This window comes from Castanea sativa, chromosome 10, assembly GCF_040712315.1.
Source record: "Castanea sativa cultivar Marrone di Chiusa Pesio chromosome 10, ASM4071231v1".
NCBI classification, from domain to species: Eukaryota; Viridiplantae; Streptophyta; class Magnoliopsida; order Fagales; family Fagaceae; genus Castanea; species Castanea sativa.
In genome coordinates, this window is record NC_134022.1 from 17,564,798 (window position 1) to 17,708,105 (window position 143,308).

The 143,308-nt window shown below is 37.5% G+C and overlaps 9 protein-coding genes across 14 annotated transcripts; 6 read left to right on the plus strand and 3 right to left on the minus strand.

Annotated features, from left to right (window-relative positions):
- The first annotated feature begins 16,261 nt into the window (after positions 1-16,261).
- On the plus strand, positions 16,262-23,999 carry LOC142613967 (uncharacterized). Its single transcript, XM_075786490.1, has 8 exons — positions 16,262-16,678; positions 16,764-16,831; positions 17,231-17,297; positions 17,442-17,596; positions 17,834-17,904; positions 20,056-20,124; positions 22,557-22,657; positions 23,580-23,999. The coding sequence occupies exons 1-8, from the start codon at positions 16,400-16,402 to the stop codon at positions 23,871-23,873; spliced, it is 1,104 nt and encodes a 367-aa protein (XP_075642605.1). The 5' UTR covers positions 16,262-16,399; the 3' UTR covers positions 23,874-23,999.
- A 204-nt stretch (positions 24,000-24,203) lies between these two features.
- Positions 24,204-25,031, minus strand: LOC142612138 (uncharacterized). The gene is made up of 2 exons (XM_075784256.1): positions 24,402-25,031; positions 24,204-24,281 (listed from the first exon to the last, which is right to left on the minus strand). The coding sequence occupies exons 1-2, from the start codon at positions 25,029-25,031 to the stop codon at positions 24,204-24,206; spliced, it is 708 nt and encodes a 235-aa protein (XP_075640371.1).
- Positions 25,032-42,139: 17,108 nt separating this feature from the next.
- Positions 42,140-46,697, plus strand: LOC142613609 (peptidyl-prolyl cis-trans isomerase CYP21-4-like). Of its 3 annotated transcripts, none has more exons than XM_075786032.1 (8): positions 42,140-42,274; positions 42,843-43,056; positions 44,028-44,067; positions 44,275-44,325; positions 44,490-44,575; positions 45,560-45,697; positions 45,791-45,944; positions 46,329-46,697. In XM_075786032.1, exons 2-8 carry the CDS (start codon positions 42,905-42,907, stop codon positions 46,413-46,415), a joined length of 708 nt encoding a protein of 235 aa, XP_075642147.1. In that variant the 5' UTR covers positions 42,140-42,274; positions 42,843-42,904; the 3' UTR covers positions 46,416-46,697. The 3 variants fall into 3 exon arrangements, with proteins under 3 accessions (XP_075642147.1, XP_075642150.1, XP_075642148.1); XM_075786035.1 differs by having other exon boundaries at positions 42,143-42,274; positions 45,794-45,944; XM_075786033.1 differs by having other exon boundaries at positions 42,179-42,270.
- Positions 46,698-47,207: 510 nt separating this feature from the next.
- LOC142613608 (pentatricopeptide repeat-containing protein At1g02370, mitochondrial-like) lies at positions 47,208-54,122 on the minus strand. The gene is made up of 2 exons (XM_075786031.1): positions 53,837-54,122; positions 47,208-48,622 (listed from the first exon to the last, which is right to left on the minus strand). The coding sequence occupies exons 1-2, from the start codon at positions 54,110-54,112 to the stop codon at positions 47,384-47,386; spliced, it is 1,515 nt and encodes a 504-aa protein (XP_075642146.1). The 5' UTR covers positions 54,113-54,122; the 3' UTR covers positions 47,208-47,383.
- A 6,001-nt stretch (positions 54,123-60,123) lies between these two features.
- LOC142613180 (beta-carotene isomerase D27, chloroplastic) lies at positions 60,124-63,691 on the plus strand. Of its 2 annotated transcripts, none has more exons than XM_075785402.1 (8): positions 60,124-60,355; positions 60,454-60,552; positions 61,235-61,339; positions 62,014-62,113; positions 62,199-62,335; positions 62,443-62,523; positions 62,684-62,752; positions 63,191-63,691. In XM_075785402.1, the coding sequence occupies exons 1-8, from the start codon at positions 60,212-60,214 to the stop codon at positions 63,326-63,328; spliced, it is 873 nt and encodes a 290-aa protein (XP_075641517.1). In that variant the 5' UTR covers positions 60,124-60,211; the 3' UTR covers positions 63,329-63,691. The 2 variants fall into 2 exon arrangements, with proteins under 2 accessions (XP_075641517.1, XP_075641518.1); XM_075785403.1 differs by having other exon boundaries at positions 60,127-60,355; positions 62,244-62,335.
- A 298-nt stretch (positions 63,692-63,989) lies between these two features.
- On the minus strand, positions 63,990-68,092 carry LOC142613179 (DEAD-box ATP-dependent RNA helicase 24). 2 transcript variants are annotated; one of them, XM_075785401.1, is made up of 5 exons: positions 67,261-68,092; positions 65,534-66,762; positions 65,107-65,146; positions 64,367-64,784; positions 63,990-64,255 (listed from the first exon to the last, which is right to left on the minus strand). In XM_075785401.1, the coding sequence occupies exons 1-5, from the start codon at positions 67,901-67,903 to the stop codon at positions 64,204-64,206; spliced, it is 2,382 nt and encodes a 793-aa protein (XP_075641516.1). In that variant the 5' UTR covers positions 67,904-68,092; the 3' UTR covers positions 63,990-64,203. The 2 variants fall into 2 exon arrangements, 1 of the variants encoding a protein (XP_075641516.1); XR_012840241.1 differs by lacking the exon at positions 65,107-65,146 and having other exon boundaries at positions 64,089-64,255.
- Positions 68,093-77,402: 9,310 nt separating this feature from the next.
- LOC142613509 (receptor-like serine/threonine-protein kinase ALE2) lies at positions 77,403-83,752 on the plus strand. 2 transcript variants are annotated; one of them, XM_075785883.1, is made up of 8 exons: positions 77,403-77,813; positions 78,875-79,327; positions 79,681-80,052; positions 80,914-81,123; positions 81,803-82,174; positions 82,327-82,570; positions 82,653-82,800; positions 82,971-83,752. In XM_075785883.1, the coding sequence occupies exons 1-8, from the start codon at positions 77,780-77,782 to the stop codon at positions 83,346-83,348; spliced, it is 2,211 nt and encodes a 736-aa protein (XP_075641998.1). In that variant the 5' UTR covers positions 77,403-77,779; the 3' UTR covers positions 83,349-83,752. The 2 variants fall into 2 exon arrangements, with proteins under 2 accessions (XP_075641998.1, XP_075641999.1); XM_075785884.1 differs by having other exon boundaries at positions 77,628-77,813; positions 80,914-80,949.
- A 20,631-nt stretch (positions 83,753-104,383) lies between these two features.
- Positions 104,384-108,987, plus strand: LOC142613924 (uncharacterized). The gene is made up of 7 exons (XM_075786442.1): positions 104,384-104,899; positions 105,574-106,343; positions 107,191-107,818; positions 107,927-108,027; positions 108,126-108,215; positions 108,310-108,437; positions 108,570-108,987. Exons 2-7 carry the CDS (start codon positions 105,666-105,668, stop codon positions 108,712-108,714), a joined length of 1,770 nt encoding a protein of 589 aa, XP_075642557.1. The 5' UTR covers positions 104,384-104,899; positions 105,574-105,665; the 3' UTR covers positions 108,715-108,987.
- A 1,525-nt stretch (positions 108,988-110,512) lies between these two features.
- On the plus strand, positions 110,513-116,968 carry LOC142613293 (ATP-dependent Clp protease proteolytic subunit 5, chloroplastic). The gene is made up of 9 exons (XM_075785581.1): positions 110,513-110,876; positions 111,592-111,711; positions 111,793-111,907; positions 112,059-112,151; positions 112,372-112,417; positions 112,516-112,588; positions 113,910-113,944; positions 114,050-114,138; positions 116,453-116,968. Exons 1-9 carry the CDS (start codon positions 110,758-110,760, stop codon positions 116,678-116,680), a joined length of 918 nt encoding a protein of 305 aa, XP_075641696.1. The 5' UTR covers positions 110,513-110,757; the 3' UTR covers positions 116,681-116,968.
- Positions 116,969-143,308: the final 26,340 nt, after the last annotated feature.

Below are 143,308 nucleotides of genomic sequence, written 5' to 3' on the forward strand. Positions count from 1 at the left end.
AGAGAACCCAAGACCGAAGCTCAAGCTAGTAGTTCTAATTCTAAGCCCATCACTCCTATCACGGTGCTAAAGCCCGTGAGCATAAAAGACACTCCGCTGGTGCAACATCACAATTCCATATTCGACCTACAAGATAGTTCAAGCCATAAGAAGACCGAAGATCCCATTACCATGGCAGAAAGGGGAGAACATCCGAACACTAAAGAACTCATGAACACTCAAGAACTATTGAACACCATGGTAGCTAGTCAAATTCAGCTGAGAGAGAACTTGAACCTTATGGTACAACAATTTTAGAATCTAAGGAGTGGCCAAGAGGAGAATAAGACTGACCATAATTCCCCAACCATAGAGGAAGAGAAGAAGATCAATGAGAGAATAAACAACGTAGAAGAGAGGATCAGGAAAGATCACAAGATGAAAGACCTCATGGACTACCAATCACTCTCACTTTTCCCTGATGTGAGATTGCCTCTCAAGTTCAAGATGCCAACCTTGGACAAGTTTGACGGGACCGACTGTCCAAAGTCCCATTTGAAGATGTATATGAGGGCCATGCAACCCTTAGGAGCGACTGAAGAGCTACTTGCTCAAATGTTTCAAAACACTTTGACAGAGCCACACTTAGGTAGTTCCTCAACCTAGATGATGCTACAGTAAGGAGCTGGGAGGACATCTGTCATGAGTTTCACAATCAATAGAAGTACAACATAGAGGTGGATGTAACAAGGAGGGATCTCCAGACCACAAAGCAAGGGCCGAAAGAATCCTTCTTTACCTTCATTACCAAGTGGAGGTCCAAAGCTACATAGATGACGAATAGGCCAAGTGAAAAAGAACAATTAACTATGGTTGTAAAGAATTTATTACATGTATACCATAAGCACTTGTTTGCCCAATATTTTCCTAATATTAAAGCTTTAATTGCTACTGGAACCCAAATTGAGGATGCAATGAATAATGGAACTACAAAGAATGAGGGCCCATCGAGGTTTAAAAAGAATTTAGGATCTAGTTCTAAAACTGCAGAAGTTTCTAATATTTACTAATGAAGCAAAAGTTCGTCAGTCGTTGTGAGTTCGTCCAGATAGGGCCGGTCACACTCCGGCGTCACGACGGAAGCAAGAGCTCACTCAAATGGTCACCGATGTGGTGCCTGCCACAACGCCTCCGATGCCAAAGTTAGTGTGGAAGAAGATTTATAACAATAAAAACCAAAAATAGCTCAGTATCTCTTGTGACTATGTATGTACCTTGCATTGGTGTTGTGAGGGCTTTATATATCCCTCTGGATTCTAGCCGTTGAGGTGTTAATGTCTTTCTTGATAACGTCTCCAGTTGAGTAATGGGATTCAATACGTTTCCAACGGTTTGTCTAGCTGGTCTTGTAATCGTCTGAGACATTATTGACAGCATTGAATGGTCTTAACATCCTCGTCAATGATGTGGATAATCGGTCAGGTTCATCTGTGGAGGCAATCTCGTCCGTGTTTTACTTCATCAATCCCATCATTTACAAAAATGATCCTTATCAACTTAATGCACTCATTGCCCTCGTGCAAATATCACCACGGCCACCTTCAAAGCCTAGGAGGGAATTTCATGAGTTGTATATGCCTGTGAGCCAAGTATTTGAGAAGCTAAAAGCAAAAGAATTACCAAAACCCAAGACCAATTCCAAACCCATTTCCTGCACGATTTGATGTGACTAAGAGATGTGCCTACCACAAAAGCCCTGGCCATGATACTGCCAAGTGTTTTGGCCTTTGTTATGCAATTCAAGACTTAATAGATAATAAGGTGATTGCACCGCCTACAAGGCCTAGCATCAATAATAATCCATTTTCCAATGACAATTTTGGGAGAGGACCAATGATTAATTGCTTGATGACTGAAGAGGAAAGTAAAGAGGATCCATTTAGATTGATTTATGACCTACCCGAGTGCTTTATGATGACATAGGAAGAGTTGATGGGTATGACGTCCACTACAGGATATGATATATGGAGTGAAGATGTAACAGATAAATTACTCAATATCTACAAATAGGGGGAGACACTTCGAACCCCAATCAAATTACCCAACATCCACAAATGGGGGGAGACATTTTGAACCCCAATCAAATAATTAAGCACCTACATACGAGGGGAGATACTTCAAACCCCAAGATACTGATCTTAATGACTGAACAAAAATTGCCCACATCACAAGGGGGAAGACACTTCAAACCCCCACATTTGGAGATAGACAACCCAGTAGAAGCCTTGAACAAAGCCACCCAACAAACACTCGTTGAAGAAGATGAGGTCCTCAAGCAGCTATAAAAGACACAAGCCAATATATTTTTATGTGGTTTGCTCATGGCCTTATACAAGCACCGCCAGAATCTGGTAGACCTTCTCAATCAATCCTCAAACTAATGTCTGATAGCAGTGACCAAGCATTACCTTACCATGGCCTGGCTTCCAATTAACTCCTTGACTTGGCCCCCGAAGGGTACTTCACCTTTAAATGCAAAGTTGAAGATATAGCCCCCATGGCATGGAGCCATGGTCTTGCCAAAATAGTAGTATAAGGTGAATTAGCATCCATCACAATAAAGCTTACTTCAACCACTTCTGACCCTATCTGAACAGGCAACTTGATCAAACCCTTCGGGATTTCCCATCAAACCCCATTAGGGGAGAATCATAACTAACTAAGTCTTCGGGTTTCAAATTAAGTCCATTGTATAGGTCGGGATACATCATCTCTGCCCCCACTGCCCTGGTCTATGAGGACCCTTCTTACATCATACCTTTCAATCTGAAGGGTTACCACGTGAACATTGTCATATGGTTGATAAGTTCCACTCTCCCTCGTTTAGGCTCAGGGACCGAGTCCTCGGTGCATGGTTTTGCTATGGACATAACCCCAGAGGGACATCTACCAATCCGACCTGGGGCCGCAAGAATAACACTAATTGGTCTTAAGGACGGTCTCGAGGAAGACTTCCTTTGATATGCCAACCTAGCCTGACTCCCCTGCCCAGAGGGTTGGTGTAGAAACTGTATCAGCTTTCCAACCTTAACCAACTACTCCAAATAGTCACGGAGAGTTCTATAATCTTTGGTAGCGTGTCCACGATCTTAATGATATTGACAGTAAAGACCCTAATTACGCTTCGGTCAGGGGGAGAAACCTTTGCTTTCCCCTTCCCTTGCCATTGATCCTCTTCGACCCATTTGTGCTTGTCAATCCGATCCATTAGCTGGCGCATGATTCACACAAGCCTCATTGTCAAGGACTTTCTCAAATCATGTTCAATAGGAAGGCCAACCTTAAACATCCTTATTGCCACGTCTTCAAAATCTCCATCTATTTCATTAAATGTCTCCCAGTATCTATCTGAATAAATTTTCAGGGTCTCACCCTCTCTCATCACCATAGATAGCAAAGAATCTAAAGGATGAGGAACCCTACTACATTAACAAATCGGGCCTCAAAAGCCCTAGTGAGCTCTTCAAAAGAGCTAATTGAGCCCTTATCAAGTCCATCAAACCATTTCATTGTGACAGGTCCCAAGCTAGAAGGAAAAACCTTGCACATCAAAGCTTCATTCCTAGAATGAACAGCCATCCTCTGATTAAAATGACTAACATGCTCCACATGGTCAGTTCTCTCATTGAATATAATGAAAGTAGGTTGTGTGAACCGACGAGGGAGTTTAGCTTTACCAATCCTACGGGTAATAATGACTTTGAAATCTAGCGTAGAGCCTTACTCAAAGCGTCGTTTCCCCAGCTCCTAGGAGTCGGGCTTTTCTCCCGTTTCCTATAATATTGCTCCTCTCTATCCAATTGTGAAGGTATAGAAAATGATTCACTAGGAGCTAGACCTTGGCCTATAACTATCATCTTCACTTAAGTCTGTTCTAGAGCTTAGAGGGTGTTAAATTCTTGACAAATCAAGAACTAGGGAAAGGAAGGTAGTTACTTCGAGGGAACTATCCTCCAGAACTTAAGGGGTAGAGAAAGGGGATTAATGAGAATTAGAAGATAGGGGAGAGAGCTAAGGAAGAAGAGTAACTGAATAGTTTTCTGCTTATCCTTTACAGTGGTACTTCCAAGCTTATATACACGAATCTTCCCTCCAACTATCCACTAACTAACTCTCTAACTAACCATGCCAGCTCACTTATGTGCCAACTCATCAACTAACAATTTGCATCGACTAATAATTACAAATAAAATATCAATGACTAAAATATCTAGTCAATACAATACAATCCAGAAAATATCAATGACTAATACAAAACAATCCAGACTAGACTATGGCACTTGGATTCCTATTAGAGGGGACGCCTATCGTTGTTTATGATGTAATTTTCTACGCAAGTGATCTATCTCCAACCTAAGGTTTTGAGTTTCTTCCCCACGCGATACATGGCTTCCAGTTCGAGAATGGCTCTTGTTGGTATAACTTGTATGCACACTAGGAGGGTGATTAACCTTACGATCCCTCCTCCTCTCCAAATTAACAAACTAATCTTCACGCTGTGACCCTGTGGATTCTTCTCTATTTGGTCCTGAACCCACTATGGCTAACCGAAATTGTAAGTGCTTCCTTATTTCCCACAGACGGCGCCAATTGTAAGGACTGAAGTTAGTACCTTAGCCCACCAAAAATGGGATGGTGGCCCAACAAGCTTAAAACAATGAATTTATTTGAGGATGGATTTTACAGGTAAATGTCTCAGCAAATTAAGTATGGGCCATAATGAGCTAGATTCATGTCAAGAAGATTGAAAGTACAATTTGATAGAAATAACACTCCTCAGCCAAGTCCGAGGATGGGATGTTCTTATAATCACTCGAGTTATTTGAATACAAAGTCTTCTTCTTTTCTTTTTTCCTCCTTTTCCATCACATGCCCCATTTTTCACAAAGGCCTTTCCCTTATATAGTCATTTCCTCCTTTATCCCAGCCTTCCACTTGTTGATCTTGTATGTGATCTCTTGAATGTTTGTTCCATCAGAAACCTTCTGGAAGTTTTGTGAATAGCTGTAAACTGAGATATCATTGTTTAGGTGTCATTTCCACATAAATGCAGTCTATGGATTGGGTGCAGAACATTTAATGTGGTGGTAGCAACTTTTTTCCTAGATATTTCTTTCTTTGTTGTTGGCTACCTTCCCTGAAGCTTATTCTTAAAAGAATGATTACCTTTTGTACAACATTCCTGAGATGGCTGGGCTCTAACCTTCCACAATGCTTTCTTGAGGAAGCTTGGATTCTCGGGCATTATTACTAGCCCGTTATTATCTTCCCTTGTCCTCGGCTCATTGACCCTAAAACTTAACAAACCTTATGATTATCCTCGAGTTTCTATGTGTCATCGGGTACGACCCACGGCCCAACACACTTGCTTGGCTTACTTATCCTCACATTTGCAATAACAAACCTTATAGTTGATGTTACATATATACAAACCTTTATAGGAGTAGTAAAAAATTTATCATATCAAAATAATGTAAATGATGATACATTCTCGTATATATTAAACTAAAGATATTTAACTTTTAGTTGGTCCATCATATTTTTCCATATAAACTTTTGAGGCTTCATAATTTACATGTCATTATTTTATTATATATTGATGGGGGACGATAAAATACAAACTCTGGCATCGTCCATGGAGGTCGTTCAAGACGAGGCCAGGAAAGCAAATGATGTAAGAACCTTGTCCATAAGAAGCTCGTCTTTTCAGGAGGATGCTTGGACAAGGTTCGCCTGGTCAAGTATTACCAAACTTCACCATCTCGTCCAAGGATGCCATCAACCTCGTCCTAGGTAAGGTCGTCCCTAGGAGAACAACCTTCCTGAGAAGCGATGTACGCTCGACCGGAGGGCCTTTGGACGAACCTTTGGCACTTTGGTAAAATTCTTGAGCGTGTACTACGACTCCTTATTACACGCATAGCTTCCAGTGACCGTTATGTGTGAAAAACGTAACTCCTAAGCAGTTGTGGAAGTTATCCTTAAACCCTAACACCTCCTCAAATTTAGGGGAGGTTATGAATTTGATAACTGTCTTTAGGATACTATATAAACGCTTATTCAGACAAAACAAAGGTACGTTTTGATATTTCCCAAAAAGTTGGAACTTCGAAATTATAGAAAGAAAACTAACTTTGCCATCGGAGGGTTCTTGGACGGCAACCCCAGTCACCTTTGATTGCTTTTCTTTCTTTTTCAGACCACCAAGGCAACAAGTAGTCCTTTCAAGTTCGAAGCATTCAGCCTAATGATTTTCTTCGCATCATCAGTTGGCGCTGTCTATGGGAAAAACCAATGTTCTTTTCGTTCGATTATCTGTTTTGTTTTCAACGATTAACCTTTCCTTATCAAAATGTTGAATGGTTCGAACAAGATCAAGGGCTACCAGCCCAGGCCACCAGGAGAGTAGGGATCCTTCTAGTAATCCCCTCCGCGATCGTCAATTAGCGCCTGTCATGCAACCGCCTTCTGTTCAACATATACAGTCTATGGCTGCCGCTATGGCAGAATTGACCCGTCAGAATCAGGAGTTGAATAGGGAGATCAATCTAAAGAGACAGCGCCATGATGGGCGCGAGGAAGGATGAGCCCAAAGTCAAGAAGGTGGAGGAGAAAATGTTGAGTCCGAAAATCAGACAAGGGGTACTGCTTCAAGAAGAGTGCCACACTTGGAAAAGGAGATGGACCAGATAAGAAAAGCCATAGATGAAATGAAGGAGAACATAAGGCGGGCGAACACTGTGGATGATTTAGTTCACTGAACGAACTCCCCTTTCACGGCTTTCATCAACAGTCACCCCTTACCTCCGAAATTCAAAATGCCTTCCTTGGATTCATATGATGGAAATCGTGACCCGTGTGATCATATTGCTACTTTCAAGACGACCATGCACCTTCAAGGGGTCTTGGACGAGATTATGTGCAGAGCTTTCCCTACCACACTTAAGGGACCAGCACGGGTGTGGTTCAGCAAAATACCCCTAAACTCCGTGGGCTCATTTGAGGAGTTGAGTAAGTTGTTCGTCAATAATTTCATTGGAGGGCAACGCCACAAGCGTTCCTCTTCTAGTTTGCTAACTATAGAGCAAAGGGAAAACGAAAGTTTGCGGTCATTCATGACCCGATTCAATATAGAAGCCTTGACAGTGGATGAAATGGACAATAAGTTGTTATTGGCCGCCTTTCACAATGGGGTCAACTCTGACTTGTTCATTCATAAGCTCTACGAGTAGGAACCACAGACTATGGCTGAACTCGTCCATTCGGCCCAGAATTTCATGAATGCTAAGGACGCTATCATAGTTAAGAAGAGGAAGAGAGCAGAGCACTCAGAAGCAGGTCACCAGCGTTACTCTGATCAGGGTCCTCATCCAAAGAAGGCTCGGGCAGAAGAGAGAAAAGAAAAGGATGGTAATAAGGCACGTTCCTCAGCAAGAAATCAGCAATACACACCCTTGAATATGCCACTGGAGCAAGTGCTTACGTAGATCAAGGATGATCTGTCCTTGAAGTGGCCGGATAAAATGAAAGGAGATCCTAACAAGCGCAATAGGAACAAGTATTGCCGCTTCCATAAAGACCATGGGCATGACATGGACAAGTGCTTTGATTTGAAGCAGCAGATAGAGAATCTTATCAGACAAGGGAAGTTGAGGAATTTCCTTGGACGAGACCAGAGAGATGAGAAACTGAAGGCTAAGGTGGAGGAGTCATTATGACCCCCACTTGGAGAAATAAGAGTAATTATTGGAGGAACCTCGACAGCACAATAGTCAAAATCAAGGAAGACATACCTGAAGGTAGTGCAAAACATCCAGCTGTCTGGACGATCTCCTAGGACGAGGGAAGCAGACGAGCAAGCCATTACGTTCACAGACGAGGACGCTGGACGAGTTCACCACCCACACAATGACGCGATAGTCATCACCCTACTCATTGCTGATTACATGACCAAGAGGGTGTTGGTAGACAATGGCAGTTTGGCGAACATTTTGTATTACCCCACCTTCTAGCAAATGAGACTAGGACGAGATCAATTTCGACTAGTGAATTCGCCATTGGTGGGATTATGAGGAATGAAGGTACAACCTGTGGGCACCATCACGTTACCAGTGGTGGTTGGAGTGTATCCACAGCAGATAACCAAAGAGGTAAACTTCCTTGTCGTTGATTGTGCATCATCATATAATGCTATTATTGGAAGGCCAACATTGAATAATTGGAAGATGGTAACCTCTACCTACTATTTGTCTGTCAAATTCCCGACCGAGCACGGAGTGGGTCAAATACAAGGAGATCAATTAGCTGCTAGAGAATGCTACCTAGCCATGTTGGCTATGGACTAGCACGTACAAACAATGAGTATAGATGAGAGAAGGATAGCAGCGGAACCCACTGAGGTGTTAGAAGATGTCCCTTTGGATGAGAACAAACCCGAGAAGTTCACTAGAATTGGGGCAGGCATGAAAGAAAGAGGCAAAGCATACTCTGATCTAGTTTTTAAAGAAAAGCCTTGATATCTTTGCATGGAGTCATGAGGACATGCCGGATATTGACCCAAGTGTCATTACACACCGCCTGAATGTGTGTCCATACTCCAAACCAGTGCGTCAGAAGAAGAGAGTTTTTGCTCTTGAGCGAGACAATGCAATCAAAGAAGAAGTCCAGAAGTTGATCACCGCGGAGTTCATCCGAGAAGTTTATTATCTAGACTAGTTGGCGAACGTAGTCATGGTAAAGAAGGCCAACGGCAAGTGGCGAATGTGCGAGGACTTTACTGACTTAAACAAGGCTTGCCCCAAGGACAGTTATCCATTGCCACGCATTGACCAGCTGGTGGACTCGACGGCAGGTCACAGGTTGTTGAGCTTCATGGACGCCTTCTCAGGCTACAACCAGATAAAGATGGACGAGGCAGATCAAGAAAAGACCTCATTCATTACTAGCCAAGGGTTATTTTGCTACAAGGTAATGCCCTTTGGATTGAAGAACGTGGGGGCGACTTACCAAAGATTGGTTAACCACATGTTCCGTCCTCAAATCGGGTGAAATGTGGATGATATGCTGGTAAAGAGCCTGGACGAGGGAAAGCATCTAGACGACCTTCAAGAGACCTTTGATACACTTCGGCGATATAACATGAAATTAAATCCAAGCAAGTGTGCTTTCGGAGTTTCGTCGGGAAAGTTCTTAGGGTTCGTGGTTTCGCACAGAGGAATTGAAGCAAATCCGGACAAAATCCAGGCGATACTAAATATGGAACCACCGAAGTACATCAAAGAAGTTCAGTCTCTTACCGAACCGATTGCTGCCCTTAACAGGTTTGTTTCAAAAGCTACTAACAAGTGTTTGCCATTCTTTAAAGTCCTCAGGAAGGCATTTGAGTGGACGGACGAGTGTTAGAGGGCCTTTCAAGACCTGAAGACTTACCTTATGACAACGCCATTGCTAAGTCCATCTGTACCTGGAGAGGAGCTATTTTTGTATTTAGCGGTGTCCCCGCACGCTGTGAGCTCAGCGTTGGTTAGAGAAGAATGACGAGTTTAGAAACTGGTGTACTATATAAGCCACACATTAAGTGGAGCGGAAGGACGATATCCGATGATGGAAAAGCTAGTCGTTGCCTTGATCACAGCTTCCAGGAAGCTGAGGCATTATTTCCAAGCTCATGTTGTTAATGTCCTAACGGATCATCCCCTAAAGAAAGCAATGAACAAGTTGGAAGCTGCAGGGCGATTGATTCAGTGGGCAGTGGGACTTAGTGAATTTGATGTAAGATACCAGCCAAGGAGCGCAGTAAAGGCACAAGTGTTGGCGGATTTCATTGCAAAATTCACCCCCAGCCAGGACGATTTGAACAAAGACGAAGAAGATGAAAGGTGGGTTATCAATGTAGACGGGTCATCCACACTATATGCAGGAGGGATCGGAGTCATACTAAAATCCCCGGAGGGTGACAAATTGGAGTACGCAGCCCGTTTGCAGTACTAAACCACCAATAACAAAGCTGAGTATGAAGCTCTACTTAAAGGGCTAGAATTGGCTAAGTCCCTAGGGGCGGAATCAATAATAGTCAAAGGGGATTCTCAGCTCGTCATCAACCAAGTGAATGGACTATGTGATGCTAAGGAAGATAGGATGAAGAAATATCTTAGCAAAGTGAGACGGCTTGTCCAAAAATTTACGGAAGTGAGTTTTATTCAACTCCCAAGGGAGGAAAATATGGAAGCAGATGCCTTAGTGAAAGCAGCTTCAAGAGGAGAAATTATGGACACGTACGACAGAATCTAGTACATGCCAAGCATAGACCTCCCAGATATACAGCAAATAGAAGGGGGAAAAATTGGATGAGTCCAATAGTAATGTATCTTAAAGATGGAAGGCTTTCAGAAGACAAGGACGAAGCTAGGAAGCTAAGGGTCAAAGCAGCCAAGTACGTCCTCATAAATGAAGTCCTTTACAAGCGAGGCTTTTCTCAACCTTACCTAAGGTGTTTGGCTCCAGATGAGTCAAACTATGTTTTGAGGGAAGTTCATGAAGGAGCATGTGAAAATTACTTAGGAGCAAAATCGCTTGTCCATAAGGTCGTCCGTGTAGGCTACTACTGGCTTACAATACAGACAGATGCAAAGGCCTATGTCAAGGTGTGTGACCAGTGTCAGCGCTATAGCAATGTCCCTAGACAGCCGTCGGAGTACCAGACCCCAATGATGGGCCCATTGCCCTTTGCACAGTGGGGACAAGATATCCTAGGTCCTTTCCCCTCGAGAACCAGACAAATGAAGTTTTTGGTAGTAGGGATTGATTACTTTACCAAGTGGTTGGAGGCCGAACCTCCTGCAAAAATCACTCAGCAAAATGTCAAGAATTTTGTTTGGAAGAATATTCTATGTAGGTTCGGAGTACCTAAGGTACTAGTATCAAATAACAGACGTCAGTTTGACAACGCACCCTTCAAGGACTTTTGCGAACAATTTGGAATCAAGAATCACTATTCCTCACCCTCCCACCCACAGGCGAATGGACAAGCAGAAGTAGCAAACCGATCCCTGCTGAAAATCATCAAGACTCGGCTCGAGAGGGCAAAGGGAATATGGCCAGATGAATTGCCAGGTGTTCTTTGGGCCTACAAGACAACTGTGAGAACCCCGACAGGAGAAACCCCCTTCAAGTTAGCCTATGAATGTGAAGCTGTCATACCTACAGAAGTTCATATGGCTAACCATAGAGTGATGAAGTATCAGGAGAAAGAAAATGAAGAACAATTTCGTCTTGATCTCGATCTCATTGATGAGGTAAGGATGGATGTGGAGCAAAGGACAGCAAGATACAAGAATCTTATGGCTAGGCAGCATGATGCCATGGTGAAACCCAGGCGCTTCAGTGTTGGGGACCTCGTTCTCAAAAGAGTCTCCTTGGCAACTAGGAATCCAGCTCATGGAAAATTGGGACCCAATTGAGAAGGACCATATAGGGTAATTAACTGCAAAAAGCAAGGGTTGTACTACTTGGAAGCTCTGGATGGACGAAAGTTAAAGCATCCATGAAACGTAGAACATCTAAGGAGGTACTATCAATAATGAGCCTGGACGAGATTCACCAAGGACGAGGTTACAGATATGGACAAGATCACAGCTATGGTGTTTACTAATATTGTTGTGTTTTTATTACTACTATGGTGTGTATTAAGAATAAAAAGTGCACTAGTTCTTAAATTTTTGCACCGTCTTGTGAAAGACGAGGTTATGTATTTTCTTAAGCATTTTAATAAGGTGGTAGCTTCTAAGCATGTGTCATATTTGTGGACAATGTTCATATAATAATATGGTTTGAATTTCTAATGTATTTAATGCATAAATCTAATTTCCATAATAATACCCACAAGGGAGGCAAAAGCCTAAGATGAATGAAAATCTCTAGACGTAGGGATGTAATGTTCATAAGCTTTCCTCAAGATGAGGACAAAGTAAAGAAAAAATAAGCTAAGGCATAAAAGGCCATACAGTGATGCACTAGTACATGGACGAGCATCTGACCAAGACACTCAGGTGTTCTAGGACGAGTCAAACACTATAAGCATCTTGACAAAAGGCAAATGCCAAGTCAAACCCATGGATGAGATAAAGGTCTGACAAGACCATCATTGCTATCTTGAATTGTCCATACGCAAACAGGCCATCCAAAAAAAAAAAAAAAAAAACGTGTGGATAAACCTCAAGTATCGTCCATAGAAAAAGCACGTGGATGAACCTCTAACATTGTCCATCAAAAAAGCATATGGATGACCCTCTAATACTTGGTATCAATAAGGCTAAAGTTAAAAAGACAGGCAATAACAGCAGTGATACAGAGGGTAAACTCGTCCATGCAATAAAAATAATGGATGAAAATAGACATTCATTAAAGCTTAAAAAGGGTAGACGACCACCGTCCAAAAACCCTTACAAAGTAAGCCTTAAAAGATAATTGTTAATACGCTCGTCCAAAGTACGATGGACGAGAGAATTGTTTTCAAATACATTTTAATAAAGGTCCTAAAAACAATGGACCAAATCAAAGGGAAACAAACAAATAAACACTCAAGTTAAAAATCTCGTCTTCAAATGGAGGGGGCGTCAACATTGGGGTGGTCTTGAGGTGGCTTCGTAGTGGCGTCGTCTTCAACATTGATGCCCTCTGAGCTCGTCTGGAGGAGGGAGCTAGCAGAGCCACAGAGTTGAAGTTTGACAAGGCTAAAATCTACCTCGGGGAAGCGTTCAATAGCTTCCATACGAAAGTCTTCGAAGCCAGCAGCATAGTTCCTGTCCAACAGGTCAATAAACTAGCTAGAAGTTTTGAATTCCTCCTCAGCTACCTTCTTGGCATCCTTAAGAAGGGTACTGAGCTCGTCATTTCTCTTTTGCAAATGATCCAGACGAGTGTCCTTCTCGACGATGTTAGCCCTCAGCTCCTCGACGAGATTTTTAAGCTCTTTAACCTCGTCCGTAGCTTTGCTCGCTACCTCAGCCCAGTTTACACTCGTCCTTAACCTGCCATAGCTTCGTCTCAAGCTTGGCCCTCTCTATCTATTTTTGTGGTCTATCTAGTCGCTGCTATGAACTTTGACATGGCCTACACAAACGATTAAAAGTCCAATTAAAATAAAATAAAATAATGGCCACAGTAAAATGACAGGACGAGGTAAAATACAGAATTATATACCTTGAAGAGATCATGGATAGTAGAGTGCTCAAATTCCTTCAAGGACATATCATAGCAAGCGGCCACATCCTCCTCCGTCACAGATTTTTCAAACCTCTCCCAGGTCAAGTCCTCATTCTCAATTATATTCATGGGAACCTTCAGACGAGGCTGAGACGGGGCAGGAGTGACGACCTTTGAAGGGGTGACGCCAACAGACTCAAGCATTTCCACGTCAAGGATTTGGACGGAAGGAGCTTGGGAGACAGGGGGTAGTGCTTGGCTTAAAAATCCCAGGCTTAGACGACCTATGCTTTGCCTTCTTGTGCCTTCGATGACTTGGAAGATCTTCCAAATTTAGATCCTTGGGTAAGCTCTTCCTTTTATCCCCAGTGGAAAGACGAGGCTAGGATTCCTCAAGGGTAGGATGAGGCAGAGACTCCCCGAGGGCAGGACGAGGCTGAGGTTGAACCTCTGGCCCTACAACCTCGTCCACTATCTTCTTTCCTTTGTTCTCTTTCATAGTAGCCATTCCTGCAGAGAAATTTGTTAGAATCACTTCTAAAAAAGACAAGGGATCACTAGAAGTAAAAACTTACGTCTACGGACTGTGCGCTCGTGGGCTGTGGCTTTAGGAGAAGGCTCAGGACCAAGTCCCCAAGTAGCAAGGCGTTGAAGAGTAACCAAGGAATGGAAATCCCTCTCAGGATGAAGACGAGCCTTTTGCACTCGTCCAAGGTAAAACCTGTTCAAGGACGGTCGTCTAACGCCTGCAAGAAAGAGTTAGAGTTAAAATGATTATAAAGTAACATACAACAAAGGACAATGCATAGTAATAAACATACCTTCAGGATGAAGGTTCCCTAACTCTCCAGTATAAGGGGCAAATGGATCCCTGCCAACCTCAACAGGGTGTCCTGCCCAGAAACCTGAGACGAAGAAAAACTCCGTCTTCCAGTTCCTATCTGACGTGACCAAAGACTTAATAATTCTACAATTTCTCCCTCTGGCTGTAAATTGATAAAAACCACGGGATTGACTAATTTCGGAGGGTTTGTAACAAAAAAGGAACTCATCCACGGTGAGGGGACGATCCCCTTCAAACACCTCTCTCCACAAAATTTGCATAGAGACAACTAATCTCCACGCATTGGGGTTAAATTGACACAACCTTAAACCTAACCTAGTGAGTAGCTCCCTGGCAAAAGAGTTAAGAGGCAACCTAAGACTTCCTAAAAGATAGGCCTCATAAACTCCTACACCAAAACGAGGTTGGCAGCACCATTCTTCTTGGACGGCCAACCTAGGATTCAGCTCCTCTGGGATCTGATACTAACTCTTAAGAGACTCTAACTTCTTGTCGTCCATCTTAGAAGGGACTCTCACAGCACAACTATAAATGGTTTCTACCTCGTCTTGAGGAACAGACGGGGGAGCACTCAACGAACCAACCTCAGACCCAGACGCTGCTCTCATCCTAAGTTCTTCTTGAAGGACTTCCAGAGTAACCCCAAGAACTTCGGAAGTATACTCCTCGTCCGTGGTATTTCCCCCACTACTACTAGTGTTACTAGAACCACTATAGCTAGAAGAGTTATGATACTCGTCTATCTCCTTTTCGACACTATTACTAGACGAAGATACGACAATTCCAGACATCTTGAAAACTTAAGGAAAACCTAAAGACGAGTGTAAAGAAGATACCTGGCTCTAGACGGTGGAAAACTGGGACACTGGAAAACTTCTCGACGAGGCGCTAAGACGAGGATGTCAAAGAAGAAAATTTGAGAAAATGCAGAGGGTACGAGAGGAATTTCACTATTTATAGGCGTTGAAAAATGGTGTCTCGAACTACGTGACCAACCAGAGCACGCCACATGGCACTTCCCTCGAAAAATTAAATCAACATGAGAAATTACCAACGAAACTGCGACACGTGGCATACATAATAGTTAATAAAAGACACGCGTCCAAACGATGACGTCAGTTGATGCACGTCCTAGACGACCCATGGACAAGGGGCAACTGATGGGGGACGATAAAATACAAACTCCAGCATCGTCCATAGAGGTCGTCCAGGACGAGGCTAGGAAAGCAAATGATGTAAGAACCTCGTCCATAAGAAGCTCATCTTTTCAGGAGGATGCTTGGACAAGGTTCGCCTGGTCAAGTATTACCAAACTTCACCATCTCGTCCAAGGATGCCATCAACCTTGTCCTGGGTAAGGTCGTCCCTAGGAGAACGACCTTCCTGAGAAGCGAGGTACGCTCGATAGGAAGGCCTTTGGACGAACCTTTGGCACTTTGGTAAAATTCCTGAGTGTGTACTACGACTCCTTATTACACGCATAACTTCCAGTGACCGTTATGTGTGAAAAACGTAACTCCTAAGCAGTTGTGAAAGCTATCCTTGAACCCTCATACCTCCTCAAATCCAAAGAAGGTTATGAATTTGATAACCGTCTTTAGGATACTATATAAACGCTTATTCAGACAAAACAAAAGTATGTTTTGATATTTCTCAAAGAGTTGGAACTCTGAAATTATAGAGAGAAAACTAACTTTGTCATCGGAGGGTTCTTGGCCGGCAACCCTGGTCACCTTTGATTGATTTTCTTTCTTTTTCAAACCACCAAGGCAACAAGTAGTCCTTTCAAGTCCAAAGCATTCAGCCTACTGATTTTCTTCGCATCATCATATATATTTTAAAGATTAATATTATATTCTATTGTATATATAAACATTTCATTAAAATATTACCAAACCAAATCTTCATTAAAATATAAATAGTAAAGCATCCCGTTCCATATATAAATACAATCATAATAAATACTTATTAATAATTATTCTTATTATTAAATTTTATATTTGAATGAAACATTAAAAAAATATTATAGTTATGTTTCTTTTTTTGAGAAAAAAAAAATAGTATATTATTAAACTATTTTATGCATTATACCATCAGTTTGTTTATACGGCTTGGCTTATGGTTATGGGCATTTTGGAAAGGATATAAAATTCAAAACGACGACGGCCAAAGGCAAAGCGGCACTACGCTTCCATAAGTTCAAGCCCACCACGACACGCAAAACAGAAAAAACAAAAAAACACAAAACACAGAATACATTGTTTTTTTTTTCAACACACAATCATTCAATCCTGAAACTTCGCCAGTTACAAAATGCTTCGAAAACTATTACTACTACTACAACTACAATTACCAATACTGGTCTTTGTCTCCGTCTCGATCGGACGGGTCAACTCTCACCAAGAATCGGGCGAGTGGAGCTGCGAGTCCGGCTCCGAGACCCGAGTTAATGCCGAGTTCAAGCCTGGCCTCATCTCCCTCGATGGCCATGCCGAAGATTGGAAGGACATTGATGGCTTCGAGTTCTCTCTCCTCCCTGCTCTCGACCCACATCCTGATCACGAATACAAAGCCGGAAAAATGACCGTTAAGGTACCATTGTTTCAATTCAAATCCTTGTACCAATAGTACCAAGCATTTTCTTTCTTGTCTGTGTTACTAATTTGATATGTTACAGGCTTTGCATGATGGTCATGATGTTTTCTTTATGTTACAAGTTGATGGGGACTATGCGTACTCTAAAGGGTATGCTTTAATTTTTCAGAATTTGAATATTTTGTTATGTTTGTGATTGAATTGAGTAAGATTGATACTTCTGGACATGTTTGATATTGGTAATTTAGCCTTTTGCGTTCTTTTTTTAGTGACTTTTAGACGTCAATTCATGTTCAAATCTGAATCATCTGATTTCACTTTGTTATCTGAGACTTATTTTATAAATTGTATCATTCATGGTGTTTAAAAGATACCCACTTTGAAGATATGTCGCTTTGACTGGTTGTGAATTTTTTATTCAACTTTGGTGTGCTGGCTGAAAAAATTAGAGGCGCATGCTTTGTTGAATTCAATGACTGATCTGTTTCATACTTTGACTCCGTAACAAGAAAGGCTCTTGTTGAATTGGTTCTTTTGTAAATAATGCAGTAATAGCAAGAAATGCCCATCTGTTTCTCTTATGTTTCAAATTGGAGACAGTGCCACCTACCATAATGTAAGTTACTCTATTCCACTGATTATCAAATTTTGGGTTTGTCTTTTCTAATTTTGTATAAACATTTTACAATTTCTCAGTCTATTCATTTTGCTTTCCGTTTATTTACTTCATGATTCAAACTGAGAAGATATGTGTTGTTAGATGGGTGGATGTAGTCAAGGGACAGGCTCATGCACCAACAAGACATGCAAAGGGCATGAAGTTGATATAATGCACTTCTCAATTGGAAATGCTATTCCTGGACGGCTCTATGGTGGCAACCTGGTAGACAACAGCGAGGGGAATGGAGGTGACAGGTAGTGTAGAGTGTAGTACAATTCTATTCATTGACCTTCACAGCAATGTAGTACAATCTCATCTCTTGGCCTTTATAATAATATAGTACAATATCATCTGTTGACTTTCACAACAATGTAGTACCATCCCATCTTTTGAGCTTCATACCGTTGTAGTACAAATGTACAATCCCACCTTCTTATATGAGTAATAATTTTTCCACTTTGTATATTTATTTGCTGCTTTTTCATGAACAGGTTTGGTCATTTAGTTGATCTTTATTCTTGGAACCCGCACTGCAGATATCTAGATGGACTTGGCCCCTCAGGTATTTCTAGGATTTATAAAATAGTAATAAAATATCTTATTGCTCTTTTCTTTAGTGAAAAGTGATATATTTTATGAGACTGAAAGAAGATTGGACAACTTTTAAGGAAGGGAAAACAAAGAGGGATAAGGCACCAAAGGAAGTGATTTCAATACAAAAAGCTACTAAAGTAGTTAAGAATTCATGACTCCCCCAAAATCAAATTTCACTTTTATTAGACAGTCCATATCATGCTTTGCAGATCTTGGCACCCACCTAAAAAGAACTCTTGAAATGACTGGTTGTCTTATTGAAAAATCACCAAGGGCCTCTGTAATTAGCTTTAACATGACAATGTTAAATTATTACCTTAGGAACATAGGGTAACTTCCCTTATGCCTGCCAAAACAACTCTAATTGCTCCTTGTTATCCTCAAAATTTTTTTTAACAGCCTATATCCTTGTTCTTCCAGCCTTCCCATCTTTTTAAGTCGCCTTCAACAGTAAGAAAACCACTCATCTACAGTGGTGTTTACATTTCTATTTAGTATTTACTTATATTTGAAAAACTATGGTGTTGCAATGAATTTTCGAATTCATTTCATTCTTGTTTTTTTTAAGACTCCCTTTTTTTTATCTACAACTGAAATACTCTAAAGCAAGATTTTCCTCCAAACAACATTATAAATTAGTTGATTGTGAGATTCATCTTCACCACATCCTTTAATTTTTCATATTAGACTTGGTTTTGAGTTCAACAACAAAAATTTCTTTATTGTATTACTTTAGTTTACCTTTTAAATTTGGTTTCTTCATAAGTATAAATCTGTCCTAGCTTTTTGTACTAAATTCAAACAAAAAGAACTTCTAGAATTGCTTGAATGATTTTTTGTGTGTGTGTGTGAGAGAGAGAGAGAGAGAATTAATTGCTCGAATGAATTATGTGTGCATGATATATATATATATATATATATATATATATATATATATATATATATATATAAATTAGGAAGAGGAGGAGTGCCACCCCTTCAGAGCAGACAGTAAATTGTGAATAGATCAGGTGTCCATTAAAGTAGGCCACTCTAGGACATTTTCAATAACATGTGAAACAATATCTTCCAATTAGGCTGAAAAGAAACCTTTCAACTTGAAATGATATATGGGTTTTTTATTGGTCAGTGGATCTAGTCAAAGTTTGATTGGTAAGATTATTAATTATTAGTATTTTTTAAGTTGACACAATTAGATAAATGAAATAAAATCCCATTGTTATCAATGCTAATGCGACCATAACCACTATCACCTTGTCATTGTTTTTTTGTTCAATGATGCCTTTATCCTACTTTATCCCCTAGACCACCATCTTCAACCATGGTCACTGATATTGCTATCAATATGACGTATATGCTTTTGTATTTTTTATTAAAATACCCTTGCATATAATATGAACTAACTTTTGCTTTTGTTGAAAAAAACCACAAATAAAAAGGGAGGGAAGAGAGAGAAAGAAGCAAAGATGTTTTTTTTGCCTCCTTATTTATTTTTTATTATTATTAATAGAAAACCCAACCAAATAGCATCCAAAATTGTTTGTTGTGTGAAACACTTTGGTGTTTCAACTAATTAAATTCTTAGTTCTTACTTGTAATGTGAATCTTGGAACCTTGGTGAAGTTTATCCATTAATTCAGTTGACAAGATCACTGTTACTTTCTTGGTTTGTACTCTGTAATGTATACTAAGATAATCACTAGTCAATGACAAAAGTTAGATACCGAATTCGTAGATTTTATACCATGAAGGTAACAAACAGCATATCATGTCGTTCATTGTTTTTGAAAGGAGGCTCTCTTAGCACCTGAATTTTCTTTATTTATTTGTTGATATACATAACCCCATCAAGACTAATGGAAATTCCCAAGTTTCACTATGATTTATTGTTTTATCGCTCTTCCCACTATGCAATTGGTCTTCAAAGGGCAACTCCTTTTTCCCTTATAAGGGGTGGAGCATGAGGTTCTGGGTGCATGAGTTGCATATGGCTAAAAGAAAATTGTAGTTTCCCTGTATTCCTTCTTCTCTTCCTCTACCTTCTCCTTTAATGATTTATTTTCTTCTATGAGAATCAGTGATTGAATATTTGAATGGTTTATCTTTTTGCAATTGTCAGGAAATGATACTAGTGCACAGAATGATTGGAAAGGTGCATGGTGGCACAGTAGCTTTGATGTTAACTCAGGTAATTATCTATCTTTTGTTAATGTTTTCAAATATTATTTATTTACCTATATAACAAGTAGGAGTTTCAATTTAGAAAAAACTTTCACTTCGTCGTGGCAAAAAGTTAAAAAAGGGAGTTTCTTACTTCCCTTAGTATTGCCCCTTAAGTTGCTTTTCATATCTTTGATGTTTTTTGTTGTTGTTTCTTGTGTTCACCATCATGAACACCTTGTTTTTGCTGTTTTTGATTTTTCTTCATGATTAATATGATTCTTATTACTTATCAAAAAAGAAAGTTAAAACAGTAATGGTTAAACAATTAAAAAATGGATGCATAATGTTGATGGAGGATCCATCAATTGAATGGTCCATAAACATGACATAAGCATGCACATTAAGACCCTTATAAAAGTTATGTATGACTTGAAATGTTCTATCAATATATTTCGGTTTCTGCACATCCATGAGTGTTAATCTCTCATTCCTTTTTATTATAATTATTACTATTCTAATACCCAGTAATGCATAGGTAGGGGTTAAGGGCATCTCCAACAGCTTATCTGAAATTTCACCCAAAATTTAGCCAAAAATCCTTTTCTTATTTTAGCTAACCACTTTTGCAAATACACCTTTCAACAGCTACTCCCATTCAAAAATAAAGTTCCAACAGCTACTCTATTCTCTCTTTATTATATTTAAAACAATCTTCTTATTCTTTTTTATCTCCCAAAAAATCTCTCTTTTATATCCTTCTAAAATCCATGGATATTTTCTTCTCGTCTTCTTTAGTCAAATGTGAGAGAGAGAGAGAGAGAGAGTGATTGGCCGTCACCATTACACAGGGCAGCCACATGATCCTTCAGCCAAACTGTCTGATTGGCCTCAAGCTTCCCTGCGATCGCACCACCATCACCTCCACCAACCATGGGTGATTTACCAAAAATAAAGGACACAACCTCTGACTAATGGGATTTGTGTGACCACAGAGTCAAACGTGGTGGAACTCATGACCACCATAGTGGTTTAAATCAATGCTGAATCAAGATTGAAGACACTTTTCTTGATTTTTGATTTATCGGTACCATAGGGGTTTGGATCAATTCAGAGTCAAGATTAAGACACACTATAGGATTCGAAAAAAGGAAATTTGCTTAAAGATAAGGTTGGCCTCAATTGATTGATGAAAAGATGAGGGAAAGATGCTTAAGATGGTTTGATCAAGTTTAGAGGAGAGTGATTAATGCACCAATGAGAAAGAGTGAGTTGATTCAAGTTGAGGGAACAAAAAAAAAAAGTAGAGGAAGACCAAAAATAACTTTAGGAGAAGTGGTAAAAAAGGACATGTCAATTAAGGATGTGATAGAGAGTATGATTTTGGGTAGAATAGAATGGCGAAAAAGAATACATGTGGTAGACCTTGACTATTTATTTATTTTTTGGGTAATTAATGGTAAATTATTATTAGAATAGATTACTTCATGCTCATGATGATAAGCAATTTTAACCTAAAAGAATTACAAAATAATATGCACGAAAGTTAAGTGATTTCGTAAAAACTAGAAAGGAGTTGATCTTTGTAAGACCCCAAGCATTAGACCAATTAAACAGAGATCAGAGCTAAAGAACAGAGATTCCAATTGGGCCTTTGAGATTTATGAATCTAAAAAAATGCAACTATTTCTCTCTTTCTACGCTAACCATAGCTGGCCATAAAAAAATTGGGTTGGTTGTTGTTGTAAAGGATTTCGCTCTATATATTCAGAAGTTATTTTCTTGTTTTCAAAAATCACAAAATGGGTTGAATTTAGCTCTCAGAAAGAGAGGACATTATTTTTAGAAAATGATTTTCATGATTTTTGACTCATCTTGCTTTTTTTATTGTTCTGTGTTTAATATTATTTCCATATTCATTATTTTGTTTAATTGCTGAGAAAGCCAGAGAGAAACTACAGTGGGGTTAAATTAATCTCTCTGAAACCAGTTTGGTGTTGGAGGAGAATATAAATACTGCTTTGGAAAGCCACAATAGCTCTTAGCTCTCCAAACTTGGGAAGTAATTACAGCAATTACAAAATTTGCCTATTCATAAGCTATGTTGTCGGAGCATGCTTTTTGTAGTTGGCTCTCCAAATTTTGGAGAAAAGGTTTGACTAATCTATTGGAGAGCCTCAAGACCCCTGAGCCTGCTATTTGTCTAAATTCAAGTAAATTGAAATCGAAAATATGTGCATGTTATAATTTTACTTAGTTCACACAACCATTTTGATGAAAAGTTCCTTAAGAGTGTTTTGGTTTTTGTCATATCACAGTTGTCTGGTTGATTATTTAGTTTACTTCTGTTTCTCATATGGTGCCTTGTATTTTCACCTTTGTTGATAGTCACATTTTATGGCCTGTATATTTTGCACATTTTTTGTGTCAATATTAATATAGGATAATTGCCGATTACAGGTTTTGTGGAGGAAGATAGTCCGTACTCATCAGATGGTAAACAAGGCACATATTATTTTGAATTCTCTAGACCTTTGAGAACAATGGATCGCCTTCAACAGGTTAGAAAGTCATCTGCTGCATTCAGAGTTCTAAGAATCTGGGTTTCAAATGAAAAATGAAAGTGCATGATCTATGTATGTGTCTCTCCATTGTATGTCTATCAAAAAAGAAAAAAATTAATCCATGATGTGTAAATTGCTGGCAAAGTCATTGATCTTTCAGGTGCTTGTTAACAAAAGGATTACTGGATGATGAAGTATGGCCTAGGCTAAAAATCTTTGTTATTGGTTGAAAGTTCATAATACCACCAGTAAAAATTGCCCTTACAAATGTTTTACATTGCCTCAATTATTTGATTATGGACCTTTATGATATTAGTCAAATGAGCTACGCCCCCACCCCACCCCCCACCAAAAAAAAAAAGTTTCATCTTTTGAAACATTAATTTGATTATGTTTGTTTGAAACTAGGCCATAATTAGGGAACCCTGTTCTGGATGGTTAGAATAGTCGGCCTTTAAGAGCTGTTCATAAGCTGATGGTGAAAAATAAGCTGGCTCATAAAGCTAAACCAAACAGGCTAAATCGTGTTGAAATTTGCTTCAAGTGATGTTCTATAGCTTGAAGACAACTCAAAATGTTAATGGACGATATTGTTTTAATCTCAGAATCTTACCATTGTGTTAACTGCCATTGAAGTTTGTATTTATATTGCAACAACAAAATCTTGATTTCTGAAAATATTTAATGGAATTATTTTCTAAACTCTGTGTTGTTTATCTTGTTAAAATTCATGATGCCATTGTTCTTTATTGGATCGAAATTTGTTGTAAAACCTGCTCTCTAGCTTGAAGAGAACCCAATGTTTAATACAGATGATATTCATTTATTGGCACCATTTTAGTACCTGTACATTCAAAAGTTACATATTTACATTGCAGCAACAGAACCTTAATTTGTTAATGTTACCTGGTTCCTGCAGGATGCTCAGTTTACGATTGGCAGTTTGAGTAAGATGTCAGTAGCATTCTGGTACCCAGTTGATGGACAACCATGGCATGGTTCTGGACACTATTCTGTTGACTGTGATTGGGTACCTTTGGATATCTCTTCTGGCAATTCTATGCTAACCAGTACCGGACCAAGTGCCTCTAGGAATGTTTCTAGTGCCTTTGCCCTTCTGTTATCAGTAGTGTCATTATGTGTGTCAATTTTTGTGGGGTATCGGCTTTTCAGGCCTAAGAGCATCCCCTTTACACCCATGGAAAATCTTTAGGATAGCAGTGTTTGAGATTGTACCATCAATTGAGATTGTACTTCTAGGTTTGTACTCTGTACTCACAGGTACTTGCACTTGCATTCCATTTATTTATAAAGATTCGAGTGTTACTTTATTGCACCTTATTAGTGGGTTTTATATGCTTGTCAATGTTTCATTGATTTGTTTAGTTCCATGTTTCTATTTACTGGCCTTTGTGTTATGCTTGTCAAATTCGTTACTGCAAAGTCTTGTGGTTTTAATTCTTGATTTTATAATCACCTGTGTGGGCCTTTTGGCCTTATCCTTCTCAACCCAGCCATGGGTTGGACCAATATCTCAACCTTCTCAGGGGGCACAAATTTCTACTTGTTTTGCTTTTGAGAAATCCAACCAGACCGCTCTCATTAAATCAACACATGCAATCTGTCATGAGTAACAAGAGAAGAAACATTCTCAGGAATGTTCTCAAACCAAACAACAGGCGAAAAAAAAAACTGAGTTTTTTGCCAACTTATCAGCAACTCTATTACAATCTCTACGGACATGAGAGAAAAAATAAGACTGAAGCTCCAAGGCAGCAGCACGTGAGTCGTCCACCAGGTGGCCAAATTGAGACAAACTGGTACTCTCCGAATTCAGACTCTTAATCAATGTTTCAGAGTCTCCTTCAAAGACAACCTCCTGCAATCCTAGCTCCCTCGCAAAAATAATAGCTATTTGGCAAGCAAGGGCCTCCACCTCTATGACAGAAGGAGGTAAGCTAATGATTTCAGATAAAGCTCCAATGACCAAACCAGCTGAATCTCTGATAACCACCCCAATACCTGCCTTATTAATATCCTGGAACAAAGCACCATCAAAATTAGCTTTGTAAAAAGGTGTCTGAGGCGGAGACCAACTGTTGGAGCTAGGGATAGATGCTGTCATGACCGTGGGATCAGCAGCAAGGTGGAATTCATGAAGTCTTGCTGCAGCATCGGAGAAAATCTGATCATAAGGAAGAGAAACTTGCTTCAGGCGAACAGCATTCCTCTTAAACCAAACACTCCTGCAAACCATCACAAAACGATCAACAAAGGTAAGGTCTCCAGCCTTCAAAAATCCCAGAAACAAATCTTTGAAGTTTGCAAAACGATCAAGGATGTGTGGTCTGCATATAACGTCCTCCACCATATTTTCTTAACCATTTGACAACCCCAAATAGCATGGACAGTATCTTCCACTTCAGATTTGCAGACATCACATATAGCATTATTAGTGACCTTCCTTTTAAACAAATTCAGCTTTGTAGGGAGAGATTCATTGCTGGCCCTCCAGACAAAATGTTTTAACTTTACTTAGGACATTTAAGCTCCAAATTTTCTTCCAGAACTCTGAATGTGCCGCTGGATTCGAACTTCCTGGTTTCAGATTTTCTGCCTTCTCCACCAGCAGCTTATAGGCGCTTTTTGTAGAATAAGCTCCATGTGTGGTTCCCTTCTAGATCAGTTTATGTTCAACACAGCGATTTCTAAGAGGCAAACTTAGAATTGCTTGAGCTTCATGAGGGAGAAACTCAGATGTTATCCGATCCTCTAGCCAAGTCAGGTTCTCTTCATCAATTAAAGCACAAACCTTGGTATTGTTAGGCGGAGTTTTTGGGGTGAGATAACTCTGCTAGAGTGCAGATTAGGTAACCAATTATCCCCCCTGATTTTCAGTCTTTCCATCACCAATACGTCAAATAGAACCTGAACTGATCAATAATCTTGCCTTGAGGATGCTTTGCCAAGAATATGACGCCCCAGTCTTCACATCTTCATCCAAAATTGAACCATTTGGAAAATGCTTAGCCTTGAACACTCTGGAAAACAACGAATCAGTATTATGTAATAACCACCAAACCTGTTTGCCCAGCGAAGCCAAGTTGAACAGTTCGAGCTCCCTGAAACCCAGACCACCTTGGGATTTTGGGAGGCAGATTTTATTCCAAGCCAACCAATGAATTATCCGGTTCTCTCCCTTGTAACCCCACCAAAATTTCCAGATAAGAGATTCAAGATCCTGACATAAACCTTTGGGGAGTTTAAAACAACTCATTGTAAGGGTGGCATTGCTTGGACTACTGCTTTAATTAAGATTTTTCGCCCTGCTTGTGATAACAAATTTTCCTTCCACCATTGCAGTTTTTGCCAAATACGCTCTCTAATATACATGAAGCTCTGCTTCTTTGCATGCCCCACTAATGCAGGTAGACCAAGATATTTTTCATACGGCGAGATGACCTAGACCCCTAGTAAATTTTTAATAGCTGTCTTCCGTAGAGGCTTCATGTTTGAGCTGAAAAATAATTGGGTTTTTTCCCTGTTTATTTGTTGGCCAGAAGCAAGAATCTCTAGGATTTTCTGGCAATCTTGTTCATTGGCTCTACAAAAAAGAAGGCTCATCTGCGAAAAAAGGATTGGAAACTCTTGGGCCATCTTTACACAAAGCAACCACCTTAATGAAACCATCATCTTCCGCCTGCTGAATCAAAGAGTAGAGTCTTTCTGCACATAAAAGGAATAGATACGATGATAAATGATCTCCTTGACAGAGACCTCTATGAGGTTGAAAAAACCCATGAGGTTCCCCATTAACCATAACTGAGAAAGTGACGGAACGAATGCAAGCATTGATAAGATTAATCCACTTATTATCAAAACCCAATTTTTCCATTAATTGTTCAACAAGAAAATTTCACTTCATCCTATTATAGTAGGCTTTACTCATGTCTAATTTCAAGGCCATCAAACCTTCCTTTCCCCTATTTTTTTTTAAGATGGTGTAAAGTTTCAAAAGCCAAAAAGATATTATCAGAAATAAGCCTATCGGACATCCACAACTTGAATCATACCTTTATATCTCTTATTTCACAAATTTCTACTTTATATACAAAGAACTGTGGTACGCACACTTTGATTGAGTGCAGATATAGACTACAGTAGGATCTAGTATCAGACCAAAAAAAAAAAAAGATGTATTAAGGAAAAAAGATTCCACTCAAAGACAAACTACAAAGAGCCCTGAAGTGCCTCAGTTTCATGGAGGGTGGTACTTGAGTAAGTTAAAACAGCGTCTCACATGGCCATGGAGAGGGCACCAAATTTAAAGAGAATGGAAGAATAAATAGTCAAGAACAAATTGATTATACTACGAATGTAGATATTTGCCTTTGCCATATTAAATTGGCTTAGTCTACCCAATTATAAGCTATAATAAACTTTTTTTTTTCAAAAAAGAAAATACATTTATTAATAGTTCATTGGTTAACCCACACAAATTAAAGTTGTGTGTTTTTTATATGTAATTTGTTTAAATAATTTAACAAATCATGAAATTTATAATACATGTAAATGATTTTCTAAACCACCTAATGGTTAAGACTTAAGAGAGTATTCCTTCATTTAAGAGCAAAACTTTGAAAACGTTTTTGGAAACGTTTTCTCGAGAATTAAAAAAGCTGTTAATACTTTTTCAATTCTCGAAATTTTTTTTAAAAAAATGATTAATTATTGTGTGACCTTAGGGCACATATTAGCAAAACCCAAAGGAATTATGAATTATCAAAAATAAAATAAATTTTAAGGATTGTTGATGTAAAATGTATTAAAAACAAAGGGATCTTTTCCCAAATGTCTAGATTATGACAAAATGATGGGTACAACTAACAAAGATGCTTAGGTTGTTAGTGACTCCTTGGCCATTAGGGAATAACATCCAAATAGGATATAAATTTCTACGGCAGCTAGACTCCTCTTTAGTGATTTTTCTGTTTTTGTCCTCAATATGTTCTTTATCTTGCTTATCCTAAATCTTTGAACAAACTTTCAGTTTCTATTCTTAATTGGATTATTCAGTTTGTTTTGATTTCCCGTATGGCTTCTATAAAAAAGTTTATTAGCACTCTTTTATCTTCTTCTTTAATGTACTTGATACCACTTAAGTCTATTTTTTTCTTTTCCATCGTCTTAGCAAATTTATAAATATTATTTTCTCCATTCTTCATTTCACATTTGCTTTATAATTCTTCATGGCCTTAAATCTAACCTTATGGACTGTTGATTCTCAAAAAAAAAAAAGAAAAAAACTTATGGACTGCCTTTTTGCTTCCCTCCTAGTCATTTTATAATATTCATCAGCGACATTGTCTCTATATCTAGGTAGGCTTCTATAGCTGTTGCTCTTTTATCTAATTGCCGCTTGAATTTTCTCATTTACCACCAAGTCTCTTTAGTTGGTAGCTCACATCCTTGATTCTCCAAGTACTTCTTAACCGCTCTTTTAATACAACTATCCATTAAATTCAAAATCTTATTAAAGTTTTCTTAGTTTTATGAAGTTTGAAATGGTTGGTCAAGTCTTATGACTGCTGCATTAAAGAGGAGCAGTTTGATTCAACTTTAGGGCGGCATATGGGCAAGGGAAGGCAAAAAAGATGGAATGAAATGAGATAAACATTATGGCCTAAAGGTAAGGCGGATGTTAGAAATACTAAATAGATGTATTGTATTTCTCAAGTAATAAAATATGCAAGAGTGCTTTTGTATAAGAGGCAGAGTGTGTAGTACAACTAAATAAGATGGGCCTAAAGCCCACAACCTATTACATGTTAACAGTCCCCTTCAAACTCAAGGTACGTGTGAGACCAACTTGAGGTTGTCAACCAAATCACGAAGGCGTTCTTTAGGATATGACTTGGTCAAGATATCTGCAAGTTGATCTTTAGAGGAGATCGAGAACAGCTTGATAGCACCATGGATAAGATGATAACGGATAAAATGACAATCGATCTCGATGTGTTTAGTCCGTTCATGTAAGACATCATTGTGAACAATATGAATGACACTCTAGTTGTCACAATAAAGAGAAGTAGTAGAGGATGTGGACACACCTAAGTCTTTAAGAAGCCATAATAGCCAAAGGAGCTCAGATGTGGTATTTGCAAGGGCACGATATTCTGCTTTAGTACTGGAGCGGGCCACAAGGGTTTATTTCTTGCTTCGCCAAGAAATCATAGAAGAACCAAGAAGAAAGCAATAACCAGTGGTGGACTTGTGATTAGAGGGATCTTTTGCCCAATCAACATCAGAGAATGCACGAAAAACAAGAGGAAGAGCAGAGTAGAAAAGGCCATGGAAGAGAGTGCCATTTAGGTATTAAAGAATGCGCTGAACAACAGCATAGTAAGTCGATTGTGGAGCAGACAGATACTAGCTCACCTGATGAACAACATAGGAAATGTCTAGATGAGTGACAGTGAGAGAAACTAGGCTGCCAACCAATTATCTATAAAGAGAGGGAGTCAGATGCGCATTAAGTTCAACTGGAGTGTCAACAGTCTTGCTATTAATGAGTCCAGCTTAAGACAAAAGTTCAGAAGCATACTTGACTTGAGTAATATAAAGACCATCTGTGGAATGAGTGATTTCAAGACCCAAGAAGTAGCTGATATGTCCAATATCTTTTATTTCAAACTGCTGATTGAGGAAATCCTTGAGTTCTTGAATGTCACCAAAGTCATCACCAGTTATGATCATATCATCCACATATAGGAGAATCAAAAGGGTGCCTTTGTCAATGCGACGAAGAAATAAGGCAAAATCATAATGGCTGGCAATGTAACCCAAGTAGAGCTAAACTTGGCAAACCAAGCTCGTGGAGCTTGTTTAAGGCCATAAAGTGCACGTCGAATGTGACAAACCTTTTCGGTTCAATAGAAAGACTAAGAGGAGGTTGCATATAAACTTCCCATTAAGGAAGACATTTCTGACATCCATCTAAAAAAGGTCTCATTTACTTGCAGCGGTAACAATTAAGAGGGCACAAATAGATGAGAAGCGTACCTAAACTCCAAACCCAAACTCTGGTAGTAAGATCAAAATGTCCTTCCTCAAAAGGACGTTATATTTATGGATCCTAGACCATATAACTATGTTGCAATTCCATTCTTTCCCCCTTGCGCCCACAGTAGGTCGCGGCCTGCATACATGTGCATTGTGGGCGCAAGTTTTCAGAAGTATAAGAAATGCAAGTTTTCTGCAATAATGGCTAAGGTTTGGAACGAACCCACACCGTTTAGGAACCGTTCCAAACCCCATTTTTTTAACTATTAAAAGCCTTACATGGTACATATTCAAAAAACACAAAACTCTCATGGGAAAAACCTAAGATTCACTAGAAAATAGTGAATCAAAAGGGAGTTGTTCACAAGATACCCTCAAGTCATTTTTATTTGATTGGGACCTTTCAAGCCCCAATCCTTCAAGTTTAAGATTACTAATCACTATTTTATTGAATTTTAATAGATTTGACTGAGGGGAATGGTCAAAAATCAAGCCTAGGAGTTTTTCCTTTAAGGTATACTTTAAAACTTTTCTTTTTTATTTTCTGCTTTAATCTTTGTTTTAATTTGCTTCTTTTGTTTAGTTTAGGCTTATACATGTTTGTTTAGGTTAGTTTTAGGTTTTCTTTATATCTTTAAGCATATTAGGTTGCTAGATTTTACTGTTTTTTATCTTGTTTTGCCTCTACTCTATTTTTATGTAAATTAGGGGTTTCTAGGTAAGGATCTGTGTATGCAGACCTGTTCTAGCGTACGTAATGTCATTACCCAAAAACCCTAATTTCTTATTTGTTTTGATTCCACCTTCACATGTTTGTTTGCATAGGCTCTTTTTCATATGTTTCAAGCCCCATGTTTGTCTATTTACCGTTTAACATGTTTTTTGTTATCACATGCTTAGATTAGGGTTTAGGTTAGGGTTTTCTTAGTTTTAATGCTATGCCATTCGTTCACATGATTCATGCATTGATGTCATAGGTGTTGTGCTACTGGGAGGTAAGTAAAAGGTAAGTCATGCTTTAGCAATATTCATGCATTAGCAATATTCATACATTTGAATTAGGGTTTTTGGATGTATGATTAGGGTTTTTAATGTGTTAAGGTTTTGTTTTTGATATGTTTTTTTAAAGAGAGGTGCTACGTCCACAACATTTTTACAACATTTTTACAACAAATCATAGGTGGTTAGTTGTTATTGGTTCAAATTTGAACCTAACACTAAGATTACTTTTTTGCCCCAACAATAACAACCAGTAACATCCTGCCACTTAGGATTTGTTGTAAAAATGTTGTAAAAATGTTGTGGACATATCATTTCTCTTTTTTAAATGATACCCTTGCTGCCATGTTTAAGTTGCCGTTTTGTTTTAGATGTGTGATAGGGTTTCACATGCTAAATGAATGCTAGGGTTTCTTTTTGTTTGGCTCTCTTTTTGTTTGGATGGATGGATAAGTTTGTGTTTTGGGATGAATGATGCCATGATTGTATGCTTAGATGTATGCTAGTGTGTGTGTGAGTATAGATACAAGTATTACGTATGTTTTTAATAAGGTTAAGATATAGGACACAACAATGGAAAGCCAACCTTAGGGTTGGACGATCTTGGGTGTCTAACACCTTCCCAAAAGCGTACCTAAACTCTAAATCCAAACTCTTGTAGTAAGATCAAAAGTCTTTCCTCGAAAGGACGCTATATTTATGGTTCCTAGACCATATAACTAGGTGGCGACTCCATTATATTTCCTCCCTTGTGCCCACAAGTGTACAAAATACGGTGTCTGCAAAATGTTCCCATGTTTGAATTAAACTCCTCTCTTGAATTGCTCCACCGTCCTTTGAAGAACCAACACTCCCCTCTACATCCATCCTAATAGCTTCCATCAGAACATGCATTGTCTTCTTCATTGATGAACTAGTCCCTTCATTCAACGTAACAATTACCTGTGTACTTAGAGCCGACCTGGGTAGAGCACCACATGCCACTCGTGAATGTGATTTAGAGAACCTCGAATTGTCATAGCCTTGCACCTCGACAATTGCCTTTCTTGCCAAATTGTTGTTCATCCACTTGTAAAGAACCCTTGCTGCCAAGCCATACAACACATTCTTTATCATTGTGGGAGACATGGCCACTCCAGTAGCAGATATTTGGGAGCCATTCATACTTGAAAGCAGCCCAGCCCTCATAATCCTAATCCCATGAGATTTTTCTCCCCCCCACACAGTGGCTTTGTAATTCCCCCTAATATGCCATAGTTTTCAATTTAGCATATTTTTCACTCTTGAATTTTAAATTTCTTTGGTTCATGCCTCGGCCTCCTAAACTAAATTTTTGGTTCTATTTGTGTGTGTGTGTGTTTTTTTTTTGTTATGTAATTTATTTAAATAATTTAAAAATCAATTAATTTACTATACATGCAAATGATTTTTTAAACCACCAAAGATTAAGAGGATATTCCTTCATTTAAGAGGAAAAGTGTGAATTTTCTTGTAGTAGAAATGCTATCTTCACAATATTTTCGTAAAAATTTCTAAATTGTAGGTTGTTATGAGTAGGGAAAAAAAATAATTAAAGTTGTGAATTAAAATTAGAACTAATAAAACTTTTTTTTTTATACAAGGTAAAATTCTACTCTAGAATAATCTTAAGTATATATGTGTGTGAAGCTCCCTCCTGAAGACTTGAACCCCGACCTTTGCTCCCCACACTCTACAAGCACTTTTACTTGTGGAGTGATCATTGCATACCTGGGCGATAGTAAACTAATAAAATTTTTCACTTATAAATTATTGTGAAAATATTATGAGTTTATTATTTGGGAAGACACTAAGCAGTACTGTTTTGGAAAGTGGCATCGAATTTGGGCGTTTTTACAGAACTAACTACAAAACTCAAACTATATCATTAGTAAGCAAAGGTTTGAAACATATTTGGTTTCTAACAATTCGAGTCCATTGGACTCGATTTTCGGTTTATATTTATCCATCGCGGCACTGGCTGAGCTGGACAGGGAGGCCACGTAGGCACAAAAATCGAGTTCAATGAACTCGATTTCTATTTTCCACACTCACGGGGGCACACGTGATCACTTTAGTAAATCGAGTCCAGTGGACTCGATTTTTGGTCACGTGATCACTTAAGGTAAATCGAGTCTACTGGACTCGATTTTTGGGCACCATGGTTTTCGGGCACGTGGATGTAACTCGAGTCAAGGAGGCTCGATTTATTTGCTTCTAAAAATCGAGTCTCCTGAACTCGATTTCTGTGAATGGTCCCCAACCCATCCACGTGTCATGTGGGTCCCAACTGGGACCTTTTTCCCCCTTACCAGGCTCACTTATGCTCGCATTTCTCTTCTGCTCTCACAGCAGCACCACTCACACAACCCTCATCACTCACACAACTTACTTCATCACTCACACAACAATCACACTCAACTTTCATCAACTCTCAGGTAATGTTTTTTACAATATTGATAATATTTTTTGTTAGTTAAATATAGTGGTTATTTGCTAGGTTATTTTTTTTAAGAAACAATTAGAACATATTAGGAAAATTTTTGTTTTTTTGTTTGTTAGTGTAAATATTGTGATTAGTTTGTTTGTTTGTGGGTAGTTTGTTAGTATATTGTGATTATTTGTTAGTTTTTTTTAATTATTATTATGATTAATTATTGGAAATACTTAGTACTAAATATTGTGATTAATGTTATTACAACATATTTGGAAATTTTTTTTGTTAGTGTAAATATTGTGATTAAATTATTTGCTAAGTTTTTTTTAGGAAATTAATATTGTGATTGTAAATTGGGAATTTTTAGTACCAAATATTGTGATTAATTATGTTATTACAACATATTGGGAATATTTGCTTATTTTTTGTTAGTGTAAATATTGTGATTAAATTATTTTGTAGGTTTTTAAAAAAAATTAATATTGTGATTAATTATTGGGAATATTTAGTATTGGGGAAATATTTAGTACCAAATATTGTGATTATGCTAGGTTTTTATTCAAAATTAATATTGGGAATATTTAGTACTAAATATTGTGATCAATTGTTAGGAATATTTAGTACTTTTAGGTTTTTGTCATTGGTATGAAATGGATTATGAGTTTGATACCTAAGACACCCATTACAGTCTTTTTAGTATAAATTATTTCAAGATATAGTTGTTTCAGATTTGTAACAAAGATTTCAATGGGTAACTAGTTGCTATAATATTTTTGTTCATCATATCTTATTTGAATGGGTTTTGAAAGTCATGCCTCTAGAATGATTTGGATGTGAGTATATGCAAATTTGGTTGAGGTTAGTATTGTTGGCATGTCATACCCAAAGTTTTGTGATTGATGTTGATTGAGAGTTATAAATTTGTCACTAACACAATTGCACTTGATGATCTATAGGTTGATAATGATCTATATAAATATAGACTACGGTGGATCCCTTAGCAATGCCAACCCTTATGACGGATTTCCATTTCAAGGTCCGGGTATCCAGTGCTGTTATATAATGATACGCCATAAGTTAAAGACCTTAAGTGATTTGAAGATAAAAATTATGGAAGAGCTGCAACTGAACCCTGCTTTGCATGACATACATATTACTTTCTGTTCTCCACATGAAGTTCTCAATCAATGCATTAATTACAGATATATGGCGATAACAGAAGACAAACATGTGAAGTTCATGTTTCACAAGATGCGTCAATGGGAACAAGTAGCAAATTTTGAGTTGTACGTCACTTTGGAGTCGCGTGTAGAAGTCGGCATAGAGGATATTGTACAAACAACTACATCTCTACAGTTTGTAGTCCTAGATGATCAATGCACCACGTTGGGAGGCTATACACCCCCTTTTCAAGAGACACCAAGAACAGTTGAGAGCGAACCTAGCAATAGATATGAAGATCAATTTTGTACACATCGAGGTGAATCCTCTACAGTTCCAGTAGTTGAAGATGAAGACGAACACTGTGTTGGGGAAGATCTTAACGATAGAGATGAGTACAAAGAGAGGATTGAGCGAGGTAACTTTGATAGGGGTGTTGATGACCATGAAATTACTCTCAATCCTAATGTTGATGATATGGATGAATGTGATGAAGATGATGCAAACCCTACTGTTAGAGTTTAGCATGTTACAAATGCAACCCCCGTTTATGAACCTCCCGCCTTATCATTTTATGAAAATACTTGGGAAAATATGGTTGATCCTGAAGTTGGTGAGCAAGCATTTGTTTCTTCTTGGAATGCGGACATGAATTTTTGTACGGGGTTGATTTTTGCGAATAAAGAAGCGGTGAAACGTGCATTAACAATTTATGCTGCAAAGTATAACAGAAACTTTCTGACTAGTAGGTCGACCAAAAGTAGACTGTATGTGAAATGCATGGATGAGTCATGCAAGTGGTACGTTGGAGCAGTCATGAAGCCTAAACAGGGAACATGGATGGTCACATCTTATGGGGGTCCTCACAGTTGTATGACCCTTGGCATGGCTCTTGATGGTAGAATGATGGATTGTAATTTTCTTGCAGCAGAATTTGTTCCAATGTTGCGAGAAAATCACACGGCAACAATTCAACACCTTAGAGATTACATCAAAGGGAAGTATTATGAACATAAGCTTTCTTACTATAAGATATGAGATGCGAAACAAAGGGCTATTGCAAAGATATTCGGCGATTGGGAAGAGTCTTACGAAAGGCTGAAAAAGTTGTTGTTGGCATACTTGGATCAAGAAGCTGGCACTTGCATCGGTATCTCACTGAACCGAGGGAGGAAGGTGTTACAATATTGCGATATGTATTTTGGGCTTTCGCTCCTTGCATTGAAGGATTCAGACATTGTAAACCAGTAATCAGTATTGATGGGACCCATTTGTATGGTAAATATCGAGGGGTGTTAATGATTGCAATGGCCACCGATGCCAACAACAAGGTTTTGCCTCTCGCCTTTGCTGTTGTGGACAAAGAGTCAGGGCCTAGTTGGAGGTGGTTTTTAGATTGCGTCAGGTTTGCACTGGGGGATGTGATAGCAAATAAGGACATATGCATAATTTCTGACCGACATAAGGGTATTCGAAACGCAATTGCAAACTGGCCTAGAGATGATCATGGACGAGTACGAGTATACCACAGATATTGCCTTCGACATGTTGCTAGCAACTTCAACACGCATTTTCAGGACGCCACTTTAAAGTCATTGGCCTTGAAAGCGGGGTATGCTACTCAGGAAGCTAAATTTGAGTTGTACATGCAACCTATCAAGGAAGCCGAGATCGAGGCCCTTAGGAAGAAATCAGCCACTGAACAACAGGTAAGTGAACCTGACCCATCCATCATGCCATACACATATCTAATGAAAGAGGATATAGAGAAGTGGACCCAGCTACGTGATGGTGGATACCGTTATGGGGCTATGACAACCAATGTCTCAGAGTGCTTCAATGGAGTACTCAAAGGTGCCCGTGGCCTGCCCATTGCTGCACTGGTTGAATTCACTTGGAGCAAACTTGTTGCGTATTTCCATGATCGACACAAAAAAATTACTCATGATCTCTTGGAGGGCAAGGTGTGGAGTAAATATGCCTTAGAAATCTTTGATGCAAATTTGAAAAAATCTAAAACACACCAAGTAAGGCCGTTTAATAATGTCTATGGTGTATATCAAGTAACGACTGCGTACAACATCCATAGCTCTGGAGGGGGACAACATAGTCATGAAGTAAACATATTGGCCAGAACATGTGGTTGTGGAAAGTGGCAAAATCGAAAGATCCCTTGTTCACATGCGATTACAGTTCTTCAGTACTTGGGGCAAGATGGAACTGCATATATTGACCCATGTTATAGTTTGGACAACGCCATTCGCACCTACTCACACCAATTTGTGGTGCCAAAGTCAGAGTCATTGTGGAGGGATGTGGAAGGTCCAAAGTGGGTGCCTGACCCAGACCTGTTGCGGGCCAAAGGCCGACCTGTGAAGTCTAGGATACGAAATGAGATGGATGGGGTCCGGCGAAAACCGGGAAGCCAAAGGCCAGATTCTGACTTGAGGGAGATTCAACAAAAACAGAGCTGTGGACTGTGTCATCAACATGGGCATAACCATAGAAAATGTCCGCTTTCTCGTGGGGCTTCAACAAGCAATACTGACCCAACCTAGGTAAGTGATGCTTTTATATAAAATTTCATGATTGTATCAATTATCCAAGTTACATAGATTAGTACCGTTGTTTTGGCTGTTGGTACCTAACGACAATATTTCAATTTTTCTCAGGTATGCAGATACTCGATTTTGGAATGCCATTCTAGATGTAAATTGTGGTTCTCCTTATTGTGTATTTGAACTTACTACTGGGTTGTATCGGCACAATTATTATTTTCTTTTATCACTGAATGCACTTGTAATCGAAGTATTCTGTATCCAATGTACCTGTTTCTATATTGTGATATTATGAATGGTTAATTTTATCTTTCAATTAGTTGTTAATTATTTCTATTAGCTGTTATACTCATCTGTGTTGGTGCTTCTTGTTGAGACTATAAGAAAAAAAAAGAAAAAAAATAAGAAAAAAAAAACGGAAAAAAAAGTAAGCAAAAAAACGGAAAAAAAAAGGTAAGAAAAAAAATGGAAAAAAAAAAGGTAAGAAAAAAAATGGGAAAAAAAAGGTAAGAAAAATTAGTAAGCAAAAGAAAGGAAAAAAAAAAGTAAGAAAAAAAATGGAAAAAAGTAGGAAAAAAAAAAGATAAGAAAGAAAATGGGAAAAAAAAATGTAAGAAAAAAAAGTAAGCAAAAGAAAGGAAAAAAAAAAAGTAAGGAAAAAAAAGTAAGAAAAAAAAAAGGATACGAAAAAAGTAAGGAAAAAAAAATTCAGAAAAAAACTAGTAAAAATCGACTTCATAGGGATCGAGTTTGTCCCAACTCTCTGGCTGAACTCTCTGCCTGGAAACTCGAATTTGGGGAGTTTGTATGGTGTAAAGTTTTAGATGGAAAGTTTTTCTCCTAAAAAGTTGTAAGTGAAAATAATTTTTATTTTTTGATAAGAGTCTAACTATTTTGTAATAGAGTTATTGTGAGTTTATGACTAGTTAATATTATGAGCATGTTTAAATAAATAAATAAAATGTTATGCCAAAAATTTTGAATATATTTATAGCATTTGGCAATTGGCGTACTATTTAAAAAGTGTTGTAAAAATGTCAAAGTTTTAAATAAAATTGTGTGAATAAAACTAAAATAACTACAATAGTAACTAAATATGCCTCATAAAATAAATATAATAACTAAAAAATAATTTATCATCCCACTCTTTGGTCATTACTCAATACATAATAATGTTTTTTTTATTATAATTTGAATGATAATGTTTATACTACGAAAATATCAGGAATAACAACTGAGTCATTTCAAATACCTTTCCTATAATATTTTCAAAAGAAGAATCAAATTTTTTGAAATGGCCAATTTTAAATAACATGTACATGTTCAGATTTGATTTGGGGAGTAAAAAATAGTAAAAATTCTCAAGCCAAAATAAGCTAAACGCCCAGAACATCCCACCATGGAAAGAGATTTTTTTTTTGGGTACTGGAATATGCATTGGGTGCAAAATGGAATTTAAAACATTTCTACTTAAATTAACCAGTGGCCAATGGTATACCTCATCTCCTTTAAGTTCCATATTATTGGTATATACTATATACTCAATCCTTCCTTCCCAAAAAGATACTAGCATGAACATTGGGTAAAACTCTACAATATCACTGTTACTGAACCAAATAAAGTCTCATTTCCCACAAACAAATACATACAAGGAATTTCTAGCAGATATTACCAGGATATTTTTTTGGCATGACCAAATTTGTTGGTAGTATTCTGCTGTTTCTAAAGATCTGAAACGTGTCCCATTAAATTATGCCTACTCTTCCAAAATGGCATGATTAATTCAGCCCATAGTTTGTTCTTTTATTTTTATTTTTTTGAATAGAAGATAGAACCAACCCAAAGTTTATGATTGCAGTAAAGTTGGCAAGTAAAGCTGGAATTCTTTTCCTCTATAAAACGTTATCGGAATAGATTTTAGTTGTAGGAAATCATTCTCTTTTCTCAGTTTATGCTTTGATGGATGCTTGTAATTTGTGTACTTGATTGTATTGGTCCCCAGTTGTATACAGGATGTAATTTGTGTACTTAATTGGATGACTTTTTTTTTTCTTAGTTGAATAAAATTTACATTGCTTATCCGCTAGGGGGGGGGGAGATGGAATTCTTTTCTTCTGTCTTTCCTGCTTTGTTTTTTCAGTACAGTCAATATTTGGGGACTGAACAGAACACATTGCAAGTATATAACATGCATAAACACAAGCTTTGTCATATGTTTCCATGCATTGCCCTAAAGAGTAGGAAGATATAATTTTCAATTCCAAGAAAATGACTTTAGACCAAGAGGCTTCCAAAAGCACATCTTCACTAAAAAAAGGAACATAAATTAGTGGAAAATGCATATATGCCAAGAAAACAGCTAACCCAACACAGTTCTAGTGCTTCCGATAAAACAATAATCATTACAAAAAATTTAACCATCAGACACCTGAAGTGTTTGAGTATTCAACACAATTCAAACATCCTAAACAGGAGGCTATTTGGAGACAAACCTCAAGGATGGCAATCACAGCATGCCCACTTGTAGGACTATAAGACATGCGGACAACAGGTGCACCAATGTCAATAGAAGAGATCTTGCTTCCTGTTAATGCATCAAACTCTGCATGTAGAAATTTGACATCATCGTTAAGAAACTCATGATAGCCCTCAAATGGTAGAGAAATCACCATAAATAGAAGGATTAACTTTTTCTTTAAATGAATTTATAAATGAGGTGCTCAACATATGAATGTTTCAAATTAAACAAATGCAAATGCGCTTTTTAGCCTTTTCCAACATTTTCTCACATATGGCCACGAAGAGACCCTTTAATATCAGTGCAGCTGTAGTTTTTTATTAAAGAAAACTTCACTAACAAACGAAAAATACATGTCAAATAGGCAAACAGTTAGTGTTAAGATTCTTAACCCCACCAACCAGAATCTAGCTTGGTTTATTGGCAAGTATTGAGAAACAACATCTTTAACTCCAAATCTTCTTGTTTTAAATTTTTTGCACTAGGAAACGTTTTTCAACTACCTGGCTTTTTTTTTTTTTTTTTTTCTAAACTGGAAAACTTCACTAAGAAATTAAAAGAAAAAACACATGTCAAGTAGGCATACAGTCGTATGATATTCAAATTGGGGCTTATGGAAAATCCTATATGATGGCTAAATGTTTGAAGAACACCTGTCAAACTTAATTGTGATGCAAGAATTGCAGAAAACAAACGTGCATAGGTTTTTTAGTATGCGTACTAGACAGAAGAAGCAGAACCTGTCTTTGTGTTAGATCCTCATTCCATCTCCCTTGTGTATGTGTGTGTGTGTGCTTCATTCTAAAATAAAAATGTTGTTCAATTGGCCATGCTCAGCACCAATAAAACATGTCTCCCACCTAAGCTTCACCTGCCTATGGCTACAAGTATGCATTGGGATCACTTTTTTTTTTTTTTTTTTTTTTTTGAGAAGAGCATTGGGGTCACTTAGTTACATATATATGCTATCACATAACACTCACTTTCAGTATACTTTTTATACAGCTGACCACAATAACAACAACAAACAGTACATGCAAAACTCCATCCAAAAATAAACGTCCATGTAACATTTGCAATGTTGCAGAACTCTTTGATTCAACTTATGAAATAAGCCATCTGATACTCCAATACTTAGGCAATCAGCATTTCCAACACATGGAAACGCTGACACAAGACAAAGTTTGTGTATTATCTCATATATGTTGGGAACAAGGGAAGTACTTGTGCTTGTTTCACGCTCAACAACTAAAAGAAAAATTCTCTTCAGATTTCTAAAAAAAATACTTCCATATGTGCAAAACAGAAAATTTCTGTCTTACCCAAATAAGCAAACAGTTAAATAAATAACTTTCCTAGCTTTTTGAGTGACATGCAACTAGGCTACCAAGTAATTTCATGTCAGTCATGATCTTAAGATACTGCACTTGCAAGCTAAGTGGGTGTTCCCTACCATGTGATAATGTCAATCAGTTGGAGCTGGAGAAGGCTATTTCCCTATTATTAAACCTATGCATGGCACATCAGAACTTGGCAACATGGAAATTCACTTCCTAAATCAGTCGGTATACTTCAATTAACTAACTTGAAATGGTAAAGTTCGCTAGAATAATAAGACTTTCCAAATCAGATGAAATTCAATTGCAGCAAAAGACACTAATTGCGTGGTTCCATTTCTAAACAGTAATTCTTCATGCTTTAATGATGTTTAAACTCGGCAACTAGCCAACAACTAACAGTGATAACTGATGTGTGATTTATCCATTTAATAGACTACTGCACACCAAGATAAAATTTTGCAGCTCTTTGCTACAACATATCCAGTTAGAATAGACGATGGACAACAGCACATCAAGATGAAAATTCCACTATTTTTTCAAACTTGAAAAAGAGAAAAAATAAAATAAGCACCAGGGGATTTTTTATGAGTAGGGAACCAAAATTAAATCCTTTTTTTGTTTTCTCTTTCTCTCTCTCTGAAATAATTGCTAGGATAGCTATATATTCGTTATATACAATTGCGCATGTTTCACTGCTTAGTTGTACACAATCAGTCTTAAATCAAGGAAAAGAAGAAACAGAAACCTCTTAAAGCAAGGAATTTAAGAATCAATTACCTGAGAGTGAGAGAGAGACGGTGGGTCAGAGAGATGGTCACAGTCCGACAAGGAGAGGGGCCACCGACGACAGAGCGAGCCACCGATGAGTTGAGAGGAGCCACCGACGACAGAACCAGCCACCAATGAGCTCGAGCCGCCGATGAGTTGAGAGGAGAATGACAGAGAGAGGGAGAGCCGCTGATGAGTTGAGCGTTTGGGTGTTTGAGAGTGAGAGACTATGAGAGAGAGAGTGAGTGTTTGAATTTTTGTGATTTTGAGAGTGAGAGATGAGTGTGATCTGTGCTTTGAGAGTGAGAGCGAGAGACTGAGTGTGTGAGGTGTTTGAGAGTGTTTTGGTGAGAGTGAGAGCGAGAGCGAGACTGAGTGTTGGAGAGATATGGGACACTGAACACAAATCGAGTCTCTTAGACTCGAGTTCTTAAAACGAGTTTAATAGACTCGATTTTTAAATCTACGTGGACATTTTGTCCACATCAGCCGGTGTCGCGATGGAGAAATCGAGTACATTGTACTCGATTTATAAGCCCAAAATCGAGTTCAATGAACTCGATTTGTTAGAAACCAAATTAGTTTGAAACGTTGCCCAACTAATAATATTGTTTACATTTTATAGTTATTTAAAAATTTTGTTCTCGAATTTGGAATCCCACTCCCAAAACATCCTTAACACAACTGTCTCATTTCTCTTGCTCTCTGCGCTGCCGAAACAGATTCGCTTCCACCAAGGAATCGCTGTTGTAGGTACTTTTTTAAACTCTTTCCTTTTAACTCTAATGCTTTTAAAAACTACTCGGGTATATGTTTGGATTTCAAATCTGGGAATTCTGTTTCTAAATATACATATATCCGGGAATTCAAATTCTAGTTCTAGAATTAAAGTCAGGTATTTGAATTACACGAGGGATTTGAATAACAGTTTCTAGATATGATATTTTTTAACACCGTACTATGGACTTTGAGCTTCGAGGATTTCGCTTTGACGAAAACACTGTGTTCTGAATTTGAATTATCTTCTTACACCTAAATCATTTCAAACCCACGCATTTAGTAACCCTTTAAGCTGTTTTAAACTAAAAAGTGAAAAGCAAATCCTTTGAAAACTTTTTTCCGAATGAAGAACTGGAATTCCAAATATCGTGATTGCAAACTTGGATTGAAATGTTCTGGTCTATAATGGTGTTCATGGTAAAAAAAAAAAAAATCGATATGCAAAATTATGGCTATTTTGTGATATGGTTGAATTGTAGTTTTTGTTAATATATGTATTGGTCTTTGTAAATGGTATGCCTCTTCAATTTTTGCCCTTTAGGGTTTTGTGGAAATTGTGGGAGTTGTTCGCCCTTTAAACTTTGAAGGTAAAGCTTCGACCATATGGCGAGAATCAAACCTCAAGCTCTGCTACAACAAAGCAAAAAGAAGAAGGGGCCAGCTCGAATGAATCTCACTACTATCATTCTATTCAGTTTGATTGTTGTGTTGATTGTGTTTTTCCTGTTTTCTACATACAGACATTGGACTCACAGGTTTGTGAAGTTTTGTTGTTTTTTTTTTATGTTTGTATATGAATCTTGATAAAGTGGGATTCATTGTTAGAAAATGGTAGTCATGAAAATTTCGGAATCTCTGTGAAAATATTTGAAATTATTAAGAAAGATTCTATATGGGTTGGTGTGAAAATTAATGCTGTTTACGCATGATGAGAAAAGGTCAGAGTTTTAAGATATGGACTGGCCAAACTGATTGAACCAGGAACTTGGCACCTGGATGTTGTTGGGTTAACTAAATGGTTAAGTTGAATAATGCCTTAGTGGTGTTTATAGTACTTGAACCTTTCTTCACCAAAAGAGTGTTTCACGTGTGTGTGTGTGTGTATATATATCATTATAGCTTTTGAATATGAATTATACTGGAAAAGTCCATGTATACAATTGTTAGTGAAGCTCAGAACAAGTAAGGACTTGTGAGTTTAATATAAGCTTCAAATTTTTTTGTTTCAGCAGATTCAGTTTTATCCTTATGTATAGTATTGGAATGACTTGACACTCGAACAAAGTTTCTCTCCAAACTAGTTTAGAGAGAAACCCTACAAACTCATCATATATATATATATATATTGAGTGTGAATTTTGAAAATCTAACCGTTAGATTGCATGTTCTTATTACATCCTTAATGCTTACAAAATTTCAAGAAAATCAAAGATCAATTGCTATGTTATCAAATAAATGTTATAATATCAAGTTTTTGTAATTTAAACTTGTATATAAAAAAATAAGTTAATTGATCAAATAGTAAATAATATCCGATTTGAATGAAATTTGATAAGCATGTTAAGAACATAAGGAACTTGAAATTCAACGGTTAGATTTTCAAAATTCAAACCCAAAAAAGAAATATATGAGAAATTTGAAGAGTTTCTCTCCAAACTAGTTTGGAGAGAAACTTTATTCATTTCATCTGTTGGCTGATAACATTTACTTGCTAACCTTTTTTCAGGTCAAGATTTCAATCAGACAATGGCTTATTCGTTTCTGAGGTAGAGTCTTACCAACTAACCTTATACTGATCCTATTCCTATAATGGCTTTGGTAGTTCACAAGTTATTTTGTTTGTGCCCTCTAGGTACTGTATGTGTGTGTGCGCGCACATGCATGTGTTATAGGATTTCAATGCTATTTAAGAGTTCATTTGTTCATACTAATAATGCCTCTTCTCCTGAATCTTTTCCTTTAATTTGCTATAGGGTGAGAATGAATATGGGGATCCAAAGAAATCTGATGTCCCTGGATATGCTGTAGGTTTCTCCGTTCGCTCACTGCAGTTTTACTTTGATATGTTGCCAGTTTCAAATATTAGATCTGATGAGGAGCCTTTACTTTGTTACAAGTTTGTGCTTCTTCATTAAGTATTTTTGGATAGAATTCATCTACTAACGTTGTTACATATATTTCCTAATAGGTTTTGAATACCTCAAAAGGCCATATAGCAGTAGAACTTTACAAGAAAAGTTTTCCTGAAGTTGTTGATGAATTCATTGACTTATGGTGAGTGGTCGATTTGCCACTTTTACCTATATTTTTATGATTGTTTAGAGAAGAGAAAAAAAGGGGGGGGGGGGGGGGGGATGGGTTTCATATTGCTGATATATCACATAGCCCCTATTCCCCACTCTCTCTCCATGGACAAAGCAAATTCTCCATAGTTTTGTTGTTGTGCCTGAAAACTTATATAAAATTGTTAACTCAGAAAAATGCACAATTTTGTGGGACTAAAATGTGACAAGGGAAAATTACAAGTAGGTAAGTTGTAATTGAAATTTTGTTCCACAAAATGCAAAATCTGTTAAATTTGGATAAAACCTTTAAGATTTCTTTATAATCCAGACTATGCTGTGTCAATTGTAACAATTGAAGGTTTGTCAATTATGATTTTTTTGATAAATGGGTTTGTCGATAAATTGTGATAGGAGCAAACCACATGGAGAATAAATTGTAATTTCCCCAAAATATTATTATTGACCCATTTTCAATGATAACAAACAGAAATGTTCTTCAATTGTGATCTACAAGACTTTGAACAGGGTAAGTCTCCTTATTTTTCCCTTTTGATTGATTTCGATCAGATCCATTTGCCTGGAGATCCTTCGAGTAGGCAGCAGTGCTGTTGTTGTTATCACTGTGGTGTGTCCCCTGCCAAAAGGCCAAAAGGAGATTCTGGGGAAAGAAAGAGGAGAGGGGAGAGGGTGGGGGGGGGGGGGGGCTACTGAATGCTAAAAAGTTATTGGAAGTTCTATAGATCAAACAGTTTATTGGAATTATGTATGTGGTAATTCAAAACTGTTAGTTGAACTGACCGACTAAATGGATTGGGTTTGCATATAGTTTAAGTTTATGGCCCATGCATAGATGCATTAGTAGACATCGAAAAACATTCATTTCATGCCAAATTGTAAGTGGCTTTGTGCTTGTTGCACATGTCCACGAAATGCTACAACTTGTTACTGAATCTAAATGAAATTGGTTTTGCAGTCAAAAGGGGCACTTCAACGGGATGCCTTTTAACCTTGTTATAAAACACACTGTGATTCAGGCAGGAAAAAACCAAAAGTTTGGAGCATCAGAAGATTGGACTTCGAGAGGAAAGCATTACAGTCAACTTGACTCAAGGTTCATTTTTATTTTTGAAAAGAAGGATTTGATATTTTGATGAAATTATATTTTGTTGTTCTCCTCTGATATGTGAATTTTGTAATGTTTAAGCAGTCTGAAACACAAAGCTTTTATGCTTGGAACTTCTAAGGGTAAACGTGATAACAAAGGATTTGAGCTGTTTATTACAACTGCACCAATCACAAACTTAAATGAGAAGGTTATTGTATTTGGGCGGGTCGTCAAGGGAGAGGATGTTGTTCAGGTGACAAATGACTGAAGTTTTCTTCTGTTTGTGATGATGTGTCTGGTTTTATGCATTGCCAATTGAGACTTCATTGAACATGAATTAAGATTATATATCGTTGCCCAACAGCCCAAGTATATATATCATGCCACTGAGATACCACGTTGTAGCGACTGACCTTTCAGAATTGACATGGATGAATTGTGTTTAACGTTGGTGATGTGTTCTTTGTTGTTATAGTAAAAGTGCCTTTAACTTTATCACCATATAATTCTGGTAAAACTTATGTTCATGAAATAATAATGATGATGCGTGCTATCTAATTTACAATTTTACTTATTGGTGTGAGACTCTCGCAATAATGGTGAATGTTGATTGCTTGTCACACAATGTTGTACCCAGGAAATTGAAGAGGTGGATACAGACGAAAATTATGAACCGAAATCTTCTATTGGGATCATCAACGTGAGTCTGAGACAGAAAATATGAGGCTGCCCTGCTCAATTGGGTGCATTATAGCTATACTTCCTCCTTTCTAGGTAGCTCACATGGACTTTAGTGCTCTTTGAAACTCTCATCTCCAGTCATCAATGGAGGATTTAAACCAAGATACTGCTCTTGGTGTTGTATGTAATGGCTGATAAAGAAGAGCTTATCAATTCCTTTCGTGAGCATGCTTCTGAGGCTTGATAGACACTAATTCTACTTTGTATTACAGATTGGATGTAACTCTCACATGAGTTAATGAGGCTAGAGTAGGTTTCTGTGGTTTTGAGAATGATTTATCTGGTATGTGTAGTGTTTTTTTTTTTTAATTTGTGGAGGGGGAGGGGGGGAATGGAGGGGGAAAGGGGCAATGGGTAGTTGAATCACTGTTATTTTTTATAAATTCCCTTGTAAGGGATACCATTTTGTTAGTTGGTTGGACACTGAAAGGCTTAGCATTGTTCTAGATTTGTTCAAGTTAAAAGAATCTGATTTGGTTGGAAATGTATGAAATAAAAGATAATGATACTCTTACATTCGCATGTTTTGTGATTCAAACATCTGAGATAGGAGTACGTAAGGAACTGATCATATTTGCACGAAGGGTTATACTGGTGCTGCGCCTGCTGGCATGTAGGATGTTGGCATGTGATAATGATACTCTATACCTCGGTTTGTTTATATTTTAGCTACAGGTACTTATTCAAGGGCTCCTCAGTCCTCAAAAGTAAATCAAAAATTTTCTCCCAAAATTTCCCAAAACTGGGGCACTGCCAGAATGCGAAGTGCAGACACTGCATCCAAATGTTGCGTATTGCTCACTAATATTAACAAATGAAGATCTCCATATGAATTCTGCCTTTCAAAAAAAAAAAAAAAGATCTCCATATGCAGATTGCTCACAACTTATAACAAATTGACATTTTCAAATATAAGATACAGGGAGAACTCACCACATTTGATCCAAGGGCCTACCCAACAAAGTTAATCTCATCAGGACAAACCTTTTGAAGCAATTTTTCTAAGTCGGTGCTTATTTCAATATGATCTTCCTTTAACCGCTGATGCATCTCAGGAGCCAATTTGCCAGCAGCTATGTAAGTGTTTAGCAACAAATGGTAGATATTGGAAGTGAGACAGTTAAAAGTCTTCAGAACCCTGCAAAACTCCTCAGCACCATCAACATCTTTCGCTCCCTCAAAATACTTAAAAAATGCCGCTGCCGTTTCTGGGTTTGGACGCCATTCATCAGCATCGACTTCGGAAACAGCTGATTCCAGATGACTAAGAGCCAAATCCACCTGACTAGTCTTCAAGTAGTAAACTATGAACATTTCCCGAGCTGAAAAGAAAGGTCCTTTACACCTTTTTCTGGCATCATTAAAGATCAATGCAGCTTCTTTGTACATGTCCTGACTTAGGTAAGTACTGATAGCAACATTTGGTAACCTTACATCATAACTGTAGCAACTAGACTCCCACTCTTTATAGTATTTTGTCAAGCTATTGATATCTTTTAGTTTGCGAAAAGCCTGAAGCAAAACAAGATAGCTCATATTGTTGGGTTTCCGATAGATTGACATTAGGGAATTCCATACCCGAATAACCTCACCTAAATTATTAGTACCAGCATACAAGCTAATTAGAAAAAAGTATGCCTCACGGTTGAGGGGTTTCATCGCTTCTAGCTTTTTAAGAGCTGACTCAGCTTTCTCATAAAGGCCAGCCTTCACATAGATCGCAGCCAAATTACTATATGTTGTCCAATTGGGTTTGTTTCCATCTTCATGCAGGACTTTTTCGACCCCCTCAATATCATTTAAAGATGCATAGCTATTCATCCATATATTATATGTAAATGTACCCAGTGGGATGTTCCTCTGCTTCATTTCTTCTACCAGGGGAGGCACTCTCTCTGGTTGGTTCATTCTCATATAAAGAGACATGAGATTGTTAAAAACCAAATCGGAGGAAACGAAGTTCAATTCATCCATCGTCTTAAAGAGAGCTAAGGCCTTGTCTTCCATAGATTCTTTGCAATAGCAGTTGAAGAGAGCTCCATAAGTTGATCGGTTCTTTGCAATTGGTGGAAGATCATTGAAATAATCCTCTGCTGCAGGAATCCCCTTAGTTTTAGATATAAGATCTACACATAATGCATGGTCCATGGGTGAGTAATTGATGTTCCTCAACTCCATCCATTCCATAATCTGCATTCATCAATAAACCGATTAAGATATTTACTCTCAACACAAGAATGTAACTAACAAAAAACCATTTTGCTCAAAATTATTATTCAAAATAACAACATAATGATAAGAAGAAACAATCATTAAGGCATATTGTCTTTCTTTGAGACTTCCCTTCAAAGAAATTGAAATGATATGATATTATCACCAAAGACCAGACGGGGTCAACAATTGAAATGGAGATAATCTATTCAACGGTAAAGATTTAATCTTTTCACAAATCTAAAGGTTCTTCAAATTGCTAGATTATTTGAAATATTGCACCATATAATCATTTAGGGGTTGTTTGGTTGTGTTGTTTAAACAACAGTTTTCGTTGTTTAAACAACACAACACGTATTTCTACAATACTTTTTTACCCGCATGTATTTCCACAAAACTTAAACAACATTACTAGAACAACATTACTGTTTGAACAAAAAAAATACACATTAAAACAAATGTACCTCACCTGAAAATAAAGGTTGACACATTAAAAATAAGAGAGATGCTACGTCCACAACATTTTTACAACAAATCACAGGTGGTTACCAAATAAAAATTCTCTAAAGTTTTGGTGCAATGTTTTCTCAACTAGAGTCCTTGACTCTATACAAAAGTAATGGAGTTCTTAACTCCACCCCATCAATGGAGTCCTTGACTCTATCCCATCAATGGAGTCCTCGACTCTAACAAATTAATGAAGTCCTTGACTGATGCAGGACAACCAGAATAAAATTGAAAAATCAATTAAATAAAGGAATATGACCTAGGAGTCAGCACCTAGTCTTTGCTTGGAGTCAGTACCAAGCGAGGAAACCACTAGAAGTCAGCACTTAGGGTGGACCTGGAGTCAGCACTTAGGGTGGACCTGGAGTCAGCACCAGACCAAAAAGAGACCAAACGACCATTTTTTCATTCATTAAAATATCAACTATCTCCTCAAGGAGTACAATAGGTTGCTTATAAAGAATTACTAAACCATAGTTCTAATTGACTAGGAAACCCTAATTGCCTTATTACAAAAATAACCTTGCTTCCAAATTAAAATATTAATAGCCTAATAAACTACTAGGACCTAAAATATAAAAATACAATTGACTTTCAAACAAAAATAATACTAAATAAAAATCATCATGCGTCTCCCGCATCATTCTCATCTGGTTGGAGAAAACTCGACCTTGAGTTTTAAAGCATTGAAGGATTAGGATGCTGACAAGTAACACTTGCTTCAAGTCTGGAATCACCTTAGAGAGCACAGGGAAAAGAAAAACCTTGAATTCCACCACATCAAACTCATTTGGAATAACAAAATCAATGTGTGTAATCAGTATAATCTCGTCTTGAACCTTATGAACTATAGGAAGCACTGTGGTTTTAATCTCTTCGACTTCACCAAGATGTAGATCTTTAAGAAATGTAGAGGGTTGATCAAAGCACGTTCAACAACTTCAACTTTCACATCATGTGCACCCTCAAGCTTGCTGGGTAGTTTTTGAGTGGGTGTCATTATCTTTTTTAGCTAGGCATTAATCCTAGTGATTATTTGCTCTCCCACTATCCACAAAATAGGTGAAACATTCTGATTTGCCTTTCTTACAATAGCAAAAAGTGAACTGAGAAGATCCAAGAAAATGTCTTCACTTTCATTTATGATCAAACTCATAATTGTTTCCATGGCTGAAAGTACAGCAGGTGGATGGTTGGACCTAATCATCTTCAAGAAACTTTTAAACATCTCAACAACCAATGCATCATACTCAAGATCCAACATCACCAAGTATAACTTGACCTTTGCAATGGTATCAAGACTTGAAGTCACCTTCTTATAAGAGCGAGTAGACACATGAGATATATTTTCAAATGCTACCACAATCAACTGAAATATTTCCTTCATTTGCTCATCCTTATATGGGGCATCTAGTGTTGTTATTCTTGTAATTTCAATAATGCAAGATACAACTGAAACCTTCACATCCATTTCAGCATGTCTCAAAAGTTTATTAGTGATCAATGCCTTCACTGAGGGTAAAAGTGCATCTCACATTGATTTGGATGATTCTTGCTCCACATATGCTAACAAATTTTCAACTTTATCAAGAAGAGTGAGAAGATCATCAATGGAGGAAGGAGTCTTAAGGAGTCTATTCCCAAGCTCCTTAATCTGCTTCTCAAATTCTCTATCCTTAAGCTGCTTCTCAAGTTCTCTATCAAAGGAAGTCATTTTGCAGCTCCAACTTAGAGGCACAATACACAAAGACTAAAACTTAATTTTCTGCCTTTTTTATTTTTGGTCAGGCAAGGTTTCATGGTTTGGTATAGTACTGGGTTGTCAAACAATAGGCTTGGGCTTGCATTTGTTAGGAAATGGGGCCGATGGGTGGACCTTTAAAGGGAAAATTAGGAAATGGGGCTGATGGGTGGACCTTTAAAGGGAAAATTGGGCCATGTAAAGTTTTTTTTTTTTTTTTTTATAACGGGTTAGTGCTGGGGTTGATGGGTCGGTCACAAGTTTTGTATCACGTGAGGTCATATGAATTGGGTATTGCAAAGAGAAGTGTGCTGGGGTTTTAGGATTTTAACACAGGCTATTTATGAGTTACCTTTAGGGATCGGGTTGAGCTTGGTGTCGCAATTGGGTTCTGCGAGGTCTTGACCATGGCTCTCATGAGTCTGGCTTGCAGCGGCACAGAACAGAGGTGATGGTGGTGGTGTGCTAAGCAAACTTCATGAAAGAATTTGACCAGATCTGACTGTGGGCATTTGTTGGTGGTGGCGTGGTGCGACGGCAGCAATGGGCTCTTATCTCTCTTCTCTCTTTGTGGTTGCAAGGGGTTTGGAGACTTGATTGTGGGTTCTGGACTAGAGGTTTCTGGTTGGCTTCAAAATCTGGGTTTTTTTTAATGGGAAACACAACTGTATGACAACTTTCTTGTACCATGTAGAAAAATGACAGAGACAACTTTCTGGTGGAGAAAAACACGATGGTGAGGGATTTTTTTTTTTTTTTTTTCCTTTAAGTATTTCTGGTTCTTGACTACAATGATGCTTCAAACAGATCGATGTTTGCTCTGATACTAAAATTGACATAGGTTAACCAGAACAAAATTGAAAAAACAATTAAATAAAGGGATATGACTTAGGAGTCAGCACCTAGGTCATGCTTGAAGTCAGCACCAAGTGGGGAAACTACTAGGAGTCAGCACTTAGGGTGGACCTTGAGTCAGCACCAGACCAAAAAGAGACCAAACGGCCATTTTTTCATTCATCAAAATATCAACTATCTTCTCAAGGAGTACAATAAGTTGCTTATAAAGGATTACTAAACCATAATTCTAATTGGCTAAGAAACCCTAATTGCCTTATCACGAAAATAATATTGCTTCCAAATTAAAATATTAATAGCCTAATAAACTACTAGGACCTAAAATATAAAAATACAATTGACTTGCAAACATAAATAATACTAAATAAAAATCTTCTTGCGTCTCCCGCATCATTGACTCAACTAAATCAATGGAATCCTTGACTCTACCCATCAATGGAGTCCTTGACTCTAACAAATTAATGGAATCCTTGACTTTACAAAAATAATGGAGTCCTTGACTCTACCAAATTAATGAAGTCCTTGACTCTACTATTTTAATGGAGTCATTGACTCTACCAAATTATTGGAGACCTTGACTCCCAAAATTATCTTAAGTGGGGATTCTTATTCCTTCAAATTCCAACATAACTAATTCTTTGGGATTCGTAATCTCTTAATCAAGATTCGAATTAATAATTCTCAAAATAAAATGACCATAAAAAAATTGATTTAAGAAAATTTTCCAATTCCCAAATCCTAAAACATGTTCATAAAAAAATAAAACTACTTCAAACGAGTTTTCTTTCCCTTAATTAAATTTGGGAACCTCAATCCAAATATCATTAAAATTCCTACAAGGAAGCAAATGAAAGAAAAAGGAAAAATTGCTTGGACATTCAACTTCTCAAAGAGAGAATCCTTGATTCAATTTTCATAAAAACATGGTCATTGACTTATTCTTGAGATTAAAACCAATTATCTCACCCAAAAGCAAAATTAAGTCGATGCTTAATTAAATACAAAGTAATAGACTTAAATGTCCATCATTTTAAATTGGGAAAAAATCAATTTGAGGATTTTAAATTTAAAACCTCAAATTAAGAACTACGAATTGGCTTGATCCCCACTAAGGATACGTAGATAAATTATTAGGTGCAACCACAAATAAATAAAAACACATAAGACGACGTGGTTGGAATCAAAGGGTCTTCCCTTGAAACATGAGATTGTAATTAAGTGATACATTATCTTGAATGGACACTACTCACATTAATAAAACTCATACGCCAAAAGAGCTATGGGTGAAATTATGTTTGATAATTTATACATAATTTAACAATTCTTGTTACACATAATTTGACAATATTTGTTAAACATAATTTGATGACGTTTGTAAAACATAATTTGACAATGTTTGTTAGACATAATCTAATAATTATTGTTAAACATTAGTTAACAGTTTTCGTCAACAATTACCAAACAGGCCCTTAGAATCCTAAAAAAGAAAACCTAAATCTTTACCACGAAATGGTCTCACTTTTGTTTCAAAAATAAACGGAGCGGATCCTAATACACAAAAATTCCCATGACTTGGATGACATTAAACACCAAGAATATAAATCAATTTGAAAAACCAATAAAAACTAAGTCTGTTTTTTGAACATTCGATAATTTCAATAAGAAACACGGATTTGAACACTGGAAGTCTCCGTTTAAAACACGAAGAGGTGTCAGTTGAGCTCTTTGGCCAATAAAAATGATGTGTAAGCTCGTACGGAATCAAGCCATTTCAAATTCAATTCGAATTCGAATAAACAAAATACTACTTTCCATAACTACTTTCCTAACCACAGGAATCAACTAGAAGCAATGAGATTTAACTATCTAGTTGGAAAGTTTTAGCAAGAGAGAATTTTGGGCATAAAAACACAGCTCAAGTCTCACAAATGAAATAAATAAATTGAAAAGCATGAAAATCTCATATTGAATAACAAATTTTTTTGGCATCAAAACAAAGCGCATATATATATATATATATATATATATATCTCTACAAGAAATAACAAAATGTGGATTATAATTTATAATAGTTGAATTTGGAAGGGTACCTGGAGGGCATGTTGAAACCTGCCGTACTTGCGGAGCTCCCTAACGCACTTTTCGAGAGTTGCTTTATGGACGGAATTGCCCTCGTGGACGTAACCATTTAACGTCTCTGCCACGCTCCCTCCGCTGGCTCCCAGAGCCGACAGCCTCCGATAGAGTCGCTGCCCTGGTTTTCTTTGTTTCTCCGCTGCCTCCACCGCCGTGCACAGATGCCTCACCACCCATGCTCCCAGCGATATCCCACGCCTCCCATTCATTTTCCACACACTAACACTCATCTCTCTCTTAACTCTCAATTTTTTACTGGGTTTTGAGAGGGTATAAATGCGTAGTGTAATTACACAAGACGCACCGTTTCGGCCTCTACTTACCTTCTAAAACGCACCGTTTAGTCTTTTTCTCACCAAAACTTTATAACTACTATTTTTATTTTTTAGTTAAAATTCAATATCATCCTCAATGTTTCATTAAAATTCATTTCAATTCTCTAAGTCTCTAATTTTCAATTTTATTCAATTAAGACTTTTCCATCAACTTTTGTTATATGTTATGGTTATTTTTCTAATTTTTTACATTTTTCTTCAAATTTTTTAAATTAAAATAAATTCAATTAATGATCCAAAATATTTTCTAGATTTTTTTTTTCAAATATTTTTAACAAAAGTTGACGGAAATACCCTAATTGAATAAATTTGAAATTTAGAAGACTAAAATGAACGCAAGCAAACTTAAAGGACTAAAATGAATTCTAAAGAAATTTAGACCGTATTTGGCAATATGTAAAATATTTTACAAGTGTAAAATATTTTTGTTGATGCCCATTTTTAAACTAAATGGCAGAAGAAACCCAATAATATGAAAAATGTGGACAAAGGAAGTAAAGACCATTGAGCCAGAATGGCATGAAATAATGGTACATGAGCCCACAAAATAATAAGTGACCTCAAAGAAAGCAAACAGACTAAGGAAGCTCCAAAGATTGAAATAGTAAACCCATAGGAATTGTAAGAGATGGAAAGAAAGCGAAAATGGGCCGAAGGAACCCAAGGAAAGAAATTAGTAAACAAGGTTGGTTCAAAGGCCAATAAATCCAAAGGCAAAGAACATGGTTATTGGGCAAGGAAAGCCCAAAAAATTTAGCAAAAGCCCATGGGAATGAAAGAGGTAGGAAAGAATGAAATGGGCCGAGGATGCCTAAAGAATGGAATGAGCCAAGGATGTCAATAAAATGAAACAGGCTGAGGATGTCTAGAGAATGAAATGGACCAAGGACGGCCAAGGAATGAAATGAGCCGAGAACGCCTGAGGTGTTGAATGGACAAAGCCAGCAGGAATGCTGGGCAATAAAGACTAAAAGAAGAAATAATATGAGAAATTGGCATGGCATACGCTTTAGCCCGCAAGCCCAGAAGTAAATGCAATGGCGTAGTAGGAGCGCCAGCCAGCCCATGGACAAAGGATATAAAAGGGATATGGGCCGAATTAAAGAAGAGAAAGCCCACACCCAAGCAATGCCCAACCCAAAGAAGAAATGGGATGTAGAAAATGAAGACTCAAAAACTCATTCATGCCGCAAAAGTTAAACAATTACCAGAGCATGCAGCAGCAATTAGACAAACCTGAAGGTAATAGTAAACACGTGAGAGCCAAAAAAGCAATGGACTCATACGGAAATGGAGCATGCACACAGGGCTCAGGCCCCACCTATTTGTACCCAGCCAATACAAAGGAGGTGGGCCACAGGTCAGAGGTAAGAGAGGGTGTGGTTTGGTGGTGGGGAGAAAGGGGGAGCCTATTTTGGGATTCCTGCTCAAGTTCTTTTGGGGGAAATATCCTACTGGAATGACATCTCATCCAAAAGAGGTAAACAGGTAAACATGAGTTGGAATCATTAGGTGCATGTTATAGAGATTGGTAATGGAGAAGTTTAACCTCTATTTGAATGGAAGTATCAAGGGGAAGTAAAAAACAAAACAAAACCACTTTTGTCTAGGAATGAGGCATGGCACAGCCAACACAGTGTAGTGGTGGTGGTTGAGCAGTCAGTAGACTAGTAGGCAGTTTTGGAAGGACACCCACAATAGGCCAAAAATAGTTAAGGGATAAAAATGGCAAATCCTATCACAGCTAACAGTATAAAGGGCCATAGACATGCACAGTAAAGGAAAGGGGGAAAACAGAAGAGGAAAAGGGTAAACAAGAGACATAGCAAACAAAGAAAAAGAAAGAAAAGAAAGAATACATAAAGCCAAAGTAATGAAAAAATATGAATGATAGGAATAAAGGCATGCATCAATAGGCTACTCACTTCTCTCCCTCTCAATAGTCCACTCTCTAATGAGTCAAGAATATGAGATTAAGCCATCTAGGTCCATTTTCCAAAGTAAATAACTTCTATAGCAGGACTCCTCTCTAAGGTTACCCACATTGAAGATTGATTCCCTTTTAGACTTGAATCTACTAAAGAGCCAAGCCCATTCCTTGAGCAGACTAATCTTCTTTCCTTTATCATGGTTGATTAATGACTAACCTGACATTTTGCCATCAATTTATTTCTGCAGTAATCACGTTGTGATATTATTCTGTTTCTTTCGTGGAACTGTTTATGTATTATTGTTGTTAGCAGAAAATATTTTAATTAAAGTGTTTTGGATATCCTATTGTATTGTGTTTTCTTGCTATAACACTTGTAATAGTTTTTCTTGTCATGAGCACATGAATGCGCTCGAGATTCCTGCCAGGACACGTCAACACAAGAAGGGCCCAACTTACACACAAGCTGGCCTAAGGTGTGTCTCAATTAGGCCAGTCCCGACTCACCTACCCCAGAATCACAGGACCATAGTACAGCAAGAGCAATTCAGCCCAAGACGCAAAAAAAGCCCACCACAATTTTCAAGTGTAAATATTTTACATAAAGGAAAATATTTTTAATTGTTTGTTTGTGTTGTGAAAAATTCTCCAAAAAATTATTTTATGTGTTTGGTTTTGCATGTAAAAACCTATTTTCATAAGCCAAGCCATCACAGTAACCACCATAAACCCGACTACCACTAGCCACTATAAACCCAGCCACCAATAGCCACCATCAACCACCACATAACCAAATAATATGAAAAAATCATAATCAACAAACCCACCACTGATCCACCAATGAAACCCACAACAAACCCATCATGTAACCTGAAAAAACCCACCCAGCCACCGATCCACCACCCCCAATCAACCAACATCAATGCTAGAACTCACCCCAAACTCATCATATATGCAAAACCCACGAATCACCCCAACCAACAATCCTACAAAAAATAAATATTATTTTATAATAAAAAAAGTTTTAAAAAATAAATCCAAAGAGGGCAACGACATTATTAAGGTGGCGACAACGTGGGTGTGCAGCGAGTTGTAGATTGATGACATGCAGTTCAAGATTTGGCATTGGGTGGTCAAAGGGAAAGAGAGAGAACGAGAAGAGGAAGAGAGAAGCAGAGAGGAGGAAGATAAGGATGGCGAACGGAGCTTGCACAGTGGTCTGATCCTTCTGGTGCTGTGTGTGTGTGTGTGTGTGTGTTCGGAAAACTATTTGAAAGTAAATGGGATGTGGAAAATAATTTGAAAGTCAAGGGGCCTTATTTTACAATCAAATGAAATTATTTTCAGTTTGACCGTATTTTACATGTCCACCCAAACACACATTAGGGTGTAAAATATTTTCCCAAATCCATTTACGCCCGAAATAAACACAGCGTTAGAATGTGAGTTTTGCATTTTAACTTTTTATTTTAAGAAAAATTGCATAAACCCCTTGAGTTTTAGGACTTTCTCAAACATACCCCTACTCCTACTTAGGAAACTAACTATCTCAAATGAATAACCGTCACTATAATAGTTTTCGTATCCATTACAACGGGACCAAACATCAATGGAACAACACAATCATTAATCAAAAGTCATCCACTAAAGTCCACAAGGGTTGAAAAAAGGATTTGAGGACCACCAATGAAACCTCAAGAGACAAGAGGCAATGAGTTGTACGCGGATGATTTTACACAAGACTAGGTGTGTATATGAACTCATCATGTTAAGGGAGTGTTTGAATACTGCTTATTTGCTGAAAACTGAAAACACTGTAGCAAAGTAATTTTTAAAGGTGTGAAAGTGTTGTGGACCCAAATTTACCTAAAAATTTGTGAAAAAGTGAGTTTGGTGGTACGTGAACAGTACCACCAAGACCTACTAAAAAACCCTGAACGCGCGGATTGGGCAAAACGCTCAATCCAAACACACGCTAAATGTTTGAATATTGTGCACGTGATGCCTTAACAAACTCTCGTCTAATCCTGCTACATGTCACTTGCAAATGGTCATACTCACCTCCTATTAGCAAATGAGAAATAAGTCTGACACAAAAGATAAAATCATATCAAATTTGAGGATAAATTTTTTATTTCTCAAACAAAGTTAACCAATTAAATCCATGCTTTTCATATCTTATTTAACATGTTAAATTATTATATTATAATACATTTTTTATTAAAATAAATTTACATAATATTATTCTATTTAGTTTTATTATAGATGTTTTCTCATAGAAATTAATATTCCCCTTTTTTACCTATGAGAACTAGTATAATCTATTCCATAATGAGTAAAAATAATGTTAGTGTTAAAAAATAATACAATACATTGACTAAAAAACTTGAAATTTTTTTGGCAATTTAACACCAAAATGCTAACAATTTCGTTGGTTAGCATTGTTTCCAAAATATTTAGGAAACTAACATCTCGAATCTCTTAGACTCAAGTTCATTGTAGCAACTCAAGTCTTAGAAACTCGAATTCCATGTGCCAGAGCTAGTGTGGAATAAAAATGCACATAAAACTCAAGTATTAGAGACTCGAGTTTCACAAAACAAAACCAAAAGGAAAAAAAAAAATCAAAAACCTTACGAACAATTTCTTCTTCTCTTCTCTCTCTCCGATCTGTTCTTTGCCTCTGAACCTCTCTTCTTCTTTCTAGTAGATCAAGCCTAAATCAGGCCTCCAAGACCAAAGCTCACCACTAAGGTTCTCTCTCAATCTCGTTTCCTATCTTTCTTGGTCAAAACTCCAGATCAAAGCCCATGAATTTTCTTCCTTTCTTTGTAGGTTCCAATCGAGATGAGTTTGTTAGGTTTGGGTTTGCATTTTATGATCGAGATGAGGTGGTGGTGCGTTTGTTGGGTTTGGTTTTGCAGGTTCTGATCCGCGCGTTTGTTGGGTTTGTGTTTGGTTTTGTTGGTGAGATGTTTAGAATTTTTTTTGCATTTAGTATTATTTTTATAATATTTTAGTTAGTTGTCTAGCTTACAAAACCATTCAGCAAACTAACATCTCGAGTGTCTGAAACTCGAGTTCCAAGATAGAACTCGAGTTTCAAAGTCTCGATTTGCAAGTGGTGGCATTTGAGGAGGAAAAAAATCCACGTCGAACTCGAGTTCCACCATTTTATTTCCCACCATCTATTCTTCTTCTTCTTCCTCTTCTCCACCCAGCATCTATTCTTCTCCAACCAAATCGTCTTCCTCTATTCTTCTTCGGACCTTCAGATCTAAAGATCAAATCGTCCAACCAGAGTCTATTCTTCTCCAACCAAATCGTCTTCATCTGTTCTTCTTCGAAGCTCCAGATCATTTTCCTCTTCCTCTGTTCTTCTTCAGATATGCAGACTGTCTTCTTCCTTTGTTCTTCTTTGTTCTAGTTTTATGGAACTCGAGTCTAAGAAACTCGAGTTCCACATAGATTAATTGTTCCACTTCAATAGTCCGAACTCGAGTCTTTGGGGCTTGAGTTTGTCACTGAACTTGAGCTTCATATACTCGAGATGCTAGTTTCCTAAATAGTTTCAAATTTGTGCTTACTAACAAAATAATATCTGAAAATTATGCTAGATGACAAATATCCCTGAGATGTTTATGTGAGGACTTGTCAGGCAAACACAAACCTGGAAGGATTTGAAAGTGAGACCTGGAAGGATGCTATTAAGACTTATGAGAAATTGAAGGTGAGACATGAAGTTGTGAGCATGAGGAACTAAGGGTGATTGTAAAATTATTCTTTTGGTTTTGTTTTGAGGAACTTGAGTTTCATGTAGATAATTTTTCACATCAGTTATGTCAGCACATGAAACTTGAGTCTAAGAGACTTGAAATGCTAGTTTCTTAAATAGTTTAGAAAAATTGCGAACTAACGAAATTATTAGCAAAATGCTGTTATTTTGCACACAAAAAAAAAAATCCGAGAAATTTGTGGCTCAATTGTCTGGCTTGATCCCTCCAAGGTTTCTTCCCAAAAAAAAAAAAAAAAACACTCTAATAGCAAAAGGAAAGCACAGTGAAATGAAGCCAGTGGCTTTGCCTCTGCCTCTTCGTCCCATCTCCTTTTTCCCAAACCCATCATACCCTCTCTTCTTCTATCAACCAAAACCCCTTTCCCAAACCCGTGTCTTTCGCGTCTTATGCTCTTCTCTCCAATCCAAACCAGTGAGTTTCTCTCAATCAACTCTCTCTCTCTCTCTCTCTACAACTCCTACAATATAGGTTCTACATGAGTATACTAATCTATCTACACCAATTTTCAGGTTAAAGTCGAAGATGCTGCTTCAAGTTCAAAGCCAGAATACAAGCCCGGATTCTTGGACCACTTGTATCTCAATTTGTTCCGTAATAAATTAGTCCAGGTGGGTTTTCTTTTACTTTCTCAACCATGCCATGTGCATATACTTGTTATTTATTTTCTTCTTCTATTCTATTTCTACATGCTCAATTCCAAACCAACATTATTCCAAAATTTTTTTTTTTTTTTAAAAATCCTATGATTTTAAATTTAATATGCTGTTAGTGTCTGTTGTTTATGCAGGGATTTGGGTTAGGACTTAGGATTTGTTAATGACTTAATTCTGGACAATTCATGAAAAATTTGTTTGTTAGTTTGAGAAATTTAATATTCATGAATATCAATGAATATCTAAATTCCTATGAAAGACAAGAATCCTGACTCCCCCTTTTTGGTAGGAAATGTCAATTCACATATCTTTTATGTATGTGAGAATTACTAACCACACTTCAATTTAATCTTGATTCTCAAGTTAGCAAAAGAATATGTTAAGGATTATCTTAAACAATTGAAATTTATCTTCTTAAAGATATTGTTTTCTATAATATGATATAAACTCAAATTTTAAATATCCAAAGAGCTTAGAAATTAGCTCTCAGAAATTTTAATTCTTATGAGTTATGAGCTAAACTCTTAATAATTTATCACTCTCAAAATTTTTTATTTTTAGGAACTGGACATGGGGTTGGATGTGCTTTTAGTTGTGTTCTTTACTATATTATAGTTTTTAAGTGGTTAAAAACCAGGAGGTTGGATGGGATTCAGAGAAGCCAGGGTATGATGGACTCCTTGAAGTCGCAAATCGACTTATGATGAAGGGCAGAACCAATTCTGATACCAGAGAAGCAACGGTAATTCTCATTGCTTACAAATTATTATAGTTCTCTTTTTTTGTTGTGCAACAATGAATTGAGAATCTGTGTTACCTAATAAGTTCTGCCCACTATTTGACTTGAATTAATGACTCCCGCCATATGAAAGTAATACTCTAGCCACTGAATTAAGTCGAACATTTCCCATCATAAAGAGAAAAGTGGGTCTATCAATTCCATGAATGATAAGTTTACCATTGCATATAGTCAATAACATTCATATAGTATCTGTAATTGCATGAATTAGCTTATTATAGTAAGCACTAAAAATCGTGCGAATGACCAGCTATTGGCTTCTTTTAGTGTTTGACTGGTCTAGGGCTTAGGAACTCACTTCTAGTGATTCTCTCCCTATGTTCCTTAGCTCTCTCTTGTATAATTAGTATCTTTTCCTTTCTTTTTCTTTTTTCTATTTCTTTCCATTTGTACTTTTCTCTCTACCTTATGTTTTTTGCATAAGGTAGTGTTCTTGAAAATATATATATATATATATATATCTTTATTACTTATAAAAAAAAACTAAATAAATTGATGTATATATGTGTCTGTTAGTAGATATATGTAGATGTATGTGCATTAAGGTTAGTGTTAAAATGTGTAAGTAGAGGATTAAATGTAATCAATTCATTGCATGTGCCTTTTGTATATGCCAGGTACGAATATTAGTGTCGTTGTTTCCTCCATTTCTGTTGGAGCTTTATCGAATACTCATAACACCTATAGGAGGAGGAAAAGTAGCTGCAATGATGGTGGGTGAGTTACAATCCTTATGGGTATTTGTCTTTGAGAGCTTATTTACATATACTTTGTTCTTAATTAAACAACTACATAAGCTCAAAAGTAAGGAAAAGCCTCAAGTCAAGTGTTTCTTTGTTCTTTAAAGCAAGGGTGACTGCACTCACTTGTCAGTGGCTCATGGGCACATGCACCGTTAATTCTGTTGATCTGCCCGACGGAACCTCCTGCAGAAGTGGGGTGATGCCTCAACCTTCCTATTCATTCTACCTCATACTTAATTGGCGATATATTCATGAACAACTAGTATACTGATCCTCCTAAAGGTGAGTTTGTCATTCATGTAGGTGTTTGTAGACAAATGCAAGTATTTAGAGGAAAGCAAATGTGTAGGGATCTGTATCAATACTTGTAAGCTTCCAACACAGGTGAGCTATTTTCAAATTATTTCTATAGCATCTTCTCTCTTCCCCTTTCCCCCCAATTTGGGTAACCATATGGGTTTTATAACAAGAATATTCTTGTGCACTTTGACTGCATCTATCAGGTTTGGTCGTTTCTAATCTCAAATTGTTTTTGTTGCTCTAGAATTTCTTCAAGGATTACATGGGAATTCCTTTACTAATGGAACCAAACTTTAGTGATTATAGCTGTCAGGTAATCCTAATTTTATTTGTTTACCATTCAAACATCTTATGCGTTGTGCCCCTTATCATAAAAGAGTACTGTGTATAGGCAGGATTGATTAGTTTACTATTCAAACATTTTATGCCCTTAATCAGGTAATTCTTTTTTTTCTCTTTTTTTTTTTTTTACTATTCAAACATCTTATACCCTTATTTAAAGACAAAAAGTACCGATTCTTTTCCTGTTGCTCTTTTGTTTACATTCCAGTTTGGCTATGCAATCAATCCATTTTCCAAGGAGAATTGGGGCCAAGTTTGCTTTTAAATCCTTGTTTGACTCCAAATTCCCAGTTCTCACTTGTAATCTAGCTGATAATCAAGTAGTTAGATAAAGATGTCACCCAATCTGTCATCTTTCTGCAAATGTACGACATCTCTGACTTGTTCTTTTGTGGGTCTAACATGGCAGTTTAAATTTGGGGTTCTTCCTCCATTGGCTGAAGATGATATCGCCCTCAAGGAGCCATGCTTGGAGATATGCCCAAATGCCACTCGAAGAAGAGAAGTCACCAGAGGCATGGATGTACCACAATGCCCAAAAGCCTAAATACGAACTGATTTACACTCTCCAACTTCCACCATGGACATTAGTAGTCTTACCTTGGGGTGTAGTACAAAACACTTCGAAGAATCTCAAACTGCTAATCATATCAAATTAGGATGACATTTCCTTTCTCTATCTCTACAATCTGGCAAGGATGTTATTACCACGAGATTAGCTAAAACAGATATTCGCATTTCCCAACCAACATGGTCTGCACATTCTGCCACATGCAGAAGCAGCTGGTTTGGCAAAATGATCCTAATTTAACAATTTTTTGGTTGTTATCCCTCATATAACAATTTCGCAGTGATATTGTTTTTTGCCAATTCCATTTGAATATAACAATTTCTTGCCAATTTCACATTGATTTTATTTTTCTTCGGTGAAATTGACAATAAGATTGCAGATTTCATAAGGAAATTGCTTTTTTTTTTTTTAATTTAATTATTTAGCGCAAAATTGACAATGAGATTGCATGAGTGGTACACACTACACAGTCAAATAGTATCCAAAATAGTATCATTTTGTCAAAACCCTATGCAAAAAGATAGGACTTATCAACTTTTTAGAAATATTACAAAATTTCTTACCTTCCTATTTGTGCACAAAACCAAATAGAGCTGTAAATTTCCCCTTAATTTATTTCCCTCATACCACACATGGCTGAAGTAGCAAACAAAGAATGTTTTATATTGAACTGATATGGTGTGCACAAATTACTCATGAACTAATGGCTAGAATCATACAGAAGTAAGAACTAAGGTAAGCGCACAAAAAATAACTTGCAATCATAAATAACAATACAGACTATCATTTCATGTTTATCCCAAGAAAAAAAATAGTTCTCAAGTCATGTGAGATTCACTGAATTGTACAAATTACCGGTCCCAACCAGAGGGCCTCCGCCTTTCTCTAGGTTTATCTCTTGAACTGCAAAAGAAGCAACGAAAGAACATAAACAACAATAACATTCTAAAATTTATTTTAGATGAATACAGTACCACTAGATAAAATGATGAAAGTCTAGCTTAGAAAAGTAACCTTTCTGGGTTCTTTTGAGTTGCATTCTCTGTGGAGATTTGACTGGTGGTGTTTACACCTGACGTAGCAGGACGGAATGAAATGGTTGTCTGTGATCTATATACATCTCCACCAATTGAACCACCAGACACAAAGCCTGGTAGTGCTGTTCTCTTGTTGGCATATGCACTTGAACTGTTACTCAAACCCTGATTCTGAGAGTTTGATGAAGCAGCAACAAATTTACTCTTAAATTGTGCCATCGCTCCAGTTCTGAGTGAATTAACAGCAGCAGATCGACTTGGAACAGAGCTTGGCGAAGTATTATTGGATTCTGGATTATATCCAATGCCCAAACCAAAATCAACTCCACGAACACCTCGACCACTACCACCACCACCACCACCACCACCACCCCTCCCTTTGCCCTTCTTCCCTCCTGCACATTTTGCATAGACATTACACATCATGTAGAAAGCTAGCAAAAAAAAAATATTAAGGGCTCTTTTATAAATCCAGCAATACCAAGCTCCTTATCTTGCAAAAAAATCTTAAGAACATGGCGGCAATAGTATCTAACATATATTTAACTATCTTTGTTTCTTCAACCAATCACAATGCTGATTGGAAGACAAAATCTAGTTTCATAACATTTTAGGTAAAGCCCATAGGCATTAGAATAATCACATAGGCACATGTTACAGCAAGATAGAAAACCTTTTGTTTTAGTAAGTACTGTAATGCACCCAAAAATAACATACCTCCTTTTCTTGCATCGCGTTTGGACCTGAATCTCCCATCCTAATGATTTGCAAAGTAAATGTCATTTAATCATACGAAACACATAAGTCTGACCTAAAAACTTGTGCCAAATTTAAAGGTATCAAACAGAACAATGACAGAATTGAAAACGTTCCAAGCATGAGATGAGATACTGCCATCCAAAACAATAACCATGATTTGATTATAAACAGAAATAGATTGGTTTGTATTAGTCATGTTTGGAATATGGCACCATCATGGTACTGTCACCTATTTGATAATATTGGAAAGATGAAAGGTGGTAGTTTGGTCATGTGGAGGAGTAAGAAAGAGAGAGTGATAGCATGATTTAGAAAAGTGTAGTCACAGCTAAAAATGATAATATCAGTTCTTAAAACATAAAACATTAATAAACAAAAGATTTACCTTCATAGCAAGATCCATCAGTTCCATAGACACATTCTGACCAGCAGCAATCAAACTATTAACCAATTCACCAGCAAACCTTGCCTCTTTCTGAGTAATTAGGGTGTATGCAGAGCCATCTTTGTCACCAGCACGACCTGTTCTACCAATACGATGGACATGCATGTCCATGTCTCTAGCAATATCAAAGTTCACCACTGATTTAATTGACTTGATGTCAAGACCACGAGCGGCAACATCAGTTGCAATAAGAACATGGTAGATGCCAGATTTAAATTTTTGTAAAATTTCCATACGAGAAGCCTGGTCCTTGTCACCATGAAGAGCTGCAACTTTAAAAGCTTTCTGAACCAATTGTGATTCAATTTCATCCACTGTGGCTTTTTTTGAAGCAAACACTAAAACATCTCCATTATCAATCATTCCAGGTAGCTGTTCAAGAAGCCAAGGCAACTTCTCTGCATCAGAAGGAATAACATGAACTACCTGAGTAATATCCTCATTGGCCATTCCCACCTCTCCCACTGTAACTCTTACAGGATCAGTGAGGATTTCCCTAGCTAACTTCTCAACTTTACGGGGCATTGTTGCAGAAAATAATAGGGTCTGGCGGTCTGGCCTAATCTGACCAACAATAGACCTAATTTGAGGCTCAAATCCAAGGTCAAACATCCGATCAGCCTCATCAAGAACCAAGTAAGTTGCTCTTAGCATTACCAGTGCCTTCATCTTTATCATGTCTATCAATCTCCCAGGTGTAGCAACCACTATCTCACAGCCAGCCTTGAGTTCTTTGAACTGTTCAAGTTTTGACATACCACCATAGACAGCAGAGACTCGTATCCCATGTGATTTCGAAAATTTCTTGGCCTCTAAGAATATTTGGTGTGCTAATTCTCTAGTGGGTGCACATATCACTCCTATGGGACCTTCTTCTTTCCCAATTTCAGGCTGATCCATAATATGAACAATCATGGGAAGCACAAAAGCAGCAGTTTTACCAGAACCCGTTTTTGCTATACCAATGACATCTCTCCCAGAAAGCACGATTGGTAAAGCTTGGCACTGTATTGATGTAGGCTTCTCATACCCTTGTTTCTTTATAGCATTCATGAGTTGCACAGAAAAACCAGAGTCTTCAAATGCCTTAATTGGCCTTGGGACATCAAAACCCGATACACGAATAGCCAGGCTCTTCCTGTATTCTGCAACATCCTGCTCACTCATACCTAAAAAACCAAAACAAAATTACCAAACTATAGTGCTTTTCCTCCTCTTCTTCTTCTCGATAAAATTATATAATAAAAAGAAGTTAAATTCACCTACAATTTTATTTCTAGAGTACAAATACAACAAATTCGTAGAATTGAGTAGAATTGCATTTCTCAAATTTATCTCTGAAATTCGATGCTATCTGCTATAAAATTCTATTTTCCAACTCTAAATTTCCCTATTTCAACTTTTTTAGCCTTTCATTCATGTCAATTATCCACATAACTCAGGAAAAACCAAATTTTTGCCTACACTAACAGAACATAGAGCTTGGACATGAAACCAAATTCAGTCAGTGTTCAAGTTTTAGGCAACACTTACCAAATTCAATTATATTTCTCAAACTTATCCCTGCCATTCAATTCTAATTCTACCACTCAGCCTTTCAAATCAGGAAAAAAAAAAAAAAAATCCCTTGTAAACCAAAAACAGTGAGTGTTGAGCTTTTCATTTACCCGAAATGGAGTCCTTCTCCTCATAGAAATCCTTAGTAAACGGCTCGTAGTCGATCTCACTGTGATCAAGAGGCAGAATCGGCTCGATCTTCTTCTTGTCTAGCACAATAGGGTTGTCATCAGAGTCATACTCAACCATACCGGCATCGATGGCCTTAGCAGCAGCATAAACCTCCTCGTCGGAGTTGTACCCGGCGTGAAGAGCCTCGGAGGCGAGAGTTAACCCTAAATCCTTCTTAGCCCTGAGGAAAGTCTCCATTGGATCATCTTCCTCGTCGTCCTTGTACCTCTCCGCTTTGTCTTTCGGCTTCGGAGGCGGCGCTGACCTCACCTCCTCCTGTATGCTCTCCATGAACGCGTCCAGCGGGTCAATTTCGTCGCCTTCGTTTCGATCATTGTTGTTGTTGTTGTTGTTGTTGTTGTCGTCGTCGTCGTCATCGTCGTCGTCGGTGTTGGTTTGGTTTTCCTTGTTGTTGTTTTCGTCGTAATCGATGTTGTCGAGGTCGGTGTCTTCGTAGTTGTCGTGGTGGAAACGAGAGGAAGGAGGGACGTAGAGTCGCTGAGGTTGTTGGGAGGTTTCGAAATTGAAAGTGGGTTGCCGGTTTATGCCGAACCCTTCGAACCCGAACTTTCGCTTCGACATGACTATGTTGCTTCTGCTTCCTAGTGTTACTTAGATTTGGTTTGCGTTGAAGGGTTTTTAGGGTTTTAAGTTTAAGCTTTGGGGCTGGAAATCAAGGGAAAGAAGTAAAAGATTGATTGGGACTGGGACTGGGATTGGGATTGGGATTTGGGAGAGGTGAGGTGAGGTGAAGTGAAGGCACAAAAAGATGTGTTGGCGGTGGAGGGTCTGGATTGAGTCGGGTTTGGATCCGATGAAGAATTCTTGTTTGGGCCTTGCCTTTTGTAGAGCAAGCCTGGCCCGACATATACAAATTAGTATGAAATTAACTACGTTTGAGTTTTGAGTCTACGGAGAAAGTCTATCCAAATAGTCAGCTTGTCAATGAGCTAATGGACTTTTTATGAAGAACCTTTTAACCAACTTGTCTCCCTAGCTTGCGAATTGAGATGGTAGAATATCCTTTTGGTTTAGCCCTTTTTATTCTGTAGCCCTTTATAGATGACAAACTATTATGGTAATTTGCTTATTGTATACAACACTTTTAGGCCACTAGTGTTAACAAAACATTAGGGTTATTAAAACAACATTTTTTTTGGTTAAAAATATTAAAATAATAGCCTTTTTCAAATAGTTGCATCGAATTTGTTTCCATTGAGTACATCCCTAATGGATTGATTTAATGATTCTGAAATATGAGGTCTCGAGTTCAAAACTCTTAATTTGCACCTTAGGATCACCTTCAATAATTGCCTAATGTGTAGAATAGGGAATTAGAAAATACTCAACTTAGGAGTATGTGAGGTCTCGAGTTCAAAACTCCAAATAATTAGGGGCTTTTACAAATATCACCCTTGGATTTTCAATTTTCATTGATAATTCGATATTTACAATGGGAGAGGGGGGGGGGGTTTGAATAAGAAGTGTCTTCGTTGAAAATACCAAGAGATGTCAACTAGTTAAGTTACAAAGCTCTTCACAATGTGAGTGCTAATTTAGTCCATGAACTTCCAATTACAACAATTAATCCTATGCACATTTGACTAACAAATCAAATATTATGTTAGTATTTTATGTTAAAGATTAATTAATTTAGTCACTTGTCACATCAACAATATTTTTGAAGGGTTATTATTTGTATTTACATATAATGTCACTAAATTCACATCATAGGTTTTCTCCCTAGTGGAGCTTTTCCTCTCGTTCTAATACAAGTTTCTCCCTCCCTTTGTATTATTCAGAGGGTTTTCTTTTTCTTTTTCATATTCGTAGCAGTAAGTGCAATTAGTGTTTAGTATGACAGACGACATTATTTAGATACTAGAGCACATAACGTTAACTACAAATGAAGAGGAAGTGATTGCCATATCTGATGATGGCCGTCAGGAGGCTATTGAGAGTTGTAACATAAGCCTTATCGGGAAATTCATTACGTGCAAGCCTTACAATAAAGTGGCAGCCAAAAACACTCTTAAAATATCTTGGGGGCTGGATACTAGGATGCAAATATTGGAGGTTGGACCGAATCTCTTCTAGTTCAAATTTCAATCGGAATTTGATATGATCCGAATTCTTCAAGGCGGTCCCTGGTCGTTTGATAATCAAATTCTTATGCTCCAAAGATGGCAAAAGGGTATGACTGTGGGGAATATTAGAATGGAGAATGTCTCTCTTTGGATACAAATATGGGGTAGCCCTTTCGATATGGTGTCTCCTCAGGTAGCAAAGGAGGTTGGTAGTAGGTTAGGGGTGGTGGAGGAAGTGGAATGGAAGCAAAGAAAGGATGATTTTAACTACTTTATGAGAGTCCAGGTATCGTTACCAATATCCAAGCCGCTCAGAAGGGGTGCGTTTATTGCTGGTTCGGATGGGGAGCGTACGTGGGTGAATTTTAAATATGAAAGATTGTCCTTTTTTTGCCATTATTGTGGATTGTTAGCCATGATTTGAGGCATTGTGCTGCTCATTTTGCAGCAACGAAGAATATTGCTGAAGTGAAGTATGAATATGGGGATTTTTTAAAAGCAATAGGGGGTAGGCAGCGATCTCCACCAAGGCGAAATAATAATAGTTCAAGTAGTGCAAGTGATAAATTGGTGCAACCAACTGAATTTTTGAAGTAATCGGTGGAGATGACGGCGACGGTGGTGGAAAATCTCAAATTAGAGAGTCCAAGTTTTCACGTTATGGATGAGATCGAAGATTCAGGAAAGGCTGTGATTTCAGGAGAGACCGAGATTACAGGAATTCATGTGTCTCTAGGAGTGCTACCTGAGTTTACGCAGGGTAATAAATATGCAACTGAGGACAATGCTTTTGGGAAGGCAGTGGTTTATACTACGACATTGAGTCCGGATAGTCAGGGGAATTTCAAGACTAAGAAGGATATCTCTGTTATCTCCAGCAACAGATCAGACACTATCCTATCCGAGGAATTGCAGGGAGATGCCATAGAAGCCGCAGCAAGTTCTGATTTTCCAAAAACACAAGTTGATGGTGGGCCTCTTGTTTCAAAGCCCAAAACTACTTGGACCTGTCTCAACAGAACGGACTTTGGGTTAAGTGGTTTTTCTAAAGCCTTTAACATGTCAACACTTGGAAAAAGAACATCTCAGGGTAATCCGAATGCAAGGCAAATTGAAGACTTGGACACAGTGAGTACAAAACGTGGGAAAGTGGATAGTGATGAAGGAGGCAGTGATGACATATCGCCGGGGGTGATGATTCACCCTTGCTGGGAGGAATGAGGCTTTTAAGTTAGAACTGCTAAGGGCTTGAGAACCCTTAAACAGGTCGAAGCCTACGCAAAATTGTGAGGGAACAAGTTCCCAATGTGTGTTTTCTGATGGAGACACGATTGGACAAGGAGGGGTTTGATAAATTATATAGTAATTTGCCTTTTCAGAATAAGATTATCGTAAAATATCCAGATTCAGGAGGTGGATTGGTGTTACTATGGAAGAATGATGTAGCAATGGAGGTTATTAATTATACTGCAAATCATGTGTTGACCAAGGTTATGGAGGATGATGGATTTGTTTGGTATCTCACATGCTTCTATGGATGACTGGAGGCAAAAAATAAGGAGAGGTCGTGGAAGCTTTTGGCTCATCTAAAAACTCTTGTGAAGGGACCTTGGATGGTGATAAGGGATTTTGATGCATTCCTCAATGTCTTAGAAAAGCAAAGTAAAACGCCTCCACAAATGTCCTAGATTAATGTGTTTAGGGATGCTTTAGAGTATTGCCAACTTGAAGACTTGGGATTTAGAGGTTATCCATTTACTTGGAGCAATAAGAGGCTGGGTTTCGCTAATACGAAAGTGAGGCTGGATCGTGCAGTAGCTAACAAGGAGTGGATTGATAAATACCAGATGAGTAATGTTACACACTTGTCTTCCCATGCTTCGGACCATATGCCTATCTTCTTGTAGGTTCAGTGTTATAAATAACAAAGACATAAGAGAGGAAAGGGGTTCAAGTTCGAGGAATCCTAGTTGTTGTGGGAGGTGTGAGAATGTGGTAAGGGAGGCATGGCAAATGTGGGAGATGAGCAAATCGGATTGGCTGCTGTTAAGGAAAAAATAAAAAAAATGTGGTGAGGAATTTATGGCATGGGGGTCGGCCAGAGCTGAACCTGAAGCTAATGTTATCAAACAATTACAACAAAAGCTTGATACTTTGAACCAGGCTGAAACTATTGAGGAAAGTAGGGTCGAATATCTGGAGGTGAGTAAAAAATTGGATGAGCATCTATTGAAGCAGGAAATTTATTGGGCACAAAGATCTAGAGTTTTGTGGTTGAAGCATGGGGATAAAAATACCAAATTCTTTCATTCAAAAGCATCACAAAGGAGAAGAAAAAATCACATTACAGGTATTAAAAATGCACAAGACCAATGGGTGGAGGAACTGGAGGATGTGGTCAAGGTAGCTTTTGACTACTTTGATAATTTATTTAGTGCAGGTTCCTATGACCGGATGGAGGAGTGCCTGAGTGCAGTCACCAGAAAGATAACTAATGACATGCAGGAGTTATTATCCTAGCGAGTTTATAGCTGAAGAAATCAAGGCGGCGTTGTTCCAAATGGGACCAACCAAGGCCCCTAGTCCAGATGGTATGAATGCCCTTTTCTATAAAAAAATTTGGCTTGTTGTGGGTGATAATGTGGTGTCTGTTGAGCTGGATTTTTTGAATAATGGCATTATGATACCTAAAATAAATCATACAAACATTGTTTTAATTTCTAAAGTAAAAAATCCAAAAAGAACCTTTTCCTCCTTGATGGATAAGTGGACTAACAACCCAAACACTTTTCGTATATTCTCACCTCAGAGAATCCTACCCATGGAGGCAAAGGTCAGTGCACTCATTAATGTAGAAAGTGGAGCACGAAAATTTAACATGATTCAAGAAGTCTTCCTGGAACACGAAGCTTACTTCATTTTAAGCATCCCCTTAAGCACAACATTACCAGCTGATAGATTGGTATGGACAGCAAGTGCTAATGGGAAATTCAGTGTGAAGAGTGCATACCACCTAGCTAGAAATGGGGGCAGGAGCAGTGATGGTGAAAGCTCGGACACTTTAGGCATGCACAGGTTTTGGCAAAGGCTATGGAAAGCTAAAGTCCCAAACAAGGTGAGAAATTTTGGCTAGAGAGCTTCTTAAAACATTCTGCCAACAAAAATGAACCTTTTCCATATGAAGGTCATTGATAACTCGACCTGTGAATAATGCGGTTTGTGCACAGAAACTGCTGTACATGTCCTTTGTCACTGCACAAAGGCAAAGGTAGTTTGGTCCCATTGCAATCTGAGCAGTATGGTAGAAGGCCAAGGGGATTTTATGGACATTCTGTGGCAGTGCATGATGAACCAAGGTAATGCCTCAAGCTTAATGGACATGATTCTAATGATTGCATGGAGTATATGGCGAAACAGAAATGAGGTGAGGTTTGGAGGGAGGAATATATCAGCTGTTGAAATTTATGGGATGGAAAACAGACTATTGCAAGAATATACAGCAGCCCAGGGGACCCCACACCAACCACAAAATACATAACTAGCTTAACATCGATGGGTTCCTCCTCCAAATGGGTGGTATAAGGTGAATGCAGACGGAGCTGTCTTTTCGAAACACAAATGGATCAGAATTGGTGTGATAGCAAGAAACAACCAAGACAAGGTAGTTGTTGCTATGAGAAAAAAGTTGGAGCTTCCATTCGGACCATTGGAAATTGAAGCAAAAGCAATGGAGACTGCTACCATTTTCACTAAGGACATCGGCATCTAGCAGGTGGTTTTTGAAAGTGACAGCTTAATAGTATGCTCAACTATACAGGGGGACTCAGAAGCCTCCCTAGCTATTGCCAACATCATTGCTGGTATAATACACCACATGCAGATGCTACGCCAGTTTGAAATTCGCCATACTCAAAGGGAAGGAAACAAGGCAGCACATGGACCAGCTAAGTATGCACAATTTATTGATGATTTTGTAACATGGGTGGAGGAAACTCCACCCATTATAAATTCTGAAATTTCATCATATGTAAACCAGATTCTTACATAGTTGAATGAATGGATGCCCTGATTCCATATCAAAAAAAAAATAATAATTAAAAAAAGAAAGAAAGAAAGATGAATGCTGATCTTTTATGATTTGACACGTGGGGAATGATATAGCTAACATTATCCGTATCGTAGTTGGCGTTACATTTTTTATTCTGTATATATTATTACTACTGCTTTGGTCATATCACACCATACCAAACCATGGATACAAAAGCTTTTTGAAGCAAAAGTTTGTGCAATTTTTTCCAATCGGAACACAACATAGGTGCATTTACTAGCTTTCAAAAAAAGAGAGAAGGATTTTCAAACGTCAACATCAACAGATTAAAGACATTGCCTTGTTGGCAAGGGAGTTGGACTTAATTCCAAGATTCATGGTCACGGCTTGTGCCACGTGATCCTCATGCACAGTCTTTTAGTATATGAAATGAAATATATAATGGTGTATTTTTCATAAAGATTAGTAATTTATTATTTTAAAATTGGTGTGTTAGTTAGATTTTATAATCAATCTAGAACATTGCTTGTCCAACATTGATTTCGTGAGAGAGACTTGAGCTCTAATTATGAGATTTTGTTGAATTGCCTCAATGATTCTCTGGGTTTGTTATTATCACTAATCTAATTAATTTTTTTATTATAGCATCGAGATCTTTACCAAAATATGGGTCAAAAAGAATTTGTTTTTAATGCAGAGTGCAAATGTAGGACATAATAAAGTAGTAGTACTAATTAGAAGTAGAATTATGTTTCTAAATAGTCACACTTTCTACTTTGGTTCATTTAAACACTTTTTTTAGATAAAAATCTACTTAATTTCCCTATTTTAGTAATATCTAGTTTTTTTTTTGTTGAGAAACTTAGTATTATGTAGTTAATTTAAGTAGTATAAGGCAAAAGTGTGAAATGTAGAAAGTTACTTAATATAATATGCCATTATTCATAACTTTCATCACTTCTGTTTTTGGCGAAGCTGGTCTTCATTAAAATAACATTAAGCATAATATAGTTTAGGCTAAGAAATAGACCAATCCATCATAATTAACTAAAATGAGTTGTGTGCAACCAAACTACACCTTCAAAAAATTTAGTGAATATGCAATATACTTACTCTTAATTTGCGCCCGCCAACCCAAATATGCAAAAGAATATGCTATATACTTCTTTCACTATAAAACTATAAAAGTGTACAAAGTATAAACATAGCATTCCAACGCTAAGCATTTTTTATTTTTTATTTTATTTTTGAGAGAACCCAAATCTTAGCATTTAATAGCCTAGAGAAGACCCATGTTCTAGTACCACATAGTATTTTGTTTCATTTCTAAGGAAAGGGTTAAATTTATAGTTAAAATTTATATTTTGAGCTCTTATTTTATTACTCTATTGAGTTTAAAAATAAGTTGAGCATAACTATTTTTACAAAAACAAAACTTTCAAAAGTTTTTTTTTTTTTTGAGAACTAGTTATACTTTAATAAAATAAGCTAAATAAAAAAATAAAAAAAAGTCTTTGACAAACCAACTCTTAAAGCATTTCCTTCTCAAAAAAAAAAAAAAAACCTCTTAAAGTATTTAAGAGTTAATTATATTAGTAAATATTTTATAGATCAAAGTTGAAAATTTCGGTATTTTTTTTTAATAATTCAATAATTATAAGTTTATAACTAAATAAATTGAAAAAAGAGCCTTGACAAACCAACTCTAAGGTATTTAGGAGTAAATTATAAAATTTCACTCTTTTTTTATAATTCAAAAATTATAATGGAAAGCATAGAATAAAGGTGCTAATTGAATTACAATCGTGGAATAGAATTTTGAATAATGTAACACACACACATATATCATATCATATCATATACTATATAATAAAAGTTGGGTTTAAAAGTGTGGTTGCGCCAAGTGGTTTCACCAAATTGTAGAAATTTTTTTAGATTTTAAAAATATTTATAATTTTTCTTCTCCTACAATTTCTAAGTTGATAACAATTTTAATTTGATTATAATCCAAATTCTTCATTTGATCCACTTAATCCTTATTTTTTTAAGTGTAGTATATTATAATCCAAATTCTTCATCTAATCCATTTAATCCTTATTTTTTAAGTGTAGTGTATTATAAAAAAAAAACAGTTTTAATAAAACATGCAACTTACATTCAAAAATAAGTGTTTTAACAAAACATGCAACCTACATTCAACAAAATGTAAAATTAAAAAAAAAAAAAAAATTTAGTTGCTTTTCTTCTTTGAGAAGTAAATTTAGTTGGTTGGTGCCATACAACTACAACCTACAATTGTGTCTATCTAAACATTATCAACAAAGCCTAAAATAATAGGATAGAAAGGAAAAAAAAAAAAAAAAGAATCCAAAGCATAAAATATTAAAATGTGTAGTTGTGTACGTAGAAGTATAGCTAATCCCATGATTTAAAAAAAAAAAAAACCACTTTCATTGGGAGGATATACACACAGAGAGGAATTGATAATAAATTTGTTATCTACTTATTTCAAATATATTTTGTTTTAATTTATTTACTTTTTGGATAAATATCAAATTTTTGGATAACAAAAAAAAAAAAAATACTTAATAACTTTAAGAACTTGATCTTTACAGTATATTAGGAAAAAAAATTGTAAAGTTAACAACTTGATTTTTATGGTATTTGATTTTTATTTTTAATTTTTGTTTTTTGCTTATAACTTATTCACAACTCAAATTTATTGTTTTAAATAGAAACAATTTCTTAATTTTTTTTTGGTTGAAGTTTAACATGGTTGAAATTTTTTTTGTTGGATAAATATAAGGATGATTATGGATAATAGTTTTATCATACCATGACTCTTATCTTTAGGTTTTCAGGTCACTATAAATAATAAGGTCAGATTCATGATTTATTTCATTAATATTTTGAACGTACAAGTATCTATCATTTTTTAGAGTTATTTGTTATTTGTTTTTCTTTCAAATTCAGTCCCTCTTTGCTTCAAAAAATAACCTCCCAATTTTGTTGTTTATTTATTTATTATTATTCATGTTTTTTTTTTTTTCAGGGAACTTTATTATTATTAATGTTGTTTTTTATTATTTTTGTAGGGAGTTTCATTGAGGCTCCGAAGCACTTGATCAAAATTTTTTCTCAAAAAATATTTCTTGAAATTTATATTTACACATTTTGTTTTGATAGGGTGAAATTTGGTGCCCCCCTCACTTTCAAAGATAAAAATTCAATTCTTACATAAGTTTATCTACTTTTATTTTTTAATGTTTAGTAATATGGGTTGTTCATAATACTTAACTTACCGCTTAAATATGCTTTCAATTATTATTTTTTAATTATTGAATTCAAGGTTTTTTATCTAAATATGCACTTGAGTTTTAATTATGCAAACTCCCTCTATATTTTTAAGTCATCTCTTTTTATATTAGTTGCATAATTATCTACCATATTCCATTTAATTTATTTTAGACTTATATATGATTTTTTTATTATAAAAACTTAAATCTTTCACACTATACATTCATTATATAATTTAAAGAAAATATTACTTCATTTAAAAAGAGAGAGTTAAAGATTACTTTGTTTTTATTATCTATTTAATTTTAACTGATATACAAATTATTATTATTTATTTTAATTAATTTACACATAATTCTTGATTAAATTGTGTATCCTTCAAGCATAATACTAATATATATATATATATATATATATATTCATTTAAGTTCCTAAAAATTAAATATTTCCATACCCATAATAAAGCAAAAGGGAAGTACTTTATTTTAATTTTTACCGTTAATTTGTTCTTATTCGTTTTCGTTAAAGGCACACGTAAATAAAAGCCTGTGCGCTTAGCTGCTTTCTGACACGTCCAAATAAATAAATAAATAAAGCCTGAAAAAAAAAATTATAAAAAGCAAAAAAAAAAAAAAAAAAAAGAGCTTCTGGAGCTCTGATAACAGAGTGAACTCAACGATATCTCCACCAACAGTCACCAAAAAAAAAAAAAAAACCTTTTTCTGGGAGCTCGAGAGTTTTAATTAATTTTTTTAGTTTTTTCAAACTGAGTCTCTCCGATTCCTACTCAGTAATGACGAGTTTGACTCTGAGTCCACTGTTCCGAGTTCCGATTTTCATTATATCACCGCCGTTGGATCCTCCTCCGTTTACGGCCACAAGTTGTTTCAGCTCCTAGTAGTGTTGTTGTTGCCTTTTTTCAACTCAAAAAGTTTGTTCATGCTCATTTGGTTCTTCACAGTTTGATCTCGCCGTTGATTCCCATCGAATCTCACAGATCTGAACGCTTAATCAACGGCGTCGGTGATGATGTCGGTGCTCGCTGTTTCCATCACTACCGGTACTTCTTTGTTTGCGTACTTTAAATTTTCAATTCCGTTTCGTTGTTTTCTTAGCGGCTCCGTTTTTCTCTGCTGAGAAAATGTGCGAAACGAAAATTTTGTACCTATATATATATGCTTAAGCTTAGCGAAACCGAGTGTGTGTGTGTGAGAGAGAGAGAGACTCAGTCTAATTAGGCTAAATAATTTGGATTAGGTTTAGTGGAGCTGTGGTTTTGTAATTTCAGGCTCCAAATTATATAGTTTACTTGCTACTAAAAAGTATTCATTGTTTTCTAATTGGAAAATGAAAATACAAACATGGAAAAAAAGAAAAGAAAAAGAAGCGAAATCGACGCATAAATTTTACTACTTTATTGATTTTTCACTGGAAATGAAGAGAACTTGCTTGAATTGGTTGGCTATGGTTGTAAGTGTTGTGGCTTTGTTGAGTTGTGTAATTTATGTAACAATTAATTGTACAATTCTTATTGTTTAGTTGTGTAAAAAAGCGAGAAATTGAAACTAATATTAAAAAAAAAGTAATTATTAAATATTTAGTTCTTGCTAGTCATAAGCCAATGAGTTGAATTAGGCTTGGTTGGATAGTTACATTGTTTTATGTCTCCTAGTATTGTAAAGTATCTAATAACTTATGGTATTTGAAATTCTTTTATTCTGTGAAAGTAAAAAAAAAAAAAAAAAATTCCTTTTGTGTTAGTGTAATATTTAGCAACCAAATGAAACAATGGGCTTGTTATAAGATCTTTTTTTTTTTTTTTTTGGTTGTGTGTGTGAAATTTTCACAAGATGTTGGACTTTTTGTGTGTGCATGTGTTTTAAATGAAATTCGCACAAGATGTTGAAGTTTGGTGTGCACACTTGTGTGCGTGTTCTTTGTAGGATTTTGGGAGCAAACGTATATGAGCATTCTGATACGCGCTTAATTTGTTGCATAAGATAGCACTGGTTGTGTGAATTATTAAAATTTTCTGGAATAAAGAGCTTATGTTACAACGATAGCTGCTATGGCTTCCATTTTCTCAGTAGCTTGAATGTTGATATTGAACAAATGTTGCAGGAGGATTCGACAAACCTCGACGGTTGTTGCTGAAATGGTTTCTTTTTGTATTTTATGTGATATCCATCGTCTATGCTGATGTACCCAGGAGTCTATTGGAAGCCCCTTCAGTATATCCAACTAGACCACCTTTGGCTGCACCTGCTATTCCCGATCTGCCTCTGCCATCTGACCTTCCTCCATCCCATAAACCTCAACATAAGCATTTTTCTCCACATGGTGCACCCACAATTGCTTTATCACCAGCCCATACTCCTATTTATGGCCCACTGGTAACTTCTACTCACCCCCCTACAAGTTCACATCTGTCAAAACCATTAATGAAGAGTAATAGTTTAGCACCGCCTATTGCTGGTTTTGAGAATATTTCCCCAACAGAGGCTGGTGCTGGTGCTGGTGCTGGTGCGGTTCCTTCTGGTTTGCCTCAGCCACCATTATCTCCTCATGCATCCAGTAAGTTATATTCTCAATCGATATATATATATATATATATATATATATATATATATATATATATATATATATATATATATATAATCTTGCTCTTCTTTGATTTATCTATCAGATGTTGAGCAACTCTTCCATGGAAAAAGTGGGATGTTCCTATAATGTATTAAATTTTCTTCTTAATATATAATTTTTAATTGTTTCCCCCTTACTTTACCAAGTTTATGGTGGCACATTGATGATCTGCTTGGCTTCATAATTGAGTCATATTTAAAGTTTCCTGGTTCTGCTCGTATCAAGCTTGTAGTTAGCATGGTCCTTACTTTGATTAACATATATGCTTATTTTTATTCTGCCAGACTGTTGCAAACCAGGCATGGTATTGAAGCGAGGGACTCGGGGTTGCCACTGTGTGTATCCTATACAGCTAGACCTTCTTCTTTTAAATGTCTCCCAAAATCCTAGTGGGAATGTGTTTCTAAATGAACTAGCTTTGCAACTTGGATTGGAAGTTTCTCAAATAGAGCTGATCAGCTTTAATGTACTCAGCTTATCAAGGTTGAATATTTCAATGGATATAGTTCCACTCAAGGGAATCAGTTTCTCTGCAAGTGAGGCATATGCAATAAACTCTTCGCTTGTCATGCATAAGGTTCATGTAGACCCTGCATTAGTGGGTGATTATAAACTTCTCAATTTGACCTGGTTTCAGCCTCCACCGCCTGCTCCAGGTAATTCTTGCAAGGCATATAATGCTTTAAGGATTTTTTGAACCAATGTATTCTTGCCTCCACTGAGCATTTAGTATATCAACAGTGACAGGATCATTGCTTACGCTCATGGCTCCTGATTGCTGTTACTGTTTGAGAATTTGGTTCTGAACTTAGTACTTTTTTATTTGTACCACTCAGAAAAATTAGAGAGAGAGAGAGAGAGAGAGAGAGAGACATATATATAAAAATGGTGATGACTGGTTTGGTGGCTAAACTTTATTAAAAATTAGGATTTTGTCCATGTAATGTCTTGTCTTTCCACTTCTTCCAAATCCAAACTTCACACAGCTGCTGATTTTTAGATATATATATATATATATATATATATATATATATATATTTTTTTTTTTTTCCTTTCATATAACATAAATGCAATATATATGTGTGTGTGTGCGCGCGCATATGTACAAATTAATTCTTCTGGTTTTCCCCAAAAATGAGTTAATAACAATCAGTTGCTCAAATTGGTAAGCCAAGAATAACTTTTTTATGTTTTGTCTTGGAGCCTTGGAGGTTGAATCTGAAGAAAATTGTTAAAATATTGATTTTGAAAATTAATCCTTTTTTTTTGATAGGTAATAACAGCTTTATTGATAAAAAAGCACAATGAATTTACGATAGTAAACTCACTGCACTGAAAAGAGTACAAATTAATCCTGACTTCGTCTTGCTATGTTTATAATTAGTTTTGACTTCCTTGGTATGTCTCATTTACACAATTAAATAACTTCTTTGGCTCTAATATTATGTTTGATGACTGGTCTATAGAATGTAACCCTGTTCTATGAATATTGACATTGTTTTGCATGTGATATGCAGCTCCTCTAGTCGCTATGTCACCTGTGGAAGCCCCACGTAAGTTACCAACTGCTAAACCACTCAGTACTTCAAACGGAGGGAGGCATTCAAATTTGATCATTATTATTGTTATCGGCACTGGTATACTGTTCATAGCCATTATATCTGTGCTTGTACTTTGTTTATGCACAAACTGCTCAGGGAAGACTAAAGCATCTCCTGTAGAAACTGGTATTTATCTCGAATCTTATGTCATACATCTCACACTGTCTTTATGGTTTACTTCTCTTCTAATAATCGTAACAGTAACTCTGTAACAACTTCCTAGTGGTAGGATGTGTAAACCCTCATGTAGATCAGCTTCTGAAAATGCCTTAAAAGTTTGCATTGCTGAAGGCATGCTTGCTTTTGATTCCTGTTTGCAGAAAAATGTTTGTGCTACTTGGTTTGCCAAAGGTTGGCTCATTGTTTTAAGTTTTAACCCTTAGAAAAATTAACAGTATGTTCTCCTAAGTCCTAACCCTGTGGTCTTGGGTTTGAGCCCCACAGTGGGCAATTGATTATGACAATTTTTTACTTATTACTTAGAAAGCAAATTAACAGTATGTTACATTGTTATGTCAGCATAGCTTTAACAAATTTCAGCTTAGTTTGTTCAAGATTTGATTAGTAAAGATGGCTTTAAGGAATATAACGTCATTGGACATGTCAGACTAAAACAACTTAGTAGCTGAAGAATAGACTTAGAAGCTCTGTGATAAATGATGGAAGCCTGAAACACCAATACATTTACTTGAAGTGGATTTGGTTTTAATTGATACTGCATGACTATTTTGGGTTAAGTTTTTCATGAAACCTTTTGTTCATCTCTTCTTTTCAATCAGTGGTTTTTTCTTTTCTTCTCCCTCAGAAAAGCCAAGGACGTTGAATACAGCACCTACAGTAGGATCTCTTCCCCACCCAACCAGCACTCGATTTATAGCTTATGAAGAACTCAAGGAAGCTACAAACAACTTTGAATCTGCAAGCTTACTTGGAGAAGGTGGGTTTGGTAGAGTTTTCAAGGGTGTCTTAAGTGATGGTACAGCTGTAGCAATTAAAAGGCTTACTAGTGGAGGGCAACAGGGGGATAAAGAGTTTCTAGTAGAGGTTGAGATGCTTAGCAGGCTGCATCACCGTAATCTTGTCAAACTTGTGGGTTACTATAGCAATCGCGACTCTTCACAAAACCTACTTTGCTATGAGCTTGTCCCAAATGGAAGCTTGGAGGCCTGGCTCCATGGTAATTTTTTTTCCTGAGTCACAGATTCTACTGGCATTTTGAGTTTGATATTTCTCTTTCTACTGGAGTTTCTTTGAGTGGAAAACATAGAAGCAATTCCATTTGTAAAGTAGTTCTTGTATACAGTTGACATTGACTCTGTTTTAACTCAGGTCCACTAGGAGTAAATTGTCCTTTGGATTGGGACACTAGAATGAAGATCGCACTTGATGCTGCAAGAGGACTTGCCTACCTGCATGAGGACTCACAGCCCTGTGTTATTCACAGAGATTTCAAGGCATCCAATATATTGCTTGAGAACAACTTTCATGCTAAAGTTGCTGATTTTGGGCTCGCCAAACAGGCACCTGAAGGCAGAGCAAATTACTTGTCTACTCGAGTGATGGGCACATTTGGGTTAGATTCATTCTCTCCCATCCTTAACCTTGTTATTGCATAATTTAAATTGGTATTAAGATGGAGGCAAATTAATTTACAGGTATGTAGCTCCAGAGTATGCTATGACAGGACATCTACTCGTTAAAAGTGATGTCTACAGCTATGGGGTTGTACTACTTGAATTGCTGACAGGAAGGAAGCCTGTGGATATGTCACAGCCATCTGGACAGGAAAATCTCGTCACTTGGGTTAGTCTTATTTTTAAAGCAATCCTTTCTTCTTCTTTTTAAACTTCATTTTTTAATAATCATTGTTTGTGGTTCCTTATTTTTTGCATTAGGCCTTTTATGATCTGAAATTTGTTATAGAATTATAATTCTGGAAAGAAATCAAGACTAGTGAGTTGTATTGCTTGCAGGCCAGACCAATTCTTAGAGACAAGGATCGGCTGGAAGAGCTTGCTGATCTAAGTCTTGGAGGAAAGTATCCAAAGGAAGATTTTTTACGGGTTTGCACGATTGCCGCAGCTTGTGTTGCTCCTGAGGCAAGCCAACGGCCTACAATGGGTGAAGTGGTGCAGTCACTTAAAATGGTGCAGCGCGTCACAGAATATCAAGATTCCACATTAACTTCTTCCAACAACCGGCCCAACCTGAGGCAGTCATCTACTACCTTTGAGTCCGATGGAACATCATCAATTTTCTCTTCTGGCCCTTACTCTGGTCTAAGCACCTTTGACAATGACAACATCTCAAGGACAGCATTTTTCTCTGAAGATCTTCATGAAGGACGATGAAGACCTTAAAGGTAAGTTAGCCAGAAGTCTTCATTCAGTGTATAGTTTTTGACTGCCAAAAATCAACGATGTGAAGAGTGTTCCTGTTGGAGGTGGACATAAGGAACAAGATTTTTTTTTATGAGAATGGCATAGATTTTGTAATTGTGATTGGTGGGGGCTGGGAATGATAGGTGCTTTTGTGTTGTCCCTGGTGGAGAACCATTGTTCAGTTTTCCCCTAGGCAGTGTTTCTCCTCTTGGATAAATTTTGTAAATATGCCTTGTAGTTTGTTTCATCAGATTGGCTTTAAAGGGTCTTTTAATTTAATTCCTTTTTTTAAATTTTATTTTATTTTTATCGATATACATTCTGAATCTGATGTGATATGCTTTTACTTTTCAGAGGTTTTGGTTCTTTATTTTTACCATGATGTTTATTCTGGAGAAAGAGAAATTGCAGTCGATCAACTTCTTTTATTTCAGAATCTTATTTTCTTATGTGTACGGGCTTGGATATATTGGTATAAATTGTCAGTGTATTATTTTGGCTACTAAGAGATATATATTTCTATTTAACACGTATATACTTGAGTTTACAGCATGATATAGTATTAATGAATTGTCAGTTTATTATTTTAGTAAGAGATATATATCTCTCTTTAACACGTATATACTTGAGTTTACAGCATGATATAGTGTTAACGGTAACAAAATCAGTAACTTATTTTACCTGGTCAAGCCTGGTTGTCTCTGTCTTGCCCTTTGTTCCCTATATATGGTACATACTTTTCACAATCCTAACCTACTGAGGTGACGCTATGGTCCAAATGCTCAAGAAACTAACCTAAAGGGCAAAACTAAATGTCTCTAAATCGATTCATACGAAACTGGTATAACCTACAATCCTATTTTCAGTAAAGTTTGTATGACAATCCTAATTCCATGCATAACGATCCTCCTTCTAAAACCCCAAGTCCCACCCATCATTTGCTCCATTCCTTAGAGTATCCTCTTTGCTTTCCTCCAAAAGAACATTATTTGCTCCATTCCTTTAAGTATCCTCCTTTGTCTCTCCTCTTTGCTTTCCTCCAAGAGAAAGGACAATGGAAGTCATCAACCACATTCTCCTCTTCATCTCCCTTTCTTCCCTTCTCCTCTCAGCTAATGCCGTTTGCATACCTCGCAAGCACAGCGACTTTGCTGTCTCCACCAATCAATCCTCGTTGGGTGTCTCCGGTTCAGTCGAAGCTAGATTGCCTCATGCAGATGTTTCAGCTGTGTTGGGTGTCTCCGGTTCAGTTGAAGCTAAATTGCCCCATGCAGATGTCTCAGCTGAAGTTAAATTGCCTCATGCAGATGTCTCAGCTGCAGCGGGTGTCTCTGGTGCAGTTGAAGCTAAAGTGTCCGGTTCATTCTCCCCCATTTTGCACACTCCACCAACTGCAAATGTTAATCCTGCTGTCCACAAAGTTTGTGGCATAACTAAAGACCCTGTCGTTTGTGCCACCACCATCATTCCATTCCTTAGTGGAGAGTTTGACCCAGCTTCCATCCTCGTGTCCGAGATTCAAGCAGCTATAAGCTTCACCAATAAGACCCTTGCTAAGGCAAACGAACTTGCTACGCACCATTCCACATCCAACTTCGAGTCCCAGTGCATAGAACAATGCCAAGAAAACTACGACAGTGCCCTTAACAATTTTCAAAATGCCTTGGTCGCCATTAAAGCACATGATGCTGGCCGTTTAAATAGTGTGCTTAGTGCTGCTATTACTGATGCTGACACTTGTAATGATGGTTTTAGCGATGCTGGGATACCCGGGTCACTTTTGGGTGAGGCCAATGCCTACATTCAGTTGTTGGGTGCCATTTGCTTGGACATATCTACGTTGGTCCATTAAGCCAATTCATCAGGAGATCGTGTTGTTCTATTGCTGGTCATTCATTATTTATGGCTTGTGTTTTTTCTTATCATTGCAGTGCTACCTAAGAAGGAGAATTATATTGATAAATGAATACTTTAATATAATCTTCATATTGATAGTACTACTTTAAGGTTGTTGTAGACTTGTAGTGTTGCTTGGTTTCTTTGACGGTAATCAAAATCTATGTTCGTGGAATTGCACATGTTTGCTTAGCTGCATTATAGCAAAGATTAAACGAAGGCCTACTGGCCTAGCACGCCTAAGCTACGAGATGGAGTAATCATTAGTTATATCATCGCCGTAAACACTATTTTTAGTTTTATATTTTAAAATCTAATCCATCCATATTGAATATGTGAAGATCTCCCCTTTCAAAAGTGGTTTTTTCATACTTACTCAATTAAAAAAAGAAGAAGTGGTTTTTCATAATTAACACTACAATTTTTTAATTGGGTGCAATATGAAAAAGAAAAGGAAAAATTCAGATCTTTTGAAAATGCTAATCTGTTGTATAAAGTTATAAACCTATGTGTGTCTTGTGTCGTCTTAAAAGACGGAAAGATACATTTTAAAGCTCTTCAAGCATATTTAGCAAAAATAAAATGATATGGGCTAGTTTCAATGTTACATTGTACTAGAGTCAACACAATACTGGCATATGTTCAATTTTTGTCACATGTTTGCATCGTGTTGGCTCTAGTGCACTAGAGATAACCCTTACCCAAAATAGAAATGGATAAACAGTTAATGGTTAAAGTTGAAATTTCGAAGTTTACCATAAAACTCTTTAGTGAACTTTTTCACCCTGGAATAAAATTAATAAATTGACATAAATATTCTTACTTATTTTTTCAAAAATGACATTTAATGACCCCATTCTAAGAGAGAGCGCATTAACGGATAATAATATTTTTTTTTTGGAGAAACACACACACACACACACACATATATATATATATATATAGGGAAAATAATAATATTGTTAATAATTAAAACATTAGCCATTAATTGAATTAATTGGGATAAAGTATGAAAATACATAATATTTCTACTTTGTCCTCTTTTATTATTTCTCACATCCAATTAATTTAAAAGCTCTTTAGCAATTGCCTATCAAATGATTATTACTTTTAACAATTTAGAAACACTTCAGCAATGTAATTTGTGAAATGATAAACAAGTTTAGTTGTAGGCTAATGACTACAACTCTATTCAATATTTTTTTATTGGATATAAATTTTGGGACAAAATTTAGCTACAAAATTGGTTATAGTCTTAAGCTACAACCTTACTCAATATGTTTTTATTGAAAGTGAATTTTGACAAATCCACAGTTGGATTACACCTTCTACTTATATCTTCCATTGTAAAATTTCTAGAAAATTAAAGATCAATAGTTATGTCATTAATAAATTGTTTAAATTGCAAGTTTTTGTAGTTTAAAATTATGTATAAAATATAAGCTTATAGATAGTACAGTAAATAATATCTGATTGACACAAAATTTGACATATATTATGAGCGTAAAGAACAAACAATTCAGCAGTTGAATTTTCAAAATATGTAGATTTATTTATTTTATTGAGTAAAAAGCCTTAGACTACAACTAATTTTGTAGCTAAGTTTTGTCCTAAATTTTGACAAATTCACAATTGGATTATGTTTTCTTCTTATTTCAAAAGATTAAAGATTAATAACTATATTATCAATTGAAAATTTAAATTTCAAGTTTTTATAGTCTAAAATAATGTATATAAAATAAGTTTATAAATCAATTAGAAAATAACATTCGATTGACACAGAATTTGATATGCATGTTAAGAACATAAAGAACATGCAATCAAATTTGATATGCATATTAAGAACATAAAGAACATGAAATCCAATAGTTAGATTTTCAAAATATGTAGTGATGTTAATTTTTTAAATATGAAATTTAGCCATTGGCTACAACCAAGTTTGTAATCAAATTCCATCATTTGTGAAACACACTAAACATTAAAGCTCCTCAACGAACAGAATTTCTCTCCAAAAATAGTTTGAAGAGAAAAAAACTCTTCAAACTTCTCATGTAACTTTTATGCAATCCAACGGTTATATTTTCTAAATTTAAACTCAATATAAAGATATAAGAGGAGTTTGAAGGGTTTCTCTCCAAACTAATTTGAAGAGAAACTTTGTTCCTTTTTGTTGGGGAATGATTTTCGTTGTGTAGCCACGTGTTGTTTGCGGAGAGGTGACCTAGCTAGACACAGATTTGTATGGGGAGTCGCGTCTAGAACTCGACATTGGGCCAAGTATTCAAATGGGTTTCGGCATATTTTTAGACCTACAAAATGGGTAAAGCCCAAAGTCTAAGAATCATAATAATGGTTGAATAAATAAATAATATGTGTTTGATATAATAGCTTTGATTAATAGTTGTAATAGTAGTTGAAATAAAGTAATATGTATTCAAAGGTGAAGTAATCACGTATTCAATAATATAAATTTAGAGATATGGAAACGTGGTGACTTATCTTTGTATGGTTTGTAGCTATAGTTGTATAGCATTAGTGAGTTGATAGTATTCCAACAGAATGACTCCAGCGGTGGAGAGACAGTATGCTCTGATAACTTCAAGAATGAAGGCGAAAAATGGGTGCAACTGGAGGGAGAGAATGTCCAGCTATGTGTAAAGGCTGATTTAGTTTGTCCCCTTTATTAAGAACTTAAATGAATTTCCCCTTAATAATGCTCTTTTAGTTATTGTAAAGTTATAAATAGCATTGCTTCCCATGAAAAAAGGGCTTTTGTAAGATAGGTTTTTGCCTTCTAGGAGAAGGGCTTTTGTAAGACAAGTTTGTGCCTTCCATGTTAGGACATATGTGATTCAATGTTAGGAGCATATGTCACTATTTTATGTATTTGACTAATCCTTTGACAAAATGCACTTTACTTGTATTTAGGTAGATTTAGGATGTGTTTAATACTTCAAGAAACCTTGTTTCAAGTCCAAGTATTGAAGCCATGCAAGTCTATCCAAAATTCAAGTGTTAAAAGTGCTGTTAATTAAAACTCGACAGCTAGCATCTATCGAGACTTGAAGAGCTGTTCCAACCCGTGGCTCAACAGCAGCTCGACAGATAGGGTATCTGTCGAGGTTTATGAAATTCAGATTTTCTGGTCTGTTTTTCATCCAATCCGTGATTATATGTTTGAGCTTTCTTTTCTCACAACCCTAGATATATAAAAGGATTATTTTAAGGGCCAAAAAAGGTTACACAGCCAATAGTACAATTGCACAAGAGAAAATTGTGACCGGAGACCTAGTTTGCCCTAATTCATCTTTCTTGTGAAGAAGCTGCTGTGTTTGTGTATCGTAGGGTTTTGTAACCAAGGAGCTTCTCAATCTTCATCGTGTGATGAACTGAAGAACTTTGTAGCCAACAATCCTTCTCTAGTTGGTGATTGAAGTCGCATACTGGGATTCGCGCAATTGGTTAGTCACATACTGGGAGCCGTGCATTGAAAGGAGAGATTGTCACTACAGAACAAGTCCAATTGGGTATTGGGGTAAGGGTTCAATTGTAGGTTGGTACAAGGCACTGGAATTCCTTTACTCGTAACCGCTTGTTTTGATAATAGTGGATTCTCGGGAGTGGTGACCTTAAAATCACCCGGTGGGGTTTTTGCCGTGTTGGTTTTCCCCATTCGTAAACAAATCACTGTGTAAATTTATTTTCCACTGCATACTTTAGTTAATTGGTGATTTGTTTGTGCTACCATGTGTTTGCATGTTAAGTTGATTAATTAATAAACTTGGCTAATTAATTGATTAATTTATCACAAGGGGTCAATACATTCTTGGCCTATTAAGTGGTATCAAAGCAAGCATACTCTGATTAGAGATTAATCTTTGTTGTGAGATCCATTGACCCCTATTTGTCATGGATAGAGGACAGTCTCTTATTGTACCTTCTTTATTTGATGGAACTAACTATGAATACTAGAAAGTACGCATGAGAGCTTTCTTGTAGTCTCTAGATGAGAAGGTGTGGCAAGTTGTGGAGATAGGCTAGACCAAGCCAAAGGAAGCGTCCGCCGACTGGGATGATGCAAAGATCAAGACGGCTAACTTCAACAGCAGAGCATTGAATACCTTATTCAATGCAGTCACTAATGAGGAGTTCAAGAAAATATCCTCCACCAAAACTACTAAGGAAGTATGGATCATCCTCTAGACAACCTATGAGGGAACCAAGGCTGTTAAGCATTCGAAGTTTCAGAGGCTCACTACAAGCTTCGAAGAAATTAAGATGGAGGCGGATGAGTCATTTGATGAGTTCTATGCAAGGCTCAAGGACATAGTGAACTCAACATTTAATCTTGGAGAAACCATTTTAGAACCCAAGATTGTGAGAAAGACGCTCAGATCTCTACCAGAGAGATTCAATGCCAAGATCACTGTCATTGAGAAATCAAGGGACATTGACAAAATTCCTTTGACAGAGTTGGTTAGAAATCTGCAGACCTATGAGTTAGGTTTGACAATGATCGGGAAATCAAGCAAGAGTAAGAGCATGACACCAAAGGCCAAGAGCAGTGACACTGATAAGTCTTCTGATGATGAAGATTCTAAAATGAAGTCCTACATCACCTGGCAATTCAAGAAGTTCATGAAGAATGCCAATACAAAGAGCTTCGACAAGGACCATAAGCAATCCAGTTCTTCTTAGTTCAAGAGCCAAGACAAAAGGAAGAAGGATGCAAGGGATGACAGTTAGTACACTGTTTCCTCAAGACCCAAGTGCTTTAGGTGTCAAAGGTTCGGACACATGAAACAGGAATGCCCTACTTATCTCAAGTTTATTGGAAAAGCAAGGCACTTACTGCTATATTAAGCAACACCGAACCTGAGGATGATTCCAAAAATGAGAATGACGGAATCCTAAATGCCTTCACATCCATTGTCAATCCTACTGAAGGGATTGTGGAAGATGTGGATGAAGAAGAGAACTTGGTGGAGTCAAAATATGAGAAGATGGATGAGTAAGATGACATCCACATTGCCTATGCAAAGTTATACAAGGTCTCAGATAAACATGAGAAGTTTTTATCTGAGACCTTGTATAGGTTGGCCACCAAGAAGCTTAGTGACGTGGAGCTTGAATGTGAAGAACTCTCCACAAAGTTTGATGAATCCAATCAGACTATAAGAGCATTGAGGTTTGAGAACAACTTCCTAGCTGCGAAGACCAAGAAGCTTAAGGCAGAACTATTCCAAGTCAGAGCTTAGCTGGAGAGGACTTCAAGCGCTAAGCTCGATGAGATGCTCAGTCTTCAGAAATATGCTTCTGATCGAACCAATTTAGGGTATGATCTCTCTTCTTCTAATATTGCTTCTACTAATACTACTATTTTTGGTCCTCCTAGTAATAATGTTGATATTGAGAACACTAATGTCAAAACTGATATAGCTAGTGAGAATATAGACAATGGTAAATTTATCTTAGGAGCACCCCCTAAGCAGAATAAGAAAGAAGTTAAAAACCCTAGGGCTAAAAAGGCTAACTCTCAAAAGCCTAAACAGAAGAAACAGCATCTCTGTCATCATTGTGGAGCAGCCGGTCATACTCGACCTAATTTCTAGAAGTGGTTAGTCACTTAAGAGAGCAACGACATGATCGCATTAGGAAAGCAGAATCAGTTTCCATCCTCTCTTGCACCTCTTGGAGATCTTCTCAAAGCCCTCATGTTCCTTTCAAACATGAAAGATTTCAATTCTTCCCCCTTGCCGCTGGTTCAAGGATTTGCTCAAAGGAAAGGTTCTTTCAAGGTGTGAAAGGAAAAGGGGTCTAAGTGATTTTATCACTTCTTTTCTATCTCCCTCTCTGTTTTTGATTGCATTACTTATGTGTTTTTGCTTTTTTATTTTGAGTCAGTCTAGTTTTATGCATTGCTTTGCTTTGTTTAGCATGTTTTTGTTGTTTATTTTCAGTTTGTTTTATTTTGCTTTTCATAAAAATAAAATAAAAAAATTGAAGAAGTTGAAAAATACAAAAGCAGTGGGTGTTTGTGTACATTGGTGCTTGTGCACCCTGGATGGCCATTGAAACAAAGTCTTCTAAACTTTATATCCCTTGTAGCTTAGATGAGCATCTCTATGCACAACTAAGCAAGTAAGCTTTGTGGCTCGTGTTTGTGATGAGTAAGATTAAGTAATCTCTTGTACTTGTACTTAACACTCGTATCACTCCTTTAGACGGGAAGAACTAAAAAATTCTAAGAGAAATGCATAAATAACCATCTCACCACTATTGCCCGCCAATCATGAAATGACATCTGTATGCTTCAGCATAGCAAAAGTGCAATGTCAAATGCTTAAAATAATTGGGTATTTCTTTTCTATCTCTTATATGCCCATGCATGGTATGCTTAAAAGAAAAATATGCAAAAAAAAAGCAAAAAAATCAAAATGCTTTACATATGATTGCAAGCGTGTATTCTAGGAAATGTGGGAGTTTTAGGATGTATCTCAAAGGTGATAATCCCCATCAAACAGTTATGATCGTGTGTAAGTCAATTTGATTTACTCATATCTAAAATTTTTATAACATAGAGACACTTATGTAATCTTGCGATATTTTTCACACACAACACGCAATATTCTTTGCTACTTTTGATACATGTGCAGGTACAATGTGATTTGGCCATCACAAAATTTACATGTGTTAATGTATGCTCACTGTCTTAACTTATTTTGAAATATAAATTGGTTAATCTTGTTTAGTGTTTGTGTGTGTTTTGGGATCTATGTGCTTAACATTTTTGTTGAGAGATGTTTTTGAGAGATTAAAATGATGTTTGGATCCTTGGTTGAGTTGCATGCTTGATTGCATACATATCTGTGTTTTTCCCCTCTTTGAAAAACTGTTTTTAAGTAATCTCGACAGCTCCTCGTCACCTCTTGACACCTAGCTTATCTATCAAGCTCTTTAGTTGTTTGTTATCGCAATCCCGATACTTTTCGATAGCTAGGTCGATTAATCGAGAATATTTTTGTCCCTTCGATAGCTCTTCGACAGATCCTCGATCCATCGAGCTTCTTTTGCCTTGGACACCTTCGCGATAGCTGCTTCTATCAACCTCCTTAAAGCTCGATAGATCCTCGACACCTCTCGATCTATTGAGAATTATTGAGGTGTTATATAGGGAGTGCTTGTGATCTCAGCTCATTCTGTTCGATCTCTCTCGATTGCTCTCAACCGTTTCACCTTCCAAACACACTTTTCTCTCTCTAAACCTCTTCCTCAAGGATTCTTCGACCTTAATCAAGTTTTTCTTCACTTGGTAAGTGTCTAAATCCTTCTTTTTCCTGCATTTCATCTTTTATGACCTAACTTTTGGGGTTTGATGAAAAATATGGGGTTTTCCAAATCAAAGAGGTTTTTGCCAAATTTTTGGGATAGGTTTTGTAGTTTTGATCTTAAAACTTCATGCATTGCATCTCATTTGCATTTTACCTATATTGTCATGCATTTTAGATGTGTGCTATATATGTTATCTGATTCTGTGCTGGTAGGATTGGATTGGGCTGAGCCCATGATGCAATTAACTTTGCATATCACATGTTCATGCATTCCCATGCATACGTTCTTTCTATTCTATATATCTTGATATATTTCAACTGTTTGGGACTTTTCTGATTGTCTCTTTCTCTTTCTCTCTCTTCTGTTTGCGTTAGTATGCTTCTATGGTACCCAAACGTAAATCTGTTCCGTCTCGAAACCCTTTTCATTCCGGGGCATCATTTTCTTCCGATCCTACTCCCTCACACATCCAGTTCCGTGATGAGAAGGCCAAATCAGACTTCTTTGAGAACTTTTCCAAATGAAGCATTCATTCGGAACACCAAGTCATTTTGTCGGACTTCTTCGACACTGACCTTCCCACTGTCATCCACAGTAGGGAATGGGAGTCATTGTGTGGTGTCCGTCACATGTCCCTCCGTGCTAATCCAGGAGTTTTACTCCAACATGCATGTATTCGATTATTTAGTACCTCAGTTTTCCACTCGCGTTCGAGCTACGCGCATCGTGGTAACCCTAGATATTGTATTCAACGTGCTCCATGTTCCTAGGGTAGTGCATCTTGACTACCCTGGGTGTGATAGTCTTAAGACCGCATCTAAAGACAAGCTTATCTCTGCTTTCTGTGAGCGCCTTTCTGATTGGGGTGAGCATCAGTTCACTTGCTGTTTTAGCTTTGCTAAAGGCCCTCAGTTTCTTAACATGGTCATGACTTTTGTGTTATATCCCTTATCTCACTATAACTCTATTACTGAGCCCTACGCTTGGTTTTTGCTTTCCCTTCTTGAGCATCTTAGTATAGATTTTCCCTCTCATTTCATTCTTTCTGTCATAGATGTGTATAGGGATTCGGCGACCCATGATAAGCTTATCTTCCCTTCTGCTATCACGAGAATCCTATGCCATTTTTCTATTCCCTTTCCCGTGTCCGACCACTTTTTTGTTATGGGTGCTATAGATGCCGTTACCATTAAACGTAGCGAGGCATAGCTTCGGTCAAGGCGGTCTAGGTCAGCACCTCCGCCCACTCCTTCAGCTCCATTCACATCGGCTCCCTCTTCTTCTACGAACGGTGTGACTCTCGAGGACATCATGGCGCAGCTTCAGCGCATGGATGCTCACCTCAACGCTCTCAGTAATGAGTTGTGTTAGGTGAACACCCGTGTTGGTCGTATTGCACGAGGGCAGGTGGTCATGAGTGGCTTTGTTGCTTCTCCTCCACCTACTCTAGAGGCTTCTGAGGATAAGGATGTTGTTGATGATGCTACTGCTTCCGATGATGAGGATGATGGTGATGCTAACTCTTCCAGTGCTGACGAGATGTCTACTTGACACTCTTACCCTTTGTCACTTATGACAAAAAGGGGGAGTAGTTTTGGCTATGGAAGTAGTCATAGTTAGGGGGAGAGTTAGTATAGGAGATTTTTGTTAGGGAGAGTGTTGATTTTGAGGGATGTAGTGAGGATACTTGTTGATTTTGAGGGATGTAGTGAGGATACTTGTATCTTTTCTTTTCTTTCTACTTTAGATACATTATCTCTTGTACATGGGTCTTGTGACCATTTTTGGCATACATTGTACTTATATTTTTTATATGTTGATGTATGTTTTTCACCTACCCTTATATGTGTTGTTTCTTTTCTTTCTTTATGCATATGCTTCTTATTTTATTGTAAGCAATCTATTATTTTTGTTTCACACAATGATGCCTTGATGAGTTTTGTTTAAGTGTTTCAGAAATACAAGTTGTCAAAGTCTACTTGCCATAGACTCTCTTTTTGCAAAATTTTTCAAGAGTTTGTGTTAGGATAGATTTTATTGTACTTAACAAGTGAGTATGAGTTGAGTGATTTATGACTCCTCTCATATGTTCAATAGTTTGTTGTGGTTTTGTCACGGATTGCCAAATGGGGAGATTGTTAGGACATATGTGATTCAATGTTAGGAACATATGTCACTTTTTTATGTAATTGGCTAATCCTTTGACAAAATGCACTTTACTTATATTTGGGTAGATCTAGGATGTGTTTAATACTTTAAGAAACCTTGTTTCAAGTCCAAGTATTGAAGTCATGCAAGTCTGTCCAAGATTCAAGTGTGAAAAGTGTTGTTCATTAAAACTCGACAGCTAGCATCTATCGAGACATGAAGAGTTGTTCCAGCCCGTGGCTCGACAACAGCTTGACAGATAGGATATCTGTCGAGATTTATGAAACTCAGATTTTCTAGTCTGTTTTTCATCCAATCCATGATTATATGTTTGAGCTCTCTTTTCTCACAACCCTAGACATATAAAAGGATTATTTTAAGGGCCGAAAAAGGTTACATAGCCAAGAGCACAATTGCACAAGAGAAAATTGTGACCGGAGACCTAGTTTGCCCTAGTTCATCTTTCTTGTGAAGAAGCTGCTGTGTTTGTGCACAGTAGGGTTTTGTAACCAAGGGGCTTCTCGATCTTCATCGTGTGATGAACTGAAGAATTTTGTAGTCAACAATCCTTTTCTAGTTAGTGATTGAAGTCGCGTACTGAGATCCACGCAATTGGTTAGTCACGTACTGGGAGCTGTGCATTGAAAGGAGAAATTGTCGCTACAGAACAAGTCCAATTGAGTATTGGGGTAATGGTTCAACTGTAGGTTGGTATAAAGTACTAGGATTCTTTTACTTGTAACCGCTTGTTTTGATAATAGTGGATTCTCGAGAGTGGTGACCTTAAAATTACCCGGTGGAGTTTTTGCCATGTTGGTTTTTCCCATTCGTAAATAAATTATCGTGTAAATTTATTTTCCACTGCATACTTTAGTTAATTGGTGATTTGTTTGTGCTACCACGCGTTTGCATGTTAAGTTGATTAATTAATAAACTTGGCTAATTAATCAATTAATTTATTATAAGGAGTCAATACATTATTGGCCTATCATTCCATAAGAAGGGCTTTAGTAAGAGTGTTTGATATCTATTGAGAAGTATGAAGATGATCAAAGATATAGATGTTTTTTGGAATGTAGTATTTGTTATTTGTATGAGTAATAAGTATAGGTATTTGGTGAGAGATGAGTTTTTAATATATATGAGAAATATGCATGGAAAAGTTGTGAGAGATATAATTTGTAAAATGTATGAGAGATATATAAGATAGTAAATGAGAGAATGAGCATAAGATGAGTAATGATATAATAGTGTATTTAGCAATGTTGCTGAGATTTTCTGTGGGGGGAATGGATAAGTGTTTATGAGTAGTTGTATGAGGGGTATTTATGAGCTAAAGGCTAAAGAGCTTAATTACTAACTTGAGTACTAAGAACTCAAAACCTCATTAAAGAGCTAAGAAGATAATTAGAGAGAGAGAGAGAGAGAGAGAGAGAGAGAGAGAGAGAATAGAGAAGTTATGAGAGGTTAATTTTTCCTTTGTTGTTATGCTTTAGTGTGTTGATGAGGGGTTCTATTTATAGCTAAGTTTAAAAGGGTACTTAGCAAAGAATCTCAGCCAAAATCTTTCCCAATTAGCAATAAATTTGTAGAAAATCCATTCTAGGATTTAATCGAAAATAGTATGTTAAGCTTTAAGGGGTTTTTGCTATTTTGGGTAATATCAGCTGGAGGAAAGATCAACAAAAAAGGAATAGGATTTTAGCAAGAAAAAGATAGTTTCTTTGGTTGGTTTTGGTTTTTAGCCAAATTAGGAAATTCTGTAATATAATGGTTACTGGGTCAGCTGTCATAGTTGTCTGAAAAAGTTGTTATAAGACAGTTGTTGCTTGGGGCTGAAGTAGATGAAGTCAGCTGGATGATGTCAAGCTGCTGGAGTGAATATTCAAAATTTATTTCATGGATTTGTTTGAAAATGGTAATATGTCTTTTAAGAATATCTTGCTGTTTTGGGTATAGCAGCTGGTTGATAGGATTGAGTATTAAATGGCTGGTGATGTCACTATCAACCAGGTGTCAAATGTTGAACACAGCTGGTGTTCTACTGGAAAGCTTTCCTCTTTTGGGTATATTCATATTTTTGGTCCATGATTCTATTACAATACATTTTTAGTAAGTAATAGAATGATTGATCGAGAGTTAATGAAGCTTTAGAGTACTAGTCAAGGTCTCATTGTGTTACGACTTAATCTTGGTGAGCAAAAAGAGCATTTAATGCATTGCTCTAAGAGCTGGCAGGGGAATAATTGGTTTGATTATGGCAAATGGCAGCTGGGTATTAAAGATATTATGGATATTTTATATTTGAAGATTAAAAATAGTCAATCAAATTGAGCCATGTGTTTAAGTTGGATTTTAGCAAAAAATTGTAATATAATTTATATAGAATAATATGATTAGGTTTCCTAATTCGTATAGCAACAGTTGGAGATTGAATGAATAATTATTTTGTCAGCATTTAGATGGTTGGAGTTTTTGAGTGTTTGTCATATGATGAATATTAAGTTTTAGGAAAAGAGCAATAGAGAGTTTTATCATTTTAAGAAATATGTGATAAGAGAGGCCTACCATATGTTACCCGCAACACACTGACTCATTAGAGTTCAGGGAGTTGGAGAAGACACGCCAAATAACATGTTTTTTTTATCAACAACTTTAAACAGTTGGAGCTTTACTGAAGATACATCTTGGTCCTTCAAACCACGACTCCTAAAGTTTCCCTGAAGAGAATCATGAGCTTGGATCATAAGATGAAGATGAGATGATATACCTTGGGTTTTGTTGTCATTTTGTGTAAATATGAGTTTTTATTGGAAAAGCTGCTTTCCATGAATATGAGAGGGGTAATGTGGGTTGTGAGTTTTGATTTATTACTTGAGCCTAATCCGTATATTGATGTTGAAGATGTTGTGGGCCATGTGAGCCCAATTTATGTAGTTGAATAAGATATAAGCTTATTTTGAGCTTTGAAGAGATACCCAAAAAAATATATTAGGGACATTATTGATGTAATTGGCTAATCCTTTGACAAAATGCACATTACTTGCAATTGGGTAGATCTGGGATGGTTTAAGGTTTCAAGAAACATGTTGTTCAAGTTAAGTGTTAAAGGCTTAAAGTCATGCAAGTCTGTTCAAGAAACAAGTGAAGAAGTGCTGTTCATTAAAGCTTGAAAAATGTCTCGACGGAAGCCTATCTATCAAGATTTAATGTTGAAGCTCAACACCAGCTCGACAAAAGTTGTATTGTCAAGAATTACGAAATTAGATTTTTCAGATCTGATTACACGCATATTCAAGTGTATTTGTGTAGGGTTTCTTTTCTCACAACCCTAAACATATATAAGGATTATTTTAAGGGCTGTCACAAAGTGTTGCAAAAAGGTTTTATTGTATCCACACACACATATTGTGACCGGAAACAGAAATTGCCCTAGTTCATCTTTCTTTTCTGTAGAAGCTACTGCGTCTTTGTGCCAAAGGTTTTGTAACCAAAGAGCTTCTTGATCTTCATGTTGATGAACTGAATAACTTTGCAGTCAACATCTTCCTCAAGTTGGTGTGTTAGTCACGTACTGGGATTCGTGTATCATTGGTTAGTCATGTATCAAGATTCGTGCATTGAAAGGAAAGATTGTTGTTACATTGTAAGTCTAATTGGGTATTGGGGTAAGGGTTTAACTATAGATTGATATTAGGTACTGGGATTCATTTTACTTGTAACCGTTTGTTTTAATAATAGTGGATTCTCGGGAGTGGTGACCTTAAATTCACTCGATAGGGTTCTGCCTCGGTGGTTTTCCCCATTCGTAAACAAATTACTTATGTCAAATTTATTTTCCGCTGCATTTAACTTAGTTGGTGATTTGCTTGTGCTACCACGTTATTGCATGTTAAATTGACTTAATTAATTAACTTGGATAATTAATTAATTAATTAACTTGGATAATTAATTAATTAATTTGCCAAAGGGGTCAATACATTTTTGGCCTATCAAAATCAATAATATGTTGATGTGGCATGAGTTGCCAATGAAATAATGTCATGTTGTGTGAAAAAAGAGTCCTCAACACTCTTCAACGCAAAAATTCTACAATTCAAAGCACTATAGATGAATTCTACTTCCTTTAGTAATACCAAACAAACCCTAAAATTATTTCAAATTTCATTGTCTCACATTTTGGATAAATTATCTCATACACTTGGTTTATTATACCTCCCTCTCACATAAATGTAAATCCCATGTATGAGAACCACATGTGAGACTAACTTTTAAAGCGAGCAAGTTTTATTACACCCTGAATTTAGAAGAAAAAGGATTAAGATATAAGTACTATGTTTTTCTACATCATAATTGAGTTTCCGTCCATATTAAATATCACACACATCATATCTATTAGTGGCTTTTGTGTGTATTTTTTGAACCATTAATTATGTGTCCTACACACAATATATATATATATATATATATATATATATATATATATATATATATATATATAAATTAAAATAAAATAAGACTAAATTGCAAGTTGCACCCTTAACGTTGAGGCCATTTTCAATTTTTTCCTCTAAAGTTTAAAAAGTTGGAGCTGTACCTTAATATTAAATAGTGTTTAGAAAAATGTCCTTTGAGCTGGCCGATAAATGCCTCTAGTCAGAATGAGGCAAAATCCAATAGTTAAATGGCAGCTTGTAATATCTCCTACCTAGTTAGCATTTGGTGCAGGCAGAAAGTTTCAGTAGTGATTTTGAGGAGAAATGAAGCTCATAAGATAATGTAACTTTAAAATATCAAAGGGTGTGAAGGATGACAACAAAGTGAGAGATTGTGAAGCTACAATGAGCTGAGTGACAAAGGTGCATTGCAAAGGAGATGTCTAGTTGAGTTAAAGTTAAATATACTATGCTTCTAACCAATTGCCTGTAGAGCCTAGCATCACAAAAGGATTTGATGTCATTAGCATGGAGGTGAACATTTCCGCAAGTTTTTTTTGTTGTTTTGCTATCTATCAAATGACGAGGAGACTTTCAAGGCCAATGAAATAATTAAAGGGTCCTAGAATCTTTCATTTCAAAGTGTTGATTGAGGATTTGCTTGAGTTATTGACTACATTGTATATCATCACCTATAATCATCATGGCACCAACATATATAGTACAAGAGTATGATGATACCGTGATTTGTGCGCCAAATGAACATGGACAGTGTAGACACCTATTTTGTACCCGATTAATAAACTTTATTCATTGGTTCCAATGATGAGCTTGACATGTCTAAAAAAGGTAATTGAAGTTATTTTGATAGTTTGGAAGTAATCACAACTTAAAAGTGCTCAAATCGTTTTGAAATCGATATTGAAAAATGACATTTGCTTAGTGTTTCAATCATAACCGTTGATCCACAAAGAATTTTTGAGTGAGGTTTGTCTCATTGGAAAATAGAAATCTTGGGCTTCAAATTGAACACAAATATTTCCTAATTTAGACTTAAATTGAGTGAGTTATGGTGGTTTGAAGTTAGGCCAATTGGGCAGTCTGATTTTTTGGGTTTTAAAACTTCATTTTAAGGGCCCAAAACATCATTATTTGATGTGGACCGGCCTATAGACCCTTGAGAACGTCTAGAGATCATTAAACAGCCCCCAAAACCCTAATTTTTATTTATAAATACTCATATTGTGCCTCCAATCAAAACCCTAGCTAGAGAGAGCCAATTTTTAGCCTCCATCTTCTCTAAAACCCTAATTCTCTTTTCTAAAAAACACACACAGCATCTTTACACGTTTTTTACAAATTAAAATCCTCTCTTTAGTTAGTTATAAGGCAGAAACTATTTTCCCAATTCGATATCTCAAAACCCTTTTCAAAACTAATCTTGTTTTTGAGTTGTGATTATCTATAGACTATTGAAATCTTCTTTTACATTGATAGCTCATTGAATCTTGTTGTGTAGGCACTGAGGGGCCGGTTAAATATCAATCAAGTTTGTATTCCATAGCAAGGTAAATCTCTCTTCATGGCTTTTCCTTGATTTGGTTCTTTTTATAATTTGTGTTTTTGTTGTTCTTAGTTAATTTATATGTTATTCATGCTAAGAACTATGTTTTGTTTTGTTTGATTTTTTTTTTGGTCTCATTATGTTTTGATTGGAAAGTTGATATGATTTGATATATTGATGAATATGTCTTGGTGTGTTAAGTGTTGCTTTTGTTTGTTATTAGATCCAATGCATGTTTAAGAATATATTTTGTTTTGTTTATCTTTGATATCTTTGTTGTTAGTTTAGGTTGTTTAGTTTTATATTAGAAACATGTTAGGTTAGGTTTGATTGTTATTTTATTGCTTGCTTTAAAACTGTGTTTTTGGACGAGTATGCGTGCACATACTTATGTATGCGTACGCATACTCGTGTCCAAAAATGCAGATTTAGGGTTCTTGCAATTTCGATTGTTTTGCTCTAAATCCTCTGTGTAGGTCTCATTAAGTGTAATTTTCACATGTTTAGGCCTAGGGTTAGTAGAATAACATGTTTCACATACTTTGATTGTTGAATTGATAATTAGGGTTTATATTTTGGTTGAATCACATGAACATACATATGAACATGAACATGCATTGATGCATAGGTGCTATGAGGTAAGTGAGGTAAGTCATGCATAATTGCATGAACATGCATTTGATTGGGATGATGAGCATGATATGGTTTATGAACATGATGAATATGCTTGGCTAATACCATAATGCCATGCTTGGATGTTTGAGATATGTTTGATGTTAATGCCTTGTTGATGCTACCGTATTGCGATATGCTTGTTGCATTGGATGAGATGAAATAGATGTATGCTTGAGTTGTGATATGCCATGATAGATGAGTTATTAGGTTTTGGGATAATTGATGCCACGTTGTGTGCTAGTGTGTGTGTGTGAGTATAGATGTGATATTGAGTGTCTTTAATAGGGTTAAGACATAAGACACAATGAAAGGAAGCTAACCTTAGGGTTGGGCGGATTTGGGTGTTTAACACCTTCCCAAGACCATACCTTAACTCAAAACCATATCTCTGGTAGTAAGATCAAAAAGTCCTTCCTCGATAGGACGCTATATATATGGTTTTTAGACCATTGCAAAAACTAGGTGGCAATTCCATTCGTTGTGTCCACAAACAGGTGTTGTGAGATGGTGGAACTGAATTTTGCAAACCATTCTCAGGGTTCTTACAAACTTTAAGAACTAAAATGACAAAAAAAAAAAGAAAAACTTTTAAGTTTAGAAATTGCAATTCCCAAATTTTTAAGGTATAATTTGTCTTTCGGCCAAAATATTTTATTAAATCAGTGTGGAGGTTAACAATTTGATATCATCTTGGACCTAATGAAATGACTTAAAAGGGAGAAACACGGTAACAAACTAAAGTTAACTTTCCAAAGGTAGTTTTTCAGAGGAATCTAGGAAAAAAATAGCATATTGATCTCAATAAGCTTTTTATTTTATTTTTATTTTTTACCTTTTAAAATAAGTAGGATAGAAGAATTTGAAACCATGTTCTTGTAATGATAAAGGTCGAACAGTGTCACTTGACATAATAATTCAAGACTCCTGGCATACTAGTCTCACCTTTTCGTTTGTAATTGTTGAGTAATTTTGAAGATTTAATATAATTCTTGAAGAGTTAATATAATTAACTCAAAACGGAATGACATCTAACTTCTAGTAAAAGGTTTCTCTATGATAGGAACTAGATAGTGCAATTGCTCTATCCTCCCCAAAACAGTAGAATTAGGTGTTCCTTTTGGTTGAAGGTGCTGTTTTGTCTCCTTGGAATAATAAGCTTATTTCTTGGATTGTTGGGCTTTTTTCTTGGGTTTGGGGAAACAGAAAATGGAACACCTAACCCAATCGCGGACTTGCCTCTATCTGAGAGAGAAGGTCCGGGTTGTTGCCTCACTAGTGAAAACAGCTCTAATGTTTTCTCCATTGTAGTTAAATTCATTACAAAGCGAGCTCTTAACATTGATGTTCTTGCCAAAACTTTTACCCCTTTGTGGAGAGCACGTAATGGTTTCAAAGCACAGAGGGTCGGGGACCACAAAATCCTTTTCTCTTTTGATAACAAAGAAGCATGACAAAAAAAGCGGGCTTTAGCCGTGTTTCAAAAACGCAGCTATTGTAAACGCGGCTTTTAATGCGTGACAATAGCTCCCTGTGGGGTCTATAGCCGTGTTTTTTTAAATGCGGCTATAGGTCCCCATATAGTTGCGTTTTTCCACCCCTATACCTGCGTTTTTCCACCCTCTATAGGCTGAGACTTATAGCTGCGTTTTATAAAAAACGCGGCTATAGACCCGCTTTGGGCTGCGTTTAAAATGCAGCTAAAGCCTCCTACAGCTGCGTTTTTGAAATGCAGCTATAGGTTTTTTTTAAAACAAAAAAAAAAAAAATTTCTGGGTACATTTGAGTCTTTGAGAGAGAAGCAAAGAAACTAAAACAAAGAGATGAGAGGAGAGAGAAAAAATTGTTTTTTATTGAGTTGTTTGATTTTTTTAATTAGAAAAATTCATTTGGAATTGCCATAGAGAACTACTATATCAACTTCAAAAAAAAAAAAAAAAAAGGAAAAGTTTTGCTTTTTTGGAGAAGCTGTTGGAGTGAGTTTTTGATTTTGTTTGTTTTTTTTTTTTTTTTTTTCAAAATAACACCAATTTTCAAACTATTTAGTTAGTTAGCAACGTTTCCAAATTATTTAAGAAACTAACATCTCGAGTTTGAGCGGCTCGAGTTCACTGAAGCAAATTGAGCATGATAGAGTCGAGTTTTACAGTCTTGGAGATGCGATTTATAAGGAAATCGAGTCCTTAAGACTCGAGTTCCCTAAAGCAGATGAACCCAACAACTCCAAGCAACAAAAAACGTAGCAGCAACGCAACTTAGAAAATGTAGCAATGCCCATAACAAGAACGCAGCAATGCAACCCACAACAAAAACACAGCAACGCACCAGTAATGGTTCAGATTCACACACACACACACACACACTCTCTCTCTCTCTCTCTCTCTCTCTCTAAACTAGATTTGTAGAAACCCTAGCCTTTGGGTTTTGGATACTTTCTGAATTTTGATTTGGGTTTTAAAAAAGAAGTTCATATTTTCACTCTCTCTCTAAACTAGATTTGCAGAAACCAGAGCCTTTGAGTTTTGGGTATTTTTGATTTAGGTCTTAAGAAAGAAAAAAGAAGGAAGAATAAAAAGAACTGGAAGGGAAAAGAGCCATAGGAACTGGAACTGGAACTGGAACTCGAGTCTTCCAGTTCCTAAGACTCGAGTTCCACATAGAAATCGTGTTTAATAGACTCGATTTGCTAAACTCGAGTTTTTCAGACTCAAGATGTTAGTTTTCTAAATAGTTTGGAAACATTGCTAACTAACGAAATTATTTGAGAAAGGATGTTATTTTGAAAAAAAATCTGTGAGTTTTTGGTATGTTTGTTATCCAAAATTGGTTTTAAACAACCTATTGGAGATGCTCTAGTAAGTCTACGCCACGTGACATGCCACGAAGGAAATTTAAAAAAGAGAGTAGAGAAATAGCCATTAACATAAGCCGAGGGTGCGTACCCGAATTTAACGTGCGCACACACCTGCAGCACAAACCGTGTAGAACAACTAGAAGAGGAGAGGGAAAGAAAATAAAAGGGAAAGCCAAAGAGAAAGAGAGAGAGATGGATAGGTTTACTGAGTCGAGTTGGATTTTTGATTTCGTGACCGACCCGAACACCAACCAAAGAAAAAAAAAAAAAAAAAAAACAGAGCCACAGGGTTGGTTTTTGTGGGGGGGGGTGTGGTATTAGCAAAAATGGTGAACAAGAAGATTAGTAGTATTAGTCATCTTCTCCTCTTCCTTTACCCTCTTTCTCTTTCTCTCTCTTACTCTTACTCTTCTTATTCCTTATCATCTTTCTTTTTCTATTACCTCTCTAACCCTAAACTCTCTTTCTCCTTCTTTTTCTTTCTCTCCACTCCTCCTACCCTTCTCAATTTTCTCTCTCCATCTCTCTATCCCTTTTGCTTTTTCTTTTTCCTTTTGCTCTATTCCATCAATTGCTTTAAGCCCCGCGTTTTCGATTTTTGTGGTTGAAGCTCAAGAAGGTAGTGATCAATTTTTGTTTGTTTGTTAAATCTGTGAGGATATTGTATCTGGGTTTTTCGAGGTTGGGGGATTTTCATGGTTTTGGGTGGGTTATTTATATATATTTTTTGTATTGGGATAATGGGCTTCTGTTTGTTTTTGTTGATTTATGAATGTGTAGATTTTGTTTGGGGGGATTGGTATATGTGTTGAATAATTTTGACTTTGTTTTGATTTCTTATTGTTTAAGTTGCGGGGATTGATTAGGCTTTGTTGCGTGTCATCTGGGATTGTTGAGTTTTCTTCTGGGTTCGTTTGTGTTCCTCAAATATATATTATTATTTTTTTTCAATTTGGGTTTGTTTGTATGGTTGGATATAATGTAATTCCCATTGAATTGCATCTAAATTTCTTTGAAATTATGTTCTTTTTGGCTCTGTTTTATTTTTTATTATATATATATATATATATCTGGATCTGCTAGTTATCAAGCTTTTTTATTGAAGTTTTTGATTTTCTCTTGTCCACATTGGTGAGCTTGATTGACATTCTTACTATTTCATGTTCTCTTCTAGTTATGTGCATTGTATCTTTGGATTTCTTTTTTTGTTATGAATGCCCCCACATCCCTTTGAATACTTACTTAGGAACTGTGGAGTAGGAATACTAATGGTTCTTTATTTCTTTGCTGTAGTATTTTCGAAGTGGAATTTATTATTATTATTATTGTGATTGTTCATCTCATCCCCTGGGAAGTAGTAGCACTACAAGAAGTGAGTAATCGCAATGTTTCCTTTCATGGAAGAGTTTGGGAGTCCTTCGTTTAATGGTATAAGCAATCCTGTGAGGAAGAAAAGGACTCAAACATCTCGCCGACCACGGCCTGATTCACAGCCAGTGGCTGAAGATCATGATGATTCACCATTATTTTCATCACCACCTTCAGATGATGTAAGCAAGGTCTCTAGCGATGATAATGGTAGTGGAGATACTAATTCTAAGAGGAAAGAAATCAATCTTAATCAATTTGTGTCAAGGGTTCACTCTGCTGCTGAAGCTGATAGTGAAAACTTCTATGAAAAGAATAAAAAAGATGGAGGATTCAATTCATTTTATAATAATGAGCCCTGCCGAAGTGGGTTAAAAAAAAAACGTAGTAGTGAAGGTGTCCTTGCCCCTGCTAATTGGAAATGCAAAATGAAGGATGGGTTTGATTCAGAGTCAAGAAGTCTGGATGCAAATGGTGGAAGAAACGGTGAAAGTCTGAATTTAGGGCAGGGAGGAATCCCACTAGATCGATTGGGAAACAAGAACAAGGTTAAAAATGTTAAGCTTAAGGTTGGTGGTGTCAAACGCACTATTCAAGCTAACACCACTTCTAATGGTGCGGTAAGGGGTGGGTCTTCTGCAAAGAGTTCTCGATCTGTAGATGCCTCAAGAATGAGGCCAAGGCATAATTTTCAGGTATCTGACTGTTGCTTCTTGCAAGCTTAAGTTAGTGAATTGTGGCAGTCTCTTTCTTATTTTTAGAATAGGTTCTATTTCCATGTATTGAGTAATTTAAGGTTATGGTAGGCACTCGGACCAAAAAGGGAAAATAATGAGGCACAAATAATGGAGCCTCTCCATTGAATCCATTTCATGTATATTTGGTAGTTAAAAACCCTAAAAGTGAATATAGTAATACACCCTTTAAATTAGTTATCGTTCCTTATTTGGTTGAGTATAATTTTAAATGATATATATACCCTAATTCATGAAAACTAAATCTGAATCATAAAATGGATCCTCTCCATTTCAAGACAAATGGCAAATACCCTTTTCCCAAACAATGAGGCACGTGTCATTGGTTTTTAAAGCATCCCATGTCAAGGTTCACCAAAAATTTGAATTTGGGTTTCACATTATTTGGAGATTTTCTCGTTCATAGTTTGACAAATTCTTTGTAATTTGCTTTACTTTGGGATAATCTTAAGGCATATATTTTGCTGCATTGGGGGTCTGTTTGGGATCCGCTTATTTTGCTGAAACTGAAAACTTTTTGCTGAAAGTACTATAGATATAGCTAAAAGTTAGCTGAAATAGTATAATGAGACTCATGAATAATACCGAAAAGTGCAGTGGGGCCATAAATAGTAGCTAAAATAAGCTGAATTTAATAAGCTCGCAAATTTCATCTATGCCAAACGCACACTGGGTATGACTTTTTAGACTTTTAAAATTCTGCATATCACCATAATAATTGCTGTTATCTTTAAGTAAGATTTAGAATCCATTGTAATCTTTTTATTAAAAAAATGTTTTATTGCAGGGAAATTCAGATGATAACCATTCATCCATAGATAAGAGGAGCAGGTTACAAGGAATTCCCTGGAAGGATTTCTCAAGAGGTGGTTATAGTCTTGGGAAGGAAGAATGTTTGATGGGGAAGCTTTCTGGAAAGAGCACATCTGGTAAGCAAGGGGACAAATTTGAACTGGTCCGTAAGAGCAAGCGTGTCCCAAAGAGGCGTGTACTTGATGGGGAATTTGGTTCTGAGGAGGATGATGAGATTCGCTACCTGGAGAAGCTTAGAACTTCAAAGAACACAGGATGTAAAGAAGATGAAGAATTAAGCAAGAAACATCGGAAACTTTCAAGGGTTTCTAATGTGGAAAATGTTGGCTCATCAAGATCGGGCAAAGATGGTAAGAGGTCCAAATCAGATATAGTATCTGAGGACACAGATTTTGAGGAAGATGAAGAGTCACAATCTGATGGTGAATTTGAAGGTAAGAAAATGAAGAAGCAGAAAAAGGAATCTGTTGATTCTTTAATGGTTAATAAAAGGGAAATGACTCTCACAATGCGTCAGTGGGCCCTTCAGTCAAGCAAAGATTCAGCACCTGGTACAAGTGTAATTGAGTTTCCAAATGGATTGCCCCCTGCCCCATCAAGAAGTGAGCATTTGTATCTGTTTTACGTTCTTACATTTTGAGCTTATTGAATTCTATAGTAGCATTACTAATTGCAATTTCCACCTTTATTGTGGTTTTTATTGATTCTAGAGCCAAAGGAGAAACCTTCAGAATTAGAGCAGCAACTAAAGAAAGCTGAGGCTGCTCAGAGACGTCGGATGCAAGTCGACAAGGCTGCTCGGGAATCTGAGGTTTGTTTTTGTGTTATTCTATTTCACTGTTTGTCCTCCTTATTTATATCTTATGTAAGAAGTAATAGAAACATTTCTGTTTGGATTGAATCTTGCAGGCTGAGGCTATCAGAAAAATTCTTGGTCAAGAGTCTAGCAGGAAAAAACGGGAAGATAAATTTAAAAAGCGCCAGGAAGAATTGGCTCAGGTATTGCATAATGTTGGATGAACTTTCTCTCTTTCTTGATCTGGGTTTGATATAAAGCTATTCTGTTAATTGTTGTTACAATATTCTTTTATAGGAGAGGGCTGCCAATGCTATGATGCTTCCATCTAACACCGTTAGGTTGGTAATGGGTCCTACTGGGACTGTATTGAAGTTTTCCGAGGATATGGGTTTGCCTAGTATATTTGACTCTAAACCTCACAGGTATAATCTCCTCCGTTGCGCATTGAAAGTTACACATGACAATTCATATCAGCGTGCTTAAAACTTGTATTTCGAATTACATCAATGTTCTTTTCTGATGGCTTGAAAACCTTTTTTGTTCTGGATTTGCAGTTATCCTCCTCCGCGTGAAAAGTGTGCTAGTACCTCTTGTACTAACCCATACAAATATCGAGATTCCAAGTCTAAGGTTCCTTTTTGTAGTCTTCAGTGTTACAAGGCTATTCAACAAAAGATGCTGGCTGAAACTACCTGCTGATGTTGCTTAATGAGCTTTTAACTTAAACGGTTCCTCCTTACTAAGTGGGATCAAGGTGGAGAGTGGGGTTCTTGGTTTAATCATCCTCCCAGTGTGAGTGTAAATGACCCAAAAAAGAAGAGGAAAAGAAACTACCTACTAATGTTGCCGAGTATATTGTAGGCAGCTTGATGCATTTAGGGAGTCCTACTCAGCTATATTGTATTCGGAGATAAATGTCATAATTTTTGGTAGAGAGATCAATACAAAATATGGCTTGTTCATTTGCTGTAATTATACAGCTTTAGTTTTTATTAGATTTTTTTTTTCTTTCACATTCAGTGAAAATTAAATTGCGTTGAGCCAATGATACAAAAAGTAGAGTTATCTGTCATCATTTGGTTGGTTCTCTGACTTTGTTGTGTTTTGTAGTTTGCCGTTAAGAGTCGTCTTCTTTTTAGATCCAAATGGAAGAGTTAGGACTTGAGAAAAAGAGTGGTCATCCAAATCAGAGGAAGGTTAGGATTTAGGAAAGAGAGTGGTGGTGCAAATCAGGAAGGTTTGTCTAATTGTGATATCTATTATTACCTTCTTCCATGGAATAGCAGCAAGTGTAGGACCACTCTTTGAAGTACTTAAATAGATTCAATAGTCATTCTTATGAAAGTTTAATAAATCTTCTTAGAAGCTCAATTGTCTCCAGCATTGTGTTTGGACGGAATGGAAGGAGGGGGTGAGTAACACAAGTTTGATGAATTTTAATCAGGTTGAGAAAGAGATATATCATCATTGAATATTTATAAAAAAGTATATAATAAATAAGATATGTATAAAAATTAAATTATATATAAATAATTTAAATATATATACACTTGGGGCATAATATTGCCCTCTCTTCTAAACCAGAAAATTTGCACCGGAGAAGACAAGTTGTTTTTGCCATTCCAAAATAATAGGGTGGAAGTAAAAAGTATTTTATATTTGATTAAAGTATAATTTTTGCCCTTAAAATTGGAGACTATTTTCATTTTGGTCATTTTTATTAAATAATGTTTTCATATTGACTCTATTGTCTCAGTAAAAAAAAAAAAAAAAAAATTGACTCTATTGTTTATTTCCATTAGAAATCTAATTACACTTAATATTATGGGTGACGTGCCTTAATAGATGACACTTATCTTGTACTTGAAGATCAGATTATTAAAAGAAATAAACTAATGAGTGTCATATTTAAATGAGCAACACTTATTTAAAACTTAACTTTTGGATTTCTAATAAAAATGGATAGTTGGATGGACTTTATATATATATATAATTCCCCCATAGTTGGGGAGGAGGGGTTTAACAAAAAGTTATAATTTGCTCTTGAAAGTTGTAAGAGCACTTGCAGCAGTGGAGAGCTAAATTGCTATTTTAGCTCTACCAAAACACCAAAAGGAAGCATGCAGCAGTGGAGTTAAATCTATATTTTTTTAGCTCTATAGATGTGCACTGTTCATGAGAGCTAAAAAAAAAATTAATTTTTATTTTGTGTTCACATTACCTTTTTATTGTGGTATTTTTATTGTAGTGAGATGTATTATTTTATTGTGGTAAATATATTATTTTATTGTGTTGAAAGCTAAAATAGATCCACTGCTGCAGCATGTGTGTAGGTAAAATAGATAAAGTAACTTTTGGTAGAGCTAAATTGCTAAATTTTTAACTCCACTGCCGTGGATGCTCTAACAACACCCCCGCCCCACCCAAAAAAGAAAAAAAGAAAAAGAAATCGAAATGGGGACAAAACCGTAAATTCGACTGAAAGATAATAGAGGAGTCGCTGCCGAAGGCCTTGCTTTGCTTGCTGGAACACTCTTTTGTATAATCTCCCCAGTCCAAAGTTCGCCGCCGTGCGCTTCTTGTTTAAGCAGATATTATCTCCTCTTACATTACAGCCATTCCCTTTGCTAATTTTCTTTACCTCTAAAATATATATATATATATATATATATATATATATATATATATATATATAAATATCCCCAAAATAAAAAGGTTCAGACTTCACTTCACACAGAGAAAATGGCTCACACTTGCTCAGCCTCGTCTCTCAGATTCAACTCTCTAATCTTCTCCCCTAACCCTAGCCCTAGCTCTGTCTCCGATTCTCTCAGTCTCTCTCTCCATCCCTCTCGTTCCAGGTACTCAATTTTTGTATTCTCCGTAAAATTTATTATTATTATTATTTTTTGCTAAAGCCTTTTATTTTATTATTATTTTTCAAATTTGAAGCTCAAGTAAGTTTGGTAGTGTAAATTTGTGAGCTTTTGGTTTATTTAATTATTTATCTATTTGTTTTTTGGTGCTTATTGATGCTCTATAAGAATTCCATTTGCTTTAGGTTCTGTTTGCTTCTTGAGAAAATGTTTACAAATTGTTATGAATTTGAGGAATTTAAGAACTATTCGTGGTTGTGGTGCTGAGGAGACGAATCAAATGCTTGTCTTAGCTTAGTAGAGCTATTTGGATTTGTTTGGATAAGGATTTTTCATATTTGGATAAAAGAGGACCAATAGTTTAATAAAAAGAAAATGAATAGAAAAAAAATGAAGAAGAAGAAATCATGATTCATATTCGCGTTGTTTTGGTTTCTATAAAGTTGAGAAATGTAGCTTCCTGTTGGCTAAATGATTATTTTTGGCTCAATTGAGAGTATGCTTTAATCGGGGTTAGTGCTGGTTCGGTGCAACTTATTTTTGCTGTTTTTTGAAGTTTAGCTGTTAGAAGCTGTACTTTGAGTTGGTTTTAATCAAAATTTCATTTTTTGGGATTTTGTTTACATGTTCTTTTAAAATTTTCTTTTAGTCTGTTTTCTTTAGTGGGCAAACAAAGCTTTTAGTTTTCTGTGGTTTTCAGGAAATTAGGAAAGTTAGTTTGTTATAAGAAGAACTTCCAGAGTTCTCCCGTGAGAGCCATGTATTCTGAGAAGTTTTGGGCACCAGAGAGGAGTTCTCGACAGGGGATTTGGTCCATAAGGTAGTTTTTAAATGCTTATTTATGCATGCTTATTTAGGAATGCCCACATATGTTATTGTTGTTTGGAATATGATATTTTAGGGATGACTTGCAAGTCCCATCGTCTGCATACTTACCTGCATATGCGCAAGGCCAAGGGCCACCCCCAATGGTACAAGAGCGCTTCCAGAGTGTTATAAGTCAGCTTTTTCAGCATGTAAGGGAGTTGGTTTGGTTTGTTGTTGTTGTTGTTTTTTTTTTTTGTTTTTTTTTTTTTTTTTGTGGTTACTTTGGGTTGAGTATTTTAAGTGCTGCATAGTCTCTATTCTCTATCAGCTTCTGATATTTGTGTATAAATAAAATGTTAGAGAATAATACGTTGTGGTGGAGCTGTTGATGATGACATGGCAAACATAATAGTTGCTCAACTTCTGTATCTTGATGCCGTTGACCCCAACAAGGTGAGCCTCTCTCTCTCTTTCTCTCTATAGGATAAGCATTTACAACTAAGAAGTTTAAAATCAAATAATCATGTTCTGGCATATGCATGTTTCCTATATACTCCCTCTCTCCGTGTCTCCCCGCCTCCCCTCCCCCATTTCATTTTTCCTTAACACTATTATTTAAATGTCACTGTGTAAGTACTTAGCTGTTTACTGCAATTTCTGGTGTTTGGAACAGGACATTGTCATGTATGTGAATTCTCCTGGAGGTTCAGTTACTGCTGGTACAAAAACTGTTTCTATTTCATATTTACTATTTTTTCAATTAAATTTGTGAGTTAGTGTTGCCTTTTTATAGACTAACTTGCTTTTAATTTTTAAGGTATGGCTGTATTTGACACAATGAGGCATATCCGACCTGATGTCTCCACTGTTTGTGTTGGACTAGCAGCAAGGTACAAGATTAGGCTTTGCATCTCTCTCTCTCTCTCTCTCAAGGCATGCATTGATTTGGTGTGACATGTTCTTAATGCAGTCTCATGGATTCTGTGACAGTTCTTTTCTACTAAGATGGTTAGGTTGAGTTGTTTTGCATTACATTGAAACAGAATAATTGGTGTTTGGAATGACATATGCTGTTCTTGATGGCTTGAGAATAAGAAAAAATGGTTTCTGTTATGATATGCTAAAAGGTCCTCCAAAAAGCTTCTTTTCCATATGCGTGTAATGCAATTGCATACATTGCAGGTGAATGAAATTAAACTAATATATGAAAAGGGTGATGAACATCCTTTATTTGCACCTCCTCATCTTCCCCACCCCCCCTCCCCCAAAAAAAAAAGCTTACCCTTGTAAGAATTTACTTAGGTTGCGTTTGTTTCAACGGTAAATCAGTTTCAGAAATTATTTTCCGCATTTGTGTGTGTTTGGTAGCAACTGAAAATTTGGTCAACCGAAATATCACTTACCTTTGACCGTAAAAAGCCCTTCCCACCCGTAAAATAACTTCCGTTTCTATTTTACCTTCAAATAGAAATTTTCCAGATAACAGAGAGACAGAGCACGAAGAGAGAGAGAGAGAGAGCACGAAGAGAGAGTAGAGAGAGTGAGATCGCGCCCCAACCCGCGTCGGCGAGATCGCGCCTTCACCATCGCCATCGCCGATCTGATTTGCGCCGCTCAATGCTCAAACCCATCTCCGATGAACCCGGTCTGATCGTGCTCGCCTTCGCCTCCACCGCGTGATCTCGCCTCAACGTCGAACCCAATCGCCTCTCTCTCTCTCTTCGTTCTTCTCTGACTGGATTTGATGAATTTTTTTTTTTTTTGGGTTTTGTTCTTCTGTATTGAGAAATCTCTCTTCGTTCTTCTATGACCGGATTTGATGAGTTTTTTTTTTTTTGGGTTTTGTTGTTCTGTATTGAGAAATGATATTTGTTTGGAAGCTGAGAAAATGTGAGCAACAAGTAGAAAATGTATTTTCTATAATATTTTCAAGATCACAACCAAACACTTGAAAATATTTTCCAAAGTATTTTTTAAAATGCTACCAAACCTAAAAATATTTTCCTTTCCCCAAAATATTTTAAGCTGAAATTATTTTACATCTGGAAAATATTTTACACCCAACCAGACGCAGCCTTAATGTTCAAATTTTTCAGTGAAAATACTGCCAGGGTTCAAAAACACAATTCCCAATGAGAATAATTTTTGCTTGTCTACCAAATTAAAATGTTTACCACTAGTGATGGATGTATCTTTGTTTTCCATGAGCAGTATGGGAGCTTTTCTGCTTAGTGCTGGGACCAAAGGTAAATGATTCCTTCTGTTATTGTAGTGTTTTGGATGCTCTATTTCATGATTTATGTTTCTCGAGTTTGCTAAAAAGGAGAATATTTTCTACCTCATTACTGAAGGAAAAAGATACAGTTTGCCAAACTCAAGGATAATGATCCATCAGCCTCTCGGTGGAGCACAAGGTGGCCAAACAGATATAGATATTCAGGTGGGCTCTCTTTCTGGTGGCCAAAATTATAATATATATATATATATATATATATATATATATGTAATAACATTTGAGACTGGGCATATTATTATGTTTATGTTTATATATTGTTTTGGTGGTACTTGAAACTGAAATTCCAATAAACATTTGTGGAATTTTTTATCCATCATTGTAGACATCAACAGTGTCTTTGGGTAAGGAATTGTAGGCGGAATTTGGGTGGATCACAAGAATTTTGAAATTGGTCAGTGAAAGCTCCTTGTTTGGGTGGACCATAAGAAGAAATTTATCCAGGATCTAAGGGCTCAAAATTCTGACTAGAATTTCTGTCCAGTATGTGTTCTCTCCCAAATCCTCCCAACAAGGTGCCCAACAAAAAAAAACACACACAGACCCCTACTTGATGCCCCATCATCAAGAGGTCCAGACAATCCTAGCCAACTAGAACACCATTACCAACCTGAGAACCGTGTTGGCAAAGTGAATACTATTGATTAGAGTTGTTCCTCTGCAAAAGTCCTTTGTCACAATGATGACAAAGACGGTTTCATTACTGCCAAAGAGTGGTTGAGAAATGGGATTGGTGACGTTAGGGATTGGAGGATGTTGAGGTTCAATGCTAAAAGTAGACTGTTGATTTTGTTTCCCTCTCAATTTCTTGAATCTTTAAATGGAGATTTCCATCAAATGGAGATGCAGTACCCAGAGTTGGCTGAGCATGGATATTCATCAAATCTTAAAAATTCAAATGGAGGCAAAGAGCTTTTTTTTGGACAAACGAACGAAGTAAATGTTGAGACAAAGCTTTATCTACTTACAGTGGTCTCCTATTGCTGCTATGTTTGGTGTTGTAGATAGTGTTTGGTCTCACAGTTGAGCTTTTGGGTTAGGGCTATGTGTCAGATCCTTGGTAGTGTCTTCCATGAGGAGAATACAAAATTATGTGGGAATTAAAGTATTGACACCCAACAGAGTGTAAGAGGATAGTCTAGCATAGAAATGGATAAAGAAAGTGGGTAAGGTTGAATAAGGTATTAAAAGGAAAGACTAAATGAAGTAGGTAATGACAAAGTGAGTAAAAGGAGGGAGAAAGGGGAAGAAGGTGGAGTAAAGAGAAAGATTGTATCAAAGGGAGGAGAAACAAACGAGGGAGGAACCTTAGAGAGCATCACTTAGGAAGCATAGAATCAGGTTGACTGGAGAAAACATTACAGTGGATTTCAATTGATTGGAGATAAAGATGAAGCTTGTGGTCTAACTCCATCTGTCTACAGTGGCCTTTTATTGATTGGTGAGAGAGGATCTCAAAGCTCGTGGTTTGGTCAACTCAAGTTCAATTATTTATTTATTGTTAATAAAATATGGAAATTTTAGCTTAAATGGGATTTGGATTTTGAAATGCTAAGGTGGTAATCAGAGCCTTCACAAATCTGATGCTGTATTTATTTTAATTGCTTTATTTCTGAAAATTGTTAATTATATTTTTCTTTCAAGAATAATTCTGAGGTGCCCAAATGAAGTTTTTTTCTGTTATTGTTTATGGTGACACAACTGATTGTATTAATGAGCTGGGTTTTGAGTTTTTGAATCGCGTGTTTGTGAGAGTTTGATGTGCTTTAGTATGTTAAATTAACCGTAAATCTGTTATGGATCAGAACTTAGTATTTACTTCTTTAATGGTCAATCATGGATAGAGTTTGGTGTGCTTTGGTTTGTTAAATCAGCCAAATCTGATATTATGAAACTCATGGCTGGAAACAATCCTTATGGTTTTGATATCCAGTAGGAATAATAAGAATCAAAGTCCAGGTTGGTTGGAGAGCCTAGTGATAGGAGACTATCTAGCTTGGTTCAGAGAGCACTTGTTGTGTTAAAGATTTTTTTGTTCAACTTTGTAATCATGATTATGTTGGCCTTGCTGACTGTGTGTTAGTGACAAATTAACAACACTTTCAGTTCCATGTATAACTTGCCAATAAAAAGAAGGGAAAAAAAAACTGGTTTTTACTGTGTCTTGCATGCAAAGTGGTTTGGGTGTCTCCAAGGAGGAGATCCATTCCAAATGTCAAATATTAACTCAATTAGATGTTTTGGAATCAATATTTTCTGGTAGTCTGCTTGGCTTTAGTTGGAGGTCAAACAATAAAGAAATTGAAGGAATGGAAACCCACCTGTGACATATATAATACTAGGACAGTCTTATTACTATATAATAGCTGCAGTTTCTGTTTGTCTACTTGTCATCTCTTTTATTCTTATTATTTATGATTAAATCTTATAAACACAATCCTAAACAAGAGATGATTCTCAGGCAAATGAAATGCTGCATCATAAAGCTAACCTTAATGGGTATCTCGCCTACCACACTGGTCAAAGTCTTGACAGGATCAATCAAGACACTGACCGAGATTTCTTCATGAGTGCAAAAGAAGCCAAAGAATATGGGCTTATAGATGGTATCATTATCAATCCTCTCAAAGCTCTTCAGCCACTAGCAGCAATGGCAGATGCCGAGACTATAGTTGAGTCTGGTGTGTAAATTTCTATTGGGTGACTGCTGTAGTGGAGGACATGGCTTTATAGAAGAGTTAAATGAAGAATGATCTTTTCTGTGTGCCTGAGTTCATATTAGTTCACAATGCTGATTTTCTTTGTAACAGAGAATTAAGAACCTTGAATTTTGCTGCTGTTTACCCCTGAACTAAAAGCTTGAGAAATAGATCAAATTCTAGATTTGTAATTTGTCTTTAAGAAGATAATCTCTCTGACAATTCATATTGTTTTCTTCTTTATGATAAATCTTATCTTCGATTCTACATTTACATAATAGTTAGAAGCTTAAATCTTTTCCTCTATCAAAACTCTCAGAGACTGGCGCACACAAAGGTATCTCTATAACTCAAATGTTTTGGTGGTATATGATATTTTTGGGAAAGAAACACAAACTTGTATATTGCCATAATCCCATCTATTGCTTTGTTTCAAGGAAATCATACACGGCCAGGCTTCGATATTCCACTTGATTTCTGGGACATGCCATGTTTATTAAAGTACTCATTATATTTATTTAGTATAAATCAGATGTTCCCTTTATAATTTCTCTAGTCGTAGTTGGGTGCGTTTACCCATAAAAAATAATTAAAAAACCAAAAAAGAGTGTGTGGTCCCTACCAACTGTGAGATATCATAAAATTTGCATCCACCAGACAAAAACCTACCTTTGTTGGGATTTCCGAGCGATATTATTCCCCCAATAATGTTGGTACCATTCACACACTTTATCATAATTGTTTTACGTGAAAAATTATGAATATTTATTTGTCACTATTATATCAACTTACTATTTTTTTTCTTCACCGCTCATTGTTTGCCATGTAAGACAATTACGGTGAAATATGTGAGTGTGTAGCACTATCATTATTGTCTCCTTTCTGCGTCTTCACTCCTAAGTAAAGATGGCGAGTCTCATGCAGCTACTTGTGGATCGTAGTCTCGGCATTAATCCCTATAGGTACCCATAATAGGCCGGCTGCCCTACCTAAACCAATCATCATATTGGTCCCTAGGCCCTGTTGCTAGAAAGGCCCGGCTTCAAAACTATACGTGGATTTTTTGCCTCATATGGCTTCGCTAGACGATATCTTAGAATAATAGATGAATAATTAAGATGAGATTATGTAGATATGGTACATAAAAAAAAGTGCTATTGGTATAATTTCATTTTAAATAGTAATTCAAGATATAGTGAAAATTACGCATGAGTTCTTGTTCATAAATAGTAATTTCAGTGGTATAATTATACTGACACTATTCAGGTATAGTGAAATTCGATTTGCTATTATTGATCAAAATAATTGCTAAGAGTATTGTAGCTTAACTAACATATCCTAGTGTTTTAAATTGACACTCCACCCCTTTTCTCACCTCTTAAAGGATCAAAATAATTAACATTGTGTACCTAAAAAAATATTAAATAATGAGTGGAATGTTAATTATTTTGATCATTTAGAGGTGGAGTGTCATTTTTGAAAAGTTGGATATAATGGAATGTCTAACTTCACTTAAACCTTGTGGGTGTAGGTGTAATTTACCTCAATAAATTAATGTATTTATGATATTGTAAATGATAGCTGACAAGTTTGCAAAATGATCGATGAAAACAATTGAATCCACTCTTGTAACATGATTGAAGTTTGATCCATCACTTTAAGGAAAGAGATGAGACAGCCAACGCATCTTTACACATACAAGAAATCACTCATCGGCAAACAAGAGGTGCCAACAACTAAGTGTAAAGAGGATGAAGAAGGAAAAACACGGAAAAACACGTGAAGTTTTAGGTTCAATGGGCATTGATGATGCCGAAAATCGTTGGTGAGCCACACGGTCCTCATGTGTCCCTGATGAAGAACCTGCACAACACAAAAGTTGAAGACCTTAGGAAGGGTATCGGCGTGGTACCGGCCAAATACCCTCTGACAGTCAAGTTAGAGAAAATCTTTTATTCGCAACTCTAAAGTACTAGAGCTGAGGTAAATTATGCATACCTTGCTTTGTGAAGGTCTTAGGGTATTTATAGTAGTGTAGGACCGAAATTTGTGCCTTGGCCAAGAAGTACTTTCCTTCTAGGAGAGTAACTCGTGGATTTTGCGTATCCCTTAGAGTCCCTTCCTTATAGGAGTCTCTTTGATTAGGGTCGTGCGTGTAACGCAAGAATTTTCCTTATACACGTATGCGTGGGGATCAAGCAAGGTAATGGACGGAGGTCCGCTTACCTTTCTCAGCTTTTGATCCCGTCAATATATCGAGTCGTCAGCTTACAGTACAATCCGAGCAAGGTCGTCAGCTTATGACCTTCAGTATGACATCGTCAACTTACTCTCTTTAGCCCAAGGTCGTCAGCCGTGAAGCGGTGCTACGGTCATTGTAGGAAGGTGGCTTGAGCAAAATTGACGGACTTGAGGTTCCCGTTGCTTTTTATTTTGCTAGGAGTTAATTACGAAATTATCCTCATCAGCTGCCCCCTACTCCGTGACCCTGTCAGTTACAGTCGGCGGGTTACAGAGTTAATATTGTCGATAGGTCGTTCACGCGTGGCAATTTGAGCCCCCTTCATTAAATGATGGGACACATGGCATTGACTGATTGGCTCCGTGCCTGGACGGGCGTGTCGCTTCATCTTCCACGCCCCCTCTGCCTATATGTATTTCACTTTCTCCCTCATTTCCAACTTTCTATCGTTTGCTGATTTCGAGAGAGAGACCGTCATCTTCGAAATTTATTTCATTCGCCGATCTTCTGACTCCGTCAACTCAGTTGCCGTCGCTTTTTGGGACCGTCCCTTTACTCGAGGGATCTTTTATCTGAAAGTTCTCTTCCTTTATTTTACCTTCTTTTATTTTTCTAGTAATGCCCTTTAGTAAGGTCATCGGCCTAGGTTCTTAGAATAAACCCGTCGTTTGTAGGTAAACAGATGTCTAGGGAGGTGACGAGTGAACAATCGTCGATCCGCGAAGGAGCGGGTTACGACGAGGTCTTCCAATCAGGTTGTGAGCCCGAGGAGGGCTTATCTTGGTCGTCAGAAAGGGAAACGTCAGCCCCATTCTTCTGACGAAGAAGTAGGGAGTTCTAGAGAAGGTGAGGTGAGCGAGGACGATGAAGAGGAGGAAAGGATAGGTGACGGAGACCAAAAGACCGGTGAAGAGGAAAAGGAAAGAACCAGTGAGGGGGGTGAGGGTGACGGTGATGAGGAAATCTTAGAGAGCACCTCGGGAGCTCCTGGTGACGACCGTCCTTTTATCCTACCCCCAGAATGGTCCGTCAACAAATTTTCGCCGACGATGTCAGAAAATATTTTCAAAAATTTGCGGGCCCGTTATCAAATACCGGACGATATCCCAATTTGCCTCCCCGAGGAGGGTGAGAGATGTTATTCGGGACGAATCGCGGATGTTGGCATGTATGATGCCATGTTCGCTGCAGGATTAAGATTACCATTGACGGCCTTACATCGTCAGCTGGCTAACTTTTTGGGAATATCCGTCAGCCAGATTGCCCCTAACGCCTGACGAATATTTATTGGTGCCGAGATCCTGTGGGGTCGTTTGAGTGGTGGGCACCGTCAGTTAACTCTGGACGAGTTCTTTTGGTGCTACCGCCCTCAGCATATCTCCTCGTCAAAGGGGATATATCATTTTGCAGTAAGGGAGAAAGAGTTGAAGTTGGTATTGGATATGCCCGACTCTAATAGAAAATGGAAGGGCAGATACTTTTTTGTAGAGGGGACGAATTGGGTATGCCGTCAGGAGGAGTGAGAGTCAATGCCTCATGATTTTTTTGACAACACTTGGGCATACGTCAAGGACTCAGGTTGACCCTGTCTGCTTTTTTCCTTAGTCTGCTTGTTTGATTCATAACCCCGTCTTCTTTTCTCTTCAGCTAACGCCCGTCCACGCATTACCGCGGAACAAGAGGATTTTATCCATCAAGTGACGGCCATCTCTTTGGATGAGCGGAAGTGTCGGGACCTAATCACACTAGACGCTTTACATTTATATTGTGGTGGTCCAGAGCCGACGGAGGAGGCTTGCAAGCTAAATGCTTACTCTCGTCGACATGAGCATTTTCCAATTTCTTCTGTCTTCTCCCTGATGTCGTTTCTTTTCTAACCCTCACTATCTTTTGCAGAAATGGAGTCAGCCAGGCAAAGAATACGGGCTGCCGCTGCTGCGAAGAAGAAAGAACAGGAGAAAGCCAAAGGGGAGGCGACACCATCATCAGTCCCTAAGTCCTTCGGGAAGGTAGGAACCAAGAGGAAGGCTGACGGCAAGGATGAGCGCTCCGGGAGGAAGGTTGCCATAACTCCTGGAGATAAACCTTCTAAGAAGCCGTCACCTCCCAAGTCCGTCCATGGGGCAGGCAAAGGGCTAATGACGTCATCAGGCCCCGTCAACCAGGGACCCGTCCGCCGACTTCTAACCCATAAAGATTACTCGTGGAGGTGATGGGGTCCATTCTAAAAGACGAGGAGATGGACCCCTGTGTTGAGCAGGCAATGGACGAGATAGGGGCGTCAGGCCTGTTTGATCTTACTTGGCTATGCCTTCTCTTATTTTGGTGCTAGACTAATTTTAATGACCTGACGTCATTTTTCTTTGGCAATGTAGGCTATGGTTCGTATGAAGGCTTTGTCAGAGAGGTGTGTTGCCAAGGAGGGGGTGATTACCCGTCTGCATGAGTGTATTAAGTATTTAGCCGATGGGCAAGCGCAATATAAGGACGCGAATTGTGTCCTTGGTAAGGAGTTGAAGGAATTGAAGGAGAAGTTGGAGGAGGAAAGTCGTCAGCGGAAGTCAGAGGAAGAAGCCAAGTTGACGGCAGAAAAGGAGCTGAAGTCCATCCTAAGCCAAGTGGAAACGACTAGGAGCGATGCTGTGATGGAGTTTAAGGACTCGCAGTCCTTTGTAGAAGCTTGTGCCATCTACTATGGTGATGAGTTTGAGGACTGCTTGAAACAAGTTAAGTCTGTTTATCCCGATCTGGATTTATCTAAGGTTACCATGGACGAGCCTACTCCGTTGACTCCTGCGGGTGATACTGTCAATGAGGAAAGTGACGATACTAACAGGCTTGAGGCAAACCAAAAGAATGATAGCGTTGTTCTTGCTCAGCCAGCCGTGGACAAGTCCGTCACTTTAACTTCGTCAGCAAATCCTCAAGGCGACGACCATCATGCTGAAGAGCCTCCTACTCCTGTCGTTCAGTCTACTCTCGTTGAGGGTGATGGGATGTCTCAAGACCCCCCAATTCTATGAATTTAAGCATTCTCTTTTTTTTTTTTTTTTTGTAAAAGACAGATGAATTTTTTGATGTTTAACGCCCATTGTTTTGGGCTTTTGTAAAAATATTACTTTATTTACACCTCAATGTGTTGCTTTATATTCGACCCATATTTCTCTTTTCCACTTTAGTTACATAGCCAAGCCGTCCGTTTTGCTTGTGGTGAGCTCGTCAGCTTTATGTGCCCGTTAGCTTTATATGTGACGGCGTCAGCTTTCTCAGCTAGATAACTTATTTTAGGTTGCCCTATACCGGTCAGCCTTGTGGGTAATGGTGTCAGCTTTCTCTTGGTTGATTATTTGTCCGTTTTGTGAATTCTGATTAACTTATTCACTTTGTGGGTTTTATAACGGATTTGTCCATTTAGCAAACGTTATACTGAATCCGTCCATTTGTGGACGTAGTAGTGTATTCGTCCACTTTGTGGACTTGATGATAAAGTCGTCCACTTTGTGGACTTAGCAGTAGACTCGTCCACTTTGTGGACTTAATGATAAGGTCGTCCACTTTGTGGACTTAACGACAAGGTCGTCCACTTTGTGGACTTAATGATAAGGTCGTCCACTTTGCGGACTTAACGACAAGGTCGTCCACTTCGTGGACTTAATGGTAAGGTCGTCCACTTTGTGGACTTAGCAGTAGACTTGTCCACTTTGTGGGCTTAAGGATAAGGTCGTACTCTTTGTGGTCGTTCACTTTGTGGACTTAGTAGTAGACTCGTCCACTTTGTGGACTTAATGATACGGTCATCCACTTTGTGGACTTAATGACAAGGTCGTCCACTTTGTGGACTTAACGACAAGGTCGTCCACTTTGCGAACTTAACGACAGGGTTGTCCACTTTGTGGACTTAATGGTAAGGTTGTCCACTTTGTGGACTTAGCAGTAGACTCGTCCACCTTGTGGGCTTAAGGATGTTGCCTCCTTGAAGACTAGCTAACATATTAGTCGTTTCTGAATAAACTCCTCTTATTATGATGAATGCATACGTAGAAAATTGTTCCAAAAAGAATAAACCTCAGCCCTTTGGGCTTAAAATGTATCGCAGGCAAAAATAAACTAAGACAACTGATTAAAAGAAATAAACTGGACAAACTGGAAATGAGGAGTAGTGTTTTTCATGCTGTCTTCTACTGGTAGTACTTCTTGAGATGCTCGGCGTTCCATGGGTGGCGTAGCTTCTGCTCGTCGAGTGTCTCTAAATGGTAGTTGCCCTTCCTTAGCCATGATGTTATTTTGTAAGGTCCTTCCCAGTTTGGACCAAGCTTTCCTTGCGTGGGATCTCTGGCGACGCCCATCACTTTCCTTAGGATGAGGTCTCCAACTTTGAAGTCCCGGTGCTTGACTCGGGAGTTGTAATGTTTGGCCATGAGGTCTTGGTATCGTGCGAATCTTTGTTCCGCCGCCGCCCTGACCTCGTCAGCTAGGTCGAGCTGTAGACGTATGACTTCGTCATTTCTTCCCTCGTTGTGATTGTCCACCTTGTAGCTCGTGAGTCCAGTCTCGGCTGGGATGACCGCTTCGCTTCCGTATGTCAGCTGGAACGGAGTTTCTCCCGTAGGAGTCCTTACTGTCGTCCTGTATGCCCATAGTAAGCTGGGTAGCTCTTCTGGCCATATACCCTTTGCCCCCTTGAGTCGAGTCTTGATTATCCGAAGCAAGGATCGGTTTGTGACTGTAACTTGTCTATTGGCTTGGGGATGGGCAGGGGAAGAGTAGTGGTTTTTGATTCCTAACTGAGAGCAGAAGTCTCGGAAGGAGTCATTGTCAAATTGCTTACCATTGTCAGAGATCAAGACCCTTGGAATCCTGTACCTACAAATGATGTTCCTCCAAACAAAGCTTCGTACATTCTTTTCGGTGATTGAGGCGAGGGCTTCAACTTCTACCCATTTGGTGAAGTAGTCGATGCTGACTATTAGGAACTTTAGCTGCCTCGCTGCCATTGGGAATGGGCCCATGATGTCTAGTCCCCATTGGACGAATGGCCATGGGACGGTTATCGGGGTCAGCTCTTCTGTTGGTTGCCTGATAATGCTGCTGAACCTTTGGCACTTGTCGCAAGCTTTGACATATGTCTGAGCGTCCTTTTACATGGTCGGCCAGTAATATCTAGCTTGGATTAATTTATGTACCAGTGACCTTGATCCTGAATGATTGCCGCAAATCCCTTCGTGCACTTCTCTCATGACGTACTCTGCTTCTTTGAGTTCTAGGCATCTCAGGTATGGTTTGGAGAAACCCCTTTTGTACAAGACGTCCCTTACCAAGACAAATCGCAACGCCTGGACCTTCAGCTTCCTTGCGGCTTCCTTCTCTTCAGGTAGGGTGCTGTCTCTCAGGTAAGAAGCTAAGTGGTGGTCCAATTGCCTTCAGATCCTATCTCCTGTACGTCGATGACGTCTATTAATGGTGAGAGCTGAATAAAGGATAGTACCTTGTCGGGAGCGGTTGTGTATTCTGCTGACGCGGCTTTAGCAAGGCGGTCGGCTTGCTCATTTTCTCCCTTTGGGATTTGAACGACCCTTGCCTGCAGCTCATTCACCCTTCTCTTTGCTTGCTCCAAATACTTCTTCATCCTTTCTCCCTTACATTCGTAGTCGCCGTTTACCTGATTAGTGACGACTTGAGAGTTGTAATAAATCACCATGTTTGCGGCTCCTACGGCTTTGGCTAGATCTAAACCTGCTATGAGGGCTTCATATTCCGCTTCGTTGTTAGTCGTAGGAAAATCAAGCTGAACCATGCATTCGATCTTGTCACCCTCTAGAGACTGAAGTACGATCCCCGCTCCGCTAGCCCTCTTGTTTGACGATCTGTCCGTGAACAAGCTCTATTGGGGATATTTTGCCCCCTGGCCTTCTGCATTGGTGAACTCCGCAATGAAGTCGGCGACCACTTGTCCCTTGATGGCGGTGCGTGGGCGATATTTTATGTCAAACTCGCTTAGCTCTATCGCCCATAAGGCCATACGTCCTGCAGCTTCTGGGTTGCTGATTGCTCGTCGTAGGGGCTTGTCGGTTAGGACAACCATGGTATGGGCTTGGAAGTACGGCTTGAGGTTGCGGGCTGTCGTGACTAGAGTGAAGGCGAGCTTTTCCATCGGTGGGTATCTTCCTTTTGCACCATGAAGTGCCCGGCTGGCATAGTATACGGGCCTTTGTACCCTGTCATCTTCTCTGACTAAGGCTGCACTGACGGCGGCCAGGGAGACGGCCAGATATAGGAACAGTTCTTATCCTGGTTGTGAGGGACTTAGTAGCGGTGGTGAAGAGAGGTAGGCCTTCAGGTCTTCGAACGCTTGTTGACATTCGGCCGTCCACTCGAAAGACTTCTTTTATGTGTGGAAGAATGGTAGACATTTATCCGTTGCCCTTGATATGAATCTATTAAGCGCGGCTACCTTGCCATTAAGGCTTTGCACTTCCTTCACATTTTTAGGAGGCGCCATTTCCATTATAGCCCGGATCTTGTCCGGGTTAGCCTCGATACCTCTTTGGGACACCATGTATCCTAAAAAATTTCCCGCTGTCACTCCGAAGGTACACTTTCCTGGGTTAAGTTTCATGTTGTAGGAGCGAAGAGTATCGAAGGTTTCCTTGAGATCCTCCAAGTGATCCTTTTCCCTTCTGCTTTTCACTAGCATGTCATCGACATATACTTGGACGTTTCTCCCAATTTGTTTTTCGAACATCTTGTTCATGAGCCTTTGATATGTTGCACCATCGTTTTTCAGGCCGAAGGGCATAACTTTGTAACAAAAGAGGCCTTGGCTTGTTATGAACGAAGTCTTCTCCTGATCAGCTTCGTCCATTTGGATTTGGTTGTATCTGGAGAACGCGTCCATGATGCTCAGCAGTTGATGTTGAGCCATAGAGTCCACCAGGATGTCGACTCGCGGGAGGGGGTAGCTATCTTTGGGGCATGCTTTGTTTAGGTCCGTGAAGTTGACACACATCCTCCATTTTCCGTTGTTCTTTTTGACCATCACGACGTTCGCCAACCAATCAGGGTAGTAAACTTCCCTAATGAATCCCGCCTCTTGGAGTTTACGGACTTCTTCTGCCACCGCCTGATCTCTCTCTTAGGAAAAAGCTCTTTCCTTTTGGCGGACGGGCAAAAAGGATGGCGACACGTTCAACCTGTGCACCATTACCGACGGGTCAATTCCTGGCATGTCTTCATGGCTCCAAGCGAACATGTCCCGATTTTCTTTTAGGAAGGTCGCGAGTTCTTGACGCACCGTCGGGTCTGCAAGGGTGTCGATCTTGGTTGTTCGTTCTGGTTGGGAGTCGTCGAGAGATATGTCTTCAAGTTTCTCAACGGGCTCTATCGCCGCCCAATGTTCTTCTATGCTCATGGTCTGGTGGTGGTCATCCATCTCTATCATAGCTACGTAACACTCGCGTGTGGCCACCTGATCTCCTCTTAATTCTCCTACTCCATAATCAGTTAGGAATTTTATTATCAAATGGTAGGTTGAGGTTACAGCCTTCCACGAGTTGAGGGTGGGACGTCCTATGATGGCATTGTATGCTGACGAGCAATCGACCACAAGGAATGCTACGTTCTTGGTGATCTGTTGCAGGTAGTCTCCAACAGTTACAGCCAAAGTGACTACGCCGAGGGGAAATACCCTCGTTCTTCCAAAGCCGACGAGTGGGGCGTTAGTCGGAACTAGTCGCTCCCTATCAATCCCCATCTATTGGAAAGCAGGGTAGTAGAGGATTTCCGTTGAGCTGCCGTTGTCGACGAGGACCCGGTGCATGTTGTAGTCTCCTGCCTGTATGGTAACGATGAGCGCGTCATCATGAGGGTGGTGAAGACGTCGTGCATCTTCTTCTGAGAATCCAATGAAGGGATTGTCAATCCGCGATATTTTGGGTATGGAAACCGTCAGCTGTATGTTCTAAACCGTCTTGAAGTATCTCTTTCGAGCTTTTTCGATGACCCAGTGGCCATGGTGCCTCCTACAATCATCCTTATATCTCCTACGGGCTATTTGGGGCGCTCGTTCTCTCGTCGGGGAGCTTGATCTTGTGGCGGGTCCGTTCTCTCCTTGCTAACGAACCTCTGTTGCCTTCCTTGTCTAATGAGAGCTTCTATTTGTTGCTTCAGGTCGTAGCAGTCAGTTGTGTCATAACCATGATCTTGATGAAAGCAACAATATTTGTCCCTTGACCTCTTGTTGGGATCCCCCTTCAGCTTGCCGGGAAAAGTCAAGGCTCCTTCATCTTTAATCTGCATTAGTACCTAGTCGATAGGAGCGGTCAGGGGGGTGAAGCTTGTGAATCTCCCTGCGGGTAGCCTAGGGCTCGATCATCCCGTCGTTCTTCAGTCTTAGCCTTCTTTCGCCCCCTATCCGATCGTGCGTCTTCCTGTCTTTCACTTTTTTTGGGCTTCTCTTCTCGAGCCGATAGTGCGTCTTCTACGTTCATGTACTTGGTCGCTCGGTAGAGCACATCTAACATGGTCTTTGGGTCGTTCTTATATAGGGAGAATAGGAATTTACCCTTCTGCAGCCTGTTGGTGAACGCTGCTACGAGTATCTTGTTGTCCGCTTCATCAATCGAGAGGGCCTTCTTGTTGAAACGAGCTATGTAAGACCTCAACGTCTTGTTTTCTCGCTGCTTAATGTTCATCAGGCATGCGGTGGACTTCTTGTACCTGTGGCCTCCAATGACGTGTAAGGTGAATTTTGCGCTCAACTCTTTGAATGTACCAATGGAGTTGGGCGTTAGTCTACTCAACCAGATCCTCGCGGGTCCCTTCAGCGTGGTGGGGAAGGCTCTGCACACGATTGCGTCTGGCACCCCTTGAAGGTGCATTAGGGTCTTGAAAGACTCCAAGTGATTTAAGGGGTCCTTAGACCCGTTGTAGCTTTCTACCTGCAGCATGTGAAATTTTTGTGGAAGAAGGAAAGAACTAACAAACGCTGTGAAGGGTGAGTCAGTTCACTGGACCAGATCATCAAGGTCGTTGGACACCCGTCCCTTGAGGGCGTTCATCATGCAGTCCATTTGTTCCTTCATCATCTGCATCTCAGCGACTATGTGAGGTGGGATAGTATTGGTGATAGACGGCCGGTTCATGTCTTGCCGCTCCGGCCTGTTAGGGGTGTGGCTGCCTTTCGGCCCCTCCGAGTTCCTTCTTTCTGCGTTGGTTCCTTCTTGATCTTTTTCCTGGGTGTTAGCGCTCGCGTTCCTCTGACGCAATTGTTCTTCCAAGTCTTGGTTATGTTTGGTGAGGCGTTCCACAACGGCGGCCAGAGTTTGGACTTGCCTCTCGAGTGCCGTCGTGTGTGGTTCGTCTCCTTGAACGTTGTTAGTGGTCACCATCGAGCGAGTGAGTACCATGCAACTCTTTGTCTGGGAAGTGATAGCACGGCTTTATAAGTCGCTAATTCCCACAGAAGGCGCCAACTGATGATGCCGAAAATTGTCAGTGAGCCACACGATCCTCACGTGTCCCCGATGAAGAACCTGCACAACACAAAAGCTGAAGACCTTAGGAAGGGTACCGGTGTGGTACCGGCCAAATACCCTCCGACGGTCAAGTTAGAGAAAATCTCTTATTCGCAACTCTAAAGTGCTAGAGCTTAGGTGAATTATGCATACCTTACTTTGTGAAGGTCTTAGGGTATTTATAGTAGTGTAGGACCAAAATTTGTGCCTTGGCCAAGAAGTACTTTCCTTCTAGGAGAGTAACTTAGAGTCCTTTTTCTTATAGGAGTCTCTTTGATTAGGGTCGTGTGTGTAACGCAAGAATTCTCCTTATACACGTATGCGTGGGGATCAAGCAAGGTAATGGACGGAGGTCCGCTTACCTTTCTCAGCTTTTGATCCTGTCAATATATCGAGTCGTCAGCTTACAGTACAATCCGAGCAAGGTCGTCAGCTTACGACCTTCAGTATGACATCGTTAGCTTACTCTTTTCAGCCCAAGGTCGTCAGCCGTGAAGCGGTGCTGCGGTCATTGAAGGAAGGTGGCTTGAGCAAAATTGACGGACTTGAGGTTCCCGTCGCTTTTTATTTCGCCAAGAGTTAATTACGAAATTATCCTTATCAGGCATAAACCTTGACACAGCATGTGAAATGTTTGGACATGCCATGAAATCCATATCCCATGTCCTTAGGGATTGTATTGTTGTAAAAAATTTCTGGAAGTTGCTTGGCATCCCCAGTAAACATCATGATTTTTTCATACTCAATCTTGAAGAGTGGATGAGAGTAAACTACTCCACTAATAGCATATCGAAGCACCATCAGTTGTCTTGGAAGATTGTTTTCCCGTTTGGTCTATGGAAATTATGGAATCAAAGAAACTCTTTTCTTTTCTCTACTGGTACCATTATTAGAAATATTCAGAACATTTGTATTAAAAAAGTGCTGAAATCTTTGCAATTGTCAGCGACAAACCCAACAAGCATCTGAGAGTTAATATTCAGGTGAAGTGGAACAAACCCCCACAAGCTTAATACGGATGGATCTGCTATTGGTAATTTTGGATTAGTAGGTGGTGGAGAGCTGATTCATAATGACAATGGTGATTGGGTTATGGGATTTGCTAGATCGTTGGGCATAACCTTTGGAGTCATGGCTAAGTTATGCGCTCTAAAGGATGGTCCTACCCTAGCTTCTCAACTTAGGATTTCCTCCATATGTGTAGAGCTTGATGCTGAGCTTATTGTTTTACTGCTTACTAATTACACGATAAATAATCTTATGTTGGAGCCTATGCTTGATGATTGCAGGACCCTATTGTGGGTGCAACGCGTGGTCCGTGCCGCTTTTTTTGGGGAGTACACCTCGGCTGAGTTGTGGGCACAAGAAGGGGGCGGGGGAGGGAGGGAGTTGCCACCTAGTTATATGGTTTAGGAACCACAAATATATCATCCTTTCGAGGAAGAACCTTTTGATCTTACTACCAGAGTATGAGTTCAGAGTTTAGGTACGCTCTTGGGAAGGTGTTAGGCACAAGATCGTCCAACCCTAAGGTTGGCCTTTCATCATTGTGTCTTATGTCTTAACCTTATTAAAAACATGTTCAACACTTGCATCTATACTCACACACACACACTAGCATACATCTAAGCATACAACATGATATCTTTTATCCTAAACAAAACATACTTATCTATCCATCCAAAAAAAAAGAAGAGAACCCAACATATCAAAGAAACCCTAACATGTTACTATCATACTTATCACATCCAAGGCAGCACATAGGCATAGAAAGATCCAAGTGAACATGTGATTGCATCTATACTTCAACCAAACAAACATGTTCATCTCCATTATCAAGGAAAAATCACATTCAAAAATGCATGGGAATGTGAATGCATGACTTACCTCACTTACCTTGTGGCAACTCAACACCTATGGCATCAATGCATGAGCATGTGAATGCATGTTCATGACATCAAGGCAAGAAACAAATATAAAACCCTAATCTAAGCATGTTAAAAACAAACAAGCGTGTTAAAATATGAACAAGAACTCATGGGGCTTAAAATATATAAAAGGAGGCTACACAAAACAAACATGTGAAAGCAAAAATAAAACAAACAAAAATTTAGGGTTTCTAGGCAACAACATCACGCACACTAGAACAAATTTGCGTACACAGAATCAAGCTTGAGTGCGTAAGCTAGGTCATGCGTACATAGATCCTTGCCCAAAAAACCTAAAAATATAGAAACAGAGCAAAACTTTAAAACAACTAACTAACAACCTAACATACAAAAAATAAGAAAAGAACTAAAGAACTAATCTAAACAAACTTGTACAAACCTAAAATAAACAGAAAAAAGGATTAAAATGTAAAAGAAAAATAGAAAAGGAAGAGAGATTAAAAAGAAGGGTTAAACTTAATACCTTAAACAAAAACTTTCCAAGCTTAATTTTGACCATTCCCCTCTGTCAAATCTATTCACAAACCAATAAGAAAGTGATTAGCAATGTTGAACTAACAGGATTGGGGCTAGAAAATGTCCCAATCAAATAAAATTGACTTGAGTGTGTTTTGTGAAATACTCCCTTTTGATTCACTATTTTCAAGTGAATCTTATATTTTTCCCATTGAATCTTATATAGTTGAGAAAATTAGGTTTAGAACGGCTCCCAAATGATGTGGGATTGTGGGTACAACGGAAATATGGAGTCGCCACCTAGTTATATGGTCTAGGAATCATGAATATAGAGTCCTTTCGAGGAAGGACCTTCGATCTTACTACCAGAGTTTGGGTTCAGAGTTTAGGTATGCTTTGGGAAGGTGTTAGGCACCCAAAATCACCCAACGCTAGGGTTGGCCTCCCACTATTGTGTCTTATACCTTAACGTCATTAAGGAACATTCTCAACACTTGCATCTATACTCACACACACGCTAAGATACATCTATGCATACAACCATGGCATCTTTCATCCCTAAACACACATACTTATTAATCTAAAACAAAGAGAGCCAAACACAAAAGAAACCCTTGCATTCATCTAATATGTGAAAACCTATCATACATCTACGACAAGGCAGCAAGCATATTATCATAGCAAGGCAAACACGCTATAAACCCTAATCATACATCTAAGCATGTTCCATCGCATCATCTAATAGAAAACCTAACACAAATGGATGGACATTGCTAATGCATGACTGAACCTTTACTTATTTCTCAGCAGCATAGCACCTATGACATCAATGCATGAACATGTGAATGAATGGCATTAATACTAAGAAACCCTAATCTACACATGTGATAACAAACAAACATGTTAAAAGGTAAACAAACAGTTATGAGGTTTAAAACATATGAAAAAGAGGCTACACAAAACAAATATGTGAATGCAGAAACAGAATAAACAAAAAAATTAGGGTTTCTGGGTAATGGCATCATGCACACTAGAGCAGGTTTGCATACGCATGAGTTCAACTTGCGTGCACAGGCTAGATCATGCGTACGTAGATCCTTACCTAGAAAACCTAATTAACATAGAAATAGAGCAGAAGCCAAACAAATAGTGGTAAGGGGTACAAAATGTGGTGTTTACAAATGCCCCTTTTTTGATTCGTGAGCTTTGCTAATAGAATCAAAAGAATAAGAGACACAACATTTTTTTTTTTGATGTATGGCTCAGGCCCAACCCACGCACACGACACACATCACACATACATGGGGCGGGGTGCAACATCGTAGAGCTGCGTGAGATTTGTATGTCTGAAGTCCCACCTTGGTTGCTCGGGAAACGAGCAAAGACAGGTTCACTATCCCAAAACCTATTTTGCCATTTGCAAGCAAGTGGCGAGTGACGCACTATACTAGAGTAACTAAAAAGAAAAAGAAAACAAACAAATGGTGCTCTTATGAGCTAACCCAACAAACAACAAAAGGATATAGTCTCTGTAGTGTCCATCTAGGGTTCTTGCCTCAAACTTCTCTGGGTGACTTATTCCTCTTGTCTTCTTCACTTCTTTCTCTACCTTTTTTTGGTGAGGCTCTTGCCTTGGGTTGGCCTTAGCCTCTTTTTGTATCACCATCTATACCTTTTTCTACCGTGCCTGCATGTTCAATTCTCGGAGGATATGTGTGCAAGTAGGATCCACTAGGGATGGTGAAAAATTCGCTGAGGAGTAGATGTGCATGTGGAGGAATCTTCTGTCTTTCACGACTTGCTTGGAGATGAGAAACTCATTGAGGAGTAGTGTAGATGTGTGATCCACTAGGAAAGAATATTTTGCTTCCTTAATGGTTCATGGATGACTTTGTGGAAGAATCTTCTACTTCCTTGTTGGGATTTTTTTTTTGTATGGGACTCACTGGGAAAGAATCTTCTACTTTCTCACTGTGGATTGCTTTAGGGTCCGTTCGGTTGGAGGAGTGGAAAAGTGGGAGAATGGAAAATTGTGGAAGGATGGAAAAGTGGGAGGATGGAAAAGTGGGAGGATGGAAAATATTTAGTTTTCCCTCTTGTGTGTTCGGTTGGAGGGGTGAAAAAGTGGGAGGGCAGAAAATTCTTTTGTTTGGTTGGAGAGAAAAATGGAAGGATGAAAAATGTAATTTATATAAATTGACTATTATACCCTTGTTGCATAATATGTAAGAAATAGATTTATTTGTTTGTACTCATTACATAATATAAAATTTATCACATCATATATATAAATTTATATTATTATAATGTAAAAATTAGATTAGGTCATGTTAAAAAAAAAAGTTGAAGTTCACCCAGGTAACGTTGAAAAAAAAAAAACGTTGAAGTTCACTCAGGTAACATTGAAAAAAAAAAAGACAACATTTCAGGTCATGATGAAAAAAAAAAAAAAAAAAAGAGAGAGAAGAGAACGTTGAAAAAAATTGGTGGGAATAGGGTATTTTTGTAAAAGTGCTACCATAACACTTTTCTCTCTAGATGTTCCATCCGATTTGGAAGGAAAAAAACATATGGGCCTGGAGAGAAAACTTTCTCTCCAGTTTTCTCTCTTTCCTATTTTCCTTCCCGAAACGAATAGTGAAAAACAGTATTTTCCACCTTATTTTCCATCCTCCCTATTTTCCACCCAAACAGACGGACCCTTAATGTTCTTGGGTCCATCAGGGAAAAATCTTCTACATCCTCCATGAGTATGTGCTTGATATGCTTGAATTTTTGGGGACGAGTCTTCTACTTCCTCTTATGAGGATGATATTTGATACATTTAGGAAGAATCTTTTGCTTCCTTTATTAGGGTTATTGATTGAGATTCTTGAAACACTAAGGAAGAGTCTTCTACTTCCTTACTGAGGATGGTGTTTGACAGGTTTGATCCACTTGAGGGAGAATCTTTTGCTTCCTTCATTGAGGATATTTCTTGAGATGCTTGAAATATTGAGGAAGAGTCTTTTACTTCCTTATTGAGGATGGTGCTTGATAGGTTTAATCCATTTGAGAAGAATCTTCTACTTCCTTCACTGGGGATATTGCTTGAGATGCTTGAAATATTGAGGAAGAGTCTTCTACTTCCTTACTGAGGATGGTTTTTGATATGCTTGACCCATTGGGGAAGGTTCTTGAGGTGCTTTAACCACTGGGCATGATTCTTGATATGCTTGATCCACTGGGGAGCTTTTTGATGTGCTTGATCCATTGGAGAATTTTTTTTTTTGATAATTTATTTCTAATGTGGAAGTCTTGAGATGTCCCTCCCTTGTCTGAAAAAGATTTTTTTTTTTTTTTTTTTATATAAAATTTTCATGACTAAACTACATGTCATTTAGTAGTTAGGTCTAAACTACATGTAGTTTACACGTAGTTTAGCCATCAAGTGTGTTTCCGGCTTTTCATTTTCTCTAATGGTTTCCAACCGTTTCTTTTCTTCTTATTCATTCTCTTCATCCTGTTCATATTCTTAATAACTCCTCTCTCTTTTCTCTTTACAAAAACTTCCCTCCCCTCTTTCTTTTCCTCATACCTTCTGATTCTCTCATTCTCTCAAACTATCTTAATTTCTCATTCTCTCGCATTCTCCCTTCACCTTCTCTAATGGCACCCAAGGCCAAGAAATCCTCCTATATGCTATCTTCTGATGCTTTCCATCTCACTTGCTGGAGTGGGGCCACGAGGTTGGTGGGACCTCCACCATTGACATACTGGCTAGAGAATCACATTTCCATGGGTGAATCTATATGTTTCATTTTCAAGCTTCTCTAATCTTTGGTTTAAATGTGTTTTTGGCTATGTAAATGCTTGGGTTTTACTGTGGGATGGGTTTAGATGAAAACCTGATGCCTTAGGAGGGGTAGGAACATGTCTAGGATTGATTTTGGATGATGCTCCTTTGAAAATGTTGAAGAACTGCTTCTGTTTGTGTTCTTGCGTGCGTGGGCTCGGGCCTGTGTACGTAGCTTGTATTCATGCACACGCAGCTTTGGTCTTGCGTACGCAGGTATGTTCTTGAGGTTTTGTGTACGTGGGAATGGACCTACCTACGTGGGGTCCTGTTTACGAGCATGGGCTTTGACTCGCGTACGTGGGACGCCTGGCAGAGGCCCTGCTCTGCCAATTTTTACTCCTTTTTCACCCGTTTCACTTCCCTATGCAATTCTAGCACACATTTTTGTCATTTTTGTATCCGAATATCACTGTATCATTATTTTTATCTTCACTCATGCATCACAACACCATATACCTTGAATTTCACTTAAATCATGAATCTAGTGACATCTTTCTTTTTGCGGTCATCATCACCTTACGCCGATAGGAGAAGTACCAATAAGGTAGTGGAATGGTTCAACCTGTTTGCCCCCGAAACCAGGGGCTATATTTGGGAGGTGGGCTTTGAGCCTATCATCGGCCTCCTTCCAGAGAAGTTTGCGAGTGCCACCTTGGTGCAATGCCTCATTGAGAGGTGGTGGGACACTACCCACACCTTTGATATCGTCGAGCGGGAGATAACAGTGGGAGATAAGAGTGACTCCTTACAACTTTGATTGCATGACTGGCTTTAGCTTCAAGGGGGCCATCATCAGCTTGGACGGCATGTCAGGTGTGTAGCTGGGTATTGACATGTTATGGAGGAAGTACTCCTTTAAGACCATCCGCTACTTCGACTTTGTATTGGATTACATGTTCCTCCCATAGAGGACAACGGAGAAGTGTGTCTGTGTGTCTAGGGCTTTCCTTCTTCACTTGCTGGAGGACTACCTCTTCGCCAGTGGTGGGCAAACAGTGTCTTTGAGGTGTCTAATCCTCTTCTAGGACTTTGGGGAGGCACGGAGAGCCAACTGGGGGCAAGCATGTCTTGCTTATCTTTACTCCACCCTCGACACTCTCAGCTGGGGCATTTTATGGTAGCTTGTGAGGCCTTGGAAGCTCCTTAAGGTTAGTTCTCTTTTCATTCTTTGCACTTTTATTTGTAGCTTGTAGTCTTGCAAAGCATACTATCTTGAAAATTATTAACTTGCATCTATCATTTTGCAAACTGTCATCTTGTATCTAACTTATGGTTGTGCTTATTTTTTGCAGCAGTAGGTGGTTAGTTATGGCCTTATAACTCTGGGCATCGACCTAGTTTTGAGGGATTTTTACCAAGTGAGGGCACATCTTGCTAGGTTGACTCTAGATGAGGTAAATTCAAAAGTTCTAGTTGTTCATGCTTCTTCCTGTATTACCCTTAGAATACTCTCCTTCTAACCTTGTGTCTTTATAGGTGAACTGGTCCCCATGGGCCAGCCAGCCCCTTTCTACTACTCAAGACTTGGAGCTTGTCGCTCTTGTTGCTTCGGAGATTACCCAACCCCTTGAAGGAGCGGGTTTGAGGGCTCTATATCTTGCTGAGAGGATGAGGTTTTAGTTGGTGGGTATGGATGATCCACAGACTCCGAGGGACCCTCCTGAGTTCATGCTTGCCCATACTCTATGACTGATGTTGAGTATAACTTATGGGAGAGTGGTGTTTCCTATGTTGAGCGGCTCCTTGAGGGGTTGGAGTATGAGGAGTTCAACATCACTCGCCTTATGCCTTTTTTCACTTTTCAAGTATATGTTCAAATTCTTGTTCTTCTTCTCTCTTTTTCTTTGTTTGTCATGACTACTAATGCGGGGAATTGTAAAGGGGGGGACTTGCTGCCGGTGAGCCCATTGATCCTCCACATATCCCTTGGACAATCTTTGCTTATAGCCTAGATGGCTTTGCTTGGGAGCGTGTCATGCCCTGCAGCCCTAATGTTAGGGGCGTATCCTTTCCTTCCCAACACTCGAGCGGTGAGTTCTTTCTTCCTTTTGTCCTCTCTTTTTTCTTTCTGCTCAATTTCTCTTCTTGTTTCAGTCACTAACCCCTCTTTCTTCAAATTGCAGCCCACTATCTAAGAGTTTGAGGAGTTGGTATGGTTTGCTGGGAATTTTAAGTTGGAGGTGACTAACTACTCAAGGGAGCTATATGGTCTTGGAGGAGCGGCCCACCTAGGCAGCAGTGGTGATGATGATATGATGATGATCATGGTGGTGGTGGTGGTGGAGAAGAGGAGGACTCGGAGGTGACTCCTAGCTACTAACCAAGGAAGAGACGGCACTGTTGATTACTTGCAGTCACAACATATATACAACAGACAACAGACAACACACTACCTTTTCTTTTTCTTTTTTGCTTTTAATGTTTAAAAAAAAAAAAAAATTCCTTTAAACATTTGGGTTTGGTTTGAGACGAAGGATTGTATTTAAGAAAATCTTTTTACATTTATGCTTTTGATTGGAACTTAGCACTTAATTTACAAGATAGTGATAAACTATATGTGTCTATACAATTTTGCTTCTTTGATGCTTGTAATCTTGTGCTTAGAATATGTCTCGAATGATTCTTTAGGTCACAAGAACGATAGGAATGCTTGGGAGTAGAAAACTCTGCTCAAAACAAGGGAACATGGGCTTTTGCCAGGCACCGTGCGTACGTGGAGATGAGCCTGCGTACGTAGCTTTGACTTTGCATACGCAGGGTTGACTCTATGCACATTGGGCTCGAATAAGTAAAACCCTAGCCGACTTACTTAGGTATAAAAGTAGCTGTTTAAGTCCAAAACCCTCACCAATGTATTTCCAACCCAGAGAACACTGTTTTGAGGTCTCCCAATGGCAGCAAACTCTCCTCTTGAAGTCTCCACTTGGATTAGGAAGCTTGGTCCCAATTTCAAGGATTCTATTGCTCTCTATGACCTTTCTTGCATTTTTCCTTACCATCAAATTAGGGTGGATGAGCCTTTTCTTCGTACTATTGCCAACTATTGGGTTCCTTCTTAGCATGTATTCTGCTTTTGGAATAGGATTATGCCCTATTATTGAGGACTTTATTGCCACCGTGGGTGAATTGGAGATTGATGATCTCATCTTTCCTACCATGGGTAGGTATCTTCCCTTCTTGCTGTGAGTTGTGTTGGGCGTCCTTGAAACCACAGCCAATAGGTGGTGTGTTTTTTGCAAACTTAACCTTAGGTTGGTCTTTGATAATTTTTTGGGTTTGGGCCTTCTTGAGGGTGAGAGGCCACGATTGTACTATGTTCATGCCTATTGATACCACATTTTGTGTGCCCTCGATTTACGTGCCAGACCCCGAAAATCCAAAAATATCATTTTCTCTCCATGGGGCCGCAAGAAAATCCAAAATGACGTGGCGGAACCCGTTCGGACACCGGAGCACCCAAAGTGCCTTTTCCAGCCAAAATGACCAAAACACCCTTAGTTGGCCCAGAAACCCTAATTTCAATCTGGCCGTCAGAACGAGTTAAAACTAATGCCACTATGAAGATTATCAAATTCTCATTCCAACGACTATTCACGGGCTGAATCGGAGCTAGAAAGGCCGAGATATTGTGAAAACCGGGATAACGCATCGATCAATGCATTGCTAACTTCCCAAAGTCATAACTTTTGATCCAACCATTGCATTTTCAAGTTCCATACCTTTTCAGAATCAAGAAGTCAAGATCTTTCCAAGGGTGTCAAGATTAACCCGATTAGAGGGGCTTTCAAGGTGGCAGCTCTACAAGGGCCGCCACCTCAAAAAGTGAGCCTGGGGCTATAAATAGCCCCAGGCACCCCCCATACCAAAAAAAGGAAGATTTTCTGGGTTTTTCTTTCTGCCTGGACACTGTCTGCACGTTTTCTCTCTCTTCCAAACACAAAACACATTAAAGCCTCTTAATTCTTCCATCTTCACCAAAAATACAAGGTAGTGTTCTTGCACCTAATCTTCATTTCCTTGGTTCTACATCTTGGATTTAGGGTTTAGGGGTGTGGATGTAACATTTTAGCTACTATATGTTAGGATATATGCTCTTTAAATCCCATTGTATGATGCTACGTTTGACATTATGTATGATATTATGTTATGATTAATAAAGTTGTTTTATTATTATCTAAAATAATGGTAACACGAATATTTGGACATTATCATATAGTCCATGAGATGTATAGTATGTGATTTATGTGATTTAGTCACAAAAGATATAAATCACAAGTTCTTTGTAAACTCAGAATTTTAGTTCGTAGTTGGTGATGAAATTGGGCATTTCATCTACGAAGACTATAACATATCAACTAAGATGATTTGTCTTGATCATGGAATTGGAGATTTCTGATTGATATGTTGATATGTTTTAAGAGTTAAGACATATTGAACTAGACTGCTTTGAGATTTATTATTCTCCTAACGACTGTCAAAATGAATAATAAATCTCTCGACTTCTATTTACATGAACTGTCAATCCTAAGAGAATAATGAATCTGATCATGAAATGTAGGTTGCTTTGATATATCAGGAGTGAGATCTAAAGTAACGATCAAAACCTCAGTATGTTGGGCAGCCACATTCAATGTTGAAGGAATATATATTCTTAAGATGAAATTCATAATCTCTTAACGGAGATATAGAATATTCAATTGAGATAAGTTTATTGGGTTTGGTTATTTAGAGCGTTAGGCCTAACCACTTTAGTAAGAAGTTACTAAAGTATATATTTATGAAATTGGATTTTATAAATATATGATGAATAACTTAAATGATTAAACCGGACACTCACTCAAGAATTAAGATGTAGCAATCTTCAAAGTGACAGTCAACATTCATGACTTTGTATTACTACAAATATTTTAATGAAGGGGTTGCATGTATAATAAAGTCTTGGGATATAATTTATTAATAAGGCCTAGAGTGCAATTATATTTATATTGTGGTATTAAATATAATTAATGGTAATTTCGGACATGTCAAGAGTTGACAGATAAGTCCAAGACCCATTGGAGCTAGAGTCTTATTTGTTCCCTTTTGGTCCTACTCCAAGCCACATACTAAAGCCCAATTAGATAATCAGTTATATATAGGGAGAAAAACATACCAAATTTCTAGTGTGAGATGAAATTGTGTGTATGTGAGTGTAAGCCACACTCTTATTCTCCCTTGAACACATCCATATAAACTGATTGAGAGACCACACTTCTTGGGTTTAAGTAGAATTGGGGTGAATATTAAAAGTGTTCCCAAGTACTTCTAATCTTTGGTTTTGAGTTTCACGGCACCAAGATTAAAAGTGTTCCTAAGCACTTCTTAAATTCTGAAATTTACGTAGTACATTTTAACAATTGCGAATGTAATTTTTTGTTGCGTATGCTTTATATGTGATACAAACTATGTTTCTCCAACACTATCCACACACCTAACCCTCTAAATCTTTTTCTAGCATTTATCTTGCTCTTTTTACCTTAATAACATGATTTATTTCTTCCTTTAGCATGTTTCTTGCTTTATCTTGCTCCTAGCATGTTTTTAGCTTGGATCCATATTCTTCCATGCTTGTTTATATGTTATTTGTGATAGGTCGAAAATGTATTGACCCCTTTGGCAAATTAATTAATTAATTATCCAAATTAATTAATTAAGTCAATTTAACATGCAATAGTGTGGTAGCACAAAAAAATCACCAATTTTTCTAAATGCAGCAGAAAATAAATTTGACACGGTGATTTGTTTACGAATGGGAAAAACGTCCGAGGCAAAACCCCACCGGGTGAATTTAAGGTTTCCACTCCTAAGAATCCACTATTATCAATCACAAGCAGTTACAAGTAAAAGGAATCCCAGTACCTTATACCAACCTACAGTTGAACCCTTACCCCAATACCTAATTGGACTTGTATTGTAGCGGCAATCTCTTGAAGGAAATATGCAAGTGCGCAGCGGAAAAATAACGGATCTACTTCATTCATAAAAGTTAACATGCACTATGTAAGTTTCAGAATTTGAGAACAAGAGAGTGTACCTTGGAGCAGTGAATTTCAAAACCGAAGATTAAAATCACTTGAGAACACTTTTAATCTTCACTCCAATTCCACTAACGCCCAAGATGTGTGGTCTCTCAATCAGTTCCAAAGGGAGAATGTCAAAGTGTCTAACACTTACATGCAACATTTCACAAAATGTTCTTACAAAAATCTCTACAGAAAATTCTGTATGTTTCTACTTTTGTGTCTAACCGATTATCTAATTGGGTTGACCTTTTGGGCCTTTCCAATTGGGCTTAAGTGTGTGGCATGGAGTAGGACCAAAAGGGACTAATAAGACACTAGCTACAATGGACCAACTCTAGACAAGTCCAAAGTTACCATTAACTATATTTAATACTACTATATAGATATAGTTGCACTCTAGGCCTTATCTATAAATTATAGCCCAAGACTTTATTGTACATGCAACCGATTCATAAAATATTCGTAGTAATACAAAGTCATGAAAGAAGACTGTCACTTTGTAAATTACTACATCTTAATTCCTTGAGTACCCGATTTAATCCTTTAAAGTTATTCATTATATATATATATTTATGAAATCCAATTCCATAAATATATATATACTTTAGTAACTCCTTACTAAAGTGGTTAGGCCTAACTCTCTGAATAACAATCCCATTAAATTTATCTCAAGGGAATATTTTATATCTCCGTTAAGAGACTATGAATTCCATATTGAGAATATATGTTCTATCAACACTAAATGTGGTTGTTCAACATACCAAGGTTTTGACCGTTACTCTAGATCTCACTCCTGATATGTCAAAGAAACCTACACCTCATGATCAAGTCCATTATTCTCTCAGGATTAAGAGTTCATGCAAATATAAGTCGTGAGTTTATTATTCATTTGAGAGTCGTTGGAAGAATAATAAATCTCACACGGTCCAGTTCAATATATTTTAACTCTGAAAACATATCAACATACCAACTAGAAATCTTCATTTCCATGATCAAGACAAATCATCTTAGTTGATATGTTATAGTCTTCGCAGATGAAATGCTCAATTTTCATCACCGACTACGAACTACATTTTGAGTTTACAAGGAACTTGTGATTTACATCTTCTGTGACTAAATCACATAAATCACATACAATGCATCTCATGGACTATATGATAATGTCCAAATATTCATGTTACCATTATTTTTAGATAATAATAAAAAAATTTTATTAAACACAACATTAAGTCATACATAATAAAATACATAGCATCATACAATAGGATTTAAGGGCACACATCCTAACATCTCTTCGTTCAATGCACGAATCCCAGTACGTGTTTAACCAATGATGTAAGGATCCCAGTACGTGAATAACACACCAAAGACATTGGCTGTAAAGTTCTTCAGTTCGTCAACATGAAGATCAAGAAGCTCGTTGGTCATAAAACCCTTGGCGCAAAGATGCAGTAGCTTCTACGAAGAGAATGATGAACTAGAGCAATTTCTGTCTCCGATCACAATATGCGTGTATCAACATGTGTGACAACTTTTTGCATCCCTTGTGACGGCTCTTAAAATAATCCTTATATATATCTAGGGTTGTGAGAAAAGAAACCCTAAACAAATACTCAAGGATATGTGTGTAATCAGATCTGAAAAGTTTGATTTCGTAATTCTCGACAAATATAGCTTCTGTTGAGCTTCAACCTTAAATCTTAATAGATAGGCTTCTATCAAGACATCTATCGAGTTTTAACGAAAAATACTTCTTCACTTGTTTCTTGGACAGATTTGCATGGCTTTAACACTTGACTTGAACAACATGTTTCTCAAAGTCTTAAACCATTCTAGATCTACCCAATTACAAGTAAAGTGCGTTTTGTCAAAGGATTAGCCAATTACATCAAATATGTCCCTAAAAATTTGTCTTGATCTACATGTTTTATGCTTTATGCCATGTTTTCCTATGCTTTGTTCCTCTTTTTGTTCTATGTTGATGTTAGGGTTATATGCTCACATACTTGTATGATGTTGTTGGCCATGACTTGCTTGGATCTATGTGTTTATGTGTGTATTTCCATGCTATATGGTTAGATCCTTGTCTTCACATGCTTATATGCTTGGATTTGTGTTCTTCCATGATTATGTGCTAGATCTACATGTTTACATGCATGTTTCTATGCCTATATGTCTAGATCTATGTTTTCACATGCTTACATGCTTAGATCTATGTTCTCTACATGCTTTGTGCTCTCTTCTACGTGCTTGTGTGCTCCATGCCATGTTTATGTGTTTAGGTCTAGACCTTGTTTGTCATGGCGTGTGCTATTGTAGCACTTTTGTTCCTTTTATCGCATTTTCTTGTGTTTTGGCCTAATGGTTAGGACCCATTCTAGACCATATGGTCTTTGTCATCGTCCATACACCAAGGCCCACGTCAAAGGGTTTGGATCATCCTATTTGCATGTCCATGCTTGCTTGCTTCTATGCCTTATGCTTGTGCTAGCCTTTCTTGTTCTAGGCTTTGCCTTGTTTGGTACCCTCCGCGGGCTTGATCTTGTGTGGTTAGATCCG

Bases quoted from the DNA above. Each gene is read 5' to 3' on its own strand.
- LOC142613967 (XM_075786490.1), top strand. From the start codon at position 16,400: ATGCTTCGAAAACTATTACTACTACTACAACTACAATTACCAATACTG. The intron at 17,597-17,833 runs GTAGTGTAGAGT...TTTCATGAACAG, and splicing joins GAGGGGAATGGAGGTGACAG to GTTTGGTCATTTAGTTGATC. The intron at 22,658-23,579 runs GTTAGAAAGTCA...TGGTTCCTGCAG, and splicing joins CAATGGATCGCCTTCAACAG to GATGCTCAGTTTACGATTGG.
- LOC142612138 (XM_075784256.1), bottom strand. From the start codon at position 25,031: ATGGTGGAGGACGTTATATGCAGACCACACATCCTTGATCGTTTTGCA. The intron at 24,282-24,401 runs GTCCGTAGAGAT...TACTCATGACAG, and splicing joins AGTCTTATTTTTTCTCTCAT to ATTGCATGTGTTGATTTAAT.
- LOC142613609 (XM_075786032.1), top strand. From the start codon at position 42,905: ATGGCGAGAATCAAACCTCAAGCTCTGCTACAACAAAGCAAAAAGAAG. The intron at 43,057-44,027 runs GTTTGTGAAGTT...ACCTTTTTTCAG, and splicing joins TACAGACATTGGACTCACAG to GTCAAGATTTCAATCAGACA. The intron at 45,945-46,328 runs GTGACAAATGAC...TGTTGTACCCAG, and splicing joins AGGGAGAGGATGTTGTTCAG to GAAATTGAAGAGGTGGATAC.
- LOC142613608 (XM_075786031.1), bottom strand. From the start codon at position 54,112: ATGAGTGTTAGTGTGTGGAAAATGAATGGGAGGCGTGGGATATCGCTG. The intron at 48,623-53,836 runs GTACCCTTCCAA...TGATGAATGCAG, and splicing joins GGTTTCAACATGCCCTCCAG to ATTATGGAATGGATGGAGTT.
- LOC142613180 (XM_075785402.1), top strand. From the start codon at position 60,212: ATGAAGCCAGTGGCTTTGCCTCTGCCTCTTCGTCCCATCTCCTTTTTC. The intron at 61,340-62,013 runs GTAATTCTCATT...TGTATATGCCAG, and splicing joins CTGATACCAGAGAAGCAACG to GTACGAATATTAGTGTCGTT. The intron at 62,336-62,442 runs GTGATGCCTCAA...TCATTCATGTAG, and splicing joins GAACCTCCTGCAGAAGTGGG to GTGTTTGTAGACAAATGCAA.
- LOC142613179 (XM_075785401.1), bottom strand. From the start codon at position 67,903: ATGTCGAAGCGAAAGTTCGGGTTCGAAGGGTTCGGCATAAACCGGCAA. The intron at 65,147-65,533 runs GTAAATCTTTTG...GCAAATCATTAG, and splicing joins TGATGGATCTTGCTATGAAG to GATGGGAGATTCAGGTCCAA. The intron at 64,256-64,366 runs GTTACTTTTCTA...CTTCTTTTGCAG, and splicing joins ACTCAAAAGAACCCAGAAAG to TTCAAGAGATAAACCTAGAG.
- LOC142613509 (XM_075785883.1), top strand. From the start codon at position 77,780: ATGATGTCGGTGCTCGCTGTTTCCATCACTACCG. The intron at 77,814-78,874 runs GTACTTCTTTGT...CAAATGTTGCAG, and splicing joins CGCTGTTTCCATCACTACCG to GAGGATTCGACAAACCTCGA. The intron at 79,328-79,680 runs GTAAGTTATATT...TTATTCTGCCAG, and splicing joins ATTATCTCCTCATGCATCCA to ACTGTTGCAAACCAGGCATG.
- LOC142613924 (XM_075786442.1), top strand. From the start codon at position 105,666: ATGTTTCCTTTCATGGAAGAGTTTGGGAGTCCTTCGTTTAATGGTATA. The intron at 106,344-107,190 runs GTATCTGACTGT...GTTTTATTGCAG, and splicing joins GGCCAAGGCATAATTTTCAG to GGAAATTCAGATGATAACCA. The intron at 108,028-108,125 runs GTTTGTTTTTGT...TGAATCTTGCAG, and splicing joins AGGCTGCTCGGGAATCTGAG to GCTGAGGCTATCAGAAAAAT.
- LOC142613293 (XM_075785581.1), top strand. From the start codon at position 110,758: ATGGCTCACACTTGCTCAGCCTCGTCTCTCAGATTCAACTCTCTAATC. The intron at 112,418-112,515 runs GTACAAAAACTG...TTAATTTTTAAG, and splicing joins TGGAGGTTCAGTTACTGCTG to GTATGGCTGTATTTGACACA. The intron at 114,139-116,452 runs GTGGGCTCTCTT...GATGATTCTCAG, and splicing joins AAACAGATATAGATATTCAG to GCAAATGAAATGCTGCATCA.